Source organism: Somniosus microcephalus, chromosome 4 (genome assembly GCF_052327205.1).
Source record: "Somniosus microcephalus isolate GS21.2 chromosome 4, FLI_Smic_1.0, whole genome shotgun sequence".
NCBI lineage: Eukaryota > Metazoa > Chordata > Chondrichthyes > Squaliformes > Somniosidae > Somniosus > Somniosus microcephalus.
Window position 1 is genome coordinate 66,751,561 of NC_140990.1, and position 144,179 is coordinate 66,895,739.

Consider the following 144,179-nt stretch of genomic DNA (forward strand, 5'->3'; position numbering starts at 1 on the left):
GAGGTGGATTCTGGGGGAGATTAGATTGCTAAGCAGACACTGTCCGCATAATGTAAAAGAGTATTGTTTTAGGAGCAAGTATTTCTGTTAAGGCTTTTAATCCGTTTTACATACAGATTTTTAAAATTAAGTCTTGGGATATGGGCATCGCTAGCAAGGCCAGCATATGTTGCCAATCCCCAGTGTCCTGTTGAGAAGGTGGTGGTGGGCCTTCTTCTTGAACCAGTGCAGTCCGTGTGGTGAAGGTACTCCCACAATGCCAGGTGTTACCAGATTTTAACTCAGCAATGAACGGTGATATTTGTCCAAGTCAGGATGGTGAGTGACTTGGAGGGGAACTTGGTGGTGATTGTGTTCCCATGTACCTGCTTCCCTTGTCCTTCTACGAGCTGGAGGTCGCAGGTTTGGGAGCTTTTGTCAAAGTTGTTGTCGAGCTGCAGATGTATAAAGTCTCTCTCCTTCGACCCCTCGCCATCCCACATCTCTCTCTCTCTCTCTCCTCCCATGGCGGCCAGAGTCTTGTGTCGGCCCAGACCAGGTGGCAGGTTCCCTTCCCTGAAGGACATTAGTGAATCAGTCGGGTTTTTCCGACAATCCGGCAGCTTTCATGGTCACTTTTTTCTGGTGCCAACCCCACAATTGACCAGATTCATTGAGCTCAATTTCACAACTTGCCTTTGTGTTTTTGTGTGTTCTCTCTCACGCTCCCTTTTTCCTGTTTTAAATTCATTTTACAGGGTATTAGAAGGGGAGGATTTGAAGACGGGAAACTCAAACAAAACATCACATCAAGATCTGACAGAGTCACTTGATTAATCGGGACCTGAATATCATCAGCCTTTGAACATGGAAGCAAAAAGCACCATTCACAGCGGGGAGAAACCGTATACGTGTTCTCAATGTGGACGAGGATTCAGTCGATCATCTGGCCTGTCGAGACACAAGCGCAGTCACACTGGGGAGAAACCATGTAAATGTGGAGACTGTGGGAAGGGATTCATTTACCCGTTTGAGCTGGAAATTCATTGACGCAGTCACACCAGGGAGACACTGTTCACCTGCCCCGAGTGTGGGAAGGGATGCACTCATTCCTCTGCCCTGCTGAAACACCGGCGAGTTCACACTGACAAGAGACCTTTTAAATGCCCGGACTGCGGGAAGTGCTATAAAAGTTCCGGGGAACTGACATGCCATCAACGTGTTCACACTGACGAGAGACCGTTCAGGTGCTCTCACTGTGGGACTGGGTTCAGGCGATCATCTCACCTCACTTTACACCAGTGCACCCACACTGGGGAGAGGCCGTTCACCTGCTCCTTGTGTGGGAAGGGATTCACTCAGTCATCCCAGCTCACTAAACACCAGCTTGTTCACACTGATGAGAGACCTTTTAAATGTTCTGACTGCGAGAAGTGCTTTAAAAGCAAAAAGGATCTGCTGACACACCAGCGAGTTCACACTGGGGAGAGGCCATTCACCTGCTCCATGTGTGGGAAGGGATTCGCCCATTCATCCCAGCTACTGAAACACCAGCATGTTCACACTGGGGAGAGGCCGTTCACTTGCTCTGTGTGTGGGAAGAGATTCACTGATTCATCCAACCTGCTGAGACACCAGCGAGTTCACAAGTGCCTGCAGAGGTCGGATTCTGCTGTTATTGTTGCTGTTAATCACATCCAGGACTGAACCATGATCATTCTGACAGTTGGGTTTGTTTCTGCTGATGTTAATAACCCCTATAACTGGGCTGGAATTTAATATTCTGGATAATATTCTGGAGACGTTAAACCGAGGCCCCGTCTGCTCTCTCAGGTGGACATAAAATATCCCATGGCACTATTTTGAAGTAGAGCAGGGGAGTTATCCCCGGTGTCCTGGCCAATATTTATCCTTCAATCAACATAACAAAAAAAACAAGATTACCTGGTCATTGCCACGTTGATTTTTGTAGGAGCTTGTTGTATACAAATTGGCTGCCACATTTCCTACATTAAAACAGTGACTACAATTGAAAAGTACTTCATTGCCTGTAAAGCACTTTGGGATGTCCTGAGGTCGTGAAAGGCACGATAGAAATACAAGTCTTTCTTTTATAGATGGCAGGTAAATCAGCTTTGTTTTAAACACATTGTAGATTTTTGTCTTTCTAACCTGTGTGTTTAGCATCACCTGGCTGGAGCTCAGAAAGGACAATCTGGGGGAGGATCGTACGGTGGGAACAGAACTTCAGCCTGGACACAGTCCTTCAGGGCCACACTGAGAGGGGCAAACGGCACTTTGGTCTTTCTTGTCTCTCTGCACTGACAGCAAAGCCGCCGTGAGGGTTAATCTTGAAGCCTGTTAGAAATGTGTCCCAGCCGCTCTCTTCCAGTGGATGTGGTGTATTTGGACTTTCAAAAGGCTTTCGATAAGGTCCCGCATAAGAGATTAGTGTGTAAAGTTAAAGCACATGGGATTGGGGGCAAGGTACTGACTTGGATAGAAAACTGGTTGGCAGACAGGAAGCAAAGAGTTGGAATAAACGGGTCTTTTTCCGAGTGGCAGGCAGTGACTAGTGGGGTACCGCAGGGATCGTTCCTAGGACCCCAGCTATTCACAATATATATAAATGATCTAGACGAGGGAACTAGATGTAATATCTCCAAGTTTGCAGACGACACAAAGCTGGGTGGGCGTGTGTGCTGTGAGGAGGATGTCGAGAAACTCCAGTATGATTTGGACAGGTTGGGTGATTGGGCAGAAGCATGGCAGATTCAATATAATGTGGATAAATGCGAGATTATCCACTTTGGTGGCAAAAACAGGAAGGCAGATTATTAACTGAATGGCAGTAGATTGTGAGAAGGGGAAGTGCAATGAGACCTGGGTGTCCTTGTGCACCAGTCGCTGAAGGTAAGCATGCAGGTGCAGCAGGCGGTTAAGAAGGCAAATGGTATGTTGGCCTTCATAGCGAGAGGGTTCGAATACAAGAACAAGGATGTCTTGCTGCAGTCGTACAAGGCCTTGGTGAGACCACACCTTGAGTATTGTGTGCAGTTTTGGTCGCCTTATCTGAGGAAGGGTGTTCTTGCCATGGAGGGAGTGCAGCGAAGATTCACCAGACTGATACCTGGGATGGCAGGAATGACGTGTGAGGAGAGATTGGGTCGACTGGGCTTATATTCACTGGAGTTTAGAGGAATGAGAGGGGATCTCATTGAAACTTATAAAATTCTAACAGGACTGGACAGACTGGATGCAGGAAGGATGTTCCCGATGGTCGGGGAGTCCAGAACCAGGGGTCACAGTCTAAGGATAAGGGGTAAGCCATTTAGGACAGAGATGAGGAGGAATTTCTTCACCCAGAGAGTGGTGAACCTGTGGAATTCTCTACCACAGAAGGCAGTGAAGGCCAATTCATTAAATATATTCAAGAAGGAGTTGGATATATTTCTTAAGGCTAAAGGGATCAAGGGATATGGGGAGAAGGCAGGTACAGGGTACTGAATTTGGATGATCAGCCATGATCTCATTGAATGGCGGAGCAGGCTCAAGGGGCCGAATGGCCTACTCCTGCTCCTATCTTCTATGTTTCTATGTTAATAACCCCTATAACTGGAGATTAATATTCTGTCTAATATGTAATAAATCATCTTTGTTTCAAACACAGTGTTTTGAATATTTGATTTCTCCATGATAAGAGAAGACTCATTGATGTTCTTTTACCGACTGTTCCATTTTTGGGCGTTTTCTTACTCTAGATTATTTCAAATCCCACCACGGCAGCTGGGGAATTTAAATTCAGGTAATTCAATAAAATGTGGAATAAAAAGCTAGTATCAGTAATGGTAACCATGAAACTATCGGATTGTCGTAAATCTGATTCACTAATGTCCTTTAGGGCAGAAAATCTGCCGTCCTTACCCGGTTTGGCCTATATGTGACTCCAGACCCACAGCAATGTGGTTGACTCTTAACTGCCCCCTAAAATTGCCCAGTGAGTCACTCAGTTGTAACTAACCGCTACGAAACATAATAAGAATGAAACCGGACGGACCACCCGGCATCGACCTCGGCACCACAGCGGCTGGACCTGGCGGAGAGCAGCAGCGAGGCCCGACCACAGCGGCTGGACCTGGGGGAGAGCAGCAGCGAGGCGACTGTTTAAAAACCGGCGGCAGCAGCGAGGCCCGACCACAGCGGCTGGACCTGGGGGAGAGCAGCAGCAAGGCAGCAGTTTAAAAACCGGCGGCAGCAGCGAGGCCCGACCACAGCGGCTGGACCTGGGGGAGAGCAGCAGCGAGGCGGCAGTTTAAAAACCGGCGGCAGCAGCGAGGCCCGACCACAGCGGCTGGACCTGGGGGTGAGCAGCAGCGAGGCGACTGTTTAAAAACCGGCGGCAGCAGCGAGGCCCGACCACAGCGGCTGGACCTGGGGGAGAGCAGCAGCGAGGTGGCAGTTTAAAAACCGGCGGCAGCAGCGAGGCCCGACCACTGCGGCTGGACTTGGGGGAGAGCAGCAGCGAGGCGGCAGTTTAAAAATCGGCGGCAGCAGCGAGGCCCGACCACAGCGGCTGGACCTGGGGGAGAGCAGCAGCGAGGCGGCAGTTTAAAAACCGGCGGCAGCAGCGAGGCCCGACCACAGCGGCTGGACCTGGGGGAGAGCAGCAGCGAGGCGGCTGTTTAAAAACCGGCGGCAGCAGCGAGGCCCGACCACTGCGGCTGGACTTGGGGGAGAGCAGCAGCGAGGCGGCTGTTTAAAAACCGGCGGCAGCAGCGAGGCCCAACCACTGCGGCTGGACCTGGGGGAGAGCAGCAGCGAGGCGGCAGTTTAAAAACCGGCGGCAGCAGCGAGGACCAACCACAGCGGCTGGACCTGGGGGAGAGCAGCAGCAAGGCAGCAGTTTAAAAACCGGCGGCAGCAGCGAGGCTTACCAACTCAGCAGCGGGGAGAGAGGTAAAACGTAATCAGAGTGTGACGTCACCAGGGAGCAGGTAAGTGATTGGTTGGTGAGTATTTCTGTATTTTTTTTAAAACTTTAACTCTGTGGTTTATAGTTGCTAAGGTCTTTCTGGTGTAGCGGGGACTGTTGATAAACCATACAAGCGCCCAATGTATATCTTTAATTGGTGGTATTGAATTAATTTAAATTAATTAAAGGGTAAGTCATGTCAGGACAGCCCAGCCCCGTGTTATGCTCCTCTTGCTCTATGTGGGAATTCAGGGATGCTGCCTGTGTCCCTGACGACCATGTGTGCCAGAAATGTATCCAGCTGCAGCTACTAGTAGACCGCATTGCGGCGCTGGAGCTGCGGATGGATGAGTTTTGGAGCATTCACGATGCTGAGAGGGTCATGCATAGCACATATAGTGAGTTGGTCACACCGCAGGTAAGGGCTGCACAGGCAGAAGGGAAATGGGTGACCATCAGGCAGAGCAGTAGAGGCAGGCAGGTAGTGCAGGGGACCCCTGTGGCCATCCCCCTCTCAAACAGGTATACCGATTTGGATACTGTTGAGGGGGATGACTTACCAGAGGAAGGCAGCAGCAGCCAACTTCCTGGCACCAGGGGTGCTTCTGCTGCTCAGGAAGGGAGGAAAAAGAGTGGGAGAGCAATAGTGGTAGGGGATTCTATCATAAGGGGAACAGATAGGTGTTTCTGTGGCCGTAGATGTGACTCCAGGATGGTTTGTTGCCTCCCTGGTGCCAGGGTCAAGGATGTCACTGAACGGCTGCAGGGCATTCTGAAGGGGGAGGGTGAACAGTCAGAGGTCGTGGTTCACATTGGGACCAACGACATGGGTAGGAAGAGGGATGAGGTCCTGCAGCAAGAATTTAGGCAGCTAGGTTGCAGATTAAAGAGCAGGACCTCAAAAGTTGTAATCTCTGGATTACTCCCAGTGCCACGTGCTAGTGAGTATAGGAATAGGAGGATAGAGCAGATGAATGCGTGGCTAAAGAGTTGGTGCAGGAGGGAGGGCTTTAGTTTCCTGGATCACTGGGCCTGCTTCTGGGGAAGGTGGGACTTGTACAAGTCGGACGGGTTGCACCTGAACCAGAACGGGACAAATATCCTTGCGGGGAGGTTTGCTAGCACTGTTCGGGGGGGTTTAAACTAACTTGGCAGGGGGATGGGATACAGAGTGGAGCTATAATAGGGGGTGATGTACAGCCAAATATAGAGGAAAAAACAAGTCAGACTGGAAGGCAGAGCAAATATGTAATGGCACAAGGGAGTAGGGCAAGGCTGAATGGCATTTATTTTAATGCAAGGAGTCTTACGAATAAGGCGGATGAACTGAAGTTGTTGATGAACACATGGGAGTACGATATTGTTGCTATCACGGAGACATGGCTGAGGGAGGGGCAAGACTGGCAGCTCAATATTCCGGGGTATAGAATCTTCAGGCGAGGCAGAGGGGGATGTAAAAGAGGAGGGGATGTCGCAATATTAATTAAGGAGTCAATTACTGCTGTGAGGAGGGATGATATATTAACAGGTTCCTCCAGTGAGGCCATATGGGTTGAACTTAAAAACAAAAAGGGGGCTAGCACTTTGCTAGGAGTGTACTATAGGCCCCACAAACAGCCAGGGGGAGGAACAGATGTGTAGGTAAATCTCAGAGAAGTGTGCAAATAATAGGGTAATAATAGTGGGGGATTTCAACTTCCCCAATATTAATTGGGATAGTCAGAGTGTGAAAGGCTTAGAGGGTGCAGAATTCTTAAAGTGCATCTAGGAGAGCTTTTTGAGCCAGCATGTAGAAAGTCCTACAAGAGAGGGGGCGGTACTGGACCTAATTCTAGGGAATGTGGCCGGGCAAGTGGCAGAAGTGTTAGTAGGTGAGCACTTTGGTGACAGTGACCATAATTCGGTGAGATTTAAGGTAGTTATGGAAAAGGACAAGGATGGACCGGAAATAAAGGTTCTAAATTGGGGGAAGGCCGATTTTAATATGATAAGGCAGGATCTGGCCAATGTGGACTGGGATTAGCTACTTGAAGGAAAATCCACATCGGAGCAACGGGAGTCTTTCAGAAAGGAAATTGAGAGAGCACAATGGCAACATGTTCCCGTAAAGGTCAAGGGTGGGACCAACAAGCCCAGGGCACCTTGGATGTCAAGGGATATACGAGAATGGATTAGGAAAAAAAGGGGGGTTTTGGCAGATACAAAGGACTAAAGACAGAGGAAGCCCTAGTGGAGTATAAAAAGTGCAGGGGGATACTTAAAAAAGATTAGGAGAGCGAGGAGGGGCCATGAAATAACACTGGCGAGCAAAATAAAGGAAAATCCTAAGGTGTTTTATATAAGTATATTAAGGGCAAGAGCATAACTAGGGAAAGAGTAGGGCCCATTAGGGACCAAAGTGGCAAGCTGTATGTAGAGCCAGAAGATGTAGGTGGGGTTTTTAATGATTTTTTTGCATCAGTGTTCACTAAGGAGAAGGACGATGTAGACATAGAAATCGGGCAGGGGGACTGTGATATACTTGAACATATTAGCATCGAGAGGGAGGAGGTACTAGCGGTTTTAGCAGGCTCAAAAGTGGATAAATCCCCAGGCCCGGACAAGATGTATCCCAGGCTACTGTGTGAGGCAAAGGAGGAGATTGCAGGGGCTCTGACACAAATTTTCAGAACCTCTCTGGCCACAGGGGATGTGCCAGAGGACTGGAGCACATTATTCAAGAAGGGTAGTAGGGATAAACCAGGGAATTACAGGCCAGTGAGCCTAACATCAGTGGTAGGGAAATTATTGGAAAAAATTCTGAGGGACAGAATTAGCCTCCACTTGGAGAGGCAAGGATTAATTAGGGATAGCCAGCATGGCTTTGTCAAGGGAAGATCATGTCTGACCAATTTGATTTAATTTTTCAAGGGGGTGACTAGGTGTGTGGATGAGGGTAGTGCAGTGGATGTGGTTTACATGGATTTCAGTAAGGCTTTTGATAAAGTCCCGCATAGGAGACTGGTCAGGAAGGTAAGAGCCCATGGGATCCCAGGTGCCTTGGCACATTGGATCCAAAACTGGCTTAGTGGCAGGAGGCAGAGGGTGATGGTGGAAGGTTGTTTTTGTGACTGGAAGCCTGTGTCCAGTGGGGTACCACAGGGATCGGTGCTGGGTCCCTTGCTGTTTGTGGTCTACATTAATGATTTGGATGTGAATGTAAAGGGTATGATCAATAAGTTCGCAGATGACACGAAAATTGGTGGGGTGGTAAATAGCGAGGAGGGAAGCCTCAGGCTACAGGATGATATAGATGGGTTGGTCAGATGGGCGGAACAGTGGCAAATGGAATTTAACCCTGAAAAGTGTGAGGGGATGCATTTTGGACGGACTAACAAGGCGAGGGAATACACAATGAATGGTAAGACCCTAGGAAAGACAGAGGATCAGAGGGACCTTGGTGTGCATGTACATAGATCCCTGAAGGCAGCAGAACAGGTGGATAAGGTGGTTAAAAAGGCATATGGGATACTTGCCTTCATTAGCCGAGGCATAGAATATAAGAGCAGGGAGGTTATGATGGAGCTGTACAAAACGCTGGTAAGGCCACAGCTGGAGTATTGTGTGCAGTTCTGGTTGCCACACTATAGGAAGGATGTGATTGCTTTGGAGAGGGTGCAGAGGAGATTCACCAGGATGTTACCTGGGCTGGAGCGCTTCAGCTGTGAAGAAAGACTGGACAGGCTGGGGTTGTTTTCCTTGGAGCAGAGAAGACTGAGGGGGGACCTGATTGAGGTGTACAAAATTATGAGGGGCATAGATAGGGTAGATAGTAAGGAACTTTTCCCCTTAGTAGGGGGGTCAATAACAAGGGGGCATAGATTCAAGGTAAGGGGCAGAAGGTTTAGAGAGGATTTGAGGAAAAACTTTTTCACCCAGAGGGTGGTTGGAATCTGGAACTCACTGCCTGAAAGGGTGGTAGAGGCAGGAACCCTCACAACATTCAAGAAGCATTTGGATGAGCACTTGAAATGCCATAGCATACAAGGCTACGGACCAAATGCTGGAAAATGGGATTAGATTAGACAGGGCTTGATGGCCGGCGCGGACGCGATGGACCGAAGGGCCTCTTTCTGTGCTGTATAACTCTATGACTCTATGACCGGCTACGGACACGGTAACGGCACACCCAGCCCAGTCAACCATGCAACGTCCTCCTCACCAACATCTGGGGACTTGTGCCAAAATTGGGAGAGCTGTCCCGCAGGCTAGTCAAGCAACAACCTGACATATTCATACTCATAGAATTATACCTTTCAGCCAATGTCCTGAACTCCTCCATCACCATCCCTGGGTATGTCCTGTCCCACCGACAGGACAGATCCACCAGGGGTGGCGGCACAGTGGTATACAGTCGTGGAGGTGTGGCCCTGGGAGTCCTCAACATTGACTCCAGACCTCATGAAGTCTCACGGCTTCAGGTCAAGCATGGGCAAGGAAACCTCCTGCTGATTACCACCTACCGCCCTCCCTCAGCTGATGAATCAGTACTCCTCCATGTTGAACACCACTTGGAAGAAGTACTGAGAGTAGCAAGGGCACAAAATGCACTCTGGGTGGGGGACTTCAATGTCCATCACCAAGAGTGGCTCGGTAGCACCACTACTGACCGAGCTGGCCGAGTCCTGAAGGACATAACTGCCAGATTGGGCCTGCGACAGGTGGTGAGAGAACCAACACGAGGGAAAACCCTACTTGACCTCGTCCTCACCAATCTACCTGTCGCAGATGCATCTGTCCATGATAGCATTGGTAGCAGTGACCACCGCACAGTCATTGTGGAGATGAAGTCCCATCTTCACACTGAGGACACCCTCCATCGTGTTGTGTGGCACTACCACCATGCTAAATGGGATAGATTCAGAACAGATCTAGCAGCTCAAAAGTGGGCACCCAAAGGCGCTGTGGGCCATCAGCAGAAGCAGAATTGTATTCCACCACAATCTGTAACCTCATGGCCCTGCATATCCCTCACTCTACCATTACCATCAAGCCAGGGGACCAACCCTGGTTAAATAAGGAGTGCAGAAGAGCATGTCAGGAGCAGCACCAGGCGTACCTACAAATGAGGTGCCAACCTGGGGAAGCTGCAACACAGGACTACATGCATGCTAAAAAGCAGAAGCAGCATGCTATAGACAGGGCTAAACGTTCCCACAATCAACGGATCAGATCAAAGCTCTGCAGTCCTGCCACATCCAGTCATGAATGGTGGTGGACCATTAAACAACTAATGGGAGGAGGAGGCTCCATGAATATCCCCATCCTCAATGATGGTGGAGCCCAGCACGTGAGTGCAAAAGACAAGGCTGAAGCATTTGCAACCATCTTCAGTCAGAAGTGCCAAGTGGATGATCCATATCGGCCTACTCCTGAGGTCCCCCCCATCACAGGAGCCAGTCTTCAGCCAATTCGATTCACTCCACATGATATCAAGAAATGGCTGAGCGCACTGGATACAGCAAAGGCAATGGGTCCCGACAACATCCCGGCTATCGTGCTAAAAACTTGTGCTGCAGAGTTAGCCGCGCCTCTAGCCAAGCTGTTCCAGTACAGCTACAACACTGGCATCGATCCGACAATGTGAAAAACTGCCCAGGTCTGTCCTGTCCATAAAAAGCAGGACAAATCAAATCCGGCCAATTACCACCCCATCAGTCTACACTCAATCATCAGCAAAGTGATGGAAGGTGTCATCGACAGTGCTATCAAGCGGCACTTACTCACCAATAGCCTGCTCACTGATGCCCAGTTTAGGTTCCACCAAGACCACTCAGCTCATTACTGCCTTGGTCCAAACATGGGCAAAGGAGCTGAATTCCAGCAGTGAGGTGAGAGTGACTGCCCTTGACATCAAGGCAGCATTTGACCGAGTGTGGCATCAAGGAGCCCGAGTAAAACTGAAGCCAATGGGTATACTCCACTGGCTGAAACACTCCTGCAGCAGTTTGTTACAACTGAGTGACTTGCTAGGCCATTTCAGAGCAGTCCAACACATTGCTGTGGGTCTGGAGTCACATATAGGCCAGACCAGGTAAGGACAGCAGATTTCCTGCCCTAAAGGACATCAGCAAATCAGGTGGCTTTTTATGACAATCCAATAGTTTCATGGTTTCCATTGTTGATACTTTTTTTTTAATTTCAGATTTATTTAAATAACTGAATTTTAAATTCCCCAGCTGCTGTGGTGGGAGTTTGAATTCATGGGCCAGAAATTCATGACCAAATGCGTGAGTACGGTCTGGGTACTCACGCATCTGGCCGTTGGAAATGCCGGCGTTCAGCATGCACAGCGCATGCGGGGAACGCCGGCATTTCCAGACCTCGGAACGAAGGGGTTCAGAGGCACAGCGCGTGCGACTGCACAGGCAGCGCTTGCGCAGTGAACTTCGTCGATTTCATTCATGGATTCAGTGAGGGTAAGTCCTTACAAGTTACACTTGAAAAAAGCTTGTGTAAAGTTGTTCCAAGGCTGCGGAGGAAGATATATTTTATCGTGGAGCTTCTGAAAGGCAATATTTTTGTTTGGGAAAGGGAGGGAAGTTATTTTAAGAAATTTTAAGTAAGTTTTAAAGTTTAAATTTTTTTTTTAAACGGGTTTTCAGAATGGTAGGTAGAAGGAGCAATTGTGGCTGTGTGAATTGAATGTGAAAATGAGTGTTCTAAAATGAGTAATGTAACATTTCCAGCACTTTTAAGAAAGAAACTTTTCATCAGTAATAAGTAATTATGTATGTATGTCCGCATATATTCCTTTACGTATATGTATGTATGTTTTATATTCCTTTACTTATGTGTATGAATGTATGTTTTTAATTATGATTTTCCAATAAGTTACTTTCTCTGAAAGTCATAATTAAATAATACATTCATACACATAAGTAAAGGAATATCTACATAACACGCAAAGGAATATATACAGACATACATACTTTCAGAAGCTCCACGATAAGAAATATCTTCCTCCGCAGCCTCTGGAGCAACTGTACCCATGCTTTTTTCATGTGTAAGTTGTAATGACTTGACCTCACTGAAAGCATTAATGAAAGCGGTGAATTTTACTGCGCACGCGCTGCCTGTGCAGTTGCACGCGTTCTGCCTCTGAACCCCTTCGTTCAGAGGACAGGAAATGCCGGTTTTCCCCACATGCACTGTGCATGCTGAAAACCGGCATTTCCTCCGGCCAGACGCGTAAGTACCCCGACCGTACTCGCGCATTTGGAAGGGAATTACTGGGCCAACATTTTACATGTCAATAAAATGAAAAATTTAACAATTGCACGATTTGCCCCCTCGCATCTGCGACTGAGGGTCCAAGGAGGTGCATTGCGCAAGAGGTCATCATTGTACGTATCCTCACACTGTTCCCTTTCGGGAACTGTATGAAGTGGTGGAAGGATTTATGGCCGTGATTAACGCTCATTCCGTGACCGTAACCATCTTTGAACAAGCCATTAGGGTGGTTAGTCCTATGGCGTGAGGGTTTTACGGGCTCCCACAACCCATCTGAGGGGGGGGGGCCACCCACACCCACGGATGCAAGTATCCCGCTGGATGTCCACCCAGAATTTATAGTTGGAGCTCCGACTCCACTTGCCGGGACAGTCTGGAGTGGGGTTCGAAACCCTACTCCTTCTGGCCCAGCGGCGGGGATGCTTACTGCTACGCAAAAGGCCCACTCCGCACAAAAGGTGACACCCATACGTTTCCTGTGCCTTTTCCCTCCCCGTGACTGGAGCCCTATGCTGCCACTTGAAAGACCAAGCTATCATCTGCCCTTTTTGCGGCGCCTTTGACTTCTCATTACCAAAAATGAGCAGGCGCTGCGCCTCCACCTCCTTGAGGAGATTGCTGAGGTCATCATCAATTCAATTGTGAGTTCTTTTAATGCTGTGAATTGTGCTCATTCCAGCCATTTTACGTTGCTAATCGGATTGGGCCTTTGGCATAGCGGTAGGATCCCCGCCGCTGGGCCAGATCAGGGTAGGGTTTCGAACCCCGCTCCAGACAGTCCCGGCAAGTGGAGTCGGAGCTCCGGCTCTAAATTCTGCGTTGACATCCAGTGGGATATTTGCGTCCGTGGGTGTGGGTGGCCCCCCCTCCTTGTATAGCTTGTGGGAGCCCGTAAAACCCTCCCGCCATCGGACTAACCGCCCTAATGGCTGGTTCAAAGATGGTTACGGTCACGGAATGAGCGTTAATCATGGCCATAAATCTTTCCACCACTTCATACAGTTCCCCAAAGGGAACAGTGTGAAGACACGTATGACGACAACATTGCTAAATAAATAAATGGAATTAAAAAAAATCTTTTAGGGCTTTTAAAAGTCTTTAAATTGCTTTAATTCTGTTTAAAACTACTTCAGATTCTTCAAAATAATGTAAACGTTTTTAAAAGTTTATAAAAGTTACCAAAAGCTTCAAAAAACTTCCCAAAACCTATTTAAACTGCTGCTTTGCATGTAAAAATGCTTAGCAGCTTGGCAGAAACATTGGGGGCGTGTCCTGTTAAACTGAGACCTCAAGGGACGTGTCTCAGTTGCACAGTGCGCTCCAGGCTTCGCGCTGGCTGCACTCCTGGGCGGCGTGACGTCAAACGCTGCCCGGGATTCTTCAGATTCAAAATGGAATTCCAGGCGTCCCTGGAGGTGATCGGCAGGCGCGTCGGGTAAGTGCAAATCGGGACCTTGCACGCGCGGCAAGCCCCGTTCACGAATTTCTGGCCCCATATCTCTGGATTATTAGTCCACGCCTTTGGATTACCAGCCCAGTGACATTACCACTACACTACCGTTCCCTACAAGATGCAGTGCAGCAACTCGCCAAGGCTTCTTCAGCAGCACCTCTCAAACACGCGACCTCTTCCACCTAGAAGTACAAGGGCAGCAGGCGCATGGGAACAACACCACCTCCAAGTTCCCCTCCAAGTTCCCCTCCAAATCACACACCATCCTGAATTAGAAGTATATCGCCGATCCTTCATCATCGCTGGGTCAAAATCCTGGAACTCCCTACCTAACAACATTGTGGGAGTATCTTCACCACACGGACTGCAGCAGTTCAAGAAGGCGGCTCACCACCACCTTCTCAAGGGCAATTAGGGATGGGCAATAAATGCTGGCCTTGCCAACAATGCCCACATCCCATAAATGAATTTAAAAAAGGAGGGCCAATTTCAATGGGTTAAGAACGGACCTGGCCTGGGTAAATTGGAATCAAAGATTGGCAGGCAAAACTGTCATTGAACAATGGGCTGCCTTTGAAGAGGAGGTGGTTTGAGTACAGTAGAGGTACATTCCCACGAGGGGGAAAGGTAGGGCAACCAAAGCCAGAGCTCCCTGGATGACAAAAGAGATAGAGATTAAGATAATGCAGAAAAAAGGGGCATATGACAGATGTCAGGTTGAGAATACAAGTGAGAACCAGGCTGAATACAGAAAGTTCAGAGGGGAAGTGAAAAAGGAAATAAGAGGGGAAAAGAGGGAGAATGAGAATAGATTGGCAGCTAACATAAAAAGGAATCCAAAAGTCTTCAATAGGCATATAAATAGTAAATGGGTAGTAAGGGTGGGGCTGATTCAGAACCAAAAATTAGACTAAATGCATGGAGACAGAGGGCATGGCTGAGGTACTAAATGAGTACTTTGCATCTGTCTTTACCAAGGAAGAAGATGCCGCTAGTGAGTATAGGAACAGGAGGATAGAGCAGATGAATGCATGGCTAAAGTGTTGGTGCAGGAGGGAGGGCTTTAGTTTCCTGGATCACTGGGTCTGCTTCTGGGGAAGGTGGGACCTGCACAAGTCGGACGGGTTGCAACTAAAACGGAACGGGACCAACATCCTTGTGGGGAGGTTTGCAAGTACTGTTGCGGGGCGGGGGGTGGTTAAACTAACTTGGCAGGGGGATGGGATACGGAGTGGAGCTATAGTAGGGGGTGATGCAAAGCCAAATATAGAGGATAAAGCATGTCAGCCTGGAAGGCAGAGCAAATATGTAACGGCACAAGGCAGTATGGCGAGGCTGGATGGCATTTTTTTAATGCAAGGAGTCTTGCGAGTAAGGCAGATGAATTGAAGGTGTTGATGAACACATGGGTGTATGTTATTGTTGCTATCACAGAGACATGGTTGAGGGAGGGGCAAGACTGGCAGCTCAATATTCCGGGGTATAGAATCTTCAGGCGAGACAGAGGGCAGGGTGGGTAAAAGAGGAGGGGGTGTCGCAATATTAATCAAGGAGTCAATTACTGCTGTAAGGAGGGATGATATCTTAGCAGGTTCCTCTAATGAGGCCATATGGGTAGAACTTAAAAACGAAAAGGGGGCAAACACTTTGCTGGGAGTGTACTATAGGCCCCCAAACATTCAGGGGGAGATAGAGGAACAGATATGTAGGCAAATCTCAGAGCAGTGTAGAAATAATAGGGTAATAATAATAGGGGATTTCAACTTCCACAGTATTAACTGGGATAGTCAGAGTGTGAATGGCTTAGAGGGTGCGGAATTCTTAAAGTGCATCCAGGAGAGCTTTTTGAGCCAGCATGTAGAAAGTCCTACAAGAGAGGGGGCGGTACTGGACCTAATTCTAGGGAATGTAGCTGGGCAAGTGGTAGAAGTGTCCGTAGGAGAGCATTTTGGTGACAGTGACCATAATTCGGTGAGATTAAAGGTAGTCATGGAAAAGGACAAAGATGGACCGGAAATAAAGGTTCTAATTTGGGGGAAGGCCGATTTTAATATGATAAGGCAGGATCTGGCCAAAATGGATTCGGATCAGCTACTTGTAGGAAAATCCACATCAGAGCAATGGGAGTCTTTCAGAAAGGAAATAGAGAGAGTACAACACCAACATGTTCCTGTAAAGGTCAAGGGTGGGACCAACAAGCCCAGGGAACCCTGGATGTCAAGGTATATACAAGAAGGGATTTGGAAAAAAAGGGAGGCTTTTGGCAGATACAATGGACTAAAACCAGTGGAAGCCCTAGAGGAGTATAGAAAGTGCAGGGGGTTACTTAAAAAAGAAATTAGGAGAGCGAAGAGGGGGCATGAAAAAACACTGGCGGGCAAAATAAAGGAAAATCCCAAGGTGTTTTATAAGTATATTAAGGGCAAGAGGATAACCAGGGAAAGAGTAGGGCCCATTCGGGACCAAAGTGGCAATCTGTGTGTAGAGCCGGAAGATGTAGGTGAGGTTTTAAATGAATATTTTGCATCTGTGTTCACTGTGGAGAAGGACAATGTAGGCATAGGAGTTTGCACATTCTCCCCGTGTTTGCGTGGGTTTTCTCCGGGTGCTCCGGTTTCCTCCCACAGTCCAAAGATGTGCGGGTTAGGTTGATTGGCTATGATAAATTGACCCTTAGTGTTAGGGGGATTAAATATGTGAGGTTACGGGGATAGGGTGGGATATGTGTTGGTGTAGGGGTTACGGGGATTGGGTGGGATATGTGTCGGTGCAGGCTCGATGGGCCGAAATGGCCTCTATCTGCACTGTGGGGTTTCTGTGATTCTGTGATTCTGTGAAATCAGGCAGGGGGATTGTGATATACTTGAACAAATTAATATTGAGAGGGAGGAGTTACTAGTGGTTTTAGCGGGCTTAAAAGTAGATAAATCCCCAGGCCCTGACGGGATGTATCCCAGGCTGCTGTGTGAGGCAAGGGAGGAGATTGCAGGGGCTCTGACAGAAATTTTCAGAACCTCTCTGGCCACAGGGGAGGTGCCAGAGGACTGGAGGACAGCTAACGTAGTACCATTATTCAAGAAGGGTAGTAGGGATAAACCAGGGAATTACAGGCCAGTGTGCCTAACAACAGTGGTAGGGAAATTATTGGAAAAAATTCTGAGGAACAGAATTAGTCTGCACATGGAGAGGCAAGGATTAATCAAGGATAGTCAGCATGGCTTTGTCAGGGGGAGATCATGTCTAACCAATTTGATTGAATTTTTCATGGGGGTGACTAGGTGTGTGGCTGAGGGTAGTGTAGTTGATGTAGTCTACATGGACTTCAGTAAGGCTTTTAACAAAATCCCACATGGGAGACTGGTCAAGAAGGTAAGAGCCCATGGGATCCAGGGTAATTTGGCACATTGGATCCAAAATTGGCTTTGTGGCAGGAGGCAGAAGGTAATGGTCGAAGGTTGTTTTTGTGACTGGAAGCCTGTATCCAGTGGTGTACCGCAGGGATCGGTGCTGGGACCTTTGCTGTTTGTAGTGTACATTAATGATTTAGATATGAATGTAGGAGGTATGATCAGTAAGTTTGCAGATGAAATGGAAATTGGTGGAATGGTAAATAGCGAGGAGGGAAGCCTCAGGCTACAGGATGATATAGACAGGATGGTTAGATGGGCAGAACAGTGGCAAATGGAATTTAACCCTGAAAAGTGTGAGTTGATGCATTTTGGGAGGACTAACAAGGCAAGGGAATACACAATGAATGGTAGGATCCTCGGAAGGACAGAGGATCAGAGGGACCTTGGTGTGCATGTACATAGGTCCCTGAAGGCAGCAGGACAGGTAGATAAGGTGGTTAAAAAGGCATATGGGATACTTGCCTTCATTAGCTGAGGCATAGAATATAAGAGCAGGAAGGTTATGATGGAGCTGTACTAAACGCTAGTTAGGCCACAGCTGGAATATTGTGTGCAGTTCTGGTCGCCACACTATAGGAGAGATGTGGTTGCATTGGAGAGGGTGCAGAGGAGATTCACCAGGATGTTACCTGGGCTGGAGCACTTCAGCTATGAAGAGAGACTGGACAGGCTGGGGTTGTTTTCCTTAGAGCAGAGAAGGCTGAGGGGGGACCTGATTGAGGTGTACAAAATTATGAGGGGCATAGATAGGGTAGATATAAATGAACTTTGCCCCTTAGTAGAGGGGTCAATAACCAGGGGGCATAGTTTCAAGGTAAGGGGCAGGAGGTTTAGAGGGGATTTGAAGAAAAACTTTTTCACCCAGATGGTGGTTGGAATCTGGAACTCACTGCCTGAAAGGGTGGTAGAGGCAGGAACCCTCACAACATTCAAGAAGCATTTAGATGAGCACTTGAAACGCCATAGCATACAAGGCTATGGACCAAGTGCTGGATAATGGGATTAGAATAGACAGGGCTTGATGTCTGGTGCGGACACGATGGGCCGAAGGGCCTCTTTCTGTGCTGTATAACTCTATGACTCTATGCGTCTTCTCTTATCATAGAGAAATTAAATATTTGACACACTGTGTTTGAAACAAAGCTGATTTATTAAATATTTATTCAAAATATTAATCTCCAGTTATAGGGGTTATTAACATCAGCAGCAACAAACCCCAACTGTCAGAGTGAACATGGTTCAGTCCTGGATGTGTTTAACAGCAGCAATAACAGCAGAATCCAACCTCTGCAGTCGATCGTAAACTTGCTGGTATCTCAGCAGGTTGTATGACTGAGTGAATCCCTTCCCACAAATGGAGCAGGTGAAGGGCCTCTCCCAAGTGTGAACTCGCTGGTGATTAAACAGCTTGGATGACAAAGTGAATCCCTTCCCACACTAAGAGCAGGTGAATGGCCTCTCCCCAGTGTGAACTTGCTGGTGTCTCAGCAGGGTGGATGACTGAGTGAATCTCTTTCCACACACGTAGCAGATGAACGGTCTCTCCCCAGTGTGAGTGCGTTGGTGGTTCTGAAGTTCATTTTTGCTTTTATACTTCATATCACAGTCAGAACATTTAAAAGTCCTTTCCTCTGTGTGAATACAATGGTGCCTCAGAAGGTGGGATGACTGATTGAATCCCTTCCCACACTCGGAGCAGGTGAACGGTCTCTCCCCAGTGTGAACTCACTGGTGTGTCCGCAGGTAGGATGACTGAGTGAATCCCTTCCCACACACGGAGCAGGTGAATGGCCTCTCCCCAGTGTGAGTGCGATGATGCATTTCCAGCTCAGATGGGTAATTGAATCGCTTCCCACAATCCCCACATTTCCACGGTTTCTCCATGGTGTGGGTGTCCTTGTGTCTCTCCAGGTTGGAAGATCAGTTGAAGCCTCATCCACACATTGAACACGTGTACGGTTTCTCCCCGCTGTGAATGGTGCGAAGTTTTTCAGGTTGTGTAAAGATTGAGACAAACATTTCTCTTTCCACATTCAAAGGCCAATTATATTTAGGTCCTGATGCATTGAGTGAGTCTGTCAGATCTTGACGTGATGTTTGGTTTAAGTTTCCTGCCTGCAAATCCTCCCCTTCTAATATCCTGTAAAGGGAAGTTACAAAAGTCATCACCGTAAGTACAGGATCGAAATTCAGGACAGGCAATTCTAGTTACTGTGGAACATGCTTTCCTCTCTTCTTCCCCAAAGCTGTAAATTCCCATCCCACAGACTCTCCTTCCTTCCTGTGCCGTCTCCAACATTTTTCCTGTCAGTCAAATTTTCTCCCTGCGCTGAAGGTACTGACACTGGCTGGGTTCAGTTCTACACTCACTGGTTCCCCTCCCACTCCTCCTCTGAAGGTGCTGACTCTGGCTGGGTTCAGTTCTACACTCACTGGTTCCCCTCCCACTCCTCCTCTGAAGGTGCTGACTCTGGCTGGGTTCAGTTCTACACTCACTGGTTCCCCTCCCTCTCCTCCCCTGAAGGTGCTGACTCTGGCTGGGTTCAGTTCTACACTCACTGGTTCCCCTCCCTCTCCTCCCCTGAAGGTGCTGACTCTGGCTGGGTTCAGTTCTATACTCACTGGTTCCCCTCCCTCTCCTCCCCTGAAGGTGCTGACTCTGGCTGGGTTCAGTTCTATACTCACTGGTTCCCCTCCCTCTCCTCCCCTGAAGGTGCTGACTCTGGCTGGGTTCAGTTCTACACTCACTGGTTCCCCTCCCTCTCCTCCCCTGAAGGTGCTGACTCTGGCTGGGTTCAGTTGTACAATCACTGGTTCCCCTCCCTCTTCTCCCCTGAAGGTGCTGACTCTGGCTGGGTTCAGTTCCACATTCACTGGTTCGCCTCCCTCTCCTCCCCTGAAGGTGCTGACTCTGGCTGGGTTCAGTTCTATACTCACTGGTTCCCTGCACTCTCCTCACCTGAAGGTGCTGACTCTGGCTGGGTTCAGTTCTACACTCACTGGTTCCCCTCCCTCTCCGCCCCTGAATGTGCTGACTCTGGTTGGGTTCAGTTCTGCACTCACTGGTTCCCCTCTCTCTCCTCCCCTGAAGGTGCTGACTCTGGCTGGGTTCAGTTCCACATTCACTGGTTCGCCTCCCTCTCCTCCCCTGAAGGTGCTGACTCTGGCTGGGTTCAGTTCTACACTCACTGGTTCCCCTCCCTCTCCTCCCCTGAAGGTGCTGACTCTGGCTGGGTTCAGTTCCACACTCACTGGTTCCCCTCCCTCTCCTCCCCTGAAGGTGCTGACTCTGGCTGGGTTCAGTTCTACACTCATTGGTTCCCCTCCCTCTCCTCCCCTGAAGGTGTTGACTCTGGCTGGGTTCAGTTCTACACTCACTGGTTCCACTCCCTCTCCTCCCCTGAAGGTGTTGACTCTGGCTGGGTTCAGTTCTACACTCACTGGTTCCACTCCCTCTCCTCCCCTGAAGGTGTTGACTCTGGCTGGGTTCAGTTCTACACTGACTGGTTCCCCTCCCTCTCCTCCCCTGAAGGTGCTGACTCTGGCTGGGTTCAGTTCTATACTCACTGGTTCCCTGCACTCTCCTCACCTGAAGGTGCTGACTCTGGCTGGATTCAGTTCAACACTCACTGGTTCCCCACCCTCTCCTCCCCTGAAGGTGTTGACTCTGGCTGGGTTCAGTTCTACACTGACTGGTTCCCCTCCCTCTCCTCACCTGAAGGTGCTGACTCTGGCTGGATTCAGTTCAACACTCACTGGTTCCACTCCCTCTCCTCCCCTGAAGGTGTTGACTCTGGCTGGGTTCAGTTCTACACTGACTGGTTCCCCTCCCTCTCCTCCCCTGAAGGTGCTGACTCTGGCTGGGTTCAGTTCTATACTCACTGGTTCCCTGCACTCTCCTCACCTGAAGGTGCTGACTCTGGCTGGGTTCTGTTCTACACTCACTTGTGCCCCTCCCTCTCATGGTCATTGATATACCTATCAATTCAGTCCATGAAAAGCGACGCGTTAAGGTAGTAACTATAGGTTTTTATTGGCTAAATAACAGAGCCCACCCTCGTGGGCGATCGGTTCCAACAAGGAAGAATACTAGCCAAGCGGTCACCTTTATACCAGGGCAAGCAGGCGGAGCCATGGGCGGAGTCAGCTGAGGTATGCCTAGGTATAACAGCGTGCGTGGCAAGAGGTAACCTTGTGTAGTGATAACAACAGTGTAAACAGTGATAACAACAGTGTAACAATAGTGAACGGTTGTGAACGGTAACAGTGGTTTACCACATTCACCCCTTGTTTAAAATTGAGTCCGGCGGGGTGAAGTGTACTACCAGTTTGTGTATGTCAGTCTCTCAGGAGGCCTCGTAAGCCTTTCTGATCGGCGCAGCAGCGGCGGCGGTGGTGCAGTATCCGATGTTAATGCTGGTGTCTGCGTGGTCGACGAAGGCTCCTGGGGTTCCGGCATGCCGTCAACAGGAGCTGGATTTGGGGGAGTGGTGGGGGGTAATGGTGGTATCTCAGGGGTGCCTGAGGGTGCGAGGTCTCGCAAGGAGACAGTGTCCTCCCGCCCGTCTGGGTATGCCACATAGGCGTACTGCGGGTTGGCGTGCAGGAGGTCCACCCTCTTGACCAGGGGGTCCATTTTATGGGTCCTCACCTGCTTCCGCAGCAGGACGGGCCCCGGAGAAGTCAGCCATGTTGGTAGCAAGGTTCCCGTAGTCGACTTCCTGGGGAAAACAAACATTCGTTCATGGGGGGTGGCGTTAATGGCAGTGCAAAGCAGTGACCGGATGGAGTGGAGCGCTGCCGGGAGGACTTCCTGCCAGTGAGAGGTTGGGAGGCCCTTAGACTTTAGGGCTAAGAGGACGGCCTTCCAAACTGTCACGGTTTCTCTTTCCACCTGGCCGTTCCCCTGGGGGTTGTAGCTGGTGGTCCTGCTCGCAGCAATACCTCTCGCGAGCAGGAACTGGCGAAGTTCCTCGCTCATGAAGGATGCGCCCCGGTCGCTATGTATATAGTTCGGGAACCCGAACAAGGCGAAGAGGTCGTTCAGGCATTTGATGACCGTGGTACTGGTCATGTCTGGGCAGGGGATGGCAAAGGGGAAATGAGAGTACTCGTCAATAATGTTGAGGAAGTACACATTACGGTCAGAGGACGGGAGGGGCCCCTTAAGATCGATGCTCAAGCGCTCGAAGGGGCGGGTGGCCTTGATCAGGCTTGCTCTGTCCGGCCTATAGAAATGCGGTTTGCATTCGGCACAGGTTTGGCAGTTCCTGGTCATGGTCCTGACCTCCTCGATGGAGTAGGGCAGGTTGCGGGCCTTAATGAAGTGGTAAAGTCTGGTGACCCCGGGGTGGCAGAGGTCGTTGTGGAGGGTCCGCAGTCTATCAACTTGCGCGTTGGCGCATGTACTTCGTGATAGAGCATCTGGGGGGTCGTTGAGTTTACCAGGCCGGTACAAGATATCGTAATCGTAGGTGGAGAGCTCAATTCTCCACCTCAAGATCTTGTCGTTCTTGATTTTGCCCTTCAGCTTGTTATTAAACATAAAAGCAACCGAACGCTGGTCGGTGAGGAGGGTAAATCGTTTGCCTGCCAGGTAATGCCTCCAGCGCCGTACCGCCTCCACAATCGCCTGGGCCTCCTTCTCGACAGAAGAGTGTCGGATCTCAGGGCCCTGGAGGGTCCTTGAGAAGAAGGCCACAGGTCTCCCCGCCTGGTTAAGGGTTGCAGCTTGGGCAAAGTCGGATGCATCGCTTTCCACTTGGAAAGGGATGGACTCATCCACTGCGTGCATTGTGGCCTTCGCAATGTCTCCTTTTATGAGGGAGAAGGCTGCACCTGCTTCTACTGTCAGGGGGAAGGAGGTGGACTTCATGAGGGGTCTGGCTTTGTCCGCATAATTGGGCACCCATTGGGCATAGTAAGCGAAGAGCCCCAGGGTTCTCTTCAGCGCCTTTGGACAGTGGGGGAGGGGAAGCTCCATGAGGGGGCGCATTCTTTCGGGGTCGGGGCCGATGACTCCATTCTCTACTACGCAGCCGAGGATGGCAAGGCGCGAGGTGTTAAACACACATTTCTCCTTATTGTAAGTGAGGTTCAGCTGTTGGGCTGTACGGAGGAATTTCTCCAGATTAACATCATGGTCCTGCTGGCCGTGGCCGCAGATGGTGACGTTATCTAGATAAGGGAACGTGGCCTGCAGCGCGTACTGGTCGACCATCCGGTCCATCTCCCTTTGGAAGACCGAAACCCCGTTGGTGACGCTGAAGGGAACCCTAAGGAAGTGGTAGAGGCGGCCATTCGCCTCGAAGGTGGTATACTGGCGGTCCTCAGGGCAGATAGGGAGTTGGTGATAGGCCAACTTGAGGTCGATGGTGGAGAATACCCGGTACTGTGCAATCTGGTTGACCATATCAGATATGCGGGGAAGGGGGTATGCGTCCAGCTGGGTGTACCGGTTTATGGTTTGGCTGTAGTCGATGACCAGGCGGTGTTTATCGCCGGTCTTAACGACTACGACCTGGGCACGCCAGGGGCTGGTGCTCCCCTCGATGATGCCCTCCTTCAGGAGTCGCTGCACCTCAGAGCTAATAAAAGCTCTGTCCCCGGCGCTGTACCGCCTGCTCTTGGTAGCGACGGGTTTACAGTCACGGGTGAGGTTAGCGAACAAGGAGGGGGGCGGGACTTTGAGGGTGGAGAGGTCGCAGGTGGTACGCGGCGGGCGGTTTAAATTTTGCTGGTTGCAGACTGTGAGTGGGGGGAGGGGTCCACCGTAAGCCAAAATGACACTTTGAAGGTGGCATTGGAAATCCAGCCCTAGTAGGACGGCAGCGCAGAGCTGGGGCAGGACGAGAAGTTTAAAGTTTTTATATTCCGTGCCCCTAACCGACAGGGTCACCACACAGTAGCCGCTGATGTCTGTTGAATGGGACTTCGCCGCTATCGAGATCCGATGGCGCGTTGGCCGGACAGTGAGGGAGTAGCAGCTCACCGTGTCTGGGTGAATAAAACTCTCTGTGCTTCCGCTGTCGAACAGGCAGGTCGTGCCGTGGCCGTTTACTTCGATGTCCATCATGGACTTGGACAGATGATGCGGGAGAGCTTGGTCAAGCGTGACGGAGGCCAGTGTATGGCTGAGTGAGCTGCTGTAGTCTGCAGGTGAGGCGGTGGTCGGGTCTGGAGACAAAACGGCGGCCGAGTGCGGCGAACAAAAAGGCGGCGCCCATGACGCGGATCCCCACGAAGTTAGACAAAATGGCGGAGAAGATGGCCGCCCCCACAACTCACAGAACACATGAGGCACTGCTGGCGTCTGTGGCCTTGATCAAAGATGGCCACCCCCACAACTCACATGTGGCCTTGATCAAAGATGGCTGCCCCCACAACTCACATGAGGCACTGCTGGCGTCTGTGGCTTTCCCCCTGCAGGCGTTTACGAAGTGGCCTTTCTTTTTGCAGCCGGAGCAGGTCACGTTCCTTGCAGGGCAGCGCGCCCTTTGATGTCTCGCCTGGCCACTGAAGAAGCAGCTGGCGGCCCGATCGCGGAGGTCCGCTGCCGCAACAGGTCCCGGGGGTGGCGGTCCTGATCGATTCCGGGACACCAACGCCATAGTAGGTCCCAGGGGCGGCGGTGCGAGGGGTATTGCGGCCGGAGTCGGGCCCGAGTCCCAGGGTCGCGCAGCACTGTACCTGGAGTACGCCTCGAGGTCCCGATGGGCCACTTCCAGGGAGCGAGCGAGGGCTGCAGCTGTTTTCAAGTCGAGGTCCTTTGATTCGAGCAGTCTTTGCCGTGAGTAGTCGGACCGAAGGCCTTTCACGAAGGCATCGCGGATATTTCCTTCAGTATGTTCTGCAGCCGTTACAGCTTTAAAGTCACAGTCCCTGCCGAGTGTTTGTAGCGCCCGTAAAAATTCATCTACAGACTCTCCTGGCTGTTGCGAGCGGGATCTTAGAAGATGTCTGGCATACATTGAATTTACTGGGCTCCGGTACTGCTCTTTTAGCAGGTTGAGGGCGTCCTCGTATGTAGCAAGGTCCCGGATGAGTGCAAATACTTTAGGGCTCACCTGGGCGGTCAGAACTCTTATTTTGGATTTTGGAGGCACGCCGGAGGCTCCCAGGTAGGATTCGAAACAGCTCAGCCAGTGTTCGAAGTCGAGGGCTGAATTCGCTGCCTGTGGGTTTAGATCCAGATACGGCGGTCGGAGGGCTCGCAGCCAGGTCGGCTGCTGGGGCTGTTGTAGCTGGCCGTTTGGCTGGGGCTGTTGTAGCTGACCGTTTGGCTGGTCGTTTGGCTGCTCCGGTCCATACATTTCAAAACTTAGCCAATAAAATTGATATACCTATCAATTCAGTCCATGAAAAGCGACGAGTTAAGGTAGTAACTATAGGTTTTTATTGGCTAAATAACAGAGCCCACCCTCGTGGGTGATCGGTTCCAACAAGGAAGAATACTAGCCAAGCGGTCACCTTTATACCTGGGCAAGCAGGCGGAGCCATGGGCGGAGTCAGCTGAGGTATGCCTAGGTATAACAGCGTGCGTGGCAAGAGGTAACCTTATGTAGTGATAACAACAGTGTAAACAGTGATAACAACAGTGTAACAATAGTGAACGGTTGTGAACGGTAACAGTGGTTTACCACAGTCATAAAGTCATAGATTTATACAGCACAGAAAGAGGCCCTTTGGCCCATCATGTGCGCACCGGCCATCAAGCCCTATGCTTCTTGAATGTTGTGAGGGTTCCTGCCTCTACCAGCCTTTCAGGCAGTGAGTTCCAGATTCCAACCACCCTCTGGGTGAAAAAGTTTTTCCCTAAATCCCCTCTAAACCTCCTGCCCCTTATCTTGAAACTATGCCCCCTGGTTATTGACCCCTCTACTAAGGGGAAAAGTTCCTTTCTATCTACCCTATCTATGCCCCATATAATTTTGTACACCTCAATCAGGTCCCCCCTCAGCCTTCTCTGCTCTAAGGAAAACAACCCCAGCCTGTCCAGTCTCTCTTCATAGCTGAAGTGCTTCAGCCCAGGTAGCATCCTGGTGAATCTCCTCTGCACCCTCTCCAATGCAATCACATCCTTCAAAATGCTGTTTCTGGTGGGTTCAGTTCTACACTCAATTCAATTCAATTCAATTCAAATCGCTTTATTGGCATGATGACAAGGTACATCTTATGTTGCCAAAGCATCGAAAAACATTCATGGTTGAACACAAAAAATACAGATCTATCCCTACAGTGTATAAAACAGATATATCCCTGAGTGTATAAATATACATTCATATAATTTGTATATACTCTTTTCTTATATTTAGTGGTTGCCCCTCTGTTTATGGCAAGCTGTAACATAGTGTGCCGCTAAGGTTACACAATTTCTCTCTTCCCCAAGTAGGTATGGGAGTTTTTGGTCGTCATTCAAATTTCTGAATTCCGGGCATATTTTTGTGAATTTTGGGTAGAAATTCTCCCTTATGCCCTGATATTTTCTACAAGCTGTGAGGAAGTGCATCTCTGTCTCCACCACTCCCTGACTGCAGTGAGAGCATATCCTGTCCTCTCTTGGTAGCCGGGTCTGCCTGTGTCTACCTTTTTCGATCGCCAGGCTATGTTCACTAAGTCTGTACATTGTCAAAGTTTTTCTCAGTTTGCTATCCTTTACCATGGTCAGGTAATCAACCATGTTGTATTGTCTGTTTAGGGCCAAGTAGCAATTGAGTTTGTTTTGGGTTTTTGTTGTTTCTGCCCAATATAACAGATATTTTTCCTTTTGCTTAGTGACGATTGTGTTGGGTCGAATTCTTTGTGTTACGCTGTCACTGTCCTGGGGCTGGTTATTGTTAGTAGTGTTAGTAGTTACTTCACTGAGTCCCAGGACTAGTTGACTGAGGGTATTCTTCTTTATGGTCCACTCTTGGCATTTCAGGGCTTCGTAATGATAGCAGTGAGGGTTGCTCATTTTTAGGTGTTTCCAAAATTTGGTGGCTCTTTTTTGCATAGTGATTATTCATGGATATTGGCCTAGTTCTGCCCTGCATGCATTGTTTACGGTTTGCCTTTGAGTACGGAGGATACTTTTACAGAATTCTGCATGTAGGATCTCAATTGGGTGTTTGTCCCATTTTGCAAATTCTTGTTGTGTTTGCAGTCCCCACACCTCACTGCCATAGAGCGCAATTGGTTCAATTACTGATTTAAAAATTTTCAGCCAACTGCTAATTGGGATTTCTATTTCGATTGATTTTTTAATGGCATAGAAAGCCCTTCTTGCTTTCTCTTTCAGTTCATTCACAGCCTGATGAAAATTTCCCATAGAACTGATTTTTAAGCCCAAGTATGTGTAGTTAGTGGTTTGTTCAATTTTGGTTGTTCCTAGTGTGAAATTTATTTTGGGTCCCTGATGTCTGGATCTTTGCTGGAACACAAGGACTTTGGTTTTTTGGGGATTTATTGTCAGGGCCCAGGTCTGGCAGAACGACTCCAGCAGATCCAGGTTCTGCTGTAGACCCTCCTTAGTTGGTGACAGCAGAACCAGGTCATCTGCATAGAGGAGGAATTTAACCTTGGATTCATATAGGGTGAGGCCGGGTGCTGTAGATTGTTCAAGTAGTTTTGCCAATTCATTTATGTAAATATTAAAGAGTGTCGGTGAGATGGGCGGGCCCTGCGTCACCCCCCGCCCCTGTGGGAAGTATTTTGTTTGTTTGTCTCCAATTTTAACTGCACATTTGTTGTTTGTATACATTGATTTAATTACATCATATGTTTTTCCCCCTACCCCGCTTTCGATAAGTTTCAGGAATAGACCACCGTGCCAGATGGAATCGAAAGCCTTCTGGAAATCTATAAAGCATGCGTAGATTTTGCTTTTGTTTTGATGAACATGTTTGTCAATTAGGGTCTGTAGGGTGAAGATATGATCTGATGTTCTATAGTTTGGTAGGAGTCCAATTTGGCTTTTACTCAAGACATTGTGCTCCTCAAGGAAGTTTATAAGTCTTTTGTTTATGATACTACAGAATACCTTCCCCAGGTTACTGTTTACACAGATGCCTCAATAGTTATTTGGGTCGACTTTGTCCCCACTTTTGTATATGGGCATTATGAGTCCTTTGTTCCAGATATCAGGGAAGTAACCGACACTCAGAACCAAGTTGAAGAGTTTTAGGATAGCCAGTTTCATTTTATCGTCTGTGTGTTTAATCATCTCGCTTAGTCTGCCGTCTGCACTGCAAGCTTTTCCAGGTTGCAGGTCCTTGAGTTTTTCAAATAGTTCTTTTCTGTTATTATGGAGTCTAGCGGGATTTGGTTATCTTTTCTGGCCATTTCGAGCTTTTCCAGTTTTTTGCATATTTGGTGTTGCTCTGGCCTTAGTGTGTTTTTCTGGTATAATTTTTCAAAGTGGTTTTCCCATGTGTCTCCATTTTGAATGGCCAATTCGTCATGTTGTTTTTTGTGTAATGTATTCCAGTTGTCCCAGAAACAATTGGAATCAATAGATTCCTCAATGGAGCTGAGTGTATTCTTAATATACTGCTCTTTTTTGGTTCTGAGTGTGTTTCTGTATTGTGTTAGTGTCTGACAATAAGTAAGGCGTAATTCCTCGTTTTCTGGCTGTCTGTGTTTTTGGTTTGATATTTTTCTAAGTTTTTTCCTCATGTTATGGCAATCTGGGTCAAACCATTTTTCATAGTTTTTTGTTTTGGGTTTGTTCTTGCGAGCTTTCAAGTTTGACCTTGTTGCCAAATTATCAAAAATATTATTTAGATTATTCACTGCCCGGTTTACGCCTTCTTTATTGTGAGTGTATATGTTATCCAGAAAGGTGTCCAAGAGAGCTTGAGTTGATTGATTGCTAATTGCTTTCTGGTATTTTTCCGTGCTGTTTCTGGCCCATCTGTACAATTTTTTGGTGTTGTACAGCTTACTGGGTTGTGTTTCTGTGTTGGTTGTTTCTGTCTTTTTAAGATTATTAGTAATTTGACTGTGGTCTGACAGTGTTGTTTGTGGCTTGACTGTGAATGCTCTGAAAGAGGATGGGTCCAGATTCATAATCATACAGTCTACAGTGCTACAGCCAAGAGGTGAGCAATAGGTCGATCTTCCTAGGAGGTCTCCCATGAACCTACCATTGACAATGTACAGACCCAGGCTTCGACAGAGCTGCAGGAGCTGTTTTCCATTAGTATTTGTCTGTTTGTCGCCATTATGCCTGTATGGATGGGAAGGGATATCGAAGTGGTTATTCCCAAATATCTAATTGTTTCCCTGATTATTGGTGAAGTCTGGTTCTTCGCCAGTTCTTGAATTGAGGTCACCACAGATCAACATGTTCCCCTGGGCCTGGAATTGGGTAATCTCCCTCTCAATGTTGGAGAAGGTGTCCTCTTTAAAGTACGGGGATTCCATTGGGGGGATATAGAGTGCGCAAATGAAAACATCTTGAATGTTAGAGATAATCCCCCTCTCAATTTTGAGCCACATGTGGTTTTCGCCCTTTTTTATAAATTTGATGCAATTCTTAAGCTCTGTTTTAAACCAAATCAGTATGTCTCCAGAGTCTCTGCCTTGGGTTACTCCTGGCAATTTATTGGAGGGGACCACCAGCTCTGTGTACCCTTGGGGACGGCCAGTGTGTTCTTCTCCTCTATACCAAGTTTCCTGTAAAATGATAATATCCAGATCTTTAATTTCATCTATGAACTCCGGGGTCCTACTCTTCACGTTGAGCACCGAAGAGCGTAGACCTTGGATATTCCAGGTCGAAATATATAAGGATTTCATGTTAAGTTTGATCTTTTACTATGATAGGTTAAAGGAATGATATGTGTTTGTCGTGTCTAAATGGGGGGAAAAAAGATCATCTCAATTGTCTATAAATGCTAATACTATTTGGTTACAACTCTTTCTAGTAATTAGTCCTTAAATTTTTTTTTTTTCATTTTCTGATCCATAAGGCAGAAGTAGATGCTGCTGCACGTCTGCCTAGTGTCTCTTAATGGATTGTCTCTGCCTGAGGTATTGCGTACGCCCTGTGCATCTCTCCCTCTGTCTGGCTGGGGGCAGTCCTTTTCCCCTGTAGGACAGGAGTGGTGCAGGTCAGATATTGTTGTTGTGCGTGGGGATCCTCTCTGGTCCCGGTTGGTGTGGTGGTGGTCTCTGTAGTAGTCCTGGTATGTACCCCGCTGATCTCTGGTGGTCGGGGGGGGGTCCTCTTGAAGTCTGGGTATGGACCCGGTTAAAAGCGACGTCCGTCAGGGCTTTAGCAAAGATCGATATTCGTTTCCTGTGGATATGGACGCAGTCGTGAAGACATTCCACATCGAGGGTGGGGTGTTGGGCCAGGTGCACATTGTGTTTTAATTCACAGTCTCTTGCTATGCTGGCATTTATCTCACGAATTGTTTTGTTGTTAAAGTCTGTTCTCGGCAATATTGTGGAAACAGTGATTCTAGTGTTTGGGAATGTATTGCTTGCCTTCTCAATCACTGCTCTGAGCGATGTTGCTACCCCTTTCTGCTGGGTCTTTAGGTCATTTGTGCCAGTGTGTATTATTATGTGTTGGGGGGAGCCTAATCGGGTTTTGGTCAGCCATTCCAGGGCTCTGTCTGTTGTTGGGCACCGGATCTTTTTTTACTATATGTCTAGGGAAGAGCTTTTTCTCCCATAGAAATTTCCCATTTGAGTCTATGAGTATTACGATGTCAGCCTTGTTGGTGTTTACTGTCTGGTGGCTTTTGCCTGGACTCATAGGGTGTGTATTGGACTGGGGTGGTCGTGTCTGGTGTGTGCGCTCCTCTTGTGAGCGCCTCGCTTGTGGTTCCACAGTGGTGGGGGAAGACTGAGCTTCAGTATGCTGGTCGGTCTGTGTGGCACCCCTTGTATTGTGTGTCTGCTGCTGTTGTTCAGTGTGGGAGTGCAGCTGTTCAGTCAGGCTCTGTATTGTCTTATCTCTAGCCTCTGGCTGCTGGGCTAGTGGTGCTATCTCTCCCCTATGGCTCTCTTTGTTTTTCTGCAGCTCTTTCACCTGATTCCCAAGTAGATTCAGCTCTCTCCTTTATTTCTCCCTCTCTTGCTTTTGTTCATGTTTCAGTTTAAGGACCTCCTCTCTAAGTTTAACCAGCTCTGTCTCCAACTGGTTAACTTTATCCTTTAGTTGTATCTGGCTGTGTGATCCCGGGGTATGTGTCTGGTCGGCGCTGGAGGGCTCACTCACTTCCTGGCTAGGCTGCTCTTCTCTTGGTGAGCTGGAAGTGGTAGGGGGAGTATGTGTGGCTTCCTCCCTGGTAATTATGCTGGGGTTGGTCAGCTGTACCATGTGGCTGTGGGGCCCTGGGGTGAGTGTCTGGTTAGAACTGTGTGGCTCATTCACCTCCTGACCAGGCTGATTTACTCCTGGTGAGTTGTCAATGGTGGGGGGAGTGTGAGTCGCTTTTCCCCTGTTAGCCACTCTGGGGCTGTTCCTTCCCCTCTCAGTTATTTCTTCCAGTGTCTTGAAGGCCGTTTCAAAGTCGTCGAGGTTGCCTTGCACCAATATTGTTCCGTTATCGTACATGTTGACAGTCGTGGTTGCACTGTCCGGGTCCCCTGGTTTCTTAATTTTCAGTTTGGACCCATTAGCGGTTCTTTCCTGCTTAACCCTGGTATAGTGTGATTTTATTGCTGCGATCCAAGCCGCTGACTGTACCGGTCAGCAAACAGAGTTTCTGGTTTTTCTCTCAGCTGCTGATGCTTGAGCGATTTTTTAGCATTTTTTTTGGTGTTGGGGGGAATCTGGAAGAGGTTGCTCTCAGTGTGCCTCGGGAGCTGCTGTGGCTCCTCCGATTCGCTCATTTTTAGTAGTGTTGAGGTAGAAATTATTGTTGACCTTAGAATATGCTTTTCTGGGGCCTCGGGTTTGGTGTTTCCCTCTCCCGGCTCGCGACCTTTCCCAGTCCCCGGACTCGCTCGCTCTCCAGGCCCTCCCCAGGCCCCATACTCACTGTCCTGGCCTGCGTCTGGGTTTTGCCGTTTCCCGGTGTCTCCCGGCTGCTCCCCTCCCCCTCAGAGGTCTCTGAGCCTCTGTCTTGGCCCGGCTCCTCGGGCCTTTCCCTGGCTTCAGGCTCCCTACCCAGGACCCGTACTCACTGTCTGCGTCTGGGAGCCGCTGCCTCGCGGTGCCTTCGGGCTGCTCCCCTCTCCCTCAGAGGTCTCCAGGCCTATGTCTCGGCCCGGCTCCTCTGGCCTTTCCCTGGTTTACGGTCCTGTGTTCCGGCCGCCGCTGAGGAGTCGCGCTCCGACCTCCGTTCTGGCCCCGTGCGGCCGCTGTTGAGGAGTCGTGCTCCGGTTGTTGCTTTGGCCCCGTGCGGCCTCTGTTGAGGAGTCGCGCTCCGGTTGTTGTTTTGGCCCCGTGCGGCCGCTGTTCAGACCTCGCGCTCCGGTTGTTGCTTTGGCCCCGTGCGGCCGCTGTTGAGGAGTCTCGCTCCGGTTGTTGCTTTGGCCCTGTGCGGCTGCTGTTGAGGAGTCGCGCTCCGGTTGTTGCTTTGGCCCCGTGCGGCCGCTGTTCAGATCTCGCTCTCCGGCCTCCGTTCTGGCCCCGTGCGGCCTCCATTCGGATTCTTCCCTGGTCTGTATATTCCTCTCCTTCTTCTGTCTTTTTGCTTTGGCTTTTCTTTCTGTTTTCTACTTTCCTCTGGTTTTTTTTTTTTCGGGTCCTGTCTTTGGCGCTCTTTTTTTTTTGCAGGCTTTTTCTTCTTTTCTTTCTGTGCTTCAACTAAGTTAAACTAACCTTAAACTTAAACTAGATTAAACTAAACTAAACTGAACTAACTTAGCTAGAATTTATACCTCTTAAAACTTGAAATATAACTTTTTTTTTCCCCCTTTAAACACTAAAAAACATTAAAACTCAGCAGCTCATCTTTCGTGCGACCTCCCTCCCTGCAGCTCCCCCTGGTTCCCCTCTCTCTTGTAGGGGGTTTCTCTTGCTCGTTCTGGTCTCCTACCAGGCTTCGTGCAATAATTACCCTTGAGTGGTTCGACCCACTCTCCCCTACGGTTCTAGACCTTGGACTTAGGTGCAGGGAACTGTAGTGCAGAGAAAAACTCAATAGACCAGGTTGAATAGCACGAAATGGAGGCTTTTATTATTGAACAGTTTGCAGCATTATAAATACATGCCATAAGCACAAATCAGAGCGACTACAAGCATGCACATATCTATAAACTTGACTCCATGGAAATGGGAAACACACGGCACATCGAAAAAGGGGAAACACATTACGATTATCCCTTACCCTCTCCCTCCCCTAGACCTAAACTAAGTTTCGACTTGAGGAACTCGGGATCATGCTCACCACTTTCAGATTCGCAAAAGAGGGGGTTCGCAGCCTTTTTGGCACAGCTTTCCGTCGTCACGTGGATTTGGAAACTTCTGGCGCAGCTTGTTTTTCTCTCTCTCTCAGGTGATGAGGCAGTGGACACAGCCTCGATGAGCGCTCGTCATGGCTGAATTCGTTAAAGTTGTTGAAGAGCTGGATGCATGGGAGACTCTGCCACAGATGTGATGCTGAATAACTGGATGCACATGGGAGAGTTCGTTTATTTCTCTTTCCCGCCTGGCTTAGGCTTTTCCAGAGGCTGTCTTCTCCTTCGGCCTGGGTCGTCGATGATCTCCCGACAAAAGTACCCGGGCCACCCTCCTTCGTCTTCCCGTCGTGGTTGAGCCTTGCCTGGCCGAGCTGGCTTCCCAGCCAAAAGTCTTCTCGTCGTCACCGAAGTTACGCATTGTACCGAAGAAGTGAATCGTCCTACGAATGAATCGTAGCCGTCGAGGTGAAGCGCCTTAAGAAATTGCCATCAAAATCCCACTCATGGACTTTTTCAATTCATAGTTATACCCTTTTGGGACAGTCTTATCTCCCGCCAGATCATAGTCCAGTCTTTGTAATATTTTTGGTGGGCAGAAATCTCTGCAGGGGCGCTTTGTCTTGTAACGGGAGCCGGTGATAGCTTAACTGCCTTCCTGGCCGATAATGTCTTTTACTTTGTCACCGTAACTCGGTTCGCATATTGATCGGTCTGGAGATTTCCCTTGATGGCTGTTAAACGGTTTTTCCTTTGTACATTAAATGGGTTTAAGTGTTCATTCATTGTCCGCCCATATCTTGATGGGCCCCATCCTGTTGCCTGAAACTGTCTTGTACTTAGAATCCAATTGAATATGTATGCCCATTTCCCTGAGTTTCGGTTTCCCGATACTGGCTTTCACGGGTTTACTGTTCTCAATCCACAAGCCTGTCTGGCTTGCAGTAACAGAAATCAAATGGTCCAAGAAACTGATCACGAGGTCCGGCGGCCATTTTGTATGCCCTTTTATCAAAGGTTTTATCTGTACAAGCTTCTTTTGGTCAATAAAGCTGTATTATTAATCCTGTTATCTTGTGTGATTATTTAATGAAAATTTTCGAATCTTACACTCTCCTCCCCTGAAGGTGCTGACTCTTGCTGGGTTCAGTTCTACACTCACTGGTTCCCCTCTCTCTCCTCCCCTGAAGGTGCTGACTCTGGCTGGGTTCTGTTCTACACTCCCTGGTTCCCCTCCCTCTCATAGTCATAAAGTCATAGATTTATACAGCACAGAAAGAGGCCCTTCGGCCCATCATGTGCGCACCGGCCATCAAGCCCTATGCATCTTGAATGTTGTGAGGGTTCCTGCCTCTACCAGCCTTTCAGGCAGTGAGTTCCAGATTCCAACCACCCTCTGGGTGAAAAAGTTTTTCCCTAAATCCCCTCTAAACCTCCTGCCCCTTATCTTGAAACTATGCCCCCTGGTTATTGACCCCTCTACTAAGGGGAAAAGTTCCTCTTTATCTACCCTATCTATGCCCCATATAATTTTGTACACCTCAATCAGGTCCCCCCTCAGCCTTCTCTGCTCTAAGGAAAACAACCCCAGCCTGTCCAGTCTCTCTTCATAGCTGAAGTGCTTCAGCCCAGGTAACATCCTGGTGAATCTCCTCTGCACCCTCTCCAATGCAATCACATCCTTCAAAATGCTGTTTCTGGTGGGTTCAGTTCTACACTCACTGGTTCCCCTCCCTCTCCTCCCCTGAAGGTGCTGACTCTGGCTGGGTTCAGTTCTACACTCACTGGTTCCCCTCCCTCTCCTCCCCTGAAGGTGCTGACTCTGGCGGGGTTCAGTTCTGCACTCATCAGTTGCTGTCCAATGTGTGACCTGTGTGCCCCATCTATGTATCAATCTCTGGGAATTAGACCGAATGTGCAGTCCCTCTCGGGACCGGACCCCCGGCCCGAATCAAAGGATTCAGAGGAGGAGAGATTGATAAATCTATTTGAAAGAAGGTGTGGTGGTGAAATGTTGGGCGGATGCTCAGCATCTCACACATTGTGTAAGATTAACATTCCACGTGTCTGAACCTTTCATTCCGTCCCTGATTTGGGAATCTCTTGAGCTGGCACTTCTTGTCCCATTATACGGAGTTGGTGCAACAGGAGAGCCAGGGATCAGGGGGATATTGGACAGGAAGCACACAGCACGGACATTACACTGCAGGTGGGATATGTGAGAGTGTTACAGTGAGGGCTTCGGGCACTTTATTAAACACACCCACAGCAGAATCACATTAATCTGATGGGGGATCACTGACACACGAGCAGCCAGCGGTGTGGAGCCTCCCGAGAGTCCGGTCCCTTTCCAGCCAGTATTTACAGGAGCTGGGACACAGAAAGAGTCTCATTAAAATCACTGATATATTTATTCACACAAACCAACTCCCAAAAATACTGTGTCATTTTGCCTTCATTTACAGACTCTCCCTGACCAGTCACCATTTCTCCTCCATTTACAGACGCTCCCTGACCAGGCACCATTTCTTCTCAATTTACAGACGCTCCCTGACCAGTCACCATTTCTTCTCCATTTACAGACGCTCCCTGACCAGTCACCATTTCTTCTCCATTTACAGATGCTCCCTGACCAGTCTCCATTTCTCCTCCATTTACAGACGCTCCCTGACCAGTCACCATTGCTCCTCCATTTACAGACGCTCCCTGACTTCCTGTCTGTCCCGGAGTTTGCCGCGGGGCACCTTTGCTGAGCGAATCGGGAGAAACCGGGAAGCGGCGGGCGGATATTGTTGAGTGTTTTTATAATGGGGCCTGGGGCCGCACTCGGGGTGTGAGCAGCCCGTGTCCCCCCGGGGTTCATGAACCCGCTCCCTGAACTCTCTCGATAGCAAAATACTGCAGATGCTGGAAATCTGAATTAACAACAGAAAATGCTGGAAAAGCTCAACAGGCCAGGCAACATCCGTGGAGAGAAATTAGAGTCGACGTTTTGGGTCGAAACCCTTTTTCAAAACTGGAAAGGAAATGAAATAGATCGAAGGCAGGGCTGGGAGAGAACAAAAGAAGTAAAAGAGACATTAAGAGGTATTCAAAACCAGACGAGATGGTGATAGGCCAGTGGAGACAAAAGACGGCTCAGATTAGGTGTGAAATGTTCTGGCAGGATGAGAGACAGCTGCCATGTGGGAGAGAGAAAAAAAAAAGGAAAGGGGGGGGGAAGGGAAGACCCAAATCCCATAACCTCAGCCCTATTACATTTTTACTTATATATTTTTTTTCCACCCCTTTGTTTTGGGTCCTCCAGCCCCGCTCCCCTCTTCCTATTGGTCCGGAGCTCCCATCAGTCACCCAGGCAGTGTGAGCTGAGCATGCGCAGACCTTGGCAGCAGCCGCTGACACATCAGGTGAGAGAGCTCAGGGAGCGGGTTAATGAACCCCGGGGGAACACGGGCTGCTCACACCCCAAGTGCGGCCCCAGGCCCCATTGTTAAAACACTCAACATTATCCGCTTCACAAACACCCGGGGTGGGCTTCAGGCCCCGAACAAGAGCCTCCGGGCCGGGCGTTTGCCCCGAGCGGGGCGGCAGCTGCGGGGCTTTCTCCCGGTGACAGGCCCGGGGTAACGGCCGCCATCTTGAGAGGTTCAAGGTGCAGCAGGGCGCATGCGCGGCCCCCTTGGCCAGGCACCAGGAGGAGAGAATCTTGTCAATTTCTATCCTGGACTCACAGTGATGGCTTTTGTAAACTCCTTTTACAGGCTGTGAGAAGGGCAGCATTTACACACCGCAAGCTCAAACCAAACATCACATCAAGATCTGACAGAGTCACTCCATTCATCAGGACCTGAATATCATCGGCCTTTGAATGTGGAAGGAGAAATGTTTGTCTCTTCTGTCTGTGGGAAAATATTTCAAACATCAGTGTGACTGGAAAAGCAGTGAGACACACACACCCGAGTGAGAGTGTTCCAGTGCACTGACTGTGGAAAGAGCTTTAACCAGTTACACAGCCTGAAAAACTTTGCACCATTCACAGCGGGGAGAAACCGTACGCGTGTTCTGTGTGTGGATGAGGCTTCAACTGATCGTCCAACCCGGAGAGACTCAAGGACACCCGCACCACGGAGAAACCGTGGAAATGTGGGGACTGTGGGAAGGGACTCAATTACCCGTCTAAACTGAAAACTCATCGAAGCAGTCACACCGGGGAGAGGCCGTTCACCTGCTCCGTGTGTGGGAAGGGATTCACTCTGTCGTCCAGCCTCCATTTACACCAATGAGTTCACACTGACGAGAGACCTTTTAAATGCTCCAAATGACAGTGGGAAATGCTTCAAAATCTCTGCCGAATTTATTAAACATCAGCTTGTTCACACTGATGAGAGACCGTTTAGTTGCACTCACTGCGAGAAGAGCTTGAGGCAGTCATCTCACCTCATTCAGCACCAGCGAGTTCACACTGGGGAGAGGCCGTTTACCTGTTCTGTATGTGGGAAGGGATTCACTCAGTCATCCAATCTTAGAATGCACCAACGGGTTCACACTGGGGAGAGGACATTCACCCGCTCCGTGTGTGGAAAGGGATTTACGCAGTCATCCAATCTCCAGACACACCAACGGGTTCACATTGGGGAGAGGCCATTCACCTGCTCCGTGTGTGGGAAGGGATTCACTAAATCATCCCAGCTGCTGACACACCAGCGAGTTCACCTTGATAGAGCTTTTAAATGTGCTGACTGTGAGAAGAGCTTTAAAAGCGCAAAGGATCTACTGACACACCAACGGGTTCACACTGGGGAGAGGCCATTCACCTGCTCCGTGTGTGGGAAGGGATTCACTCAGTCATCCAACCTGTGGACACACCAGCGAGTTCACACTAGGGAGAATCTGTTCACCTGCTCCATGTGTGGGAAGGGATTCACTCGATCATCTTACCTGGTGAGACACCAGCAAGTTCATAAGTGACTGCAGGGGTAGGATTCTGCTGTTAATCACATCCTTTGTTTGTTTCTACCAATGTTATTAACCACTATAACTGGGCTGGAGTTTAAGTTTCTGGATATATGTCAACGAAAGCACTTTTGGTGTAAACACACTGGCCTAGAAATTCATTGTAGCCACTTTTGGGGCGGTAAAGTCAGGCGGCCGCTAAAGTTTGCGCCCGGCGCAAGATCGAGGCCACTTCTCCGATATTCATTAGCTTCGCCCTAAGAGTTTGCTCGAGCGCTAAAACTGGCGCTGCACGCCTCTCTTTAGGTGCTAAGCCGGAGGTGCTGAGCGAGAGCGCCGAGGCCGGGCGCAGCGCAGGTGCGGCCATCTCGTGATTGACAGCAGACACCCTGGCGCCGGCCAGCTCTTAAGGGGGAAGGGTCGACTTGGTCTGCTGCCATGCCCTGGATAGTGGAGCCCTCCAGCTAGGCCTGAACACTGCTGCTGGACCCAAATAGCGCCTGAAGCCATGCAGAAGGCCGGTGAACGAGCGCAGCGCTTCTCAGAGCTTGATCTGAGTGTGCTGGTTGGTGCTGTGGAGAAGAGGCGCCATATTTTGTACCCGGACAATGGCAGGAAGGCGCCGGTCCGCGTCTACCGGAGAGCCTGGAGGCATGTCGCCAGCAAGGTGTCAGCCAACAGCGAGGTCCCCAGGACCGGTGTCCAATGCCACAAAAAGTTAAATGACCTCACTCGGATTGTCAGGGTGAGTACCCTTTCCAGTGTCCTCCTCATCCTTGCATGTGCACCTCACATTATGGGCAAAGGGACCTGAAAGCCCTAATGGCCAGCCCTCATCCAGCAGCTATGGGACAGGCATGAACATCAATTGCACATTCTGCACTTAACACACTGGCCAAGCTATTCCACCATGGGAGGCAGTGCACACAAGATCAGGGCGACACACTGGCCAGGCTATTCCACCATGGGAGGCAGTGCACACAAGATCAGGGCTACACACTGTACTTAGAGGCCGTCCTTTCTCTTGCAGGCCAAGCTGGCGAATAATCGCAAGAGCCAGACTGCGACCGGGGGAGGCCAACCCCAGATCCAGCCGCTCACCGAGCTGCAACATCGCGTGGAGCGCACCATGGGTGGCCGGGTGATTGGCCCCGTTGCATGTGGAGATGCCGACCCTGTTCTGGGCACCAATGGTAAGGACATCACCTTTTGGACCTCTCTCGTCCCACTTGCGCATCAGATCTACATCCTTTGCCACTGTCCGACCAATGCGCTGAATGCCACCACTCATGCATCCCTCGCTGACGCCCTCTCCTCACTCTAAAGCTACTCTTGTGCCTTCCTGCTTTCAGATGGTGAGGAGGAGGTCCCTGAACTTGCCAGTGACAGCCCCTCAGAAGAGGAGGAGGAGGAGGAGCAAGAGGAAGGCGGCCCATCAGGGGAACCCTCAGCCACGGCAACCCATGCGAATGTAGGGGACACGTCTTCCCTGGAGGGGAGCGTGGCGGAAGTGTCGGAGGGGAGGGGAGCTCATGGGGCCTGCGGCCTGCAGAAACGCGGGAGGGGGGTGGAAGCTCAGCGGCCTTCTCCCCAGAGGGGGGAAGGGTCGGAGGGGAGTCCAATTGCTGGGCCCAGCGGTGTCCAGCATCACAGGAAGGGTCGGCCAGCTCGGCGGCCTTCTCCCCAGAGGGAGAGTCCGGCCTCCAGTCCGGAGATGGTCTTCGCCGAGGAGATGGAACGCCTCAAGGACTTGTCCGCGGACTCGGAGCGCCGGCACACGGAGCTCATGGGGGTAGTGGCACGGTTGCCTGAGGCCATCGAGTCCCTCTCTCGGAGTGTGACCAACGTCAGGGCCTCACAGGCCATCAGTTTGGCGGAATTCGGGGCAGAGCAGGCAGCGAGTCGGGCGGCATTCGGGGCAGATCAGGCAGCGAGTCGGGCGGCATTCGGGGCAGCTCAGGCAGCGAGTGGGCAGCTGATCAGTGGTGCCGTGCAGTCACTGGGTGCTCTGATGAGGTCACTGAACAGGTCAATACGGGCACTCACTGCTGCCACACTCGCTGTGTCAGCCAGGCATCGCCAGGGCACCCGGCGCGCTGCAGCAGCACAGCGGTCTGTCCCTCGGCAGATTGGTGCGCATGCTGCAGTGCTGGCCCAGGCGAGTGCCAGTGTCTCAGGCGACCAGCGAGCACCTGCCACCCGTCAACTTGCCCCCATTCCTCCAGCCGCCACTGCCACTCCCCCAGTGGAGCTGCCAGGAGCTGCTGCAGTGACTGATGCTGGCCAGCCACAGCTGCAGCATTCAACAGCTGCCCGCTCGACGGCCAGACCTCGACTAGGCCGACCCCCAAGGGCATCTGCCGTCACGACATGTGCCCCTCTAGAGCCTGCCCCCAGCCTTGCAGCAGCCAATGGCCTTACTTTGAGGAGGAGCAGCAGGGCGGGCAGGGGCCACACAAAGATGGCCAAGGCATCGCCCTAGCGGGCCAAAAAGTCAAATGTGTGGCCAGTTGTGTTTGTTTTTTGAGGCCGAGAATTGGATGTTTGTTTTTTGAGGCCGAGAATTGGATGTTTGTTTTTTGAAGGCCGAGAATTGGATGTTTGTTTTTTGAAGGCCGAGGATGTGATGTTTGTTTTTTACGAAGGCCGAGGATGATGGCCATTTTAGTTGCACTGTTTTGTTAATCCTCTCCAGGTTGTGGGAGCGAGTAATGTGTTTGAGTGTTTTTTGGGGGTTTCGTCTGTTTTTGGTTTTCATGTGGGAAGGGCCCTGAGTTTGTACAATAAAGCATTTTATTTATTAACATTGTCCATGTTTGATCTTTGAAGTGTTTGTTGCCTTAACCGGCTGAGGGCTTGCGGAGCGGCTGCAATCATGTTCTTTCATTGGCACAAGCCATTCCCTGACAGGGGGCCTAGAAGTGACGTTCAATAAGCCGCCGACGGGCGGCCCTTGGACCTTGTGCGTCCCTCCTGGGCTGGTACTCCTCATCCTCCTCCTCCTCATGCTCCTCCTGCTCCTCCTCCTGAGGTGGTGGTCCAACGTGAGGTGGCAGTGCCTGAGTCCTGCGGATAGCCAGGTTGTGCAGCATGCAGCAAACGACGACGAATTGGGAGACTCGCTCCTGCGAATACTGGAGGGCTCCCCCGGAGCGATCGAGACAGCGGAACCGTTGCTTGAGGACGCCGATTGTTTGTTCTATGATGTTCCTAGTCGCTTGATGGCTCTCATTGTATGCCTCTTCAGCAGGGGTCGTGGGCGCGCGGAGCGGGGTCATGAGCCAGGTACACAAAGGATAGCCTTTGTCCCCGATAAGCCATCCTCTTGGGTGAGGCTGTGCCTGGAACATGTCAGCCACAGTTGTCTGTCGCAGGATAAAGGCATCGTGGCTGCTGCCTGGAAAGCGGGCATTGACAACTAGGATGCGCTGCCTGTGGTCACACACCAGCTGTACATTGAGGGAATGGTAGCCCTTCCAGTTGCGGTAATCCTCGGCATGCTCCAGAGGTGCCCACAAAGCCACATGCGTGCAGTCAATGGCGCCCTGCACCATGGGGATGCCCGCTATTCTTGCAAATCCCACTGCACACTGCTGCTGCTTGTCCAGGGTCATGGGGAAGGAGATGAATTGATGTCTCCTTCTGAAAAGGGCTTCAGTCACCTGGCGGATGCAGCAATGCACGGCGAACTGGGAGATGTTAGCGATGTCCCCAGCAGCGGATTGGAAGGAGCCGGTGGCATAGAAGTTGAGAGCCACCGTCACCTTCACTGCCACCGACAGAGACGTCCTGCGCATCAGCTGTGGCTGCAGATCTCTGTGAAGCAGCTGGCAGATGTCTGCAACCACCTCCCTTCTGAATCGCAGCCTCCTAACACACATCGCGGCAGACATGGTCAGATAGGAGGACTGCTGGCGGTATACCCTGGGTGGGTAAGGCCTCAGTTGGCGATGCCTGTTGCCCCCTCTGCGTCTAGCCAGGGCTGCCACTCTCTCACGGCGTCTGTAAGCCCTTCTGGCATAATGCTGAAAGTCAGCGTTGGCACCCAATGCAGCCCCCATTATATGCTGGCAAACACTGAGCTCTCAATGAAGGCAAAGATAATTGCTAAGCTCTGGCCTGAGCCAAAAATACCTGTCCTAGTGTTGGTCCAAACCAGTAAGCTCTCCTCCTTGGTCTCTCTCCAAAAAACCGTTGCACCAGAGTGAATGCTGCAAAATGGCTGGCCTTTATAGTGCAGGGTAAGTGCCCTTTAATTAGCGCTCCCCGCGGCCCGCCTCGGCTGTGTACCATTCCACTTCACAGTCGTTAGGGCCGCCCGGCGCACAATGGGCCGGCGCGAGTGAAGTTCCGGTTCGGGGCGCACAAAGGGCGTTGCACGACGAAATGACGTCATCATCTGCGCGCGCAGCAGGGCGCGCGCTAAGACTTTGCGCCGGCGCTAAATGTGTACTGAAGTTGGGGCGAGGCGCAGATCGCGCTGCGCCCGGGCGCTAAGCGCCTAGCGCTCGAGATTTACTCCTCCTAAGGCGCTAACGGCTGGTGCGCCCAACTGAATTTCTAGGCCACTGTGTTGTGTTCGTTATTTCTCCAAGATCAGAGACTAATTGATGTCCTGTTACCGACTGTTCCATTTGGGACCTTTTCTCCTTTTGAACTCTAGATTAATTCAGTTCTCAGGCCTCCGGTTACTCTCATGGACAAGTCCCAGCTCCCCATACATTCCAGAGTGCCTCTCTCAGCCTTGGTATCCAGGGAATGTATCGGTAACATGCCCGGGATCACTAAACACAAAACCCAGTCTGTTAATCACTTTCAGCTACTGGGCGTGTGACCCACAGCATCTCTCTCACCTTCGATGTGTGAATAGAGCATCACGCCTGCAAACCTGGTCTTAAATTTATTCAGCAAATCTATTGAACAGAAGCTTGCAGGGTGATGAGGCAGTGTTGAGGTGCTGCTGTACCAGCCTTGGCTCAGTGGGCAGCACTCTCGCCTCTGAGTCAGAAGGTTGTGGGTTCAAGTCCCAGCCCAGAGACTTGAGCACAAGAATCTCGGCTGAGACTCCTGTGCAGTACTGAGGGAGTGCTGCACTGTCGGAAGTGCCGTCTTTTGGATGAGACATTAAACCGAGGCCCCGTCTGCTCTCTCAGGTGGAAAAGATCCCATGGCACTATTGAGAAGAAGAGCAGGGGAGTGATCTCTGGTGTCCTGGCCAATATTTATCACTAAAATAAAACAGATGATCTGGTCATTATCACGTTGCTGTTTGTGGGAGCTTGCTGTGCGCAAATTGGCTGCTGTGTTTTCTACATTACAACAGTGACTACGATTCAAAAGTACTTCATTGGCTGTGAAGTGTTTTGGGACGTCCTGAGGTCATGAAAGAGGCTGTATAAATGCAAGTCTCATCTTTACTCTGCATTGTGCCTGTAATGGAAATAACTGAAGATTAGTCCCAGTGTAACCTTTGCTGTCATGAAATGAGTGTGTCTTTTAATGAGCCTCATGTCCTTGCTCATGTCGGCTGCAATTGTGTAGAAAGGGGATGTGTAAAGAGATGGTCTGTGTATGGAGATGTGAAAGAAGGAAACGGTGTGTGTGTGTGATAGTGACACAGCCTTGTGGTCACAGTCAGAACAGTGCACAGATATCCTTGTGGTAATGGTTTGGGCAGGGCCAGATCAATAATGCAGTAAACAAGTTAAATATAAATATCGCCAGTGTAGTCACAGCTTACTAGAACAGACCTGGGGGGAAGAGAGCTCTGAATCCACTGTATTATCTCTGTTCTCCGAATCAGGTAACTATACTCTGTCTGTATCTTTGCAGTGCTGTTAATAGTCAGTGAAAGACAATCTGTTGCTGTGAGCTTGATTATCTGGTGTCTGAAACCACAAGACTCAAATTTTAGAGTCAACAAGATGAACACCAAACACATCATGGCCCGATACTCCAGCTCTATATTCACAGGAGAAAGTCTGTTATCACACTCATCGAGTAGACAGAATAAAGATCCCAACTCAAAGAGCCTCTAAAATCATTTGTAAACACCTTTTCAAATCCTGACTGATACCAATTGTCAGTGTATGCTCCAGTGAAGTCAATGGCTGATGAGAGAGGGGCTGGAGAGCAGGGGTTGGAGAGTTGGGGTGAGGGGGTTGGAGAGTAGGGGTGAAAGAGGAGTTGGGGTGAGGGGGGTTGGAGAGTAGGGGTGAAAGAGGGGTTGGGTTGAGGGGGTTGGAGAGTAGGGGTGAAAGAGGAGTTGGGGTGAGGGGTGTTGGAGAGTAGGGGTGAAAGAGGAGTTGGGGTGAGCGGGTTGGAGAGTAGGGGTGAAAGAGGAGTTGGGGTGAGGGGGGTTGGAGAGTAGGGGTGAAAGAGGAGTTGGGGTGAGGGGGGTTGGAGAGTAGGTGTGAAAGAGGAGTTGGGGTGAGGGGTTGGAGAGTAGGGGTGAAAGAGGAGTTGGGGTGAGGGGGGTTGGAGAGTAGGGGTGAAAGAGGAGTTGGGGTGAGGGGTAGGTAGGTTTTAAGGAATGTCTTAAAGGAGGAACGAGAGGCGGAGAGTTGGAGAGGTTTAGGGAGGGAATTCCAGAGCTTGGGGCCTCGACAGCTGAAGGCACGGTCATCAATGGTGGAACGATTAAAATCAGGGATGCACAAGAGGCCAGAATTGGAGGAGGGCAGAGATCTCAGAGGTTGTAGGGCTGGAGGAGTTTACAGAGATAAGGAGAGGGGAGGCCATGGAGGATTCCTTTGGTGCTGGAATCAAGAACAAGAGGCCAGAATCTTAAAATTAGAGCTCGGCCATCCAGGGGTGAAATCAGGCAGCACTTTTTCACACACAGGGTAGTAGAAATGTGGAACTCTCTCCCCCAAAAGGCTGTGGATGCTGGGGGTTGATTGGAGCTTTCAAGACTGAGATGATTGATTTTTGTGAGGTAATTTTTCCAAGGGATGTGGAATAAAGGCGGGTAAATGGAGTTAAGATACGGATCAGCCCTGATCTAATTGAATGGTGGAGCAGGCTCGAGGGGCTGAATGGCCTCCTCCTGTTCCTAATGTTCCTGTGACACCCTCAGAAATGCCCCGGAACAGTGAAATCCCACTGGGCCCCAGGACATGCTCAATGGAAAGCCCAGGTCAAGGGCAAACCCAGCGTGCCCACTCTGAACCCAGTTTACTGCTCCCTCTGTGCCCAGCACTGCCTGCACCCCCGGCGCACGGCAGTGGAATTTCAGCCTCAGTGTTACAAGTTTCAAGACCTGAGCGGCGGAGCGGACCTGGGTGTGGAGCGAGCAACGAGGCGAGGCAGCACATAAAAGCGGCGGCGAGGTGAGGCTTACCAATTCAGCAGCAGGAGAGAGAGGTAAAAAGTAATCAAAGTGTCCCGTCACCAGAAAGCAGGTAAGTGATTGGTTGGTGAGTATTTCTCTCTTTTTAAACTTAAACTCTGTGGCTTATAGTTACTAAGGTCTCCCTGGTGTAGCGGGGGCTGTTGGTAAAGCATTTAACTGTAGTGTAATTAGTGGGAGTGATTGATTTAATTTAAATTCAATTAATTAAAGGGTAAGTCATGGCAGGACAGCCCGGCCACGTGGTATGCTCCTCCTGCGATATGTGGGAACTCAGGGGCACTTCCTGTGTCCCTGACAACTATGTCTGCAGGAAGTGCATCCAGCTGTAGCTACTGACAGACCGCATTGCAGCACTGGAGCTGCCATTGGATGCAGACTGGAGCGTTCGCGATGCTCGGGACGTCGTGAATAGCACGTTTTTGGAGTTGGACACACCGCAGGTAGAGTTTGGACAGGCAGAAAGGGAATGGGTGACCAACAGGCAGAGTACTAGGTGCAGGTAGGTAGTGCAGGGGTCCCCTGTGGACATCCCCCTCTCAAACAGATACACCACTTTGAGTGCTGTTGGGGATGGCTTATCAGAGGAAAGCAGCAGCAGCCAACTTCCTGGCACCAGGGGTGGCTCTGCTGCACAGGATGGGAGGAAAAAGAGGGGTAGAGCTATACTAATAGGGGAATAGATAGGCGTTTCTGCGTCTGCAAACGAGACTCCAGGATGGTGTGTTGCCTCCCTGGTGCAAGGGTCAAGGATGTCTCAGAGCGGCTGCAGAACATCTTGGAAGGGGAGGGTGAACAGCCAGTTGTCGTGGTGCATATAGGCACCAACGATATAGGTAAAAAGTGGGATGAGATCCTAAAAGCAGAATATAGGGAGTTAGGAGGTAGTGTAATTAAAAAGTAGGACCTCAAAGGTAGTAATCTCAGGATTGCTACCAGTGCCACATGCTAGTCAGAGTAGAAATAGAAGGATATTACAGATGAATACGTGGCTAGAGGAATGGTGCAACGGGGTGGGGTTCAAGTTCCTGGGACATTGGAACCAGTTCTGGGGGAGGTGGGACCAGTTCAAACCGGACGGTTTGCACCTGGGCAGGGCTGGAACTGATGTCCTAGGGGGAGTGTTTGCTAGTGGAAATGTGGGGACTGTGGGAAGGGATTCAATTACCCGTCCCAGCTGGAAACTTATCGACGCAGTCACACTGGGGAGAGGCCGTTCACCTGCTCCGTATGTGAGAAGGGCTTCACTAATTCATCTCACCTGCTGAGACACCAGCGAGTTCACACTGACGAGAGACTTTTTAGCTGCTCCCACTGTGCAAACTGTTTTAAAAGCTCTGAGGAACTGATTCAACACCAGCGAGTTCACACTGACGATAAACCATTCAGTTGCTCTCACTGTGGGAAGAGATTCAAGCTGTCATCCAATTTCATTGTACACCAACGCACTCACACTGGGGAGAGGCCATTCACTTGCTCTATGTGTGGGAAGCGATCCACTAAATCATACAACCTGCTGACACACCAGAGAGTTCACACGGGGGAGAGGCCATTCACTTGCTGTATGTGTGGGAAGAGATTCACTAAATCATACAACCTGCTGACACACCAGCGAGTTCACACTGGGGAGAGGGCATTCACTTGCTGTATGTGTGGGAAGAGATTCACTAAATCATACAACCTGCTGACACACCAGCGAGTTCACACTGGGGAGAGGGCATTCACTTGCTGTATGTGTGGGAAGAGATTCACTAAATCATACAACCTGCTGACACACCAGCGAGTTCACACTGGGGAGAGGCCATTCACCTGCTGTTTGTGTGGGAAGGGATTCACTCAGTCATCCCACTTGCTGACACACCAGCGAGTTCACATGTGACTGCAGGGGTTGGATTCTGCTGTTCTTGCTGCTGTTAATCACATCCAGGACTGAACCATATTTATTCTGACAGTTGGGGTTTGTTTCTGCTGATGTTAATAACCCTATAACTGGGCTGGAGTTTAATATTCTGGATATATAACTGATTGTGTTCTCCGGGCTGCAGTGTCCCTTTAAGAACCGCTGTCTGTGATCTTTCCCCTTAATTCAGGGACTCTCATCAGAAATTTGTTTACAATAAAATTAGACATTTTACTTCAACCCTTTAATAATCTTTGGTACAATTCAGTGTTTGAAAAGTTCTGCTGATTAACATCTCCAATTAGAAAGTGCTGATTAATCCTTGCTGACAATTCTTACTGACTTGCACATTACACACAGTGGCACCTCCATTATCCACCAGAAAGAAGGGGAATGGGAATTGGTGGAGAATCGAGAGTCCCCAAATGTTGCCCCTCCTGTCTGGTACAGCAATCCCCTCGGCACGGGAATGGAGACAAGTCCAATCCAAGTGACAGGCTGAGTATCATCAGCCCTCTGAATGTGGAAGGAGGAATGTTTGTCTGTTCTGTCTGTGGGAAAAGATTTCAAACATCAGTGTGACTGGAAAAGCACCGAGACACACACACCCGAGTGAGAGTGTTCCAGTGCACTGACTGTGGAAAGAGCTTTAACCAGTTACACAGCCTGAAAAAACATCGCACCATTCACAGCGGGGAGAAACCGTACACGTGTTGTGTGTGTGGACGAGGCTTCAACTGATCATCCAACCTGGAGAGACACAAGGACACCCGCACCATAGAGAAACCGTGTATATGTTGGGTCTGCGGGAAGGGATTCAATTACCCGTATGAGCTGGAAATTCATCGATGCACTCACACCGGGGAGATCCCGTTTACCTGCTTTGTGTGTGGGAAGGGGTTCAATGGTTCACCCACCTGCTGACACACCAGCGAGTTCACAAGTGACTGCAGGATTTGGATTCTGCTGTTATTGCTGCTGTTAATCACATCCAGGACTGAACCTTGTTCATTCTGACAGTTGGGGTTTGTTTCAGCTGATGTTAGTAACCCATATAACTGGGCTGGAGTTTAATCTGTATCATCATGTCAAATAAATGAGCTTTGTTTCCCACACACGCAGTGTGTCGAGTCCTTGATATCTCGACAATACGACGAGCTGATTGAGGACTTGTTACAAACTGAGTGGAATCCATCTGAGAACTGAGATCCCACAACTTGTTAAAAGATGGGTCTACAAGATGTCCAAGTCTGACAGGACAGAAAATTCTATTATATCACAGGGTCCACTTCAACCCTCCAGATTTTAACCTATGGGAAATATTCTGATAATCTGTTATTGTCACGGGGCAAAGCAGCCTTGTTACTTTAACATCAATTTAATCAAACTCAATGGACAATCCGATCTCCAAAGGGACACGTCTCCTTAAAGCTGACGGTGTCGGCAGTTCTGCAGCTCATTTCTCAGTGCGAGCGTGTCAGAATGAAAAGCTTTAACAACAGCCAATGTTTCACAAAGGGAGACCTCACCAGACCAAAGGCCATTGGTGGAGTTTAATGGGCTGTTTGTGTCACTGGGCTACAGGAGAACATTTTTAGCAGAAGGAAAACTGGTCACAGCAAACAGAGAGTTTAACAGACTGTCCCTGGTCCACTTGAACCCCACCTTCTCTCTCTCTCACTATTTATGGGCACTGCTGCAGTAATTGCTCCTCTGACCTTTCCTCTCTTGTCCCTCCTACACCCCTAATACACGGCCCGACACAATCTCCCTCCCCCGACATCCTCACTGTGCTGGAATCCACACCAGTCTCCCCATCTGCTCCTTGTTCTCTCCCTGGATCCTAAAACTACTGAACTCACTCTTCCCCTCCTGAAGTCTACAGGCTCTAAAACTGAAGCTTGGTGTCCCTCAGTCCCGACTCCTTGATTTACCTCCCCTTCTCTCCTCCTCTTTCCCCCTTGGTTGTGTTCCACACTCTGGGCCTTGGGCCTTCCCCGGGGATTCTCAGTATGAACAGGTGGGATGTGTTTGGAGACAGGGTGTCCCGGCTCTCCACCTTTAAAGGGACAAGGAGACGACCAGCTGGGCTGAATGGCCCTGCTTTATGACATCACTGCAGCGCCTAGCAACCAGCCTCCCTGGGCCCTGCTCATTATGGGCTGGGTTTAGCTCAGTGCTGTTACAGGAAGGGAAACAGAAGCAGGATTCGCCCCGTGTGGAGCCCAGGATTAATGGGGAGAGGCACAGGATCAATTTATACCTTATTGAGTGAGAAATGTCATTGTCCCGGACACTCCCTGTCCCTTGGTGTCTGTGTCGGGGAGCGGCTGATGGGTTTACTCTGTATCTAATCCGTGCTGTACCCGACTGGAGAGTGTTTGATGCTGACACTAGGGGCTCAGCTCCACGAGCACAACATTGAACCCAAAGATGATCTGATAAACCCATCAGCTTCTCCCCTGGACACAGGTCCTGAAGGATAGGGAGTGTCTCTGATATTTTGGTCGGTGTCGTTGATCAATTTTAAACACCTCGCTCACATCTCCTCTCACCCTGCTTTGTTCTAATGAGAAGTGCCCCAGTTTCTCTCGTCTCTCCTCCTGGGAAAGAGAAGTTCGCCTCAGTTAGAAACTCAAACAGGCGCTTCACTGCAGACAGGTCATCATGAGGAAACATTTCTTTACCCAGCGAGTTATTATGATCTGAAATGCACTGCCTGAAAGGGTGGAGGAAGCAGATTGAAGAGTAACTTTCAAAATGGAATTGGATAAATATTTGAAGGGAAAACATTTACCGGGATATGGGGAAAGAGCAAGGGAGTGGGATTAATTGGATAGCTCTCCCAAAGAGCTGGCACAAGTATGATGGGCCGAATGGCCGCCTTTTGTGCTGTATCATTCTATGATTCTCTGATAACTAAAGCCTCTCATCCGTGGTATAACCTCAGTGAATTTATTCTGCAGCCTCTCTGTGGCCCCGACATCCTTCCCAGTGTAAGATGCCCAAAACTTATTCTAACTGCAGCCGAACCGATGGTTTTGTTTTCTACGCCCCATTTATAAAAAACCTCGGGTAACATTTTTAAACCACTTTATAAACTTATCCTCCAACTTTTAAAGATTTGTGTATCTGATCTCTCTGTAGATTTTGCGCCTGCACTCACTCGGAGGTCGAACTCCAAACATTCGTTAACACCTTCACCGAAGCATACGAGAGCATGGGCCTTACACTAAACATCCGTAAGACAAAAGTCCTTGACCAATCTGCCCCCGCCACACAGTACTGCCCCCCGCTTATCAAAATCCATGACAAGGCCTTGGACAACGTGGACCACTTTCCATACCTCAGGAGCCTACTGTCAACAAGGGCAGACATAGAAACATAGAAACATAGAAGATAGGAGCAGGAGTAGGCCATTCGGCCCTTCGAACCTGCTCCGCCATTCAATGAGATCATGGCTGATCATTCAAATTCAGTACCCTGTCCCTGCCTTCTCCCCATATCCCTTGATCCCTTTAGCCTCAAGAAATATATCCAACTCGATGACGAAGTCCAACACTGCCTTCAGTGTGCCAGTGCAGCCTTTGGTCGCCTGAGGAAGAGAGTGTTTGAAGACCAGGACATCAAACCCGGCACCAAGCTCATGGTCTACAGAGCAGTAGTAATACCCGCCCTGCTGTATGCCTCAGCGACATGGACCATGTACAACCGGCACCTCAAAGCACTGGAGAGGTACCACCAACGCTGCCTCCGCAAGATCCTGCCAATCCATTGGCAGGATAGGCGCACCAACGTCAGTGTTCTCGCTCAGGCCAACATCCCTAGCATATATCCTCTGGTTCTTGACCGTTCCGCCAATGGGAACTGTTTCTCACTATCTACTCTGTCTGGACCCCTCATGATTTTGAACACCTCTATCAGATCTCCTCCCAACCTTCTCTGCTCAAAGGAGAACAACCCCAGCTTCTCCAGTCTATCCACGTAACTGAAGTCCCTCATCCCTGGAACCATTCTTGTAAATCTTTTCTGCACCCTCTCTGAGGCTTTCACATCCTTCCTAAAGTGCGGGGCCCAGAATTGGACACAATACTCCAGCTGAGGACGAACCAGTGTTTTATGAAGGTTCATCATAATTTCTCTGCTTTTGGACTCTGTGCCTTCCTTGCTTTTGTTGCCTCTTGTTGCTGGCTCCAGGCACCGGAACGGTTCCTGTGTGTTCAGCTCTCAGCTGCAGTCAGTACCTGGGCCGGGCTCAGCACTTTACCCAGCACATCTCTGTCCACGTTGTCATACTTGACACGAAGGGGCTGCGTAGGCTTCTTGTCCACCTCGGTCAGGGCGAGAGGTCCCGACCACTCGTGAGCTACAAGGTAGAAAGTTGAGATATCAGAAATAGTGGGGAACCAAGGGGCTAATGAGAGTGAGAAACTTAAAGTAATTAATATCAGTCACGAAAAAGTACTTGAGAAAGTAATGGGACTAAAAGCCGACAAATCCCCGGACCTGATGACCTACATCCGAGGGTTCTAAAAGAGGTGGCTGCAGAGATAGTGGATGCATTGGTCGTGATCTTCCAAAATTCACTAGATTCTGGAAAGGTCCTCGTGGAATGGAAGGTAGAGTGGATACAGAGAGAATGTTTCCACTTGTGGGGAACAGCATAACTCGAGGCCATCAATATAAGATAGACACCAAGAAATCCAACAGGGAATTCAGAAGAAACTTCTTTACCCAGAGAGTGGTGAGAATGTGGAACTCGCTACCACAGGGAGTGGTTGAAGCGAACAGTATCGATGCATTTAAGGGGAGGCTGGACAAGCAGATGAGGGAGAAGGGAATAGAGGGTTATGCTGATAGATTTAGATGAGGAAAGACGGTACGAGGCTCGTATGGAGCATAAAAGCCGGCATAGACTGGTTGGGCCGAATGGCCTGTTTCTGTGCCGTATATCCTGTGTAATCCTGTGTAATTCTAACAATCTCAGCTTTGCAATTTTCAATTCACTATTCCCTGTAAACCGATTGTTAAAATCTGAGCCAGTGTGTTGTGAGACAAAGAGCCTTGTGTCCAATAAAGGGAATAAAGGCCACTGACCAGTCACCATTTCTCCTCCATTTACAGACACTCACTGACCAGTCACCATTTCTCCTCCATTTACAGACGCTCCCTGACCAGTCACCATTTCTCCCCCATTTACAGACGCTCCCTGACCAGTCTCCATTTCTCCTCCATTTACAGATGCTCCCTGACCTGTCACCATTTCTCCTCCATTTACAGACGCTCCCTGACCAGTCTCCATTTCTCCTCCATTTACAGATGCTCCCTGACCAGTCACCATTTTTCCTTCATTTACAGACGCTCCCTGACCAGTCACCATTTCTCCTCCATTTACAGACGCTCCCTGACCAGTCACCATTTTTCCTTCATTTACAGATGCTCCCTGACCAGTCACCATTTTTCCTTCATTTACAGACGCTCCCTGACCAGTCTCCATTTCTCCTCCATTTACAGACGCTCCCTGACTTCCTGTCTGTCCCGGAGTTTGGCGCGGGGCCCCTTTGCTGAGGGAACAGGCGGGTGGATAATGTTCACTGTTTCTATAATCGGGCCTGGGGTCGCACTCGGTGCAGTGAGGAAGGAAATGCAGTGGGTGTTGTGGAGATGGATTGTCAAAAGGTGTTTGATAAGGTGCCGGACAGGAGGCTTGTTGATCAAATTAAGGCTCACGGTATTAAAGGGAGTGAGGCAGCGTGGATAGGAAGTTGGGTAAAGGGCAGAAAACAGAGCGTAGTGGTTAATGGATGTATTTCAGACTGGAGATGTGTGAGGTAATAGATTTAGGAGGAAGAAAAACATAGGAAATGTACATGAAATGGTAAAACTTTGAAAGGAGTGGAGGAGCAGAGAGACTTAGGGTGCAAGATTCTAGCTAATGCCTCATCTTATTAACTTGCAGGTTCAAACACTCCCAGGGCAGGTACAGCACGGGTTAGATACAGAGTAAAGCTCCCTCTTCACTGTCCCATCAAACACCCCCAGAGCAGGTACACCGGTTAGATCCAGAGTAAAGCTCCCTCTACACTGTCCCATCAAACACTCCCAGGACAGGTACAGCACGGGTTAGGTACAGAGTAAAGCTCCCTCTACACTGTCCCATCAAACACTCCCAGGGCAGGTACAGCACGGGTTAGATACAGAGTAAAGCTCCCTCTACACTGTCCCATCAAACACTCCCAGGGCAGGTGCAGTACGGGTTAGATACAGAGTAAAGCTCCCTCTACACAGTCCCATCAAACACTCCCAGGGCAGGTACAACACGGATTAGATCCAGAGTAAATCTCCCTCTACACTGTCCCATCAAACACTCCCAGGGCAGGTATAGCACGGGTTAGATACAGAGTAAAGCTCCTTCTACACTGTCCCATCAAACACTCCCAGGGCAGGTACAGCATGGGTTAGATACAGAGTAAAGCTCCCTCTACACTGTCCCATCAAACACTCCCAGGGCAGGTACAGCATGGGTTAGATACAGAGTAAAGCTCCCTGTACACTGCCCCATCAATCACTCCCAGGGCAGGTACAACACGGGTTAGATACAGAGTAAATCTCCCTCTACAGTGTCCCATCAAACACTCCCAGGGCAGGTACAGCACGGGTTATAGTCCGAGTAAAGATCCCTCTGTGATTCTGCAATTATTTACACAGGAGATCCCCAGTACCCACATTCCTGATTATCCAGCAGAATTTTCACAGGGATAAACCCTGCAAGAGACTTCACTGCATTGACACTAATCTCCTGTGTGATATACTCGCTGGAGTTTAGAAGAATGAGAGGTGATCTCATTGAAACATACAAGATTCTGATGGGGATTGACAGGGTAGATGGTGAGAGGTTGTTTCCACTGGCTGGCCTGTCTAGAACTAGGAGTCATAGTTTCAGTATAAGGGGTCAGCCATTTAAGACTGAGATGTGAAGGAATTTCTTCACTCAGAGGGTTGTGAATCTTTGGAATTCTCTGCCCCAGAGGGCTGTGAATGCTGAGTCTTTGAGTATATTCAAGGCTGAGATCGATAGATTTTTGGACTCCAGGGGAATCAAGGGATATGGAGATTGGGCGGGAAAGTGGAGTTAGAAACATAGAAACATAGAAGATAGGAGCAGGAGTAGGCTATTCGGCTCCTCGAGCCTGCTCCACCATTCAATGAGATCATGGCTGATCATCCAAACTCAGTACCCTGTCCCTGCCTTCTCCCCATATCCCTTGATCCCTTTCGCCTTAAGCAATATATCAAACTCCTTCTTGAATATATTTAATGAATTGGCTTCTGTGGCAGAGAATTCCACAGGTTCACCACTCTCTGGGTGAAGAAATTCCTCCTCATCTCTGTCCTAAATGGCTTACCCCTGATCTTTAGACTGTGACCCCTGGTTCTGGACTCCCCCGCCATCGGGAACATCCTTCCTGCATCTGGTCTGTCCAGGCCTGTTAGAATGTTATAAGTTTCAATGAGATCCCCTCTCATTCTTCTAAACTCCAGCGAGTATAAGCCCAATCGACCCAATCTCTCCTCATACTTCATTCCTGCCATCCCAGGTATCAGTCTGGTGAATCTTCGCTGCACTCCCTCCATGGCAAGAACATCCTTCCTCAGATAAGGCGACCAAAACTGCACGCAATACTCAAGGTGTGGTCTCACCAAGGCCCTGTACAACTGCAGCAAGACATCCTTGTTCCTGTACTCAAACCCTCTCGCTACGAAGGCCAACATACCATTTGCCTTCTTAACCGACTGCTGCACCTGCATGTTTACCTTCAGCGACTGGTGCACAACGACACCCAGGTCTCATTGCACTTTCCCTTCTCCCAATCTATTGCAGTTCAGATAATAATCTGCCTTGCTGTTTTTGCCACCAAAGTGGATAACCTCGCATTCATCCACATTATACTGCATCTGCCATGCATCTGCCCAATCACCCAACCTGTCCAAATCATACTGGAGTTTCTCGGCATCCTCCTCACAGCACACACGCCCACCCAGCATTGTGTCATCTGCAAACTTGGAGATATTACATCTAGTTCCCTCGTCTAGATCATTAATATATATTGTGACTAGCTGGGGTCCTAGGACCAATCCCTTTGGTACCCCACTAGTCACTGCCTGCCACTTGGAAAAAGACCCGTTTATTCCAACTCTTTGCTTCCTGTCTGCTAAGCAGTTCTCTATCCAAGTCAGTACCTTGCCCCCAATCCCATGTGCCTTAACTTTACACACTAATCTCTTATGTGGGACCTTATCGAAAGCTTTCTGAAAGTCCAAATACACCACATCCACTGGTTCTCCCTTATCTATTTTACCAGTTACATCCTCAAAAAATTCCAGATTAGTCAAGCACGAGTTGAGGTCGATGATCAGCCATGATCTTATTGAAGGCTTGAGGGGCCCAATGGCCCACACCTGCTCCTATTTCTTATGTTCTTAACCCCACAGTCACTGACACCAATCTCCTCCTGTCTGATATAAACCAACCCCACAGTCACTGACACCAATCTCCTCCTGTCTGATATAAACCAGCCCCACAGTCACTGACACCAATCTCCTCCTGTCTGATATAAACCAGCCCCAGTTACTGACACCAATCTCCTCCTGTCTGATATAAACCAACCCCACAGTCACTGACACCAATCTCCTCCTGTCTGATATAAACCAGCCCGTCACTGACACCAATCTCCTCCTGTCTGATATAAACCAGCCCCACAGTCACTGACACCAATCTCCAGTGTATGTCAGACTGAAGTTGTTTACAATCCTCATGAGCTTTTACGCTATTCCTAGTTGAGTTCGAGATCTCCAATGAAACACTCCACACACCTTAATCCCCTGAGCACAGGCTTTATTTTTAATATGTAGATTCTACAGTAACACAACTCCTATACTAAATGAGTGCAAAATATTTACATGGGAGATTCTACAAAGGAATATTTATTGTAATATTTACAATATTATAGTTATATAGTAAGACTCATAATCTAACAAGCTGTATCCATGAACTCAGACTTTGATAATTGCCAAGCCTGAGAGGCACGAAAGAATGTTCGACTCTTTTAAAAGGCCAATTAGAATAACATTGTCTTCAATCGATGTCACATTACCGAGAGAGCCCCCTTTTTAAAGGGACACAAACAATCAACTCCAAATTATAATTAAATCAGATCCGAATACTGTTGCTGATGTTGACAATTGACTCCAGTCCCTCCGGTGCCCACCAGTCACGGAAGGCCTCCAGCGTCCCGGCGGACACCGCGTGCTCCCTCTCCAGGGACAGCCCGAAGGATGTTCCACCTTGGCTGTAGCCGTCAGCTTTCTTCTTCCCGGGGTGCTCTCTGACCTGAGCTGCAAACTGTTCCTGTATTTAAAGCCCAATCCGGTACAGCCCATGTGACCCTGGTTACCTCGGCCAATCAAACCATTGAGCTGAAAGACATTTATCAAACAAAGCATTCCATTGGATGGCTGTTTAGGGTTCATCGAGTAACCGCTTCCTGTTAATTGGAGCTACGAGGAATCTGCGAGTCAGAACAATGTCAGAGTTTGCTTTTACTGGGGCATTTCAAGAAACAAATGATCTTCACGGTTCAGCTCAGTCCACACAGGCAGAGTTCTCAGCTCTGCTGGTTCTGTTCACACGAGGTCTGTTTCAGCTTAAAAGGGATAATTAGAGCCTGTTCTGTCTGAGGTGATTACAAGTTAATAGTTCACTAGACACGGGTATTTAATACAAAGTTTACTCATATTAAACATACATGTACATAAAACTAGGAAGACTTTACTTTTATGACTCTATTTCATGTTAAATCTGATCTTCTAATAAAACCCAGCTTTCTTACTGTCCACTCCTGGAGGCCCCACTCCCTCAGCCTACAATCTTCAGCAGGGTCAGTGGTGGAGTTCCACAGCGGCAGTGATCCCAGAGTAACTGTCGGGATCGCATCCCCGTGGATGTTCCGGTCATGTATTTTTAGTTATCCTGGTGTCTAACACACACACATCAATAAAACAGGGAATTCCTGGAAACACGCTGCAGGTCCTTCTTTATCTGGAGATCAAATGTCTGTTGTATAATTGTACCAGCAGTTAACAGGCTCCTGTGAACTCCTCCCTCTGCTATTTTAATGTAGGCTTTAATCAATTTATTTTAAATGGGTTTATATTAAATGGGTTAATGCCTGCCTTAAAATGGTAGACTCAGGACTGTCACACAATCATGTTAAATCTTCGTGGAATAAATTACCTGTGATTTTTAGACTAGAAACTTAAACCTGCCGTGTCACTTTCAGTCAGGAACAGATCGCAGTTTTACACCAATCTCTGATTTGACAGCACGTTTCCAGCGTTCACCATTGTTCTTCCTGACTCTTGTAAAGGGGCCTTCTGTTCTGTGCCTAGGAGCTCTGAACCATGGAAGGGAGCGGCTGGGACACATTTCTTACAGGCCTCAAGATTAACTCACACGGGGACGTTGCTGTCAGTGAAGAGAGACGAGAAAGACCAAAGTGCCGTTTGCCCCTCTCAGTGTGGCCCTGAAGGACTGTGTCCAGGCTGAAGTTCTGTTCCCGCTGTACGATCTTCCCCCCAGATTGTCCTTTCTGAGCTCCAGCCAGGTGATGCTAAACACACAGGTGGGAAAGAAGAAAATCTACAACAATGTGTTTAAAACAAAGCTGATTATTTGACATTTATAAAAGAAAGACTTGCATTTCTATAGCGCCTTTCACAACCTCAGGACATCCCAAAGCACTTACAGGCAATGAAGTACTTTTGAAGTGGAGTCACTGTGTAATGTGGCAGCCAATTTGCATACAACAAGCTCCCACAAACAGCAACATGATAATGACCAGGTAAATTTATTTTTTTTGTTATGTTGATTGAAGGATAAATATTGACCAGGACACCGGGGATAACTCCCCTGCTCTTCTTCGAAATAGTGCCATGGGATATTATACATCCACCTGAATATTAAATTCCAGCCCAGTTATAGGGGTTATTAACATCAGCAGAAACAAACCCCAACTGTCAGAATGAACACGGTTCAGTCCTGGATGTGATTAACAGCAGCAATAACAGCAGAATCCAACCTCTGCAGTCACATGTGAACTCGCTGGTGTCTCAGCAGGTTGGATGAATCAGTGAATCTCTTCCCACACACAGAGCAAGTGAACGGCCTCTCCCCAGTGTGAACATGCTGGTGTTTCAGTAGTTGGGATGAATGGGCGAATCCTTTCCCACACATGGAGCAGGTGAACGGCCTCTCCCCAGTGTGAACTCGCTGGTGTGTCAGCAGATCCTTTTTGCTTTTAAAGCACTTCTCGCAGTCAGAACATTTAAAAGGTCTCTCATCAGTATGAACAAGCTGGTGTTTAGTAAGCTGGGATGACTGAGTGAATCCCTTCCCACACACGGAGCAGGTGAACGGCCTCTCCCCAGTGTGGGTGCGCTGGTGTACAGTGAGGTCAGATAATCGCCTGAACCCAGTCCCACAGTGAGAGCACCTGAACGGTCTCTCGTCAGTGTGAACACGTTGATGACAGGTCAGTTCCCCAGAACTTTTGTAGCACTTCCCGCAGTCCGGGCATTTAAAAGGTCTCTTGTCAGTGTGAACTCGCCGGTGTTTCAGCAGGGCAGAGGAATGAGTGCATCCCTTCCCACACTCGGGGCAGGTGAACAGTGTCTCCCCGGTGTGACTGCGTCGATGAATTTCCAGCTCAAACGGGTAACTGAATCCTTTCCCACAGTCTCCACATTTACACGGTTTCTCCCCAGTGTGACTGCGCTTGTGTCTCGACAGGCCAGATGATCGACTGAAGCCTCGTCCACATTGAGAACACGTGTACGGTTTCTCCCCGCTGTGAACGGTGCTTTTTGCTTCCATGCTCAAATCTGATGATATTCAGGTCCCAATGAATCAAGTGACTCCGTCACATCGTGACGTGATGTTTTGTTTGAGTTTCCCGTCTTCAAATCCTCCCCTTCTAATACCCTGTAAAATGAATTTAAAACAGGAAAAAGGGAGCGTGAGAGAGAACACACAAAAACACAAAGGCAGGTTGTGAAATTGAGCTCACTGAATCTGGTCATTATTAGGGTCGGCACCAGAAAAAAGTGACCATGAAAGCTGCTGGATTGTCATAAAATGCAAACTGGTTCACTGATATCCTTCAGGGAAGGGAACTTGCCACCTGGTCTGGGCCTACACACGACTCTGGCCTCTATGGGAGGAGAGAGAGAGAGAGAGGTGGGAGTGGGAGGGGTCAAAGGAGAGAGACTTTATACATCTGCAGCTCGACAACAACTTTGACAAAAGCTCCCAAACCCGCAACCTCCAGCTCGTAGAAGGACAAGTGAAGCAGTTACATGGGAACACAATCACCACCAAGTTCCCCTCCAAGTCACTCACCATCCTGACTTGGACAAATATCACCGTTCATTGCTGAGTCAAAATCTGGTAACACCTGGCATTGTGGGAGTATCTTCGCCACATGAACTGCAGCGGTTCAAGAAGGCGGCCCACCATCACCTTCTCAACGGGACACTGGGGATTGGCAATATATGCTGGCCTTGCTAGCGATGCCCATATCCCAAGAATTAATTTTTAAAATCTGTATGTAAAATGGATTAAAAGCCTTTACAGAAATAATTGTTCCTAAAACAATATTCTTTTACACTGTGCGAACAGTGTCTGCTTAGCAACCTAATCTCCCCCAGAATCCACCTCCCTTGACAGTCTCACATTGGAAATTGTTGGGTCCTCCTGGGCTCAGAAGTACTGGGTGTTAAACCCAGCAGCTTCTCCTCCATCTCCACTCCAGCTCAAACTGAAGCAACAAAAAGACCTACACAGGCGGCCAGGGACCGACTTCCGTCAGCCTGCAATAAAACTCTTCCCGACAGCCTCTGACTAATGGCGGCCGCAGCACCCACAATTCCCCGCACCCCAGAAACCGCTCTGATTCTGATTGAGTTTTTTGATGAGGTAACAGAGAGGGTTGATGAGGGCAATGCGGTTAACGTGGTGTACATGGATTTCCAAAAGGCGTTTGACAAAGTGCCACATAATAGGCTTGCCAGCAAAGTTGAAGCCCATGGAATAAAAGGGACAGTGGCAGCATGGATATGAAATTGGCTAAGTGACAGAAAACAGAGAATAGTGGTGAACGGTTGTTTTTCAGACTGGAGGAAGGTACACAGTGGTGTTCCCCAGGTGTCGGTACTAGGACCACTGCTTTACTTGATATATATTAATGACTTAGACTTGGGTGTACAGGACACAATTTCAAAATTTGCAGATGACACAAAACTTGGAAGTATAGTGAACAGTGAGGAGGATAGTGATAGACTTCAAGAAGACATAGACAGGCTGGTGGAATGGGCGGACACGTGGCAGATGAAATTTAAAGCAGAAAAATGTGGTGATACATTTTGGTAGGAAGAACGAGGAGAGGTAATATAAACTAAAGGGTACAATCCTAAAGTGGGTGCATGAACAGAGACACCTGGGGGTATGTGTGCACAAATCGTTGAAGGTAGCAGGGCAGGTTGAGAAAGCGGTTAAAAAAGCATATGGGATCCTGGGCTTTTTAAATAGAGGCATAGAGTCAAAAAGCAAGGAAGTTATGATGAACCTTTATAAAACACTGGTTCTGCCTCAACTGGAGTATTGTGTCCAATTATTGGCACCGCACTTTATGAAGGATGTGAAGGCCTCAGAGATGGTGCAGAAAAGATTGACAAGAATGGTTCCAAGGATAAGGGATGAGGGACTTCAGTTATGTGGATAGACTGGAGAAGCTGGGGTTGTTCTCCTTAGAGCAGAGAAGGTTGGGAGGAGATTTGATGGAGGTGTTCAAAATCATGAGGGGTCTAGACAGAGTAGATAGAGAGAAACTGTTCCCATTGGCGGAAGGGTCGAGAACCAGAGGACACAGATTTAAGGGGATTGGCAGAAGAACCAAAGGCGACATGAGGAAAAACTTTTTTATGCAGCGAGTGGTTAGGATCTGGAATGCACTGCCTGAAAGGGTGGTGGAGGCAGATTCAATCACAGCTTTCAAAAGGGAATTGGATAAGTAAGTAAAGAAATTTGCAGGGTTACAGGGAAAGGGCGGGGAGTGGGACTAGCTGAAGTGGTCTCGCAGAGAGCCGGCATGGGCTCGACGGGCCGAATGGCCTCCTTCTGTGCTGTAACCATTCTATGATTCTATAAAATATTAGAAAGTTTGTTCCACAGAAGCACAGGCTTTATCTGCTTTTATTGATGAATTTAAAAAGTCTCTGTTAAAACCTGAGCCAGTGTGTTGTGAGACAAAGAGCCTTGTGTCCAATAAGGGGAATAAAGGCCCACAGTCTCCCCTGACCCCGGGCCCTGAACAAGGGACTGGAGAAACTCGCTGCCCTGCGGATCAGACAATCAGCCGGCGCTAGTCCCGCCCCTCGCGCTCCCCGATTGGTTGGAGGACCCGCCGCCGGCTCGTTCCTCCAGCCTCGCCCGCTCGCTCCCTATTGGTCGGAAGCTCCCGTCAATCAGGCCGTGGGCCTGGGTCACGTGTCCCCGAGGAGATCACGTCACTCGTCCAACTGACGCCGGTCGGTCCGGAGCCTCGCGGATTCTCAGGTTTTCCTATTTCTCATTATTCTCTCCCGATCCACCCCTCCCCCCGCACCCCGCGCGATTCTCCACCCAATCGGAGCGGAGAAAACTCACCTTGCGTCACCGATCGCGACTCTAACCGGCACCAAGGCCTTTCCCGGAATGCCCCGCGCCGAATCTGTCCGACAGGAACCGTGTGCGCAGGCGCAGCTCCGAGTGGGGGAGGGGGGTTGGTGTCCTTTGGGCATGCGCGGATATTACCCTTGGTGACCGGCAGGGGTCGCTGTACCGTACTCGGCCCAAACCGCCGTCCCGCGTACGCATGCGCGGACTCTCGGCTGTCAATCAACCAACAGCCAGAAGAGGTCGCTGGTGAGGCCAGTGGAGAAAGAAAGATTTGCATTTATATAGCGCCTTTCACCACCAGCGGACGTCCCAAAGCGCTTTACAGTCAATGATGTACTTTTGAAATGTAGTCACTGTTGTAATGTAGGAAACGCGGAAGTCAATAATCGCACAGCAAGCTCCCACAAACAGCAATGTGATAATGACCAGATAATCTATCTTTTTATTATGTTAGTTGAGGGATACACATTGGCTAGGACACTGGGGATAACTCCCCTGCATGCGCGGCTCCTCGGCTGTCAATCAACCAACCGCCAGAAGAGGTCGCTGGTGAGACCAGTGAAGAAAGAAAGACTTGCATTTCTATAGCGCCTTTCACCACCACCGGACGTCCCAAAGCGCTTTACAGCCAATGAAGTACTTTTGAAGTGTAGTCACTGTTGGAATGTAGGAAACGCGGAAGTCAATAAGCGCACAGCAAGCTCCCACAAACAGCAATGTGATAATGACCAGATAATCTATCTTTTTGTTATGTTAATTGAGGGATACACATTGGCTAGGACACCGGGGATAACTCCCCTGCTCTTTCCCACATTATAACAGTGACTACACTCCAAAAGTACCTCGTTGATTGTAAAACACTTCAAGATGTCTGCTGGTCATGAAAGCACTGTATAAATGCAAGCCTATCTTTCTCGAAATAGTGTCATGGGATCTATTTACATCCGCCTGAGAGAGCAGACAGGGCCTCAGTTTAATGTCTCATCCGAAAGACGGCACCTCCGACAATGCAGCACTCCCTCAGCACTGCAGTGTCAGCCTAGATTTCTATGTTCAAGTTTCTGGAGTGGAACTTGAACCCACAACTTTCTAACTCAGAGGCGAGAGTGCTACCCACTGAGCCACTGGCTGACACTAAAGAACACACAGTCCTGATGAAAGGTCATCGACCTGAAACGTTAACTCTGTTTCTGTCTCCACAGATGCTGCCTGACCTGCTGAGTATTTCCAGCATTTTCTGTTTTTATTAAAGAAACGAGGGAGTGATTGCTGACAGGAAGAATGTTGGGTCGTCCTGTGCATGCGCACCTCCCTGGCGGCTGAGGCAAAGGTCCCGGCAGACTGGAAAACTGCTAATGTAACACCCTTATTTAAAAAGGGCAGTAGACAGAAGGCTGGAAACTATAGACCGGTTAGCCTAACATCTGTGGTAGGTAAAATTTTGGAGTCCATTATTAAGGAGACAGTAACAGGACATTTGGATAATCATAATTTAATAGGACAAAGTCAGCATGGTTTTATGAAGGGGAAGTCATGTTTGACAAATTTGCTGGAGTTCTTTGAGGAAGTAACATAGAGGGTGGATAAAGGGGAACCAGTGGATGTAGTGTATTTAGACTTCCAAAAGGCATTTGACAAGGTGCCACACAAAAGATTATTGCTTAAGATAAAAAATCACGGGATTGGGGGTAATATTCTGGCATGGATAGAGGATTGGCTATCTAACAGAAGGCAGAGAGTTGGGATAAATGGTTCATTCTCAGACTGGCAATCAGTAACTAGTGGTGTTCCGCAGGGGTCAGTGCTGGGTCCCCAACTCTTTACAATCTATATTAACGATTTGGAGGAGGGGACCGAGTGTAACATATCAAAGTTTGCAGATGATACTAAGATGGGAGGGAAAGTAGTGAGTGAGGAGGACATAAAAAACCTGCAAGGGGACATAGACAGGCTAAGTAAGTGGGCAGAGATTTGGCAGATGGAATACAATACTGGAAAGTGTGAGGTTATGCACTTTGGCAGGAAAAATCAAAGAGCAAGTTATTATCTTAATGGCAAGAAACTGGAAAGTACGGAAGTACAAAGGGATCTGGGGGTCCTGGTGCACGAAACTCAAAAGGTTAATATGCAGGTGCAGCAAGTGATTAGGAAGGCCAATGGAATGTTGGCTTTCATTGCGAGGGGGATAGAATATAAAAATAGGGAGGTATTGCTTCAGTTGTACAAGGTATTGGTGAGACCGCACCTGGAATACTGCGTACAGTTTTGGTGCCCATACTTAAGAAAGGACATACTTGCTCTCGAGTCAGTACAAAGAAGGTTCACTCGGTTAATCCTGGGGATGAGGGGATGGACATATGAGGAGAGGTTGAGTAGATTGGGACTCTACTCATTGGAGTTCAGAAGAATGAGAGGCGATCTTATTGAAACATAAGATTGTGAAGGGGTTGGATCGGGTGGATGCGGGGAGGATGTTCCCGATGATGGGTGAAACTAGAACTAGGGGGCATAGTCTTAGAATAAGGGGCTGCTCTTTCAAAACTGAGATGAGGAGGAACTACTTCACTCAGAGGGTGGTAGGTCCATGGAATATGCTGCCCCAAAAAGCTGTAGAAGCTACATCATTACATAAATTTAAAAAAGAAATAGACAGTTTCCTAGAAGTAAAGGGAATTAAGGGTTACGGGGAGCGGGCAGGAATTTGGACGTGAGTCTAGGTTCGGATCGGTCATGGCCCTGTGGGTAGCGGAGCGGGCCCAGGGGCCGTGTAGCCTGATCCTGCTCCTATTTCGTGTGTCTAATTCTGTTAGATTGAGGAGATGGTTCTGTGATAGTGGATTGGCGGTTAGGATCAGATCAGCCATGATCTTATTGAATGGCGGAGCAGGCTCGAGGGGCCGATTGGCCTACTCCTGCTCCTATTTCTTATGTTCTTATGTAAACACCGACTTGCCCCCACCTGAGCCGTGCACACGTACCAGATGTTGCGGCTCTGCACGCGTGCCCGGTGTTCCAATCGCGGGGTTTTGTGCGCTGAGCAGGCACGTTGTGGACCGATCGGGACGGGCGATTGTGGAGCAGGAGGGAGAGCGCGGGGGCCAAGAGCACATGCGCGGGACTCAGATTCAACAGAGCACTTTCTGCAGCGCCGGGGCTTGTGGGTATTACAGCCGCCATTACTATTGATCCTTTCAACCAACCTGTGCAGCAGCTGGAGCCTGAAAATCAGCTTCACTGCCCCTGGGTTCAGAAAGGGGAAAATTACACAACAGTTTGCCTCTGATCCTTTTCTGATCTCAATTTACAGGGTTATAGAAGTGGAGCAGTTACAGGCGGGAAGCTCAGACCAAACATCACGTCAAGATCTGACAGTCGCTCGATTCATCCGGACCTGAATATCATCGGTTTTTGCATATGGAAGGAGAAAGCAGCGATCGCAGCGATGACAAACTGCACACGTGTTCGGTGTGTGGATGCGGATTCAGCCGATCGCCTGACCTGGTGAGACACGTGCACCGTCACACCGGGGAGAAACCGGGTAAAGGTGGGGATGGCGGGAAGGGATTCAGTTCCCCGTCTGCAATAGAAGTTCAACGACGCAGTCACACCAGGGACAGTCCGTTCACCTGCTCCGTGTGTGGAAAAGGATTTGTTCGTTCATCCCACCTGCAAACACACCAACTTGTTCACACTGACGAGAGACCATTTCAGTGTTCTGACTGTGGGAAGAGCTTTAAAAGCCCCCAGTATCTGAAGCAACACCAGCGAGCTCTCACTGATGAGAGGCCGTTTAACTGTTCTGACTGTGGGAAGAGCTTTAAAAGCCCCGGGGATCTGAAGGGACACCAGCGAGTTCACACTGATGAGAGACCATTCCAATGTTCTGAGTGTGGGAAGAGCTTTAAAAGCCCCGGGGATCTGAAGGGACACCAGCTTCTTCACACTGATGAGAGACCATTTCAGTGTTCTGACTGTGGGAAGAGCTTTAAAAGCTCCAGGGATCTGAAGCAACACCAGCGAGCTCACACTGATGAGAGGCTGTTTAACTGTTCTGACTGTGGGACGAGCTTTAAAAGCCTCGGGCATCTGAAGCGACACCAGCTTGTTCACACTGATGAGAGACCATTTCAGTGTCCTAACTGTGGGAAGAGCTTTAAAAGCTCCGGAGAACTGAAGGGACACCAGCTTGTTCACACTGATGAGAGACCATTTCAGTGTCCTAACTGTGGGAAGAGCTTTAAAAGCCCCCGGGATCTGAAGGAACACCAGCGAGCTCACACTGATGAGAGACCGTTCAACTGTCCTGACTGTGGGAAGAGCTTTAAAAGCCTCGGGCAGCTGAAGGAACACCAGCTTGTTCACACTGATGAGAGACCATTTCAGTGTCCTAACTGTGGGAAGAGCTTTAAAAGCCCCCAGGATCTGAAGCGACACCAGCTTGTTCACACTGATGAGAGACCATTTCAGTGTTCTGACTGTGGGAAGAGCTTTAAAAGCCCCAGGAAACTGAAGCAGCACCAGCGAGCTCACACCGATGAGAGGCTGTTTAACTGTTCTGACTGTGGGACGAGCTTTAAAAGCTCCGGGGATCTAAAGCAACACCAGCTTGTTCACACTGGGGAGAGACCATTTCAGTGTCCTAACTGTGGGAAGAGCTTTAAAAGCCCCCAGGATCTGAAGCGACACCAGCTTGTTCACACTGATGAGAGACCATTTCAGTGTTCTGACTGTGGTAGGAGCTTTAAAAGCGCCCAGTATCTGAAGGGACACCAGCTTGTTCACACTGATCATCGAATCTAACAGCACAGAAGGAGGTGATTCGGCCCATCGTGTCTGTGCCGGCTCTTTGAAAGAGCTGTCCAATTTAGTCCAAAACCCCAGCTTTATTCCCAGAACTCTGCAAACTAGTCCTCTTCAAGGACATGACCAATTACTATTTGAAAGTTCCTGTGGAACCTGATTCCAGCATCCTTTCTGATGGTGCGTTCCAGATCTTAACAACCCTCTGTGTGAAAACAATTCTCCTCATTCCCCTCTAGTTCTTTTAGCAACTATTTTAAATCTGTGACCTTTGGTTACCGACCCACTTGCCAGAGTGAACAGTTTCTCCCTACTTGCTCGTTCAAAACCCCCTCAACATTTTGACCACCTCTATTAGGTCACCTCTTAACCTTCTCTGCTCTAAGGGGAACAATCCCAGCTTCTCCAATCTCGCCATATAACTGAAGTCCCTCATCCCTGGTACCATCCTGGTCAACCTCCTCTGCACCCTCTCCAAGGCCTTGACATCCTTCCTAAAGTGTGGTGCCCAGAACTGTACACAAGACTCCAGCTGAGGCCAAAACCCTGCAGCTGTACAAAACCCTGGTTAGACCACACCTGGAGTACTGTGAGCAGTTCTGGGCACCACACCTTAGGAAGGATATATTGGCCTTGGAGGGAGTGCAGCGTAGGTTTACCAGAATGATACCCGGACTCCAAGGGTTAAGTTACGGGGAGAGATTACACAAATTAGGGTTGTATTCCCTGGAATTTAGAAGGTTAAAGTGTGATCTGATCGAAGTTTTCAGGATATTAAGGGGAACAGATAGGGTAGATAGAGAGAAACAATTTCTGCTGGTTGGGGATTCTAGGACTGGGGACATAGTCTAAAAATTAGAGCCAGACCTTTCAGGAGTGAAATTAGGAAACACTTCTACACACAAAGGGTGGTAGAAGTTTGGAACTCTCTTCCGCAAACGGCAATTGATGCGAGATCAATTGTTAATTTTAAATCTGAGATTGATAGGCTTTTGTTACCCAAAGGTATTAAGGGATATGGGCCAAAGGCGGGTGTATGGAGTTAGGTCACAGATCAGCCATGATCTCATTGAATGGCGGAACAGGCTCGAGGGGCTGAATGGCCTCCTCCTGTCCTATGTTCCTAACTAGTGATTTGTAAAGGTTTAGTGTAACTTCCTTGTTTTTGTATTCAATGGCCCTATTTACAAAGCCAAGTATTCCATACGCTTTCTGAACCGCCTCACCAACTTGCCGCGGCACTTTCAAAGATTTGTGAATATGGACCCCCAGGTCCCTCTGCTCTTGCACCCCCTCAAAATAGTCCCATTTAGATTATACGGCCTCTCCCTGTTGTTTCTCCCAAAGTGCATCACTTCACACTTATCCTCATTTAATTTCATCTGCCTTGTGTCTGCTCATTTCACAGTCTGTCTCTGTCCTCCTGAAGTCTGCTACGACTGTGCTCACTATTTACTACGTTGCCAAGTTTTGTATCATCTGTAAACATCAAACTTGTACACCTATACCCAAGTCCAGGTCAGTTATATATAACAAGAAAAGCAATGGTCCTAATCCCGACCCCTGGGGGAACCCACTGCATACTTCCCTCCAGTCAGAAAAACATCCCTCAGCACTGCTCACTGCCTCCTCTCCCTTAGCCAATTATATACCCAAATTACCATCAGCCCTTTAATTCCCTGTGCTTCTATTTTCCGAGTAAGTCTCTTATGTGGTACTTTATCAAATGCCTTTAGAAAGTCCATATATATAACATCTACTGCACTACCTTCATCAACCCTCTGTTACTTCATCAAAGAACTCAATCAGGTTAGTCAGACACGATTTACCTTTAACAAATCCATACTGGCTGCCCCTTATTAACCCATGCTTCTCCAAGTGAGAATTAATTTTGTCCTTGACAATGGTCTCTAGTCATTCACCCGCCACTGACATTAGATTGATTGGCCTGTAGTTACCAGGTTTATCCCTCTCCCCTTTTTTAAACAGGGGTGTAACATTTGCAATCCTCCAGTCTTCTGGCACCACTCCCATATATCTGAGGGAGATTGAAAGATTGTGGTCCGAGCTTCTGCTATCTCCACCCTAGCTTCCCTCAGCAATCTAGGATGCATCACATCTGGACTGGGTAACTTGTTAACTTCTTTTGTGGAAACAGATGCTAAGTATTCATTCAGTACCTCAGCCACGCCCTCTGCCTCCGTATGATGAGCTCCTATTTGGTCCCTAATTGGCCCCACCATTCCTTTAACTATCCTTTTACTTTTCATATATTTATAGAAGATTTTTGGGTTCTCTTTTATGTTACCCGCTAATCTTTTCTCATATTGTCTCTTTGCCCTTCTTATATCCTGTTTCATTTTCCCCCGCACTTTCTGTATTCTGCCTGGTTTTTGACTGTATTCTGTATCTGACATTTGTCGTAAACCTCCTTTCTCTGTTTTATTCTAACCTCTATATCCTTTCTCATCGGGAGTTCTAGCTTTGGACGCCCCATCTTTCGTCCTTATGGGAAAATGTTTGGTTTGTACCCGAACTATCTCAGCCTTGAAGGCCTGCTATTGGTCATTCACTGTTTTCCTGGACAATCTTTGTTTCCAGTCCACCTGTGCTCGATCCCTTCTCAAATATCTGAAATTGGCTCTCTTCCAGCTGGGTATTTTCACCGTTGATTTTTCTTTGTCCCTTTCTATAACTACTTTAAACCTAATGATATTGTGATCACTGTTAACCAGGTCCCTCCTGCCCCAGAACCGATGAGAGACCCTTTAAATGTTCTGACTGTGCAAAGAGGTTTCAGAGGTCATCCAACCTGCTGAGTCACCAGCGAGTTCACACAGATCTTCAAAGAAACGAAGATGTTTTAGAAAGACTGGTGACACTAAAAGTTCGCAGCCATCTCAGAGTAGTGTCCCTTTAATTACAATCTCGCGGAACAAGAATCACTGTCCCTTTAACTACCACAAATCCCTGTGTGGAGGAGAGGGAGAGATACAGTCTGTCCCAGTAACTGTCGCAGAACAGAATTGTTTTCAAATCCCTCCGTGGCCTCGCCCCTCCCTATCTCTGTAATCTCTTCCAGCCTGTACAACCCCCCGAGATATCTGCGCTTCTCTAATTCCGGCCTCTTGAGCATCCCCTGATTTTAATCACTCTACCATTGGTGGCCGTGCCTTCAGTTGCCTGGGCCCTAAGCTCTGGAATTCCTTCCCTAAACTTCTCCATCTCTCTGCCTCTCTCTCCTTCTTTAAGATGCTCCTTAAAACCGACCTCTTTGACCAAGCTTTTGGTCATCTGCCCGAATATCTCCTTATGTGGCTCGGTGTCAATTTTTGTTTTATAACGCTCCTGTGAAGAGCCTTGGGACGTTTTACTACATTAAAGGCGCTTTATAAATACAAGTGGTTGTTGTTTCCTGAAACTAATAATAAATTCCCCAGCGGGAAAGAAACTTGTACTTTTACTCCCAAATATTAAAAAGTTTGTTCCACAGAAGCACGGGGTTTATCTGCTTTTATTCATGAATTTAAAAAGTCTCTATTAACACCTGAGCCAGTGTGTTGTGGGACAAAGAGCCTTGTGTCCAATAAGGGGAATAAAGGCCCACAGCCTCCCCTGGCCCCGGGCCCTGAACAAGGGACTGGAGAAACTCGCTGCCCTGCGGATCAGACAATCAGCCGGCGCTAGTCCCGCCCCTCGGGCTCCCCGATTGGTTGGAGGACCCGCCGCCGGCTCGCTCCTCCAGCCCCGCCCCGTTCGCTCCCTATTGGTGGGAAGCTACCGTCAATCAGGGTGCTGCGGCCGCCATTAGTCAGAGGCTGTCGGGAAGAGTTTTATTGCAGGCTGACGGAAGTCGGTTCCTGGCCGCCTGTGTAGGTCTTTTTGTTGCTTCAGTTTGAGCTGGAGTGGAGATGGAGGAGAAGCTGCTGGGTTTAACCCCCAGTACTTCTGAGCCCAGGAGGACCCAACAATTTCCAGTGTGGGACTGTCAAGGGGAGGTGGATTCTGGGGTAGATTAGGTTGTTAAACAGACACTGTCCCTACAATGTAAAAGAGTATTGTTTTAAGAACAAGTATTTCTGTAAAGGCTTTTAATCTATTTTACATATGCAGATTTTTTTATTCATTCTAGAGATGTGGGTGTCGCTGGATGGCCCAGCATTTATTACCCATCCCTAGTTGCCCTTGAGAAGGTGGTGGTGGGCCGCCTTCTTTAAACACTGCAGTCCGTGTGGTGAAGGTGCTCCCACAGTGCTGTTAGGGACGGAGTTCCAGGATTTTGACCCAGTGACAATGAAGGAATGACAATATATGTATATTTCTAAGTCAGGATGGTGTGTGACTTGCAGATGATGTTGTTCCCATGGAACTGCTACTCTTTTCCTTCTAGGCGGTAGAAGTCGTGGGACGGGTCGGGTGGCAGGTTCCCTTCCATAAGAACACAAGAATTAGGAGCAGGAGTAGGCCATACGGCCCCTCGAGCCTGCTCCGCCATTCAATAAAGTCATGGCTGATCTTCGACCTCAGCTTGAATTTCCCGCCCGATCCCCATATCCCTGAGGGACATTCAAATCAAATCAAATCAACTTTATTGTCATTGTTAGTGCACAAGTGCAGTACAAAGAAATGTAGGCTTGCGGCTCCCGAGAGTGTACATTTGGATTAAGACATTTAAACATTCAACATACATTTGGCTTGTAGTATATTAACATAAACATAACCGTAATAAAGTGCATTGGCAGATGTGCAGGCTTTAGAGTTTATTTGTGGAGTTCAGTAGGATGACAGCCCTGGGAAAGAAGCTGTTCCTAAATCTGGTCGTACGGGTGCGAATGCATCTGTAGCGTCTCCCAGATGGCAGGAGGGCGAACAAACTGTGGCTGGGGTGGGTAGGGTCTTTGATGATGGACCGTGACCTCCGTAGACAGCGTTTCTGGTATATGTGCTCTATGGTCGGTAGCCGGGTGCCGGTAATGCGTTGGGCAGTTTTGACTACCCGCTGCAGGGCTTTCCGGTCATAGTAGCTACAGCTGCCATACCATACTGTGATACAGTTTGTCAGGATGCTCTCTATAGTGCAGCGGTAAAAGTTAGAGAGGATCAGGGGTGACAGATTACATCCCTTCAGCCTCCTTAGGAAATATAGGCGCTGCTGGGCCTTCTTCACCAGAGAGGAGGTATTGAGGGACCAGGAGAGGTCTTCCGTGATGTGGACTCCGAGGAACTTAAAGCTGTCCACCCTTTCCACCACAGCCCCATTGATGTGGATGGGGGTATGACTTCCGCCTTTCGACTTCCTGAAGTCCACAATGATTTCTTTGGTTTTCTTGATGTTAAGGGCCAGGTTGTTATCGGCGCACCACTTCACGAGATTCTGGACCTCCTCCCTGTAGGCTGACTCATCGTTGTTGGTGATCTGGCCTACTACTGTGGTGTCATCCGCAAACTTGATGATGGTGTTGGAACCATTAACAGCCACACAGTCGTGGGTGAAGAGGGAGTAGAGGAGGGGGCTCAGCACACATCCTTGTGGGGCCCCCTTGTTCAGGGTCGGGGGGGGAGGTGTGGTTACCTAATTTGACAGACTGGGGTCTGTTTGTTACGAAGTCCAGGGTCCAGTTGCAGAGGGAAGTGTTCAGGCCAAGAGTTTGGAGTTTGGTGGCCAGCTTGTTGGGGACGATAGTGTTGAATGCTGAGCTGTAGTCTATGAACAGCATTCTGATGTAGGTCTCCTTCCCATCTAGGTGATTCAGTGCCGAGTGTAGAGCAGTTGTGATTGCATCCTCCGTTGATCTGTTTGCACGATAGGCAAACTGGTGTTGGTCAAGAGAGGCAGGAACACTGGCTTTGATGTGGGCTAAGACCAGTCTCTCGAAACACTTCATTATGATGGGTGTGAGTGCGACAGTTCGATAGTCGTTTAAGCACGTCACAGCCGTTTGCTTTGGCACAGGAATAATGGTAGCGGTCTTGAAGTTTGTAGGGACTACTGCCTGGGCCAATGACAGATTGAAGATGGCGGTGAAGACATCAGCCAGCTGATCGGCACATTCCTTGAGTACCCGTCCCGGGATGCTATCCGGTCCAGCAGCCTTTCATGTGTTCACTCCGCGTAGAACACCTCTTACGTCGGAGGTCAACAGAGTGAGCACCTGATCTTCCGGGGGTGGCAAGGCTTTGGTAGCCGGCTCCCTGTCGAAGCGAGCGTAGAAGTTGTTAAGCTCCTCCGGGAGGGAGGCATCGCTAACCGGGGGGCTGGTGTTTTTGCCCTTGTAGTCAGTGATGGACTGGATGCCTTGCCACATGCGCCGGGGGTCCGAGTTGTTGCGGAAGTGACCCTCTATCCGCAGTGTCTGTTTCCTTTTGGCAGTCCTGATACCCTTTTTTAGGTTGGTCCTAGCTGCACTGTAAGCCGCCGCATCACCAGTTGGGATTTTACGACAATCCAGCAGCTTTCATCGTTACTTTTTTCTAGTAACGGCCACACAAATTCCCAGATTCATTGAGCTCAGTTTCACAACCTGTCTTTGTGTTTTTGTGGGTTCTCTCTCATACTCCCTTTTTCTTGTTTTATATTCATTTTACAGGGTATTCGAAGGGCAGGATTTGTAGACAGGATATTTAACTCAAACATCACATCAAGATCTGACAGAGTCACTCAATTAATCAGGATCTGAATATCATCAAACATAACATGGAAGCAAAAAGCACCGTTCACAGCAGGGAGAAACCGTACACGTGTTCTGTGCGTGGACGAGGATTCAGTCGATCCTCTGGCCTGGCGAAACACAAGCGCAGTCACACCGGGGAGAAACCATGGAAATGGGGGGACTGTGGGAAAGGATTCAGTTACCCATCTGAGCTGGAAATTCATCGGCGCAGTCACACTGGTGAGAGGCCGTTCACCTGCTCTGTGTGTGGGAAGGGATTCACTCAGTCATCTGACCTGCTGACACACCAGCGAATTCACACTGGGGAGAGGCCGTTCACCTGCTCCGTGTGTGGGAAGGGACTCACTCAGTCATCCCAGCTACTGAGACACCAACTTGTTCACACAAACATGAGACCTTTTAAATGTTCTGACTGTGAAAAAAGCTTTAAAAGCAAAAGGGATCTGCTGACACACCAGCGAATTCATTCTGGGGAGAGGCCGTTCACCTGCTCCGTGTATGGGAAGGGATTCACAAATTCATCCCACCTACTGACACACCAGCAAGTTCACACCGGGGAGAGGCCATTCAACTGCAGGGATTCACTCAGAACTCCAGCCTGCTGACACACCAGCGAGTTCACACCAGGGAGAGGCTGTTCACCTGCTCAGTGTGTGGTAAGGGATTCACTCAGAACTGCAGTCTGCTGGCACACCAGCGAGTTCACTCTAGGGAGAAGTCGTTCACCTGCTCAGTGTGTGGGAAGGGATTCACTCAGAGCTCCAACCTGCTGAGTCACCAGCGCACTCACACTGGGGAGAGGCCGTTCACCTGTTCCGAGTGTGGGAAGGGATTCACTCAGAGCTCCAACCTGCTGAGACACCAGCGCACTCACACTGGGGAGAGGCCATTCACCTGTTCCGAGTGTGGGAAGGGATTCACTCGGTCATACAACCTGCTGACACACCAGCGAGTTCACACCGGGGAGAGGCTGTTCACCTGCTCAGTGTGTGATAAGGGATTCACTCAGAGCTCCATCCTGCTGCGACACCAGTGCACTCACACTGGGGAGAGGCCGTTCACCTGTTCCGAGTGTGGGAAGGGATTCACTCAGAGCTCCAACCTGCTGAGACACCAGTGCACTCACACTGGGGAGAGGCCAGTCACCTGCTCTGAGTGTGGGAAGGGATTCACTCGGTCATACAACCTGCTGAGACACCAGCAAGTTCACAAGTGACTGCAGGGGTTGGATTCTGCTGTTATTGCTGCTGTTAATCACATCCAGGACTGAACCCTGTTCATTCTAACAGTTAGGTTCACTCCTGCTGTTGAACTCCACCACTGACCCTGCTGAAGGTTGTAGGCTCAGGGAGTGGGGCCTCCAGGAGTGGACTGTAAGAAAGCTGGGTTTCAGTATCCTGACAAATATATGGCGACGAACAAGAGGAATCCTTACTAAGGAAATGACTGGGGTTTCACCGGCCAGCGTAGGTCTAGGGGTGAATGATGCCTGACTCCCTGAACTGCCTTACATTGAACCCAGTTGAGATCAAGATGAATTCAGTTTACAGGAGAATAGAGAGAAATATCACCCACAGTTGAGGGAGACAAAAGCAGCCATTAGAGAAGCTCAGAGATCTTTGGAAAAGAAGATGGTGCTCAATTGTGGTAATAATGGCAAAATCTTTCCCAGCTCTGTCAGGAGGCAGAATCCCATTAAAGATTGTTTCGGGCAGGGGTGGGCAATGATTTGGGTTGGAGGGCCACTTAACAAGTTGTGGTGAGCTGTTGAGGGCCACACACCAATGTTGCCCCTAAGGTGCGCGGCTGCACGGTGGCGCAGCAATGGCGAGGCCCCACGCAGGCCGCTCACCAGCTCCTGCCGCGGGGAGAGAAACCGCGCAGCACATTTAAAGGGACCGCGCACGTTGGTGAGAGCAAAGTGTTCAATTGGTGAATCGGAAACAGTCCGACTCTTAGTGTTGAGCATCGCACCACTTCCACCCTCCCAATAATTTATCAACATAAATTCAGATAGTCCTCAGATACTATCTTAAATACACAGAATGTGGTGTACGATAGTAAAATCTGCCATTACTAAATGAATGAAATGAGTGATCGACCGATCGATGGATTATATGTTGGACTGAAAGTCCACGTGGCTGGTTGGCTGAGCGGCTCGAGTCTTTTGAAGCACAAGTAGCTCTTTGTGGACACTGTTTCTGCTTCAAAAAACTGAAGAACATCAGAAGTCATTAACGGAGACGGGCACAGCATGCCAGCTCAACAAATGGCACCAAAGAATGGTGGGATGTGGGTTTATGCCCATTCTCCCTCACACTGCAAATCCTTAATCTCCACTGGACTGTCGGGAAGAAAGAGGGGGGTCAACAGAAAGTGAGCGTGTCCCCACAAGGAAGTCCATTTGGAGGGTGAGACCCCACGGGTCACAGTAGAACGGCAGGGTCAGAGCAAGCTGCCCACCTGTTCCCTCAGCTGAGAATGCTTTGGTTGTGTGCAGGGACCTAAAGAGAAAAAAACACACAACAAAAAGTAAAAGGCAAAAGAAAACTTCAAAGGATTTGCTTAAAGTAAGAAAGTACTATATTTGTAAAATAACTGCAGGTAGTTCTTTAGCTAAACTCTTACTTAGTCAAACAATCATATTCCAATAAGTGATATTGCAGCTTGCTGTTGATGATAATTAGAGATGTACTTTGTAGATAAATAGTGTACGAGGTTAAAAAGCAGAAAGCTTCCTACTTGGGGATTCGTGTTGCTGCGGAACTGCTCAGGCTGTTTCCATAGTTATTTTATTGTCCTTTTGGCCATTTTTAGTAGTTGTCCTTCTAGTTCAGATATGCTGGGGGTAATTTGAACCTCCCCCACCTGACGGGATTGAATTTCCTGCCCGTTTTACACCTTCCCCGATTTTGCCCTCCAATGATTTCAGTCGAAAGTGAAATCGGGCGGGGTGTAAAACAAGCGGCCGATCTGATCGCATTAGTTTCCCGCCGGGTGCGTGAGGTTAAAATCACCCCCTGCTGTTTCCAAGCACAACCCAAGCAAATTTCTCCTGACAATAGTTTGGTTCTGATCCTTAATAATGTTCCAGCTACTCTTATCACCACAATTGCTTTAATTCTAACATTTGGCCTGTGATCTGACAGCAAAGCAGTGATCTCTTCACATGCAGTGAGCCAATGGGAACAAACTGGAGGTCCATTGTGCAGGAAGAAACCCAGACACGCGACGACCTTTTCTCTCATTTGAAGATGTGCATTGCTGAAGAGGATAAGACAGCTTGTAATGTGGAGGACAATCTAGTGTCAGGCAGTGTGCTTGGAGCTGTCCAAATATTTATCATCATCCAGTCTGGTCCTCCGCATTGAAAACTCTTGGAACATCTCGGATTTGTGAAACATTGAGGTTGATTTTATTGGAAATATCAAATTCAGTTCTGATTTGCAAACCTTTATTATCGCAATGCTCTTGCCATTGAGATGCATCAGTCAGCTGAATAAGGTAGATTTGATATTTTCAGTAAATACAGGGTTCAGTTTCATATTTCCAAATATGATTGGCTTCCCAAGTCCATTAAACACCACAGATCAGATCATTCAGTCAGGCTCATTGTCAAAGAAAGGCTCAATTGCAACTGGCACATGGGCAAGAATGGAATGTCGATCCTTCTCTTGCAGCTGATCGGGGATCTTGGATGTGTTTGACGTTGCTGAGGTTGCTGAGCTTAGACTTCTTGGGGCTGATTTTCATTCTGGGTGGACATCGGGCGAGCGGTGCGATGGTGCTGCCTGTCCAATGTCCTCGGCGAGAGGACCCAGCCATTTTAATGGCCGGGCCTCATCTGTGCAATATCCAGCTCCAACCGCTAAACCAGGGCTGACAGGGAGCTTGCAGATCGGAGGGCGGGGGGTGGGTGAAACTGGAAATCTGTGGCTCCTCCATGGAACAGAGCCAGAAACATTGATGCAGAAAACGGCAGATTCCATTTCCCGCCTCTGTTTGTGGTTGTGACTCCCCTGCTGCCTCGGACACAATGACCCGCCCCCTGACGTTACGTGGGCTGGGTCGCGTCCTGCAAACCTGCTTGAGTTTTTTGAAGAAATTTAACCCCTTTAGCACCGATATCATTCCGGTGAATCTGCGCCGCGACCCCTCTCCAAGGCCAATATATCTTTCCTGAGGTGCGGTGCCCAGATCTGAACGCAATACTCCAGATGGGTTCCAACCAGGTCTCTGTACATCTCCCACCTGCTGAGATACCAGCGAGTTCACACTGGGGAGAGGCCGTTCATCTGCTCCGTGTGTGGGAAGAGATTCACTCAGTAATCCACCCTGCCGAGACACCAGCGAGTTCACAAGTGACTGCAGGGGTTCGATTCTGCTGTTGATCACATCCAGGACTGAGCCATGTTCATTCTGACAGTTGGGGTTTGTTCTGCTGATGTTAGTAACCCCTCTAATTGGGCTGGAGTTTAATATTGTGGAAATAAGTCAAATAAATCTGCTTTGTTTCAAACACACTTTGTATCGAGTCCTTGGCGTCTCTAAGATAAGAGGAGGCTAATTGATGGTCCGTTACTGACTGTTCCATTTTGGGGCCTTTTCTCCTTTGTTAAAGAAGGACTTGTATTCATACAGCACCTTTCACAACTTCAGGACATCCCAAAGCGCTTTACAGCCAATGAAGTACTTTTGAAAAGCAGTCACTGTTGTAACATAGGAAATGCAGCAGCCAATTTGCGCACAGCAAGGTCCCACAAACAGCAATGTGATAATGACCAGATGATCTGTTTTAGTGATGTTGGTTCAGGGAGAAACGTTGGCCAGGACTCCAGGGAGAACTCCTGCTCTTCGAAATAACATCATGGGATCTTTTATGTCCACTTGAGAGGGCAGATGGGGCCTCGCTTGAACATCTCGTCCGAAGACGGCACCTCTGTCAGTGCCGCACTCCCTCAGTACTGCATTGGAGTGTCAGCCTAGATTGTGATCTCAAGTCTCTGGAGGTGGACTTGATCCCACAACCTCCTGACTCAGAGACGAGAGAGAGAGAGAGAGTGCTCCCACTGAGCCACAACTAACACCCGATCATGACTCTAGATTATTTCAGTTCTCAAATGGTCAGTTACTCTCATGGACAAGTCCCAGCTCCCCATATCATCCAGGGTGCCTCCCCTAGCCTTGGTATCCAGGGGAGGTATCGGTAACACGCCCCTGCAGCTGTCCTGGGAGGGTTTGCTGGGACAGTGTAGAGGGAGCTTTACTCTGTATCTAATGCGTGCTGTACCTGCCCTGGGAGTGTTTGATGGGGCAGTGTAGAGGGAGATTTACTCTGTATCTAACCCGTGCTGTACCTGCCCTGGCAGTGTTTGATGGGACAGTTTTGAGGGAGCTTTACTCTGTATCTAACCCGTGCTGTACCTGCCCTGGGAGTGTTTGATGGGACAGTGTAGAGGGAGCTTTACTCTCTATCTAACCTGTGCTGTACATGCCCTGGCAGTGTTTGATGGGACTGTGCAGAGAGAGCTTTACTCTGTATCTAACCCGTGCTGTACCTGCCCTGGGAGTGTTTGATGGGACAGTGTAGGGGGAGCTTTACTCTGTATCTAACCCGTGCTGTACCTGTCCTGGGAGTGTTTGATAGGTCAGTGTAGAGGGAGATTTATTCTGTATCTAACCTGTGCTGTACCTGCCCTGGGAGTGTTTGATTGGGACAGTGTAGATCAGGGGTTCTCTGAGGCCCCTCCTGTGTTATAAAAATTCCCCGGACCCCCTGTAACACAAGTATTCATTGTCTGTAAAGCACTTTGGTACATCCTGCGATCACAGAAGTCTCTCTATAAATGCAAGTCTTTCCGTTTCAAATCACTGTACTTTATTTTTTTAAATAAATAGTTATTTGACGATTAAGTGCGGTAATAGTATGTTTTAAACTCCCTGCACCTTGATTCTCCAATACAAGAGGCCCAGTGACCTCACAAGCTGCCTTGTGGCCGCCTTCCTTCCAGCCCACGTGATCTGCTCACCTGAGCAAAGCCCAGCTCCCAGGCGGAGGCGGGGAGTGCACTGATTGGCCCTTTGTCGCCCCGCCCACCCCAGCACCCACCAATCGGAGAGTGAGCAGGGTGCAGTGGGCGGGACTGGCCTTTGATTGACAGTTTGAGCTCCCGCTCGCTGCGCTTTGAATTTCGCCCCAACAATGGACGGCGGTTGGAGGCGGGACTTGGGCCAAGCGGATTGGCTGCTGGCCTTTGATTGACGGTTGACGGGACCAATCCCCAGGGCCGCGGGCTGTCCTGCTCAGTGGCGCCGCCTGGTGTGAGGGCGAGCGGCGGCTGGAGCTGCGGGTCCCGCAAACTGCGCCTGCGCACTGCTCCTGTTCCAGTGGGAGAAGGTGTTCAACGGGCTGGGCTCCTGGGATTGGGAGTGGCCCCACCCTCCAATAAACCCCAGCCTGGATTTGTAGGGGGCAAGGGGGGAGATGGGGTCAACAGGCTGGATGGAGATGATGGGAATCTGGATCAACCCAATGGGCAGCGAGCGAGGGGCGGCTTCCACAGCCTTGGCCCCATCGCGCCCCACATCGCTTCCCCCGCGGCTGCTCAATGGGAACTGAGCCGGCGCCCGGTGTGAGGGCTGCTTGTGGGAGAAAGAATGAAAGAGGGAGAGAGTCATAACGGCACAGAAGGAGGCCATTTGGCCCATCGAGTCCGTGCCGGCTCTCTGTAGAGCAATCCAGTCAGTCCCATTCCCCGTTCTATCCCTGTAGCCCTGCAAGTTTATTTCCCTCAAGTGCCTATCCAGTCTCCCCTTGAAAACATTGAGTGTCTCCGCTTCCACCACTTCCGTCGGCAGCGAGTTCCAGGTCCTCACCACTCGCTGCGTAAAAAAGTTTTTCCTCACGTCCCCCCTGTATCTCTTGCCCAAACCTTAATTCTGTGTTCCCTGGTCCTTGTACCATCAACTAGTGAGAACAGCCTTTCCCCGTCTAGCTTATCCAAACCCGTCATAATCTTGTACACCTCCATCAAATCACCCCTCAACCTCCTTTGCTCTAATGAAAACAAATCGAGCTTCTCCAACCTGTCCTTGTAGCTAAGATCCCCCATCCCCGGAACCATTCTGGTAAATCTCCTCTGCACCCTCTCAAGGGCCTTCACATTCTTCCTAAAGTGTGGTGACCAGAACTGGATGCAAAACTCCAGTTGTGGCCTAACCAGCACTTTATAAAGGTTTAGCATAACTTCATAACTTCTCTACTTTTGTACTCAATACCTCTATTTATGAAGCCCAAGATACCATATGCTTAATTAACCACTCTCTCAATATGTCCTGCCACCTTCAGGGACCTATGCACATTAACTCCCAGGTCCCTCTGTCCCTGCACACTCTTTAAAACAGTGCCATTAAGTGTATATTGCCTCTCCCTGTTCCTTCTGCTAAAATGCATCACCTCACACTTCTCTGTATTAAATTCCATCTGCCACTTGTCTGCGCATTCTACTAGCCTTTCTATGTCCCGTTGCAGTCGATTGGTATCATCATCACTGTTTGCCATATACCCAACTTTGGTGTTATCAGCAAATTTAGAAATTCTACGCTGTATTCCAATATCCAGGTCATTTATATATATCAAAAAAAGCAGTGGCCCCAGCACTGACCCTTGGGGAACACCACTGTCTACCATCCTCCAGTCTGAATAACAGCCATTTACCACAACTCACTGTTTTCTGTCCTTAAGCCAATTCCTTACACAAGCTGTCACTGACCCACCTATTCCATGAGCCTCGATTTTGTTAACCAGCCTTTTATGTGGTACTTTGTCAAACGCCTTCCAAAAATCCGTGTAGACAACATCCATTGCATTCCCTTCATCAATCCTGTCTGTTAGTTCATCAAAAAATGTAATTCGATTAGTCAAACACGATCTTCCTTTTACAAATCCGTGTTGGCTCTCCTTAATTAACTTAAACCTCTCCAAGTGCCCGTTAATTTTTTTCTTGGTTATTGTTTCTAAAAATTTACCCACCACTGATGTTAAACTGACCGGCCTGTAGTTACTAGGATTGTCCTTACACCCTTTCTTGAACAATGGTGTCACATTTGCCACTTTCCAATCCTCAGACACCTCCCCTGCATCTAGGGAAGATTGGAAAATTATGGCAAGCACTTCCGCTATCTCCTCCCCCAATTCCCTTAGCAACCTGGGATGCAAGCCATCTGGACCAGGTGACTTGTCCACTCTAAGCATACCCAGCCTTTCTAGTACATCCTGTCTACTAATTTTCACCCCTTCCATTCCTTCTACCTTTTCCACTTCTACCGATATTTTGTCAGCATCCACCTCCTTAGTAAACACCAATACAAAGTACTCATTGTGTATTCTAGCCTTGCCCTGCGCCTCTAAGCATATATCACCTTCTTTGTCTCTAATAGGCCCCATCCCGCCTCTTACTACCCGCTTACTGTTTACATGCCAGTAGAAGATTTTTGGGTTCCCTTTTATGTTAACTGCCATTCTACTCTAATATTCTCTCTTTGCCAATCTTATTTTCATCTTCACATCCCCTCTCAACTTATTGTATTTGGTCTGGTTCTCCCTTGAAGAATTCACCTGACATTCATCATACACCTTTTTTTGTTTCATCATCATCTCTATCTCCCTCATCATCCAAGGAGCCCTTGCTTTGGTTCCCTTACCCTTCCCTCTTGTTGGAATGTACCTAGCCTGTACTTGGAACATCTCCTCCTTAAAGATCACCCATTGTTCCGTTACAATTTTCCTGTCAGTCTTTGGTTCCATTTTACCTTGGCTAGATCCTTTCGCATCCCATTGAAGTTAGCCCTATTCCAGTTTAGAAGTTCCACTGTAGATTTTTCCTTGCTCCTCTCCATTGCTAATCTAAATCTTATGATACAATAGTCACTCGTACCCAAGTGTTCTCCCACAGACACTTGGTCGACCTGGCCCACCTCATTCCCCAGCACCAGATCCAGCAATGCCTCCTTCCTAGTTGAACCAAGAACATGTTTGTCAAGGAAATTCTCCTGAACACATTTCAGACATTCCACCCCCTCCTTTCCCTTTACCCTAGCATTATCCCAATCGATATTTGGGGAATTAAAGTCCCCCAATATCACCACTGTATAGCTCTTGCATATCTCTGCAATTTCCCTGCAGATTTGCTCCTCTACCTCCCTCTCACTATTTGGAGACCTATAGAATACCCCAATAGCGTGATCATACCCCTTTTTGCTCCTCAACTCTAACCAAATGGATTCTGTCCTTGTTCCCTCAAGAACAATATATTTAAGAGGGAATTAGATATATTTCTACGGGCAAAAGGGGTTAAGGGTTACGGAGAGAAGGCGGGGACGGGATACTGAATTAAAGGATCAGCCATGATCTCATCGAATGGCGGAGCAGGCACGAAGGGCCGAATGGCCTACTCCTGCTCCTATCTTCTATGTATCTATGTATCTAACATCCTCCCTTTCCAACACTACAATGTCTTCCTTAATCAACATTGCCACCACACCTCCCTTTTTTCCTTCCCTATCTTTTCTGAACACCTTGTACCCTTGAATATTAAGCGCCCAGTCCTCACCGTTTTTAAGCCACGTTTCTGTTATTGCTACAGCATCATATTGCCACATGGCTAATTGTGCTTGTTGCTCACCAACCTTATTCACCACACTTTGTGCATTCAGGTACATGCATTTAAACCCATTATTAAATTTTTCGTAGTCTCTTAGTCTGCTCCTATCTAATATGGCACTAGTACCGCCTCTAGCACTATCTTCTCTAGTACTATCTAACACAATCACTCTTTTATGCACCTTATTCCTCTTTTCTACTCTTAAATGCTGGTGCCCATCCCCCTGCCAAGCTAGTTTAAACCCTTCCCAACAGCACTAACAAACCTCCCCTCGAGAATATTGGTCCTGGCTCTGTTGAGGTGTAACCCATCTGGCTTGTACAGGTCCCACCTTCCCCAGAAACGGTCCCAATGCCTCAGGAATCTAAAGCCCTCCCTCCTGCACCATCTCTCCAGCCACACATTCATCTGTTCTATCCTCCTGTTCCTAAACTCACTAGCACATGGCTCCAGGAGTAATCCAGAGATTACTACCGTTGAGGTCCTGCTTTTTAACCTCTCTCCTAGCTCCCTAAACTCTGCCTGCAGGACCTCATCCCTCTTTCTGCCTATGTCGTTGGTACCGATATGGACAACAACTTCTGGCTGTTCACCCTCCCCCCTCAGAGTGTCCTGCAGCTGCTCAGTGACATCCTTCACCCCGGCACCAGAGAGGTAACATACCATCCTGGAGTCACGTCTACGGCCGCAGACACACTGGTCTGCTCCCCTAACTATTGAATCCCCTACCACTATTACTCTTCCACTCTTTTTCCTCCCCCCCCCCCTGTGCAGCTGAGCTACCCGTGGTGCCGTGGACTTGACTCTGGCTGCACTCCCCAGAGGAACCATCACCCTCACCAGTACTCAGAACAAAATGCTGGTTGGAGAGCGAGATGCATTCCAGGGACTCCTGCATTACCTGCCTGGTCCTCCTCTTCTGTCTGGCGGTCACCCATTCCCTCTCTGCCTCCTTACTCTTAAGCTGTGGGATGACCACCTCTTGAAATGTGCTATCCACGTAACTCTCAGCCTCGCAGGCGAGAATTTCAGGGCAGACCTCTTGAAACCTTCTCAAGGACTCCCGGTTGCAACCCTCTGATCGACGAGATGCGCTGCAGCAACTCGCCAAGGCTTCTTCGGCAGCACCTCCCAAACCTGCCACCTAGAAGGACAAGGGCAGCAGGCGCATGGGAACGTCATCACCTCCAAGTCACACACCATCCGGACATGGAAATTATCACTGTCCCTTCATCGTCGCTGGGTCAAAATCCTGGAATTCCATCCCTAACAGCACATTTGTAGCTCTCGGCTTCATTCTCCTGATTTCTGCTATTCTCCCTATTTCGTTCTACACTGGAGTTAAAGGATGTTCTTTGCAGGCAATTCAAGGTCTTAACAAGGTCTCCCTCCCTAACCTTCACCACACGGACTGCAGCGGTTCAAGGTGGTGGCTCACCACCCCCTCTCAAGGGCAACTAGGGATCGGCAATAAACGCTGGGCCATCCAGCGACATCGACATCCCATGAATGAATATATAAGTCTTTCCAAACACAGTCATTAACTATAGGAATAACATATCTTCTCCAACTTTCACTAGTTTATCCCGTCTGATATAAACCAACCTCACAGTCACTGGCAGCAATCTCCTCCTGTCTGGGATAAACCAACCCCACAGTCACTGACACCAACCTCCTCCTGTCTGATATAAACCAACCCCAGTCACTGACACCAATCTCCTCCTGTCTGATATAAACAAGCCCCACAGTCACTGACACCAATCTCCTCCTGTCTGATATAAACCAACCCCACAGTCACTGACACCAATTTCCTCCTGCCTGATATAAACCAACCCCACAGTCACTGACACCAATCTCCTCCTGTCTGATATAAACCAACCCCACAGTCACTGACACCAATCTCCTCCTGTCTGATTTAAACCAACCCCAGTCACTGACACCAATCTCCTCCTGTCTGACATAAACCAAACCCACAGTCACTGACACCAATCTCCTCCTGTCTGATATAAACCAACCAAACAGTCACTGACACCAATCTCCTCCTGTCTGATATAAACCAACCCCACAGTCACTGACACCAATTTCCTCCTGTCTGACATAAACCAACCCCACAGTCACTGACACCATTCTTCTCCTGTCTGATATAAACCAACCCCACAGTCACTGACAACAATCTCCTCCTGTCTGATTTAAACCAACCCCAGTCACTGACACCAATCTCCTCCTGTCTGACATAAACCAAACCCACAGTCACTGACACCAATCTCCTCCTGTCTGATATAAACCAACCAAACAGTCACTGACACCAATCTCCTCCTGTCTGATATAAACCAACCCCACAGTCACTGACACCAATTTCCTCCTGCCTGATATAAACCAACCCCACAGTCACTGACACCAATCTCCTCCTGTCTGATATAAACCAACCCCACAGTCACTGACACCATTCTTCTCCTGTCTGATATAAACCAACCCCACAGTCACTGACAACAATCTCCCCCTGTCTGATTTAAACCAACCCCAGTCACTGACACCAATCTCCTCCTGTCTGACATAAACCAAACCCACAGTCACTGACACCAATCTCCTCCTGTCTGATATAAACCAACCCCACAGTCACTAACACCAATCTCCTCCTGTCTGATATAAACCAACCCCACTGACACCAATCTCCTCCTGTCTGATACAAACCAACCCCACAGTCACTGACACCAATCTACGCCCGGCTGATATAAACCAGCCCCACACTCACTGACACCAATCTCCTCCTGTCTGATATAAACCAAACCCACAGTCACTGACAGCAATCTCCTCCAGTCTGATATAAACCAGCCCCAGTCACTGACACCAATCTCCTCCTGTCTGATGTCAACAAACCCCAGTCACTGAGAGCAATCTCCTCCTGTCTGATATAAACCAACCCCACAGACACCGACACCAATCTCGTCCTGTCAGATATAAACCAGCCCCACAGTCACTGACACCAATCTGCTCCTGTCTGATATAAACCAACCCCACAGTCACTGACACCAATTTCCTCCTGTCTGACATAAACCAACCCCACAGTCACTGACACCATTCTTCTCCTGTCTGATATAAACCAACCCCACAGTCACTGACAACAATCTCCTCCTGTCTGATTTAAACCAACCCCAGTCACTGACACCAATCTCCTCCTGTCTGACATAAACCAAACCCACAGTCACTGACACCAATCTCCTCCTGTCTGATATAAACCAACCAAACAGTCACTGACACCAATCTCCTCCTGTCTGATATAAACCAACCCCACAGTCACAGACACAAATTTCCTCCTGCCTGATATAAACCAACCCCACAGTCACTGACACCAATCTCCTCCTGTCTGATATAAACCAACCCCACAGTCACTGACACCATTCTTCTCCTGTCTGATATAAACCAACCCCACAGTCACTGACAACAATCTCCCCCTGTCTGATTTAAACCAACCCCAGTCACTGACACCAATCTCCTCCTGTCTGACATAAACCAAACCCACAGTCACTGACACCAATCTCCTCCTGTCTGATATAAACCAACCCCACAGTCACTAACACCAAACTCCTCCTGTCTGATATAAACCAACCCCACTGACACCAATCTCCTCCTGTCTGATATAAACCAACCCCACAGTCACTGACACCAATCTACGCCCGGCTGATATAAACCAGCCCCACACTCACTGACACCAATCTCCTCCTGTCTGATATAAACCAAACCCACAGTCACTGACAGCAATCTCCACCAGTCTGATATAAACCAGCCCCAGTCACTGACACCAATCTCCTCCTGTCTGATGTCAACAAACCCCAGTCACTGAGAGCAATCTCCTCCTGTCTGATATAAACCAACCCCACAGACACCGACACCAATCTCGTCCTGTCAGATATAAACCAGCCCCACAGTCACTGACACCAATCTGCTCCTGTCTGATATAAACCAACCCCACAGTCACTGACACCAATCTCCTCCTGTCTGATATACACCAACCCCACAGTCACTGACACCAATCTCCTCTTGTCTGATATAAACCAACCCCACAGTCACTGACACCAATCTCCTCCTGCCTGATATAAACCAACCCCAAAATCACAGACACCAATCTCCTCCTGTCTGATATAAAACAACTCCACAGTCACTGACACCAATCTCCTCCTGTCTGATATAAAGAAAACCCAGTCACCAACACCAATCTCCTCCTGTCTGATATAAGCCAACCCCGGTCACTGACACCAATCTTCTCCCATTTGATAAAAACCAGCCCCAGTCACAGACACCAATCTCCTCCTGTCTGATATAAACCAACCCCAGTCACTGACACCAATCTTCTCCTGTCTGATATAAACCAACCCCACAGTCACTGACACAAATCTCCTCCTGTCTGATGTAAACCAAACCCACAGTCACTGACACCAATCTTCCCCTGTCTGATAGAAACCAACCCCACAGTCACTGACACCAATCTCCTCCTGTCTGATATAAACCAGCCCCAAAGTCACAGACACCAATCTCCTCCTGTCTGACATAAACCAAATCCACAGTCACTGACACCAATCTCCTCCTGTCTGATATAAACCAACCCCACAGTCACTAACACCAATCTCCTTCTGTCTGATATAAACCAGCCCCACATTCATTGACACCAATCTCCTCCTGTAGGAGATAAACCAGCCCCACAGTCACTGACACCAATCTCCTCCTGTCTGATATAAACCAACCCCACTGACACCAATCTCCTCCTGTCTGATATAAACCAACCCCACAGTCACTGACACCAATCTACGCCCGGCTGATATAAACCAGCCCCACACTCACTGACACCAATCTCCTCCTGTCTGATATAAACCAAACCCACAGTCACTGACAGCAATCTCCTCCTGTCTGATATAAACCAGCCCCAGTCACTGACACCAATCTCCTCCTGTCTGATGTCAACAAACCCCAGTCACTGACACCAATCTCCTCCTGCCTGATATAAACCAACCCCAAAATCACAGACATCAATCTCCTCCTGTCTGATATAAAACAACCCCACAGTCACTGACACCAATCTCCTCCTGTCTGATATAAAGAAACCCCAGTCACCAACACCAATCTCCTCCTGTCTGATATAAACCAACCCCGGTCACTGACACCAATCTTCTCCCATTTGATAAAAACCAGCCCCAGTCACAGACACCAATCTCCTCCTGTCTGATATAAAACAACCCCACAGTCACTGACACAAATCTCCTCCTGTCTGATGTAAAGCAAACCCACATTCACTGACACCAATCTTCCCCTGTCTGATAGAAACCAACCACACAGTCACTGACACCAATCTCCACCTGTCTGATATAAACCAGCCCCAAAGTCACAGACACCAATCTCCTCCTGTCTAATAGAAACCAACCCCACAGTCACTGAAACCAATCTCCTCCTGTCTGACATAAACCAGCCCGACAGTCACTGACACAATCTACTCCTGTCTGATATAAACCAGCCCCACAGTCACAGACACCAATCTCCTCCTGTCTGATAGAAACCAACTCCACAGTCACTGACACCAATCTCCTCCTGTCTGATATAAACCAATCCCAGTCACAGACACCAATCTCCCCCTGTCTGATATAAACCAATGCCACAGTCAATGACACCAATCTCCTCCTGTCTGATATAAACCAGCCCCATAGTCACTGACACCAAACTCCTCCTGTCTGACATAAACCAGCCCCACAGTCACTCACACCAATCTCCTCCTGTCTGATATAAACCAGCCCCTGTCACTGACAGCAATCTCCTCCTGTCTGATATAAACCAACCCCACAGTCACTGACACCAATCTCCTCCTGACTGATATAAATCAGTCCCACAGTCGCTGACACCAATCTCCTGTCTGATATAAACCAACCCCACAGTCACTGACACCAATCTTCTCCTGTCTGATATAAACCAACCCCAAAGTCACTGACACCAATCTCCTCATGTCTGATATAAACCAACTCCACAATCACGGACACCAATCTCCTCCTGTCTGATATAAAACAACCCCACAGTCACTGACACCAATCTCCTCCTGTCTGATATAAACCAACCCCAGTCACTGACACCAATCTTCTCCTGTCTGATATAAACCAGCCCCACAGTCACTAATACCAAACTCCTTCTGTCTGATAAAAACCAACCCACAATCACTGACACCAATCTCCTCCTGACTGATATAAACCAACCCCAGTCACTGACACCAATCTCCTCCTGTCTGATATAAACCAACCCCACAGTCACTGACACCAATCTCCTCCTGTCTGATATAATCCAACCCCACAGTCACTAACACCGATCTCCTCCTGTCTGATATAAACCAGCCCCACAGTCACTGACACCAATCTCCTCTTGTCTGATATAAACCAACCCCACAGTCACTGACACCAATCTCCTCCTTTCTGATATAAACCAACCCCACAGTCACTGACACCAATCAACTCCTGGCTGATATAAACCAGTCCCACACTCACTGATACCAATCTCCTCCTGTCTGATATAAACCAAAGCCACAGTCACTGACAGCAATCTCGTCCTGTCTGATATAAACCAATCACAGAGTCACTGACACCAATCTCCTCCTGTCTGATATAAACCAACCCCACAGTCACTGACAGCAATCTCCTCCTGTCTGATATAAACCAACCCCACAGTCACTGACACCAATCTCCTCCTGTCTGATATAAACCAACCCCACAGTCATTGACACCATTCTTCTCCTGTCTGATATAAACCAACCCCACAGTCACTGACAACAATCTCCCCCTGTCTGATTTAAACCAACCCCAGTCACTGACACCAATCTCCTCCTGTCTGACATAAACTAAACCCACAGTCACTGACACCAATCTCCTCCTGTCTGATATAAACCAACCCCACAGTCACTAACACCAATCTCCTCCTGTCTGATATAAACCAGCCCCACATTCACTGACACCAATCTCCTCCTGTAGGAGATAAACCAGCCCCACAGTCACTGACACCAATCTCCTCCTGTCTGATATAAACCAACCCCACTGACACCAATCTCCTCCTGTCTGATATAAACCAACCCCACAGTCACTGACACCAATCTACGCCCGGCTGATATAAACCAGCCCCACACTCACTGACACCAATCTCCTCCTGTCTGATATAAACCAAACCCACAGTCACTGACAGCAATCTCCTCCTGTCTGATATAAACCAGCCCCAGTCACTGACACCAATCTCCTCCTGTCTGATGTCAACAAACCCCAGTCACTGAGAGCAATCTCCTCCTGTCTGATATAAACCAACCCAACAGACACCGACACCAATCTCGTCCTGTCAGATATAAACCAGCCCCACAGTCACTGACACCAATCTGCTCCTGTCTGATATAAACCAACCCCACAGTCACTGACACCAATCTCCTCCTGTCTGATATACACCAACCCCACAGTCACTGACACCAATCTCCTCTTGTCTGATATAAACCAACCCCACAGTCACTGACACCAATCTCCTCCTGCCTGATATAAACCAACCCCAAAATCACAGACACCAATCTCCTCCTGTCTGATATAAAACAACCCCACAGTCACTGACACCAATCTCCTCCTGTCTGATATAAAGAAACCCCAGTCACCAACACCAATCTCCTCCTGTCTGATATAAACCAACCCCGGTCACTGACACCAATCTTCTCCCATTTGATAAAAACCAGCCCCAGTCACAGGCACCAATCTCCTCCTGCCTGATATAAACCAACCCCAGTCACTGACACCAATCTTCTCCTGTCTGATATAAACCAACCCCACAGTCACTGACACAAATCTCCTCCTGTCTGATGTAAACCAAACCCACAGTCACTGACACCAATCTTCCCCTGTCTGATAGAAACCAACCCCACAGTCACTGACACCAATCTCCTCCTGTCTGATATAAACGGCCCCAAAGTAAAAGACACCAATCTCCTCCTGTCTGACATAAACCAAACCCACAGTCACTGACACCAATCTCCTCCTGTCTGATATAAACCAACCCCACAGTCACGAACACCAATCTCCTCCTGTCTGATATAAACCAGCCCCACATTCACTGACACCAATCTCCTCCTGTAGGAGATAAACCAGCCCCACAGTCCCTGACACCAATCTCCTCCTGTCTGATATAAACCAACCCCACTGACACCAATCTACGCCCGGCTGATATAAACCAGCCCCACACTCACTGACACCAATCTCCTCCTGTCTGATATAAACCAAACCCACAGTCACTGACAGCAATCTCCTCCTGTCTGATATAAACCAGCCCCAGTCACTGACACCAATCTCCTCCTGTCTGATAGAAACCAACCCCACAGTCACTGACACCAATCTCCTCCTGTCTGATATAAACCAGCCCCAAAGTCACAGACACCAATCTCCTCCTGTCTAATAGAAACCAACCCCACAGTCACTGAAACCAATCTCCTCCTGTCTGACATAAACCAGCCCGAAAGTCACTGACACCAATCTCCTCCTGTCTGATATAAACCAGCCCCACAGTCACAGACACCAATCTCCTCCTGTCTGATAGAAACCAACCCCACAGTCACTGACACCAATCTCCTCCTGTCTGATATAAACCAGCCCCACAGTCACTGACACCAATCTCCTCCTGTCTGACATAAACCAAACCCACAGTCACTGACACCAATCTCCTCCTGTCTGATATAAACCAACCCCACAGTCACTAACACCAATCTCCTCCTGTCTGATATAAACCAGCCCCACATTCACTGACACCAATCTCCTCCTGTAGGAGATAAACCAGCCCCACAGTCACTGACACCAATCTCCTCCTGTCTGATATAAACCAACCCCACTGACACCAATCTCCTCCTGTCTGATATAAACCAACCCCACAGTCACTGACACCAATCTACGCCCGGCTGATATAAACCAGCCCCACACTCACTGACACCAATCTCCTCCTGTCTGATATGAACCAAACCCACAGTCACTGACAGCAATCTCCTCCTGTCTGATATAAACCAGCCCCAGTCACTGACACCAATCTCCTCCTGTCTGATGTCAACAAACCCCAGTCACTGAGAGCAATCTCCTCCTGTCTGATATAAACCAACCCCACAGACACCGACACCAATCTCGTCCTGTCAGATATAAACCAGCCCCACAGTCACTGACACAAATCTCCTCCTGTCTGATGTAAACCAAACCCACACTCACTGACACCAATCTTCCCCTGTCTGATAGAAACCAACCCCACAGTCACTGACACCAATCTCCTCCTGTCTGATATAAACCAGCCCCAAAGTCACAGACACCAATCTCCTCCTGTCTGACATAAACCAAACCCACAGTCACTGACACCAATCTCCTCCTGTCTGATATAAACCAACCCCAAAGTCACGAACACCAATCTCCTCCTGTCTGATATAAACCAGCCCCACATTCACTGACACCAATCTCCTCCTGTAGGAGATAAACCAGCCCCACAGTCACTGACACCAATCTCCTCCTGTCTGATATAAACCAACCCCACTGACACCAATCTCCTCCTGTCTGATATAAACCAACCCCACAGTCACTGACACCAATCTACGCCCGGCTGATATAAACCAGCCCCACACTCACTGACACCAATCTCCTCCTGTCTGATATAAACCAAACCCACAGTCACTGACAGCAATCTCCTCCTGTCTGATATAAACCAGCCCCAGTCACTGACACCAATCTCCTCCTGTCTGATGTCAACCAACCCCAGTCACTGACACCAATCTTCTCCCATTTGATAAAAACCAGCCCCAGTCACAGACACCAATCTCCTCCTGTCTGATATAAACCAACCCCACAGTCACTGACACAAATCTCCTCCTGTCTGATGTAAAGCAAACCCACAGTCACTGACACCAATCTTCACCTGTCTGATAGAAACCAACCCCACAGTCACAGACACCAATCTCCTCCTGTCTAATAGAAACCAACCCCACAGTCACTGAAACCAATCTCCTCCTGTCTGACATAAACCAGCCCGACAGTCACTGACACCAATCTCCTCCTGTCTGATATAAACCAGCCCCACAGTCACAGACACCAATCTCCTCCTGTCTGATAGAAACCAACCCCACAGTCACTGACACCAATCTCCTCCTGTCTGATATAAACCCACCCCACAGTCACTGACACCAGTCTCCTCCTGTCTGATATAAACGAACCCCAGTCACAGACACCAATCTCCCCCTGTCTGATATAAACCAATGCCACAGTCAATGACACCAATCTCCTCCTGTCTGATATAAACCAGCCCCATAGTCACTGACACCAAACTCCTCCTGTCTGACATAAACCAGCCCCACAGTCACTGACACCAATCTCCTCCTGTCTGATATAAACCAACCTCACAGTCACTGACACCAATCTCCTCCTGTCTGATATAAACCAGCCCCTGTCACTGACAGCAATCTCCTCCTGTCTGAGAAAAACCAACCCTACAGTCACTGACACCAATCTCCTCCTGTCTGATATAAACCAGCCCCTGTCACTGACACCAATCTCCTCCTGTCTGATATAAACCAACCCCACAGTCACTGACACCAATCTCCTCCTGTCTAATATAAACCAGTCCCACAGTCGCTGACACCAATCTCCTGTCTGATATAAACCAACCTCACAGTCACTGACATCAATCTTCTCCTGTCTGATATAAACCAACCCCAAAGTCACTGACACCAATCTCCTCATGTCTGATATAAACCAACTCCACAATCACGGACACCAATCTCCTCCTGTCTGATATAAAACAACCCCACAGTCACTGACACCAATCTCCTCCTGTCTGATATAAACCAACCCCAGTCACTGACACCAATCTTCTCCTGTCTGATATAAACCAGCCCCACAGTCACTAATACCAAACTCCTTCTGTCTGATAAAAACCAACCCACAGCCACTGACACCAATCTCCTCCTGACTGATATAAACCAACCCCAGTCACTGACACCAATCTCCTCCTGTCTGATATAAACCAACCCCACAGTCACTGACACCAATCTCCTCCTGTCTGATATAATCCAACCCCACAGTCACTGACACCAATCTCCTCCTGTCTGATATAATCCAATCCCACAGTCACTAACACCGATCTCCTCCTGTCTGATATAAACCAGCCCCACAGTCACTGACACCAATCTCCTCTTGTCTGATATAAACCAACCCCACAGTCACTGACACCAATCTACGCCCGGCTGATATAAACCAGCCCCACACTCACTGACACCAATCTCCTCCTGTCTGATATAAACCAAACCCACAGTCACTGAGAGCAATCTCCTCCTGTCTGATATAAACCAACCCCACAGACACCGACACCAATCTCGTCCTGTCAGATATAAACCAGCCCCACAGTCGCTGACACCAATCTGCTCCTGTCTGATAAAAACCAATCCCCCAGTCACTGACACCAATCTCCTCCTGTCTGACATATACCAATCCCACAGTCACTGACACCAATCTCCTCTTGTCTGATATAAACCAACCCCACAGTCACTGACACCAATCTCCTCCTGCCTGATATAAACCAACCCCAAAATCACAGACACCAATCTCCTCCTGTCTGATATAAAACAACCCCACAGTCACTGACACCAATCTCCTCCTGTCTGATATAAAGAAACCCCAGTCACCAACACCAACCTCCTCCTGTCTGATATAAACCAACCCCGGTCACTGACAGCAATCTTCTCCCATTTGATAAAAACCAGCCCCAGTCACTGACACCAATCTTCTCCTGTCTGATATAAACCAACCCCACAGTCACTGACACAAATCTCCTCCTGTCTGATGTAAACCAAACCCACAGTCACTGACACCAATCTTCCCCTGTCTGATAGAAACCAACCCTACAGTCACTGACACCAATCTCCTCCTGTCTGATATAAACCAGCCCCACAGGCACAGACACCAATCTCCTCCTGTCTGATAGAAACCAGCCCCACAGTCACTGACACCAATCTCCTCCTGTCTGATATAAACCAATCCCAGTCACAGACACCAATCTCCCACTGTCTGATATAAACCAATGCCACAGTCAATGACACCAATCTCCTCCTGTCTGATATAAACCAGCCCCATAGTGACTGACACCAAACTCCTCCTGTCTGACATAAACCAGCCCCACAGTCACTGACACCAATCTCCTCCTGTCTGATATAAACCAACCCCACAGTCACTGACACCAATCTCCTCCGGTCTGATATAAAGTAACCCCAGTCACTGACACCAATCTCCTGTCCGATATAAACCAACCTCACAGTCACTGACACCAATCTCCTCCTGTCTGATATAAACCAACCCCACAGTCACTGACACCAATCTCCTCCTGTCTGATATAAACCAGCCCCTGTCACTGACAGCAATCTCCACCTGTCTGATATAAACCAACCCCACAGTCACTGACAGCAATCTCCACCTGTCTGATATAAACCATTCCCACAGTCGCTGACACCAATCTCCTGTCCGATATAAACCAACCTCACAGTCACTGACACCAATCTCCTCCTGTCTGATATAAAACAACCCCACAGTCACTGACACCAATCTCCTCCTGACTGATATAAACCAACCCCAGTCACTGACACCAATCTCCTCCTGTCTGATATAAACGAACCCCACAGTCACTGACACCAATCTCCTCCTGTCTGATATAAACTGACACCACAGTCACTGACACCAATCTCCTCCTGTCTGATATAATCCAACCCCACAGTCACTGACACCAATCTCCTCCTGTCTGATATAAACCAACCCCAGTCACTGACACCAATCTCCTCCTGTCTGATATAAACGAACCCCACAGTCACTGACACCAATCTCCTCCTGTCTGATATAAACTGACACCACAGTCACTGACACCAATCTCCTCCTGTCTGATATAAACCAACCACACAGTCACTGACACCAATCTCCTCCTGTCTGATATAAACGAACCCCACAGTCACTGACACCAATCTCCTCCTGTCTGATATAATCCAACCCCACAGTCACTAACACCGATCTCCTCCTGTCTGATATAAACCAGCCCCACAGTCACTGACACCAATCTCCTCTTGTCTGATATACACCAACCCCACAGTCACTGACACCAATCTCCTCCTTTCTGATATAAAACAACCCCACAGTCACTGACACCAATCAACTCCTGGCTGATATAAACCAGTCCCACACTCACTGATACCAATCTCCTCCTGTCTGATAAAAACCAAAGCAACAGTCACTGACAGCAATCTCGTCCTGTCTGATATAAACCAATCACAGAGTCACTGACACCAATCTCCTCCTGTCTGATATAAACCAACCCCACAGTCACTGACAGCAATCTCCTCCTGTCTGATATAAACCAACCCCACAGTCACTGACACCATCTCCTCCTGTCTGATATAAACCAACCCCACAATCACGGACACCAATCTCCTCCTGTCTGATATAAAACAACCCCACAGTCACTGACACCAATCTCCTCCTGTCTGATATAAACCAACCCCAGTCACTGACACCAGTCTTCTCCTGTCTGATATAAACCAGCCCCACAGTCACTGACAACAATCTCCTCCTGTCTGATATTAACCAGCCCCAGTCACTGACACCAATCTCCTCCAGGCTGATATAAACCAGCCCCAGTCACAGTCACCAATCCCCTCCTGTCTGATATTAATCAACCCCAGTCACTGACACCAATCTTCTCCTGTCTGATATAAACCAACCCCACAGTCACTGACACCAATCTCCTCCTGTCTGATATAATCCAACCCCACAGTCACTGACACCAATCTCCTCCTGTCTGATAGAAACCAAACCAACAGTCACTGACACCAATCTCCTCCTGTCTGATATAAACCAGCCCCACAGTCACAGACAGCAATCTCCTCCTGTCTGATAGAAACCAACCCCACAGTCACTGACACCAATCTCCCCCTGTCTGATATAAACCAATCCCAGTAACTGACACCAATCTCCTCCTGTCTGATATAAACCAATGCCACAGTCACTGACACCAATCTCCTCCTGTCTGATAGAAACCAAACCCACAGTCACTGACACCAATCTCCTCCTGTCTGATATAAACCAACCCCACAGTCACTGACACCAATCTCCCCCTGTCTGACATAAACCAATCCCAGTAACTGACACCAATCTCCTCCCGTCTGATATGAACCAATGCCACAGTCAATGACACCAATCTCATCCTGTCTGATATAAACCAGCCCCCAGTCACTGACACCAATCTCCTCCTGTCTGAGATAAACCTGCCCCACAGTCACTGACACCAATCTCCTCCTGTCTGATATAAACCAGCCCCACAGTCACTGACACCAATCTCCTCCTGTCTGCTATAAACCAGCCCCAGATTCACTGACACCAATCTCCTCCTGTCTGATACAAACCAACCCCACAGTCACTGACACCAATCTCCTCCTGTCTGATATAAACCAACCCCACAGTCACTGAAACCAATCTCCTCATGTCTGATATAAACCAATCCCACAGTCACTGACACCAATCTCCTCCTGTCTGATATAAACTAGCCCCACAGTCACTAATACCAATCTCCTCCTGTCTGATAAAAACCAACCCACAGTCACTGACATCAATCTCCTCCTGCCTGATACCAACCAACCCCAGTCACTGACACCAATCTCCTCCTGTCTGATATAAACCAGCCCCACAGTCACTGACACCAATCTCCTCCTGTCTGATACAAACCAACCCCACAGTCACTGACACCAATCTCCTCCTGTCTGATATAAACCAACCCCACAGTCACTGACTCCAATCTCCTCCTGTCTGATATAAACCAACCCCACAGTCACTGACACCAATCTCCTCCTGACTGATATAACCCAGCCCCCAGTCACTGACACCAATCTCCTCCTGTCTGAGATAAACCTGACCCACAGTCACTGACACCAATCTCCTCCTGTCTGATATAAACCAGACCCACAGTCACTGACACCAATCTCCTCCAGTCTGATATAAACCAGCCCCAGAGTCACTGACACCAATCTCCTCCTGTCTGATATAAACCAACTCCACAGTCACTGACACCAATCTCCTCCTGTCTGATATAAACCAACCCCACAGTCACTGACACCAATCTCCTCCGGTCTGAGATAAACCAACTCCACAGTCACTGACACCAATCTCCTCCTGTCTGATATAAACCAACTCCACAGTCACTGACACCAATCTCCTCCTGTCTGATATAAACCAACCCCACAGTCACAGACACCAATCTCCTCCTGTCTGATATACACCAACCCCACAGTCACTGACACCAATCTCCTCCTGTCTGATATAAACCAACCCCACAGTCACTGACACCAATCTCCTCCTGTCTGAAATAAAACAAACCCCAAAATCATGGACACCATTCTCCTCCTATCTGATATAAACCAGCCACAGTCACTGACACCAATCTCCTCCTGTCTGATATAAACAAACCCCAGTCACCAACACCAATCTCCTCCTGTCTGATATAAACCAACCCGGGTCACTGACACCAATCTTCCCCTGTCTGATATAAATCAACACCACAGTCACTGACAACAATCTCCTCCCATCTGATATAAACCAGCCCCAGTCACAGACACCAATCTCCTCCTGTCTGATATAAACCAACCCCAGTCACTGACACCAATCTTCTCCTGCCTGATGTAAACCGACCACACAGTCACTGACACCAATCTCCTCCTGTCTGATATAAACCAAACCCACAGTCACTGACACCAATCTCCTCCTGTCTGACATTAACCAACCCCACAGTCACTGACACCAATCTCCTCCTGTCTGATATACACCAACCCCACAGTCACTGACACCAATCTCTTCCTGTCTGATATAAACCAACCCCACAGTCACTGACACCAATCTCTTCCTGTCTGATATAAACCAACCCCGCAGTCACTGACACCAATCTCCTCCTGTCTGATATACACCAACCCCACAGTCACTGACACCAATCTCCTCCTGTCTGACATAAACCAGCCCCACAGTCACAGGCACCAATCTCCTCCTGTCTGATATAAAGCAATCCCTGTCACAGACACCAATCTCCTCTTGTCTGATATAAACCAATGCCACAGTCAATGACACCAATCTCCTCCTGTCTGATATAAACCAGCCCCACAGTCACTGACACCAATCTCCTCCTGTCTGATATAATCCAGCCCCACTGTCACTGACACCAATCTCCTCCTGTCTGATATAAACCAACCCCACAGTCACTGACACCGATCTGCTCCTGTCTGATATAAACCAACCCCACATTCACTGACACCAATCTCCTCCTGTCTGAAAAAACCAACCCACAGTCACTGACATCAATCTCCTCCTGTCTGATATAAACCAACCCCAGTCACTGACACCAATCTCCTCCTGTCTGATATAAACCAGCCCCATTCACTGACACCGATCTCCTCCTGTCTGATATAAACCAACCCCACATGGTGGCATAGTGGTTAGCACTGTTGCCTCACAGCGCCAGGGACCCGGGTTCGAATCCGATCTCGGGTAACTGTCTGTGTGGAGTTTGCACATTCTCCCCGTGTTTGCGTGGGTTTCCTCTGGGTGCTCCGGTTTCCTCCGACAGTGCAAAGATGTGTGGGTTAGGATGATTGGCTATGATAAATTGATCCTTAGTGTCAGAGGGATTAAATACATGGGGTTATGGGGATAGGGTGGGATATGTGTTGGTGTAGGGGTTACGGGGATCGGGTGGGATATGTGTCGGTGCAGGCTCGATGGGCCGAAATGGCCTCTATCTGCACTGTGGGGTTTAAAAAAAAAGAGCCCCACAGTCACTGACACCAATCTGCTCCTGTCTGATATAAAACAACCCCAGTCACTGACACCAATCTCCTCCTGTCTGATATAAACCAACCCCACAGTCACTGACACCAATCTGCTCCTGTCTGATATAAACCAACCCCACAGTCACTGACACCAATCTCCTCCTGTCTGATATAAACCAACTCCACAGTCACTGACACCAATCTCCTCCTGTCTGATATAAACCAGACCCAGTCACTGACACCAATCTCCTTCTGTCTGATATCAACAAACCCCAGTCACTGAGAGCAATCTCCTCCTGTCTGATATAAACCAACCCCACAGTCACTGACACCAATCTCCTCCTGTCTGATATAAACCAACCCCACAGTCACTGACACCAATCTCCTCCTGTCTGAAATAAAACAAACCCCAAAATCACGGACACCAATCTCCTCCTGTCTGATATAAACCAACCCCGGTCACTGAGACCAATCTTCTCCTGTCTGATATAAACCAACCCCACAGTCACTGACACCAATCTCCTCCCATCTGATATAAACCAGTGCCAGTCACAGACACCAATCTCCTCCTGTCTGATATAAACCAACCCCAGTCACTGACACCAATCTTCTCCTGTCTGACATAAACCAACCCCACAGTCACTGACACCAATCTCCTCCTGTCTGATAAAAACCAACCCACAGTCACTGACACCAATCTCCTCCTGTCTGATATAAACCAACCCCAGTCACTGACACCAATCTCCTCCTGTCTGATATAATCCAACCCCACTGTCACTGACACCGATCTCCTCCTGTCTGATATAAACCAACCCCACAGTCGCTGACACCAATTTCCTCCTGTCTGATATAAACCAACCCCAGTCACTGACACCAATCTCCTCCTGTCTGATATAAACCAACCCCACAATCACGGGCACCAATCTCCTCCTGTCTGACATAAAACAACCCCACACGGTGGCATAGTGGTTAGCACTGTTGCCTCACAGCGCCAGGGACCCGGGTTTGAATCCGGTCTCGGGTAACTGTCTGTGTGGAGTTTGCACATTCTCCCCGTGTTTGCGTGGCTTTCCTCCGGGTGCTCCGGTTTCCTCCGACAGTCCAAAGATGTGTGGGTTAGGATGATTGGCTATGATAAATTGACCCTTCCTGTTAGAGGGATTAAATACATGGGGTTACGGGGATCGGGTGGGATATGTGTCGGTGCAGGCTCGATGGGCTGAAATGGGCTCTATCTGCACTGTGGGGTTTAAAAAAAAAGAACCCCACAGTCACTGACACCAATCTGCTCCCGTCTGATATAAAACAACCCCAGTCACTGACACCAATCTCCTCCTGTCTGATATAAACCAACCCCACAGTCACTGACACCAATCTGCTCCTGTCTGATATAAAACAACCCCAGTCACTGACACCAATCTCCTCCTGTCTGATATAAACCAACCCCACAGTCACTGACTCCAATCTCCTCCTGTCTGATATAAACCAACCCCACAGTCACTGACACCAATCTCCTCCTGACTGATATAACCCAGCCCCCAGTCACTGACACCAATCTCCTCCTGTCTGAGATAAACCTGACCCACAGTCACTGACACCAATCTCCTCCTGTCTGATATAAACCAGACCCACAGTCACTGACACCAATCTCCTCCAGTCTGATATAAACCAGCCCCAGAGTCACTGACACCAATCTCCTCCTGTCTGATATAAACCAACTCCACAGTCACTGACACCAATCTCCTCCTGTCTGATATAAACCAACCCCACAGTCACTGACACCAATCTCTTCCTGTCTGATATAAACCAACCCCGCAGTCACTGACACCAATCTCCTCCTGTCTGATATAAACCAACCCCGCAGTCACTGACACCAATCTCGTCCGGTCAGATATAAACCAGCCCCACAGTCACTGACACCAATCTCCTCCTGTCTGATATAAACCAACTCCACAGTCACTGACACCAATCTCCTCCTGTCTGATATAAACCAACCCCACAGTCACTGACACCAATCTCCTCCGGTCTGAGATAAACCAACTCCACAGTCACTGACACCAATCTCCTCCTGTCTGATATAAACCAGCCCCAATCACTGACACCAATCTCCTCCTGTCTGATATCAACAAACCCCAGTCACTGAGAGCTATCTCCTCCTCTCTGATATAAACCAACCCCACAGTCACCGACACCAATCTCGTCCTGTGAGATACAAACCAGCCCCACAGTCACTGACACCAATCTCCTCCTGTCTGATATAAACCAACCCCACAGTCACAGACACCAATCTCCTCCTGTCTGATATACACCAACCCCACAGTCACTGACACCAATCTCCTCCTGTCTGATATAAACAAACCCCAGTCACCAACACCAATCTCCTCCTGTCTGATATAAACCAACCCGGGTCACTGATACCAATCTTCCCCTGTCTGATATAAATCAACACCACAGTCACTGACAACAATCTCCTCCCATCTGATATAAACCAGCCCCAGTCACAGACACCAATCTCCTCCTGTCTGATATAAACCAACCCCACTCACTGACACCAATCTTCTCCTGTCTGATGTAAACCGACCCCACAGTCACTGACACCAATCTCCTCCTGTCTGATATAAACCAAACCCACAGTCACTGACACCAATCTCCTCCTGTCTGACATAAACCAACCCCACAGTCACTGACACCAATCTCCTCCTGTCTGATATAAACCAACCCCACAGTCACTGACACCAATCTCTTCCTGTCTGATATAAACCAACCCCACAGTCACTGACACCAATCTCCTCCTGTCTGATATACACCAACCCCACAGTCACTGACACCAATCTCCTCCTGTCTGATATAAACCAACCCCACAGTCACTGACACCAATCTCCTCCTGTCTGATATAACCAACCGCACAGTCACTGACACCAATCTCCTCCTGTCTGATATACACTAACCCCACACTCACTGACACCAATCTCCTCCTGTCTGATATAAACCAACCCCCCAGTCACTGACAACAAACTCCTCCTGTCTGATATATACCAACCCCAAAATCACGGACACCAATCTCCTCCTGTCTGATGTAATACAACCCCACAGTCACTGACACCAATCTCCTCCTGTCTGATATAAACAAACCCCAGTCAGCAACACCAGCCTCCTCCTGTCTGATATAAATCATCCCCGGTCACTGAGACCAATCTTCTCCTGTCTGATATAAACCAACACCACAGTCACTGACACCAATCTCCGCCCATCTGATATAAACCAGTGCCAGTCACAGACACCAATCTCCTCCTGTCTGATATAAACCAACCCCAGTCACTGACACCAATCTTCTCCTGTCTGATAGAAACCAACCCCACAGTTACTGACACCAATCTCCTCCTGTCTGACATAAACCAGCCCCACAGTCACTGACACCAATCTCCTCCTGTCTGACATAAACCAGCCCCACAGTCACAGACACCAATCTCCTCCTGTCTGATAGAAACCAACCCCACAGTCACAGACACCAATCTCCTCCTGTCTGATATAAAGCAATCCCTGTCACAGACAACAATCTCCTCCTGTCTGATATAAACCAATGCCACAGTCAATGACACCAATCTCCTCCTGTCTGATATAAACCAGCCCCACAGTCACTGACACCAATCTCCTCCTGTCTGATATACACCAACCCCACAGTCACTGACACCAATCTCCTCCTGTCTGATATAAACCAACCCCACAGTCACTGACACCAATCTCCTCCTGTCTGATATAACCAACCGCACAGTCACTGACACCAATCTCCTCCTGTCTGATAGACACTAACCCCACACTCACTGACACCAATCTCCTCCTGTCTGATATAAACCAACCCCCCAGTCACTGACAACAAACTCCTCCTGTCTGATATATACCAACCCCAAAATCACGGACACCAATCTCCTCCTGTCTGATGTAATACAACCCCACAGTCACTGACACCAATCTCCTCCTGTCTGATATAAACAAACCCCAGTCAGCAACACCAGTCTCCTCCTGTCTGATATAAACCATCCCCGGTCACTGAGACCAATCTTCTCCTGTCTGATATATACCAACACCACTGTCACTGACACCAATCTCCGCCCATCTGATATAAACCAGTGCCAGTCACAGACACCAATCTCCTCCTGTCTGATATAAACCAACCCCAGTCACTGATACCAATCTTCTCCTGTCTGATAGAAACCAACCCCACAGTTACTGACACCAATCTCCTCCTGTCTGACATAAACCAGCCCCACAGTCACAGACACCAATCTCCTCCTGTCTGATAGAAACCAACCCCACAGTCACAGACACCAATCTCCTCCTGTCTGATATAAAGCAATCCCTGTCACAGACAACAATCTCCTCCTGTCTGATATAAACCAATGCCACAGTCAATGACACCAATCTCCTCCTGTCTGATATAAACCAGCCCCACAGTCACTGACACCAATCTCCTCCTGTCTGATATAATCCAGCCCCACTGTCACTGACACCAATCTCCTCCTGTCTGATATAAACCAACCCCACAGTCACTGACACCGATCTGCTCCTGTCTGATATAAACCAACCCCACAGTCACTGACACCAATCTCCTCCTGTCTGATAAAAACCAACCCACAGTCACTGACACCAATCTCCTCCTGTCTGATATAAACAAACCCCAGTCACTGACACCAATCTCCTCCTGTCTGATATAAACCAGCCCCATTCACTGACACCGATCTCCTCCTGTCTGATATAAACCAACCCCACTGTCACTGACACCGATCTCCTCCTGTCTGATATAAACCAACCCCACACGGTGGCATAGTGGTTAGCACTGTTGCCTCACAGCGCCAGGGACCCAGGTTCGAATCCGGTCTCGGGTAACTGTCTGTGTGGAGTTTGCACATTCTCCCCGTGTTTGCGTGCGTTTCCTCTGGGTGCTCCGGTTTCCTCTGACAGTCCAAAGATGTGTGGGTTAGGATGATTGGCTATGATAAATTGACCCTTAGTGTTAGAGGGATTAAATACATGGGGTTACGGGGATAGGGTGGGATATGTGTTGGTGTCGGGGTTACGGGGATCGGGTGGGATATGTGTCGGTGCAGGCTCGATGGGCCGAAATGGCCTCTATCTGCACTGTGGGGTTTAAAATAAAAGAACCCCACAGTCACTGACACCAATCTGCTCCCGTCTGATATAAAACAACCCCAGTCACTGACACCAATCTCCTCCTGTCTGATATAAACCAACCCCACAGTCACTGACACCAATCTCCTCCTGTCTGATATAAACCAACTCCACAGTCACTGACACCAATCTCCTCCTGTCTGATATAAACCAACTCCACAGTCACTGACACCAATCTCCTCCTGTCTGATATAAATCAACCCCACAGTCACTGACACCAATCTCCTCCTGTCTGATATAAACCAACTCCACAGTCACTGACTCCAATCTCGTCCTGTCAGATATAAACCAGCCCCACAGTCACTGACACCAATCTCCTCCTGTCTGATATAAACCAACCCCACAGTCACAGACACCAATCTCCTCCTGTTTGATATACACCAACCCACAGTCACTGACACCAATCTCCTCCTGTCTGATATAAACCAACCCCACAGTCACTGACACCAATTTCCTCCTGTCTGATATAAAACAAACCCCAAAATCACTGACACCAATCTCCTCCTGTCTGTAATAAAACAAACCCCAAAATCACTGACACCAATCTCCTCCTGTCTGATATAAACCAGCCACAGTCACTGACACCAATCTCCTCCTCTCTGATATAAACAAACCCCAGTCAGCAACACCATTCTCCTCCTGTCTGATATAAACCAACCCCGTTCACTGAGACCAATCTTCTCCTGTCTGATATAAACCAACCCCACAGTCACTGACACCAATCTCCTCCCATCTGATATAAACCAGTGCCAGTCACAGACACCAATCTCCTCCTGTCTGATATAAACCAACCCCAGTCACTGACACCAATCTTCTCCTGTCTGATAGAATCCAACCCCACAGTCACTGACACCAATCTCCTCCTGTCTGACAAAAACCAACCCCACAGTCACTGACACCAATCTCCCCCTGTCTGACATAAACCAGCCCACAGTCACAGACACCAATCTCCTCCTGTCTGATAGAAACCAACCCCACAGTCACAGACACCAATCTCCTCCTGTCTGATATAAACCAATCCCTGTCACAGACACCAATCGCCTCCTGTCTGATATAAACCAATGCCACAGTCAATGACAACAATCTCCTCCTGTCTGATATAAACCAGCCCCACAGTCACTGACACCAATCTTCTCCTGTCTTATATAATCCAGCCCCACTGTCACTGACACCAATCTCCTCCTGTCTGACATAAACCAACCCCACAGTCACTGACACCGATCTGCTCCTGTCTGATATAAACCAGCCCCACAGTCACTGACACCAATCTCCTCCTGTCTGATATAAACCAACCCCACAGTCACTGACACCAATCTCCTCCTGTCTGAAATAAAACAAACCCCAAAATCACGGACACCAATCTCCTCCTGTCTGATATAAACCAACCCCGGTCACTGAGACCAATCTTCTCCTGTCTGATATAAACCAACCCCACAGTCACTGACACCAATCTCCTCCCATCTGATATAAACCAGTGCCAGTCACAGACACCAATCTCCTCCTGTCTGATATAAACCAACCCCAGTCACTGACACCAATCTTCTCCTGTCTGATAGAAACCAACCCCACAGTCACTGACACCAATCTCCTCCTGTCTGACATAAACCAACCCCACAGTCACTGACACCAATCTCCTCCTGTCTGATAAAAACCAACCCACAGTCACTGACACCAATCTCCTCCTGTCTGATATAAACCAACCCCAGTCACTGACACCAATCTCCTCCTGTCTGATATAATCCAACCCCACTGTCACTGACACCGATCTCCTCCTGTCTGATATAAACCAACCCCACAGTCGCTGACACCAATTTCCTCCTGTCTGATATAAACCAACCCCACAATCACGGGCACCAATCTCCTCCTGTCTGATATAAAACAACCCCACACGGTGGCATAGTGGTTAGCACTGTTGCCTCACAGCGCCAGGGACCCGGGTTCGAATCCGGTCTCGGGTAACTGTCTGTGTGGAGTTTGCACATTCTCCCCGTGTTTGCGTGGCTTTCCTCCGGGTGCTCCGGTTTCCTCCGACAGTCCAAAGATGTGTGGGTTAGGATGATTGGCTATGATAAATTGACCCTTCCTGTTAGAGGGATTAAATACATGGGGTTACGGGGATAGGGTGGGATATGTGTTGGTGTAGGGGTTACGGGGATCGGGTGGGATATGTGTCGGTGCAGGCTCGATGGGCCGAAATGGGCTCTATCTGCACTGTGGGGTTTAAAAAAAAGAACCCCACAGTCACTGACACCAATCTGCTCCCGTCTGATATAAAACAACCACAGTCACTGACACCAATCTCCTCCGGTCTGAGATAAACCAACTCCACAGTCACTAACACCAATCTCCTCCTGTCTGATATAAACCAACTCCACAGTCACTAACACCAATCTCCTCCTGTCTGATATAAACCAGCCCCAATCACTGACACCAATCTCCTCCTGTCTGATATCAACAAACCCCAGTCACTGAGAGCTATCTCCTCCTCTCTGATATAAACCAACCCCACAGTCACCGACACCAATCTCGTCCTGTGAGATACAAACCAGCCCCACAGTCACTGACACCAATCTCCTCCTGTCTGATATAATCCAACCCCACAGTCACTGACACCAATCTCCTCCTGTCTGATAGAAACCAAACCAACAGTCACTGACACCAATCTCCTCCTGTCTGATATAAGCCAGCCCCACAGTCACAGACAGCAATCTCCTCCTGTCTGATAGAAACCAACCCCACAGTCACTGACACCAATCTCCCCCTGTCTGATATAAACCAATCCCAGTAACTGACACCAATCTCCTCCTGTCTGATATAAACCAATGCCACAGTCACTGACACCAATCTCCTCCTGTCTGATAGAAACCAAACCCACAGTCACTGACACCAATCTCCTCCTGTCTGATATAAACCAACCCCACAGTCACTGACACCAATCTCCCCCTGTCTGACATAAACCAATCCCAGTAACTGACACCAATCTCCTCCCGTCTGATATGAACCAATGCCACAGTCAATGACACCAATCTCATCCTGTCTGATATAAACCAGCCCCCAGTCACTGACACCAATCTCCTCCTGTCTGAGATAAACCTGCCCCACAGTCACTGACACCAATCTCCTCCTGTCTGATATAAACCAGCCCCACAGTCACTGACACCAATCTCCTCCTGTCTGCTATAAACCAGCCCCAGATTCACTGACACCAATCTCCTCCTGTCTGATACAAACCAACCCCACAGTCACTGACACCAATCTCCTCCTGTCTGATATAAACCAACCGCACAGTCACTGAAACCAATCTCCTCATGTCTGATATAAACCAATCCCACAGTCACTGACACCAATCTCCTCCTGTCTGATATAAACTAGCCCCACAGTCACTAATACCAATCTCCTCCTGTCTGATAAAAACCAACCCACAGTCACTGACATCAATCTCCTCCTGCCTGATACCAACCAACCCCAGTCACTGACACCAATCTCCTCCTGTCTGATATAAACCAGCCCCACAGTCACTGACACCAATCTCCTCCTGTCTGATACAAACCAACCCCACAGTCACTGACACCAATCTCCTCCTGTCTGATATAAACCAACCCCACAGTCACTGACTCCAATCTCCTCCTGTCTGATATAAACCAACCCCACAGTCACTGACACCAATCTCCTCCTGACTGATATAACCCAGCCCCCAGTCACTGACACCAATCTCCTCCTGTCTGAGATAAACCTGACCCACAGTCACTGACGCCAATCTCCTCCTGTCTGATATAAACCAGACCCACAGTCACTGACACCAATCTCCTCCAGTCTGATATAAACCAGCCCCAGAGTCACTGACACCAATCTCCTCCTGTCTGATATAAACCAACTCCACAGTCACTGACACCAATCTCCTCCTGTCCGATATAAACCAACCCCACAGTCACTGACACCAATCTCCTCCGGTCTGAGATAAACCAACTTCACAGTCAATGACACCAATCTCCTCCTGTCTGATATAAACCAGCCCCACAGTCACTGACACCAATCTCCTCTTGTCTGATATAATCCAGCCCCACTGTCACTGACACCAATCTCCTCCTGTCTGATATAAACCAACCCCACAGTCACTGACACCGATCTGCTCCTGTCTGATATAAACCAACCCCACAGTCACTGACACCAATCTCCTCCTGTCTGAAAAAACCAACCCACAGTCACTGACATCAATCTCCACCTGTCTGATATAAACCAACCCCAGTCACTGACACCAATCTCCTCCTGTCTGATATAAACCAGCCCCATTCACTGACACCGATCTCCTCCTGTCTGATATAAACCAACCCCACATGGTGGCATAGTGGTTAGCACTGTTGCCTCACAGCGCCAGGGACCCGGGTTCGAATCCGATCTCGGGTAACTGTCTGTGTGGAGTTTGCACATTCTCCCCGTGTTTGCGTGGGTTTCCTCTGGGTGCTCCGGTTTCCTCCGACAGTGCAAAGATGTGTGGGTTAGGATGATTGGCTATGATAAATTGATCCTTAGTGTCAGAGGGATTAAATACATGGGGTTACGGGGATAGGGTGGGATATGTGTTGGTGTAGGGGTTACGGGGATCGGGTGGATGGGATATGTGTCGGTGCAGGCTCGATGGGCCGAAATGGCCTCTATCTGCACTGTGGGGTTTAAAAAAAAAGAGCCCCACAGTCACTGACACCAATCTGCTCCTGTCTGATATAAAACAACCCCAGTCACTGACACCAATCTCCTCCTGTCTGATATAAACCAACTCCACAGTCACTGACACCAATCTCCTTCTGTCTGATATCAACAAACCCCAGTCACTGAGAGCAATCTCTCCTGTCTGATATAAACCATCCCACTGTCACCGACACCAATCTCGTCCGGTCAGATATAAACCAGCCCCACAGTCACTGACACCAATCTCCTCTGTCTGATATAAACCAACCCCACAGTCACTGACACCAATCTCCTCCTGTCTGAAATAAAACAAACCCCAAAATCACGGACACCAATCTCCTCCTGTCTGATATAAACAACCCCGGTCACTGAGACCAATCTTCTCCTGTCTGATATAAAGCAACCCACAGTCACTGACACCAATCTCCTCCCATCTGATATAAACAGTGCCAGTCACAGACACCAATCTCCTCCTGTCTGATATAAACCAACCCCAGTCACTGACACCAATCTTCTCCTGTCTGATAGAAACCAACCCCACAGTCACTGACACCAATCTCCTCCTGTCTGACATAAACCAACCCCACAGTCACTGACACCAATCTCCTCCTGTCTGATAAAAACCAACCCACAGTCACTGACACCAATCTCCTCCTGTCTGATATAAACCAACCCCAGTCACTGACACCAATCTCCTCCTGTCTGATATAATCCAACCCCACTGTCACTGACACCGATCTCCTCCTGTCTGATATAAACCAACCCCACAGTCGCTGACACCAATTTCCTCCTGTCTGATATAAACCAACCCCACAATCACGGGCACCAATCTCCTCCTGTCTGATATAAAACAACCCCACACGGTTGCATAGTGGTTAGCACTGTTGCCTCACAGCGCCAGGGACCCGGGTTCGAATCCGGTCTCGGGTAACTGTCTGTGTGGAGTTTGCACATTCTCCCCGTGTTTGCGTGGCTTTCCTCCGGGTGCTCCGGTTTCCTCCGACAGTCCAAAGATGTGTGGGTTAGGATGATTGGCTATGATAAATTGACCCTTCCTGTTAGAGGGATTAAATACATGGGGTTACGGGGATAGGGTTGGATATGTGTTGGTGTAGGGGTTACGGGGATCGGGTGGGATATGTGTCGGTGCAGGCTCGATGGGCCGAAATGGGCTCTATCTGCACTGTGGGGTTTAAAAGAAAAGAACCCCACAGTCACTGACACCAATCTGCTCCTGTCTGATATAAAACAACCCCAGTCACTGACACCAATCTCCTCCTGTCTGATATAAACCAACCCCACAGTCACTGACACCAATCTCCTCCTGTCTGATATAAACCAACTCCACAGTCACTGACACCAATCTCCTCCTGTCTGATATAAACCAACCCCACAGTCACTGACACCAATCTCCTCCGGTCTGAGATAAACCAACTCCACAGTCACTGACACCAATCTCCTCCTGTCTGATATAAACCAGCCCCAATCACTGACACCAATCTCCTCCTGTCTGATATCAACAAACCCCAGTCACTGAGAGCTATCTCCTCCTCTCTGATATAAACCAACCCCACAGTCACCGACACCAATCTCGTCCTGTGAGATACAAACCAGCCCCACAGTCACTGACACCAATCTCCTCCTGTCTGATATAAACCAACCCCACAGTCACAGACACCAATCTCCTCCTGTCTGATATACACCAACCCCACAGTCACTGACACCAATCTCCTCCTGTCTGATATAAACAAACCCCAGTCACCAACACCAATCTCCTCCTGTCTGATATAAACCAACCCGGGTCACTGACACCAATCTTCCCCTGTCTGATATAAATCAACACCACAGTCACTGACAACAATCTCCTCCCATCTGATATAAACCAGCCCCAGTCACAGACACCAATCTCTTCCTGTCTGATATAAACCAACCCCACTCACTGACACCAATCTTCTCCTGTCTGATATAAACCGACCCCACAGTCACTGACACCAATCTCCTCCTGTCTGATATAAACCAAACCCACAGTCACTGACACCAATCTCCTCCTGTCTGACATAAACCAACCCCACAGTCACTGACACCAATCTCCTCCTGTCTGATATAAACCAACCCCACAGTCACTGACACCAATCTCTTCCTGTCTGATATAAACCAACCCCACAGTCACTGACACCAATCTCCTCCTGTCTGATATACACCAACCCCACAGTCACTGACACCAATCTCCTCCTGTCTGATATAAACCAACCCCACAGTCACTGACACCAATCTCCTCCTGTCTGATATAACCAACCGCACAGTCACTGACACCAATCTCCTCCTGTCTGATATACACTAACCCCACACTCACTGACACCAATCTCCTCCTGTCTGATATAAACCAACCCCCCAGTCACTGACAACAAACTCCTCCTGTCTGATATATACCAACCCCAAAATCACGGACACCAATCTCCTCCTGTCTGATGTAATACAACCCCACAGTCACTGACACCAATCTCCTCCTGTCTGATATAAACAAACCCCAGTCAGCAACACCAGCCTCCTCCTGTCTGATATAAATCATCCCCGGTCACTGAGACCAATCTTCTCCTGTCTGATATAAACCAACACCACAGTCACTGACACCAATCTCCGCCCATCTGATATAAACCAGTCCCAGTCACAGACACCAATCTCCTCCTGTCTGATATAAACCAACCCCACAGTTACTGACACCAATCTCCTCCTGTCTGACATAAACCAGCCCCACAGTCACTGACACCAATCTCCTCCTGTCTGACATAAACCAGCCCCACAGTCACAGACACCAATCTCCTCCTGTCTGATAGAAACCAACCCCACAGTCACAGACACCAATCTCCTCCTGTCTGATATAAAGCAATCCCTGTCACAGACAACAATCTCCTCCTGTCTGATATAAACCAATGCCACAGTCAATGACACCAATCTCCTCCTGTCTGATATAAACCAGCCCCACAGTCACTGACACCAATCTCCTCCTGTCTGATATACACCAACCCCACAGTCACTGACACCAATCTGCTCCTGTCTGATATAAACCAACCCCACTGTCACTGACACCAATCTCCTCCTGTCTGATATAACCAACCGCACAGTCACTGACACCAATCTCCTCCTGTCTGATAGACACTAACCCCACACTCACTGACACCAATCTCCTCCTGTCTGATATAAACCAACCCCCCAGTCACTGACAACAAACTCCTCCTGTCTGATATATACCAACCCCAAAATCACGGACACCAATCTCCTCCTGTCTGATGTAATACAACCCCACAGTCACTGACACCAATCTCCTCCTGTCTGATATAAACAAACCCCAGTCAGCAACACCAGTCTCCTCCTGTCTGATATAAACCATCCCCGGTCACTGAGACCAATCTTCTCCTGTCTGATATATACCAACACCACTGTCACTGACACCAATCTCCGCCCATCTGATATAAACCAGTGCCAGTCACAGACACCAATCTCCTCCTGTCTGATATAAACCAACCCCAGTCACTGATACCAATCTTCTCCTGTCTGATAGAAACCAACCCCACAGTTACTGACACCAATCTCCTCCTGTCTGACATAAACCAGCCCCACAGTCACTGACACCAATCTCCTCCTGTCTGACATAAACCAGCCCCACAGTCACAGACACCAATCTCCTCCTGTCTGATAGAAACCAACCCCACAGTCACAGACACCAATCTCCTCCTGTCTGATATAAAGCAATCCCTGTCACAGACAACAATCTCCTCCTGTCTGATATAAACCAATGCCACAGTCAATGACACCAATCTCCTCCTGTCTGATATAAACCAGCCCCACAGTCACTGACACCAATCTCCTCCTGTCTGATATAATCCAGCCCCACTGTCACTGACACCAATCTCCTCCTGTCTGATATAAACCAACCCCACAGTCACTGACACCGATCTGCTCCTGTCTGATATAAACCAACCCCACAGTCACTGACACCAATCTCCTCCTGTCTGATAAAAACCAACCCACAGTCACTGACACCAATCTCCTCCTGTCTGGTATAAACAAACCCCAGTCACTGACACCAATCTCCTCCTGTCTGATATAAACCAGCCCCATTCACTGACACCGATCTCCTCCTGTCTGATATAAACCAACCCCACTGTCACTGACACCGATCTCCTCCTGTCTGATATAAACCAACCCCACACGGTGGCATAGTGGTTAGCACTGTTGCCTCACAGCGCCAGGGACCCAGGTTCGAATCCGGTCTCGGGTAACTGTCTGTGAGGAGTTTGCACATTCTCCCCGGGTTTGCGTGCGTTTCCTCTGGGTACTCCGGTTTCCTCCGACAGTCCAAATATGTGTGGGTTAGGATGATTGGCTATGATAAATTGACCCTTAGTGTTAGAGGGATTAAATACATGGGGTTACGGGGATAGGGTGGGATATGTGTTGGTGTCGGGGTTACGGGGATCGGGTGGGATATGTGTCGGTGCAGGCTCGATGGGCCGAAATGGCCTCTATCTGCACTGTGGGGTTTAAAAAAAAAGAACCCCACAGTCACTGACCCCAATCTGCTCCTGTCTGATATAAAACAACCCCAGTCACTGACACCAATCTCCTCCTGTCTGATATAAACCAACCCCACAGTCACTGACACCAATCTCCTCCTGTCTGATATAAACCAACTCCACAGTCACTGACACCAATCTCCTCCTGTCTGATATAAATCAACCCCACAGTCACTGACACCAATCTCCTCCTGTCTGATATAAACCAACTCCACAGTCACTGACTCCAATCTCGTCCTGTCAGATATAAACCAGCCCCACAGTCACTGACACCAATCTCCTCCTGTCTGATATAAACCAACCCCACAGTCACAGACACCAATCTCCTCCTGTTTGATATACACCAACCCACAGTCACTGACACCAATCTCCTCCTGTCTGATATAAACCAACCCCACAGTCACTGACACCAATTTCCTCCTGTCTGTAATAAAACAAACCCCAAAATCACTGACACCAATCTCCTCCTGTCTGATATAAACCAGCCACAGTCACTGACACCAATCTCCTCCTCTCTGATATAAACAAACCCCAGTCAGCAACACCATTCTCCTCCTGTCTGATATAAACCAACCCCGTTCACTGACACCAATCTCCTCCCATCTGATATAAACCAGTGCCAGTCACAGACACCAATCTCCTCCTGTCTGATATAAACCAACCCCAGTCACTGACACCAATCTTCTCCTGTCTGATAGAAACCAACCCCACAGTCACTGACACCAATCTCCTCCTGTCTGACAAAAACCAACCCCACAGTCACTGACACCAATCTCCCCCTGTCTGACATAAACCAGCCCACAGTCACAGACACCAATCTCCTCCTGTCTGATAGAAACCAACCCCACAGTCACAGACACCAATCTCCTCCTGTCTGATATAAACCAATCCCTGTCACAGACACCAATCGCCTCCTGTCTGATATAAACCAATGCCACAGTCAATGACAACAATCTCCTCCTGTCTGATATAAACCAGCCCCACAGTCACTGACACCAATCTCCTCCTGTCTTATATAATCCAGCCCCACTGTCACTGACACCAATCTCCTCCTGTCTGACATAAACCAACCCCACAGTCACTGACACCGATCTGCTCCTGTCTGATATAAACCAGCCCCACAGTCACTGACACCAATCTCCTCCTGTCTGATATAAACCAACCCCACAGTCACTGACACCAATCTCCTCCTGTCTGAAATAAAACAAACCCCAAAATCACGGACACCAATCTCCTCCTGTCTGATATAAACCAACCCCGGTCACTGAGACCAATCTTCTCCTGTCTGATATAAACCAACCCCACAGTCACTGACACCAATCTCCTCCCATCTGATATAAACCAGTGCCAGTCACAGACACCAATCTCCTCCTGTCTGATATAAACCAACCCCAGTCACTGACACCAATCTTCTCCTGTCTGATAGAAACCAACCCCACAGTCACTGACACCAATCTCCTCCTGTCTGACATAAACCAACCCCACAGTCACTGACACCAATCTCCTCCTGTCTGATAAAAAGCAACCCACAGTCACTGACACCAATCTCCTCCTGTCTGATATAAACCAACCCCAGTCACTGACACCAATCTCCTCCTGTCTGATATAATCCAACCCCATTGTCACTGACACCGATCTCCTCCTGTCTGATATAAACCAACCCCACAGTCGCTGACACCAATTTCCTCCTGTCTGATATAAACCAACCCCACAATCACGGGCACCAATCTCCTCCTGTCTGATATAAAACAACCCCACACGGTGGCATAGTGGTTAGCACTGTTGCCTCACAGCGCCAGGGACCCGGGTTCGAATCCGGTCTCGGGTAACTGTCTGTGTGGAGTTTGCACATTCTCCCCGTGTTTGCGTGGCTTTCCTCCGGGTGCTCCGGTTTCCTCCGACAGTCCAAAGATGTGTGGGTTAGGATGATTGGCTATGATAAATTGACCCTTCCTGTTAGAGGGATTAAATACATGGGGTTACGGGGATAGGGTGGGATATGTGTTGGTGTAGGGGTTACGGGGATCGGGTGGGATATGTGTCGGTGCAGGCTCGATGGGCCGAAATGGGCTCTATCTGCACTGTGGGGTTTAAAAAAAAAGAACCCCACAGTCACTGACACCAATCTGCTCCCGTCTGATATAAAACAACCCCAGTCACTGACACCAATCTCCTCCTGTCTGATATAAACCAACCCCACAGTCACTGACACCAATCTCCTCCAGTCTGATATAAACCAACTCCACAGTCACTGACACCAATCTCCTCCAGTCAGGTATAAACCAGCCCCACAGTCACTGACACCAATCTCCTCCTGTCTGATATAAACCAACTCCACAGTCACTGACACCAATCTCCTCCTGTCTGATATAAACCAACCCCCCAATCACTGACACCAATCTCCTCCTGTCTGATATCAACAAACCCCAGTCACTGAGAGCTATCTCCTCCTCTCTGATATAAACCAACCCCACAGTCACCGACACCAATCTCGTCCTGTGAGATACAAACCAGCCCCACAGTCACTGACACCAATCTCCTCCTGTCTGATATAAACCAACCCCACAGTCACAGACACCAATCTCCTCCTGTCTGATATACACCAACCCCACAGTCACTGACACCAATCTCCTCCTGTCTGATATAAACAAACCCCAGTCACCAACACCAATCTCCTCCTGTCTGATATAAACCAACCCGGGTCACTGACACCAATCTTCCCCTGTCTGATATAAATCAACACCACAGTCACTGACAACAATCTCCTCCCATCTGATATAAACCAGCCCCAGTCACAGACACCAATCTCCTCCTGTCTGATATAAACCAACCCCACTCACTGACACCAATCTTCTCCTGTCTGATGTAAACCGACCCCACAGTCACTGACACCAATCTCCTCCTGTCTGATATAAACCAAACCCACAGTCACTGACACCAATCTCCTCCTGTCTGACATAAACCAACCCCACAGTCACTGACACCAATCTCCTCCTGTCTGATATAAACCAACCCCACAGTCACTGACACCAATCTCTTCCTGTCTGCTATAAACCAACCCCACAGTCACTGACACCAATCTCCTCCTGTCTGATATACACCAACCCCACAGTCACTGACACCAATCTCCTCCTGTCTGATATAAACCAACCCCACAGTCACTGACACCAATCTCCTCCTGTCTGATATAACCAACCGCACAGTCACTGACACCAATCTCCTCCTGTCTGATATACACTAACCCCACACTCACTGACACCAATCTCCTCCTGTCTGATATAAACCAACCCCCCAGTCACTGACAACAAACTCCTCCTGTCTGATATATACCAACCCCAAAATCACGGACACCAATCTCCTCCTGTCTGATGTAATACAACCCCACAGTCACTGACACCAATCTCCTCCTGTCTGATATAAACAAACCCCCCAGTCACTGACAACAAACTCCTCCTGTCTGATATATACCAACCCCAAAATCACGGACACCAATCTCCTCCTGTCTGATGTAAACAAACCCCAGTCAGCAACACCAGTCTCCTCCTGTCTGATATAAACCATCCCCGGTCACTGAGACCAATCTTCTCCTGTCTGATATATACCAACACCACTGTCACTGACACCAATCTCCGCCCATCTGATATAAACCAGTGCCAGTCACAGACACCAATCTCCTCCTGTCTGATATAAACCAACCCCAGTCACTGATACCAATCTTCTCCTGTCTGATAGAAACCAACACCACAGTTACTGACACCAATCTCCTCCTGTCTGACATAAACCAGCCCCACAGTCACTGACACCAATCTCGTCCTGTCTGACATAAACCAGCCCCACAGTCACAGACACCAATCTCCTCCTGTCTGATAGAAACCAACCCCACAGTCACAGACACCAATCACCTCCTGTCTGATATAAAGCAATCCCTGTCACAGACAACAATCTCCTCCTGTCTGATATAAACCAATGCCACAGTCAATGACACCAATCTCCTCCTGTCTGATATAAACCAGCCCCACAGTCACTGACACCAATCTCCTCCTGTCTGATATAATCCAGCCCCACTGTCACTGACACCAATCTCCTCCTGTCTGATATAAACCAACCCCACAGTCACTGACACCGATCTGCTCCTGTCTGATATAAACCAACCCCACAGTCACTGACACCAATCTCCTCCTGTCTGATAAAAACCAACCCACAGTCACTGACACCAATCTCCTCCTGTCTGATATAAACAAACCCCAGTCACTGACACCAATCTCCTCCTGTCTGATATAAACCAGCCCCATTCACTGACACCGATCTCCTCCTGTCTGATATAAACCAACCCCACTGTCACTGACACCGATCTCCTCCTGTCTGATATAAACCAACCCCACTGTCACTGACACCAATCTCCCCCTGTCTGACATAAACCAGCCCACAGTCACAGACACCAATCTCCTCCTGTCTGATAGAAACCAACCCCACAGTCACAGACACCAATCTCCTCCTGTCTGATATAAACCAATCCCTGTCACAGACACCAATCGCCTCCTGTCTGATATAAACCAATGCCACAGTCAATGACAACAATCTCCTCCTGTCTGATATAAACCAGCCCCACAGTCACTGACACCAATCTCCTCCTGTCTTATATAATCCAGCCCCACTGTCACTGACACCAATCTCCTCCTGTCTGACATAAACCAGCCCCACAGTCACTGACACCAATCTCCTCCGGTCTGATATAAACCAACTCAACAGTCACTGACACCAATCTCCTCCTGTCTGATATAAACCAGCCCCAATCACTGACACCAATCTCCTCCTGTCTGATATCAACAAACCCCAGTCACTGAGAGCAATCTCCTCCTGTCTGATATAAACCAACCCCACAGTCACCGACACCAATCTCGTCCTGTCAGATATAAACCAGCCCCACAGTCACTGACACCAATCTCCTCCTGTCTGATATAAACCAACCCCACAGTCACAGACACCAATCTCCTCCTGTCTGATATACACCAACCCCACAGTCACTGACACCAATCTCCTCCTGTCTGATATAAACCAACCCCACAGTCACTGAGACCAATCTCCTCCTATCTGAAATAAAACAAACCCAAAAATCACTGACACCAATCTCCTCCTGTCTGATATACACCAACCCCACAGTCACTGACACCAATCTCCTCCTGTCTGATTTTAACCAGCCACAGTCACTGACACCAATCTCCTCCTGTCTGATATAAACAAACCCCAGTCACCAACACCAATCTCCTCCTGTCTGATATGAACCAACCCGGGTCACTGACACCAATCTTCAACTGTCTGATATAAATCAACTCCACAGTCACTGACAACAATCTCCTCCCATCTGATATAAACCAGCCCCAGTCACAGACACCAATCTCCTCCTGTCTGATATATACCAACCCCAGTCACTGACACCAATCTTCTCCTGTCTGATGTAAACCGACCCCACTGTCACTGACACCAATCTCCTCCTGTCTGATATAAACCAAACCCACAGTCACTGACACTAATCTTCTCCTGTCTGATAGAAACCATCCCCACAGTTACTGACACCAATCTCCTCCTGTCTGATATAAACCAGCCCCAAATTCACAGACACCAATCTCTTCCTGTCTAATAGAAACCAACCCCACAGTCACTGACACGAATCTCCTCCTGTCTGACATAAACCAGCCCCACAGTCACTGACACCAATCTCCTGCTCTCTGATATAAATCAGCCCCACAGTCACAGACACCAATCTCCTCCTGTCTGATAGAAACCAACCCACAGTCACTGACACCAATCTCCTCCTGTCTGATAGAAACCAATCCCAGTCACTGACACCAATCTCCCCCTGTCTGATATAAAGTAATACCACAGTTAATGACACCAATCTCCTCCTGTCTGATATAAAGCAGCCCCACACTCACTGATACCAATCTCCTCCTGTCTGACATAAACCAAACCCACAGTCACTGACAGCTATCTCGTCCTGTCTGATATAAACCAGCCCCAGTCACTGACACCAATCTCCTCCTGTCTGATATCAACAAACCCCAGTCACTGAGAGCAATCTCCCCCTGTCTGATATAAACCACCCCCACAGTCACCAACACCAATCTCGTCCTGTCAGATATAAACCAGCCCCACAGTCACTGACACCAATCTCCTCCTGTCTGATATAAACCAACCCCACAATCACAGACACCAATCTCCTCCTGTCTGATATACACCAACCCCACAGTCACTGACACCAATCTCCTCCTGTCTGATATAAACCAACCCCACAGTCACTGACACCAATCTCCTCCTGTCTGAAATAAAACAAATCCCAAAATCGCGGACACCAACTCCTCCTGTCTGATATACACCAGCCCCAATCACCAACACCAATCTCCTCCTGTCTGATATAAACCAACCCCGGTCACTGACACCAATCTTCCCCTGTCTGATATAAATCAACCCCACAGTCACTGACAACAATCTCCTCCCATCTGATATAAACCAGCCCCAGTCACAGACACCAAACTCCTCCTGTCTGATATAAACCAACCCCAGTCACTGACACCAATCTTCTCCTGTCTGATATAAACCAACCCCACAGTCACTGACACCAATCTCCTCCTGTCTGATATAAACCAAACCCACAGTCACTGACACCAATCTTCTCCTGTCTGATAGAATCCAACCCCACAGTCACTGACACCAATCTCCTCCTGTCTGATAAAAACCATCCCCAAAGTCACAGACACCAATCTCCTCCTGTCTAATAGAAACCAACCCCACAGTCACTGACACGAATCTCCTCCTGTCTGATATAAACCAGCCCCATAGTCACTGACACCAATCTCCTCCCAGCTGATATAAAACAGACCCACACTCACTGACACCAATCTCATCCTGTCTGATATAAACCAACCCCACAGACACAGACAGCAATCTCCTCCTGTCTGATATAAACCAACCCCACAGTCACTGACAGCAATCTCCTCCTGTCTGATATAAACCAGCCCCAGTCACTGACACCAAGCTCCTCCTGTCTGATATAAACCAACACCTGTCACTGACAGCAATCTCCTCCTGTCTGATATAAACCAACCCCACAGTCACTGACACCAGTCGTCTCCTGTCTGATATAAACCAACCCCAAAGTCACTGACACCAATCTCCTCATGTCTGATATAAACCATCCCCACAATCATGGACACCAATCTCCTCCTGTCTGATATGAAACAACCCCACAGTCACTGACACCAATCTCCTCCTGTCTGATATAAAACAACTCCAGTCACTGACACCAATCTTCTCCTGTCTGATATAAACCAGCCCCACAGTCACTGACACCAATCTCCTCCAGTCTGATATAAAGCAGCCCAGTCACTGACACCAATCTCCTCCAGGCTGATACAAAACAGCCCCAGTCACAGTCACCAATCTCCTCCTGTCTGATATAAACCAACCCCAGTCACTGACACCAATCTTCTGCTGTCTGATATAAACCAACCCCACAGTCACTGACACCAATCTCCTCCTGTCTGATATAAACCAACCCCACCGTCACTGACACCAATCTCCTCCTGTCTGATATAAACCAACGCCAAAGTCACTGATACGAATCTCCTCCGGTTTGATATAAACCAACCCCACAGTAACTGACACCAATCTCATCCTGTCTGATATAAGCAAACCCCAGTCACTGACACCAATCTTCTCCTGTCTGATATAAACCAACCCCATAGTCACTGACACCAGTCTCCTCCTGTCCGATATAAACCAATGCCACAGTCATTGACACCAATCTCGTCCTGTCTGATAGAAACCAAACTCACAGTCACTGACACCAATGTCCTCCTGTCTGATATAAACCAACCCCACAGTCACTGATACCAATCTCCTCCTGTCTGATATAAACCAGTCCTACAGTCCCTGACACCAATCTCCCCCGTCTGACATAAACCAAACCCACAGTCACTGACACCAATCTCCTCCTGTCTGATAAAAACCAACCCCACAGTCACTGACACCAATCTCCTCCTGTCTGATTTAAACCAACCCCACAGTCACTGACACAAATCTTCTCCTGTCTGATATAAACCAATCCCACAGTCACTGACACCAATCTCCTCCTGTCTAATATAAGCCAACCCCACAGTCACTGACACTAATCTCCTCCCGTCTGATATAAACAAATCCCACAGTCTCTGACACCAATCTCCCCCGTCTGACAGAAACCAACCCCACAGTCACTGACAGCAATCACCTCCTGTCTGATATAAACCAACGCCACAGTCACTGATACGAATCTCCTCCGGTTTGATATAAACCAACCCCACAGTAACTGACACCAATCTCCTCCTGTGTGATATAAACAAACCCCAGTCACTGACAACAATCTTCTCCTGTCTGATATAAACCAACCCCATAGTCACTGACACCAGTCTCCTCCTGTCTGATATAAACCAACCCCACAGTCATTGACACCAATCTCGTCCTGTCTGATAGAAACCAAACTCACAGTCACTGACACCAATCTCCTCCTGTCTGATATAAACCAACCCCACAGTCACTGACACCAATCTCCTCCTGTCTGATATAAACCAACCCCATAGTCACTGACACCAATCTTCTCCTGTCTGATGTAAACCAACCCCACAGTCACTGACACGGATCTCGTCCTGTCTGATATAAACCAACTGCACAGTCAGTGACACCAATCTCCTCCTGTCTGATATAAACCAACAACCCAGTCACTGACACCAATCTCCTCCTGCCTGATATCAACCAACCCCAGTCACTGACACCAATCACCTCCTGTCTGATATAAACCAGCCCCCGTCACTGACACCAATCTCCTCCTGTCTGATTTCAACCAATCCCAGTCACTGACACCAATCTCCTCCTGTCTGATATAAGACCAGCCGCACAGTCACTGACACCAATCTCCTCCTGTCCGATATAAAACAGCACCAGTCCCTGACACCAGTCTCCACCGTCTGACAGAAACCAACCACACAGTCACTGACACCAATCTCCTCCTGTCTGATATAAAACAACCCCAGTCACTGACACCAATCTCCTCCTGTCTGATATAAACCAACGCCACAGTCACTGACACCAATATCCTCCTGTCTGATATAACCAACCCCACAGTCACTGACACCAATCTCCACCTGTCTGATATAAACCAACCCACAGTCACAGACACCAATCTCCTCCTGTCTGATATAAACCAACCCCACAGTCACTGACACCAATCTCCTTCTGTCTGATAGAAACCAACCCCAGTCACTGACACCAATCTCCTGTCTGATGTAAACCAACCCCACAGTCACTGACACCAATCTCCTCCTGTCTGATATAAATCAAACCCACAGTCACTGACACCAATCTCCTGCTGTCTGATATAAACCAACCCCACAGTCACTGACACCAATCTCCTTCTGTCTGATATAAACCAACCCCACAGTCACTGACACCAATCTCCTCCTGTCTGATATAAACCAACCCCACAGTCACTGACACCAATCTCCTCCTGTCTGATATAAACCAACCCCCCAGTCACTGACACCAATCTCCTCCTGTCTGATATAAACCAATTCCAGTCACTGACACCAATCTCCTCCTGTCTGATTTAAAGCAGCCCCACAGTCACTGACACCAATCTCCTCCTTTCTGATATAAACAACCCCACAGTCACTGACACCAATCTCCTCCTGTCTGATATAAACCAGCCGCACAGTCACTCACACCAATCTCCTCCTGTCTGATATAAACCAGCCCCAGTCACTGACACCAATCTCCTCCTGCCTGATATAAACCAAACCCACAGTCACTGACACCAATCTCCTCATGTCTGATAAATCCCAGCCACACAGTCACTGACACCAATCTCCTCCTGTCTGATATAAACCAACCTCACAGTCACTGACACCAATCTCCTCCTGTCTGATACAAACCAACCCCCCAGTCACTGACACCAATCTCCTACTGTCTAATATAAACCAGCCCCACAGTCACTGACACTAATCTCCTCCTGTCTGATATAAACCATCCCCACAGTCACTGACACGAATCTCCTCCTGTCTGATATAAACCAATCCCACAGTCGCTGACACCAATCTCCCCCATCTGACAGAAACCAACCCCACAGTCACTGACACCAATCTCCTCCTGTTTGATATATATGAACCCCACAGTAACCAACACCAATCTCCTCCTGTCTGATATAAACCAACCCCACAGTCACTGACACTAATCTCCGCCTGTCTGATATAAACCAACCCCACAGTCACTGACACCAATCTCCTCCTGTCTGATATAAACCAACCCCACAGTCACTGAAACCAATCTCCTCCTGTCTGATGTAAACCAGCCCCAGTCACTGACACCAATCTCCTCCTGTCTGATTTCAACTAATCCCAGTCACTGACACCAATCTCCTCCTGTCTGATATAAACCAGCTGCACAGTCACTGACACCAGTCTCCTCCTGTCTGATATAAAGCAGCCCCAGTCACTGACACCAATCTCCTCCTGTCTGATATAAACCAACCCCCCAGTCACTGACACCAATCTCCTCCTGTCTGATATAAACCAACCCCACAGTCACTGACACCAATCTCCTCCTGTCTGATGTAAACCAGCCCCAGTCACTGACACCAATCTCCTCCTGTCTGATTTCAACCAATCCCTGTCACTGACACCAATCTCCTCCTGTCTGATATAAACCAACCCCACAGTCACTGACACCAATCTCCTCCTGTCTGATATAAACCAACCCCACAGTCACTGACACCAATCTCCTCCTGTCTGATATAAACCAACCCCACAGTCACTGACACCAATCTCCTCCTGTCTGATATAAACCAACCCCCCAGTCACTGACACCAATCTCCTCCTGTCTGATATAAACCAGCCCCACAGTCACTGACACCAATCTCCTCCTATCTGATATAAGCCAGCCGCACAGTCACTGACACCAATCTCCTCCTGTCTGATATAAACCAACCCCACAGTCACTGACACCAATCTCGTCATGTCTGATAAATACCAGGCACACAGTCACTGACACCAATCTCCTCCTGCCTGATATAAACCAACCCCACAGTCACTGACACCAATCTCCTCCTGTCTGATATAAACCAAACCCCCAGTCACTGACACCAATCTCCTCCTGCCTGATATAAACCAACCCCACAGTCACTGAAACCAATCTCCTCCTGTCTGATGTAAACCAGCCCCAGTCACTGACACCAATCTCCTCCTGTCTGATTTCAACTAATCCCAGTCACTGACACCAATCTCCTCCTGTCTGATATAAACCAGCTGCACAGTCACTGACACCAGTCTCCTCCTGTCTGATATAAAGCAGCCCCAGTCACTGACACCAATCTCCTCCTGTCTGATATAAACCAACACCACAGTCACTGACACCAATCTCCTCCTGTCTGATATAAACCAGCCCCACAGTCACTGACACCAATCTCCTCCTGTCTGATATAAACCAACCCCGCAGTCACTGACACCAATCTCCTCCTGTCTGATATAAACCAACCCCGCAGTCACTGACACTAATCTCCTCCTGTCTGATATAAACCAACCCCACAGTCACTGACACCAATCTCCTTCTGTCTGATAGAAACCAACCCCACAGTCACTAACACCAATCTCCTGTCTGATGTAAACCAACCCCACAGTCACTGACACCAATCTCCTCCTGTCTGATATAAATCAACCCCAGTCACAGACACCAATCTCCTCCTGTCTGATTTCAACCAATCCCTGTCACTGACACCAATCTCCTTTTGTCTGATATAAACCAACCCCACAGTCACTGACACCAATCTCCTCCTGTCTGATATAAACCAACCCCACAGTCACTGACACCAATCTCCTCCTGTCTGATATAAACCAACCCCCCAGTCACTGACACCAATCTCCTCCTGTCTGATATAAACCAGCCCCACAGTCACTGACACCAATCTCCTCCTATCTGATATAAGCCAGCCGCACAGTCACTGACACCAATCTCCTCCTGTCTGATATAAACCAACCCCACAGTCACTGACACCAATCTCCTCATGTCTGATAAATACCAGGCACACAGTCACTGACACCAATCTCCTCCTGCCTGATATAAACCAACCCCACAGTCACTGACACCAATCTCCTCCTGTCTGATATAAACCAAACCCCCAGTCACTGACACCAATCTCCTACTGTCTAATATAAACCAACCCCACAGTCGCTGACACGAATCTCCTCCTGTCTGATATAAACCATCCCCACAGTCCCTGACACCAATCTCCCCCGTCTGACAGAAACCAACCCCACAGTCACTGACACCAAATTCCTCCTGTCTGATATAAACCAACCACACAGTCACTGACACCAATCTCCTCCTGTCTGATATAAACCAACCCCACAGTAACCGACACCAATCTCCTCCTGTCTGATATAAACAAACCCCAGTCACTGACACCAATCTTCTTCTGTCTGATATAAACCAACCCCATAGTCATTGACACCAATCTCCTCCTGTCTGATATAAACCAACCCCATAGTCACTGACACCAATCTCCTCCTGTCTGATATAAACCAATCCCAGTCACTGACACCAATCTCCTCCTGTCTGATATAAACCAGCCCCACAGTGACTGACGCCAATCTCCTCCTGTCTGATATAAACCAGCCCCACAGTCACAGACACCAATCTCCTCCTGTCTGAAAAAACTAGCCCCAGTCACTGACACCATCTCCTCCTGTCTGATATAAACCAGCCCCTGTCACTGACACCAATCTCCTCCTGTCTGATATAAACCAGCTGCACAGTCACTGACACCAGTCTCCTCCTGTCTGATATAAACCAGCCCCAGTCACTGACACCAATCTCCTCCTGTCTGATATAAACCAGCCCCACAGTCACTGACACCAATCTCCTCCTGTCTGATATAAACCAGCCCCAGTCACTGACACCAATCTCCTCCTGTCTGATTTCAACCAATCCCTGTCACTGACACCAATCTCCTCCTGTCTGATATAAACCAGCTGCACAGTCACTGACACCAGTCTCCTCCTGTCTGATATAAACCAGCCCCAGTCACTGACACCAATCTCCTCCTTTCTGATATAAACCAAACCCACAGTCACTGACACCAATCTCCTCCTGTCTGATATAAACCAGCCCCACAGTCACTGACACCAATCTCCTCCTGTCTGATATAAACCAACCCCGCAGTCACTGACACCAATCTCCTCCTGTCTGATATAATCCAACCCCCCAGTCAATGAAACTAATCTCCTCCTGTCTAATATAAACCAGCCCCACAGTTGCTGACTCTAATCTCCTCCTGTCTGATATAATCCAACCCCACAGTCACTGACACCAATCTCCTCCTGTCTGATATAAATCAACCCCACAGTCCCTGACACCAATCTCCCCCGTCTGACAGAAATCAACCCCACAGTCACTGACACCAATCTCCTCCTGTCTGATATAAACCAACCACACAGTCACTGACACCAATCTCCTCCTGTCTGATATAAACCAAACCCACAGTCACTGATACGAATCTCCTCCGGTTTGATATAAAGCAACCCCACAGTAACTGACACCAATCTCCTCCTGTCTGATATAAACAAACCCCAGTCACTGACACCAATATCCTGCCTGATGAAAACCAAGCCCACAGTGACTGACACCAATCTCCTCCTGTCTGATATAAACCAACCCCACAGTCACTGACACCATTCCCCTCCTGTCTGATATAAACCAATCCCCCAGTCACTGACACCAATCGCCTCCTCTCTGATATCAACCAATCCCAGTCACTGACACCAATCTCCTCCTGTCTGATTTCAACCAGCCCCACAGTGACTGACACCAATCTCCTCCTGTCTGATATAAACCAACCCCACAGTCACTGACACCAATCTCCTCCTGTCTGATTTCAAACTATCCCAGTCACTGACACCAATCTCCTCCTTTCTGATATAAGATCAGCCGTACAGTCACTGACACCAATCTCCTCCTTTCTGATATAAACCAGCCCCAGTCACTGAAACCAATCTCCTCCTGTCTGAGATAAACTAACCCCAAAGTCACTGACACCAATCTCCTCCTGTCTGATATAAACCAACCCCAGTCCCTGACACTAATCTCCTCCTGTCTGATATAAACCAACCACCGTCACTGACACGAATCTCCTCCTGTCTGATATAAACCAACCCCAAAGTCACTGACACCAATCTCCTCCTGTCTGATACAAACCAACCCGAAACTCACTGACACGAATCTCCTCCTGTCTGATATAAACCAACCCCAGTCATTGACACCAATCTCCTCCTGTCTGATATAAACCCTCCCCACAGTCACTGACACCAATCCCCTCCTGTCTGATATAAATCAACCCCGCAGTCACTGACACCAATCTCCTCCTGTCTGATATAAACCAGCCCCAGTCACTGACACCAATCTCCTCCTGTCTGATATAAACCAACCTCACAGTCACTGAAACCAATCTCCTCTTGTCTGATATAAAACAACCACACAGTCACTGACACCAATCTCCTCCTGTCTGATATAAACGAACCCCACAGTCACTGACACCAATCTCCTCCTGTCTGATATAAACCAACCCCACAGTCACTGACACCAATCTCCTCCTGTCTGATACAAACCAACCCCACAGTCACTGACACCAATCTTCTCCTGTCTGATATAAACCAATCCCACAGTCATTGACACCAATCTTCTCCTGTCTGATATAAACCAATCCCACAGTCACTGACACCAATCTCCTCTTGTCTGATATAAACCAACCCCACAGTAACTGACACTAATCTCCTCCTGTCTGATATAAACCAACCACACAGTCACTGACACTAATCACCTCCTGTCTGATATTACCCAGCCCCACAGTCACTGACACTAATCTCCTCCCGTCTGATATAAATCAATCCCACAGTCCCTGACACCAATCTCCCCCGTCTGACAGAAACCAACCCCACAGTCACTGACACCATTCACCTCCTGTCTGATATAAACCAACCCCACAGTCACTGACACCAATCTCCTCCTGTCTGATATAAACCAACCCCACAGTCACTGATACGAATCTCCTCCGGTTTGATATAAACCAACCCCACAGTAACTGAAACCAATCTGCTCCTGTCTGATATAAACAAACCCCAGTCACTGACACCAATCTTCTCCTGTCTGATATAAACCAACCCCATAGTCACTGACACCAGTCTCCTCCTGTCTGATTTAAATCAACCCCACAGTCACTGACACCAATCTCCTCCTGGCTGATATAAACCAACCCCACAGTCACTGACACCAATCTCCCCCGTCTGACAGAAACCAACCCCACAGTCACTGACACCAATCTCCTCCGGTTTGATAAAACCAACCCCACAGTAACTGACACCAATCTCCTCCTGTCTGATCTAAACAAACCCCAGTCACTGACACCAATCATGTCCTGTCTGATATAAACCGACCCCATAGTCACTGACACCAATCTCCTCCTGTCTGATATAAACCAACCCCACAGTCACTGACACCAATCTCGTCCTGTCTGATAGAAACCTAACCCACAGTCACTGACACCAATCTCCTGTCTGATGTAAACCAACCCCACAGTCACTGACACCAATCACCTCCTGTCTGATATAAACCTACCCCAAAGCCACTGACACCAATCTCCTCCTGTCTGATATAAACCAACCCCAGTCACTGACACTAATCTCCTACTGTCTGATATAAACCAACCGCAGTCACTGACACCAATCTCCTCCTGCCTGATATAAACCAACCACAAAGTCACTGACACCAGTCTCCTCCTGTCTGATATAAAGCAACCCGACAGTCACTGAAACCAATCTCCTCCTGTCTGATATAAACCAACCCCACAGTCACTGACACCAATCACCTCCTGTCTGATATAAACCAACCCCACAGTCACTGACACCAATCTCCTCCTGTCTGATATAAACCAACCCCACAGTCACTGACACCAATCTCCTCCTGTCTGATATAAACCAATCCCAGTCACTGACACCAATCTCCTCCTGTCTGATATAAACCAGCCCCACAGTGACTGACACCAATCTCCTCCTGTCTGATATAAACCAATCCCAGTCACTGACACCAATCTCCTCCTGTCTGATATAAACCAATCCCAGTCACTGACACCAATCTCCTCCTGTCTGATATAAACCAGCCCCACAGTCACTGACACCAATCTCCTCCTGTCTGATGTAAACCAGCCCCAGTCACTGACACCAATCTCCTCCTGTCTGATTTCAAACAATCCCAGTCACTGACACCAATCTCCTCCTGTCTGATATAAACCAGCTGCACAGTCACTGACACCAGTCTCCCACTGTCTGATATAAACCAGCCCCAGTCACTGACACTAATCTCCTCCTGTCTGATATAAAGCAATCCCACAGTCCCTGACACCAATCTCCTCCTGTCTGATATAAACCAGCACCACAGTCACTGACACCAATCTCCTCCTGTCTGATATAAACCAGCCCCACAGTCACTGACAGCAATCTCCTCCTGTCTGATATAAACCAACCCCGCAGTCACTGACACCAATCTCCTCCTGTCTGATATAAACCAGCCCCAGTCACTGACACCAATCTCCCCCGTCTGACAGAAACCAACCCCACAGTCACTGACACCAATCTCCTCCTGTCTAATATAAACCAGCCCCACAGTTGCTGACACTAATCTCCTCCTGTCTGATATAATCCAACCCCACAGTCACTGACACCAATCTCCTCCTGTCTGATATAAACCAATCCCACAGTCCCTGACACCAATCTCCCCCGTCTGACAGAAACCAACCCCACAGTCACTGACACCAATCTCCTCCTGTCTGATATAAACCAACCACACAGTCACTGACACCAATCTCCTCCTGTCTGATATAAACCAAACCCACAGTCACTGATACGAATCTCCTCCGGTTTGATATAAACCAGCCCCACAGTAACTGACACCAATCTCCTCCTGTCTGATATAAACCAACCCCACAGTCACTGACTCCCAATCTCGTCCTGTCTGATAGAAACCAAATGCACAGTCACTGACACCAATCTCCTCCTGTCTGATCTAAATCGGCACCACAGTCACAGACACCAATCTCCTACTGTCTGATAGAAACCAACCCCACAGTCACTGACACCAATCTCCTCCTGTCTGATATAAAACAATCTCAGCCACTGACACCAATCTCCTCCTGTCTGATATAAACCAAGCCCAAAGTCACTGACACCAATCTCCTTCTGTCTGATATAAACCAAGCCCAAAGTCACTGACACCAATCTCCTTCTGTCTGATAGAAACCAACGCCACAGTCACTGACACCAATCTCCTCCTGTCTGATATAAACCAAGCCCAAAGTCACTGACACCAATCTCCTTCTGTCTGATAGAAACCAACCCCAGTCACTGACACCAATCTCCTGCCTGATGTAAACCAACCCCACAGTCACTGACACCAATCTCCTCCTGTCTGATATAAACCAACCCCACAGTCACTGACACCAATCTCCGCCTGTCTGATATAAACCAACCCCACAGTCACTGACACCAATATCCTTCTGTCTGATATAAACCAACCCCAAAGTCACTGAAACCAATCTCCTCCTGTCTGATATAAACCAACCCCACAGTCACTGACACCATTCCCCTCCTGTCTGATATAAACCAACCCCCCAGTCACTGACACCAATCTGCTCCTCTCTGATATCAACCAATCCCAGTCACTGACACCAATCTCCTCCTGTCTGATATAAACCAGCCCGACAGTGAATGACACCAATCTCCTTCTGTCTGATATAAACAAACCCCACAGTCACTGACACCAATCTCCTCCTTTCTGATTTCAAACAATCCCAGTCACTGACACCAATCTCCTCCTGTCTGATATAAGACCAGCCGCACAGTCACTGACACCAATCTCCTCCTTTCTGATATAAACCAGCCCCAGTCACTGACACCAATCTCCTCCTGTCTGAGATAAACTAACCCCAAAGTCACTGACATCAATCTCCTCCTGTCTGATATAAACCAACCCCAGTCACTGACACTAATCTCCTCCTGTCTGATATAAACCAACCACAGTCACTGACACGAATCTCCTCCTGCCTGATATAAACCAACCCCACAGTAACTGACACCAATCTCCTCCTGTCTGATATAAACAAACCCCAGTCACTGACAACAATCTTCTCCTGTCTGATATAAACCAACCCCACAGTCACTGACACCAATCTCCTCCTGTCTGATAGAAACCAAACTCACAGTCACTGACACCAATCTCCTCCGGTCTGATATAAACCAGCCCCACAGTCATTGACACCAATCTCGTCCTGTCTGATAGAAACCAAACTCACAGTCACTGACACCAATCTCCTCCTGTCTGATATAAACCAACCCCACAGTCACTGACAGCAATCTCCTCCTGTCTGATATAAACCAACCCCACAGTCACTGACACCAATCTCCTCCTGTCTGATATAAACCAACCCCACAGTCACTGACACCAATCTCCTGCTTCTGATATAAACCAACCCCACAGTCACTGACACCAATCTCCTTCTGTCTGATATAAACCAACCCCACAGTCATTGCCACGAATCTCCGCCTGTCTGATATAAACCAACCCCACAGTCACTGACACCAATCTCCTCGTGTCTGATATAAACCAACCCCCCAGTCACTGACACCAATCTCCTCCTGTCTGATATAAACCAGCCCCACAGTGACTGACACCAATCTCCTCCTGTCTGATATAAACCAACCCCACAGTCACTGACACCAATCTCCTCCTGTCTGATATAAACTAGCCCCAGTCACTGATACCAATCTCCTCCTGTCTGATTTCAACCAATCCCAGTCACTGACACCAATCTCCTCCTGTCTGATATAAACCAGCCGCACAGTCACTGACACCAATCTCCTCCTGTCTGATATAAACCAGCCCCAGTCACTGACACCAATCTCCTCCTGTTTGATATAAACCAACACCACAGTCACTGACACCAATCTCCTCCTGTCTGATATAAACCAGCTGCACAGTCACTGACACCAGTCTCCTCCTGTCTGATATAAACCAGCCCCAGTCACTGACACCAATCTCCTCCTGTCTGATATAAACCAGCCCCACAGTCACTGACACCAATCTCCTCCTGTCTGATATAAACCAGCCCCAGTCACTGACACCAATCTCCTCCTGTCTGATTTCAACCAATCCCTGTCACTGACACCAATCTCCTCCTGTCTGATATAAACCAGCTGCACAGTCACTGACACCAGTCTCCTCCTGTCTGATATAAACCAGCCCCAGTCACTGACACCAATCTCCTCCTGTCTGATATAAACCAAACCCACAGTCACTGACACCAACCTCCTCCTGTCTGATATAAACCAGCCCCACAGTCACTGACACCAATCTCCTCCTGTCTGATATAAACCAACCCCGCAGTCACTGACACCAATCTCCTCCTGTCTGATATAATCCAACCCCCCAGTCACTGAAACTAATCTCCTCCTGTCTAATATAAACCAGCCCCACAGTTGCTGTCACTAATCTCCTCCTGTCTGATATAATCCAACCCCACAGTCACTGACACCAATCTCCTCCTGTCTGATATAAACCAATCCCACAGTCCCTGACACCAATCTCCCCCGTCTGGCAGAAATCAACCCCACAGTCACTGACACCAATCTCCTCCTGTCTGATATAAACCAACCACACAGTCACTGACACCAATCTCCTCCTGTCTGATATAAACCAAACCCACAGTCACTGATACGAATCTCCTCCGGTTTGATATAAACCAACCCCACAGTAACTGACACCAATCTCCTCCTGTCTGATATAAACAAACCCCAGTCACTGACACCAATATCCTGCCTGATGAAAACCAACCCCACAGTCACTGACACAAATCTCCTCCTGTCTGATATAAACCAACCCCACAGTCACTGACACCAATCTCCTCCTGTCTGATATAAACCAACCCCACAGTCACTGACACCAATCTCCTTCTGTCTGATATAAACCAACACCAAAGTCACTGAAACCAATCTCCTCCTGTCTGATATAAACCAACCCCACAGTCACTGACACCATTCCCCTCCTGTCTGATATAAACCAATCCCCCAGTCACTGACACCAATCTCCTCCTCTCTGATATCAACCAATCCCAGTCACTGACACCAATCTCCTCCTGTCTGATATAAACCAGCCCCACAGTGACTGACACCAATCTCCTCCTGTCTGATATAAACCAACCCCACAGTCACTGACACCAATCTCCTCCTGTCTGATTTCAAACAATCCCAGTCACTGATACCAATCTCCTCCTGTCTGATATAAGACCAGACGTACAGTCACTGACACCAATCTCCTCCTTTCTGATATAAACCAGCCCCAGTCACTGAAACCAATCTCCTCCTGTCTGAGATAAACTAACCCCAAAGTCACTGACACCAATCTCCTCCTGTCTGATACAAACCAACCCCAGTCACTGACACTAATCTCCTCCTGTCTGATATAAACCAACCACAGTCACTGACACGAATCTCCTCCTGTCTGATATAAGCCAACCCCAAAGTCACTGACACCAATCTCCTCCTGTCTGATATAAACCAACCCCACAGTCACTGACACCAATCTCCTCCTGTCTGATATAAACCAGCCCCAGTCACTGATACCAATCTCCTCCTGTCTGATTTCAATCAATCCCAGTCACTGACACCAATCTCCTCCTGTCTGATATAAACCAGCCGCACAGTCACTGACACCAATCTCCTCCTGTCTGATATAAACCAGCCCCAGTCACTGACACCAATCTCCTCCTGTTTGATACAAACCAACCCCACAGTCACTGACACCAATCTCCTCCTGTCTGATATAAACCAGCTGCACAGTCACTGACACCAGTCTCCTCCTGTCTGATATAAACCAGCCCCAGTCACTGACACCAATCTCCTCCTGTCTGATATAAACCAGCCCCACAGTCACTGACACCAATCTCCTCCTGTCTGATATAAACCAGCCCCAGTCACTGACACCAATCTCCTCCTGTCTGATTTCAACCAATCCCTGTCACTGACACCAATCTCCTCCTGTCTGATATAAACCAGCTGCACAGTCACTGAAACCAGTCTCCTCCTGTCTGATATAAACCAGCCCCAGTCACTGACACCAATCTCCTCCTGTCTGATATAAACCAAACCCACAGTCACTGACACCAATCTCCTCCTGTCTGATATAAACCAGCCCCACAGTCACTGACACCAATCTCCTCCTGTCTGATATAAACCAACCCCGCAGTCACTGACACCAATCTCCTCCTGTCTGATATAAACCAGCCCCACAGTCACTGACACCAATCTCCTCCTGTCTGATATAATCCAACCCCCCAGTCACTGAAACTAATCTCCTCCTGTCAAATATAAACCAGCCCCACAGTTGCTGTCACTAATCTCCTCCTGTCTGATATAATGCAACCCCACAGTCACTGACACCAATCTCCTCCTGTCTGATATAAACCAATCCCACAGTCCCTGACAATAATCTCCCCCGTCTGACAGAAATCAACCCCACAGTCACTGACACCAATCTCCTCCTGTCTGATATAAACCAACCACACAGTCACTGACACCAATCTCCTCCTGTCTGATATAAACCAAACCCACAGTCACTGATACGAATCTACTCCGGTTTGATATAAACCAACCCCACAGTAACTGACACCAATCTCCTCCTGTCTGATATAAACAAACCCCAGTCATTGACACCAATATCCTGCCTGATGAAAACCAACCCCACAGTCACTGACACCAATCTCCACCTGTCTGATATAAACCAACCCCACAGTCACTGACACCAATCTCCTCCTGTCTGATATAAACCAACCCCACAGTCACTGACACCAATCTCCTTCTGTCTGATATAAACCAACACCAAAGTCACTGGAACCAATCTCCTCCTGTCTGATATAAACCAACCCCACAGTCACTGACACCATTCCCCTCCTGTCTGATATAAACCAATCCCCCAGTCACTGACACCTTTCTCCTCCTCTCTGATATCAACCAATCCCAGTCACTGACACCAATCTCCTCCCGTCTGATATAAACCAGCCCCACAGTGACTGACACCAATCTCCTCCTGTCTGATATAAACCAACCCCACAGTCACTGACACCAATCTCCTCCTGTCTGATTTCAAACAATCCCAGTCACTGACACCAATCTCCTCCTGTCTGATATAAGACCAGCCGTACAGTCACTGACACCAATCTCCTCCTTTCTGATATAAACCAGCCCCAGTCACTGACACTAATCTCCTCCTGTCTGATATAAACCAACCACAGTCACTGACACGAATCTCCTCCTGTCTGATATAAGCCAACCCCAAAGTCACTGACACCAATCTCCTCCTGTCTGATATAAACCAACCGAAACTCACTGACACCAATCTCCTCCTGTCTGATATAAACCAACCCCAGTCATTGACACCATTCTCCTCCTGTCTGATATAAACCCACCCCACAGTCACTGACACCAATCTCCTGCTGTCTGATATAAACCTACCCCACAGTCACTGACACCAATCTCCTCCGGTCTGATATAAACCAACCCCACAGTCACTGACACCAAACCCCTCCTGTCTGATATAAACCAACCCAACAGTCACTGACACCAATCTCCTCCTGTCTGATATAAACCAGCCCCAGTCACTGACACCAATCTCCTCCTGACTGATATAAACCTATCCCAGTCACGGAAACCAATCTCCTCTTGTCTGATATAAAACAACCACACAGTCACTGACACCAATCTCCTCCTGTCTGATATAAACGAATCCCACAGTCACTGACACCAATCTCCTCCTGTCTGATATAAACCAACCCCACAGTCACTGACACCAATCTCCTCCTGTCTGATACAAACCAACCCCACAGTCACTGACACCAATCTTCTCCTGTCTGATATAAAACAATCCCACAGTCACTGACACCAATCTCCTCTTTTCTGATATAAAGCAACTCCACAGTCACTGACACTAATCTCCTCCTGTCTGATATAAACCAGCCCCACAGTCACTGACACTAATCTCCTCCCGTCTGATATAAATCAATCCCACAGTCCCTGACACCAATCTCCCCCGTCTGACAGAAACCAACCCCACAGTCACTGACACCATTCACCTCCTGTCTGATATAAACCAGCCCCACAGTCACTGACACTAATCTCCTCCTGTCTGATATAAACCAACCCCACAGTCACTGACACCAATCTCCTCCTGTCTGATATAAACCAACCCCACAGTCACTGATACGAATCTCCTCCGGTTTGATATCAACCAACCCCACAGTAACTGACACCAATCTCCTCCTGTCTGATATAAACAAACCCCAGTCACTGACACCAATCTTCTCCTGTCTGATATAAACCAACACCATAGTCACTGACACCAGTCTCCTCCTGTCTGATATAAATCAACCCCACAGTCATTGACACCAATCTCGTCCTGTCTGACAGAAACCAAGCTCACAGTCACTGACACCAATCTCCTCCTGGCTGATATAAACCAACCCCACAGTCACTGACACCAATCTCCTCCTGTCTGATATAAACCAATCCCACAGTCCCTGACACCAATCTCCCCCGTCTGACAGAAACCAACCCCAGTCACTGACACCAATCATGTCCTGTCTGATATAAACCAACCCCACAGTCACTGACACCAATCTCCTCCTGTCTGATATAAACAAACCCCAGTCATTGACACCAATCTCGTCCTGTCTGACAGAAACCAAGCTCACAGTCACTGACACCAATCTCCTCCTGGCTGATATAAACCAACCCCACAGTCACTGACACCAATCTCCTCCTGTCTGATATAAACCAATCCCACAGTCCCTGACACCAATCTCCCCCGTCTGACAGAAACCAACCCCAGTCACTGACACCAATCATGTCCTGTCTGATATAAACCAACCCCACAGTCACTGACACCAATCTCCTCCTGTCTGATATAAACAAACCCCAGTCACTGACACCAATCATGTCCTGTCTGATATAAACCGACCCCATAGTCACTGACACCAATCTCCTCCTGTCTGATATAAACCAACCCCACAGTCACTGACACCAATCTCGTCCTGTCTGATAGAAACCTAACCCACAGTCACTGACACCAATCTCCTGTCTGATGTAAACCAACCCCACAGTCACTGACACCAATCTCCTCCTGTCTGATATAAACCAAGCACAAAGTCACTGACACCAATCTCCTCCTGTCTGATATAAAGCAACCCGACAGTCATTGACACCAATCTCCTCCTGTCTGATATAAACCTACCCCACAGTCACTGACACCAATCTCCTCCTGTCTGATATAAACCAACCCCACAGTCACTGATACCAATCTCCTCCTGTCTGATATAAACCAATCCCAGTCACTGACTCCAATCTCCTCCTGTCTGATATAAACCAGCCCCACAGTGACTGACACCAATCTCCTCCTGTCTGATATAAACCAGCCCCACAGTCACTGACACCAATCTCCTCCTGTCTGATTTCAACCATTCCCAGTCACTGACACCAACCTCCTCCTGTCTGATATAAACCAGCTGCACAGTCACTAACACCAATCTCCCCCGTCTGACAGAAACCAACCCCACAGTCACTGACACCAATCTCCTCCTGTCTGATATAAACCAGCCCCAGTCACTGACACTAATCTCATCCTGTCTGATATAAAGCAATCCCACAGTCACTGACACCAATTTCCTCCTGTCTGATATAATCCAGCCCCACAGTCACTGACACCAATCTCCTCCTGTCTGATATGAACCAGCCCCACAGTCACTGACACCAATCTCCTCCTGTCTGATATAATCCAACCCCCCAGTCACTGACACCAATCTCCTCCTGTCTGATATAAACCAGCCCCACAGTTGCTGACACTAATCTCCTCCTGTCTGATATAATCCAACCCCACAGTCACTGACACCAATCTCCTCCTGTCTGATATAAACCAATCCCACAGTCCCTGACACCAATCTCTCCCGTCTGACAGAAACCAACCCCACAGTCACTGACACCAATCTCCTCCTGTCTGATATAAACCAACCACACAGTCACTGACACCAATCTCCTCCTGTCTGATATAAACAAACCCCAGTCACTGACACCAATCTTCTCCTGTCTGATATAAACCAACCCCACAGTCACTGACTCCCAATCTCGACCTGTCTGATAGAAACCAAATGCACAGTCACTGACACCAATCTCCTCCTGTCTGATCTAAATCGGCACCACAGTCACAGACACCAATCTCCTACTGTCTGATAGAAACCAACCCCACAGTCACTGACACCAATCTCCTCCTGTCTGATATAAAACAATCTCAGCCACTGACACCAATCTCCTCCTGTCTGATATAAACCAACCCCAAAGTCACTGACACCAATCTCCTCCTGTCTGATATAAACCAACCCCAAAGTCACTGACACCAATCTCCACCTGTCTGATATAAACCAACCACACAGTAACAGACACCAATCTCCTCCTGTCTGATATAAACCAAGCCCACAGTCACTGACACCAATCTCCTTCTGTCTGATAGAAACCAACCCCAGTCACTGACACCAATCTCCACCTGTCTGATATAAACCAACCACACAGTAACAGACACCAATCTCCTCCTGTCTGATATAAACCAACCCCAAAGTCACTGACACCAATCTCCACCTGTCTGATATAAACCAACCACACAGTAACAGACACCAATCTCCTCCTGTCTGATATAAACCAAGCCCACAGTCACTGACACCAATCTCCTCCTGTCTGATATAAACCAACCCCACAGTCACTGACACCAATCTCCTCCTGTCTGATATAAACCAACCCCACAGTCACTGACACCAATATCCTTCTGTCTGATATAAACCAACCCCAAAGTCACTGAAACCAATCTCCTCCTGTCTGATATAAACCAACCCCACAGTCACTGACACCATTCCCCTCCTGTCTGATATAAACCAACCCCCCAGTCACTGACACCAATCTGCTCCTCTCTGATATCAACCAATCCCAGTCACTGACACCAATCTCCTCCTGTCTGATATAAACCAGCCCCACAGTGACTGACACCAATCTCCTCCTGTCTGATATAAACCAACCCCACAGTCACTGACACCAATCTCCTCCTTTCTGATTTCAAACAATCCCAGTCACTGACACCAATCTCCTCCTGTCTGATATAAGACCAGCCGCACAGTCACTGACACCAATCTCCTCCTTTCTGATATAAACCAGCCCCAGTCACTGACACCAATCTCCTCCTGTCTGAGATAAACTAACCCCAAAGTCACTGACACCAATCTCCTCCTGTCTGATATAAACCAACCCCAGTCACTGACACTAATCTCCTCCTGTCTGATATAAACCAACCACAGTCACTGACACGAATCTCCTCCTGCCTGATATAAACCAACCCCACAGTCACTGACACCAATCTCCTCCTGTCTGATATAAACCAACGCCACAGTCACTGATACGAATCTCCTCCGGTTTGATATAAACCAACCCCACAGTAACTGACACCAATCTCCTCCTGTCTGATATAAACAAACCCCAGTCACTGACACCAATCATGTCCTGTCTGATATAAACCGACCCCATAGTCACTGACACCAATCTCCTCCTGTCTGATATAAACAAACCCCAGTCACTGACACCAATCTCGTCCTGTCTGATAGAAACCTAACCCACAGTCACTGACACCAATCTCCTGTCTGATGTAAACCAACCCCACAGTCACTGACACCAATCACCTCCTGTCTGATATAAACCTACCACAAAGCCACTGACACCATTCTCCTCCTGTCTGATATAAACCAACCCCTGTCACTGACACTAATCTCCAACTCTCTGATATAAACCAACCGCAGTCACTGACACCAATCTCCTCCTGTCTGATATAAACCAACCACAAGGTCACTGACACCAGTCTCCTCCTGCCTGATATAAAGCAACCCGACAGTCACTGACACCAATCTCCTCCTGTCTGATATAAACCAACCACAGTCATTGACACCAATCTCCTCCTGTCTGATATAAACCCACCCCACAGTCACTGACACCAATCTCCTCCTGTCTGATATAAACCAACCCCACAGTCACTGACACCAATCTCCTCCTGTCTGATATAAACCAATCCCAGTCACTGACACCAATCTCCTCCTGTCTGATATAAACCAGCCCCACAGTGACTGACACCAATCTCCTCCTGTCTGATATAAACCAGCCCCACAGTCACTGACACCAATCTCCTCCTGTCTGATGTAAACCAGCCCCAGTCACTGACACCAATCTCCTCCTGTCTGATTTCAACCAATCCCAGTCACTGACACCAATCTCCTCCTGTCTGATATAAACCAGCTGCACAGTCACGAACACCAGTCTCCTCCTGTCTGATATAAACCAGCCCCTGTCACTGACACTAATCTCCTCCTGTCTGATATAAAGCAATCCCACAGTCCCTGACACCAATCTCCTCCTGTCTGATATAAACCAGCCGCACAATCAATGACACCAATCTCCTCCTGTCTGATATAAACCAGCCCCACAGTCACTGACACCATTCTCCTCCTGTCTGATATAAACCAACCCCGCAGTCACTGACACCAATCTCCTCCTGTCTGATATAATCCAACCCCCCAGTCACTGACACCAATCTCCCCCGTCTGACAGAAACCAACCCCATAGTCACTGACTCCAATCTCCTCCTGTCTAATATAAACCAGCCCCACAGTCACTGACACCAATCTCCTGTCTGATATAATCCAACCCCACAGTCACTGACACCAATCTCCTCCTGTCTGATATAAACCAATCACACAGTCCCTGACACCAATCTCCCCCGTCTGACAGAAACCAACCCCACAGTCACTGACACCAATCTCCTCCTGTCTGATATAAACCAACCACACAGTCACTGACACCAATCTCCTCCTGTCTGATATAAACCAAACCCACAGTCACTGATACGAATCTCCTCCGGTTTGATATAAACCAACCCCACAGTAACTGACACCAATCTCCTCCTGTCTGATATAAACAAACACCAGTCACTGACACCAATCTTCTCCTGTCTGATATAAACCAACCCCACAGTCACTGACTCCCAATCTCGTCCTGTCTGATAGAAACCAAATGCACAGTCACTGACACCAATCTCCTCCTGTCTGATCTAAATCGGCACCACAGTCACAGACACCAATCTCCTACTGTCTGATAGAAACCAACCCCACAGTCACTGACACCAATCTCCTCCTGTCTGATATAAAACAATCTCAGCCACTGACACCAATCTCCTCCTGTCTGATATAAACCAACGCCACAGTCACTGACACCAATCTCCTCCTGTCTGATATAAACCAACCCCACAGTCACTGACACCAATCTCCACCTGTCTGATATAAACCAAACACACAGTAACAGACACCAATCTCCTCCTGTCTGATATAAATCAAGCCCACAGTCACTGACACCAATCTCCTTCTGTCTGATAGAAACCAACCCCAGTCACTGACACGAATCTCCTGCCTGATGTAAACCAACCCCACAGTCACTGACACCAATCTCCTCCTGTCTGATATAAACCAACCCCACAGTCACTGACACCAATCTCCTCCTGTCTGATATAAACCAACCCCACAGTCACTGACAGCAATATCCTTCTGTCTGATATAAACCAACCCCAAAGTCACTGAAACCAATCTCCTCCTGTCCGATATAAACCAACCCCACAGTCACTGACACCATTCCCCTCCTGTCTGATATAAACCAACCCCCCAGTCACTGACACCAATCTGCTCCTCTCTGATATCAACCAATCCCAGTCACTGACACCAATCTCCTCCTGTCTGATATAAACCAGCCCCACAGTGACTGACACCAATCTCCTCCTGTCTGATATAAACCAACCCCACAGTCACTGACACCAATCTCCTCCTTTCTGATTTCAAACAATCCCAGTCACTGACACCAATCTCCTCCTGTCTGATATAAGACCAGCCGCACAGTCACTGACACCAATCTCCTCCTTTCTGATATAAACCAGCCCCAGTCACTGACACCAATCTCCTCCTGTCTGAGATAAACTAACCCCAAAGTCACTGACACCAATCTCCTCCTGTCTGATATAAACCAACCCCAGTCATTGACACTAATCTCCTCCTGTCTGATATAAACCAACCACAGTCACTGACACGAATCTCCTCCTGCCTGA

The 144,179-nt window shown here is 48.6% G+C and overlaps 1 protein-coding gene and 1 pseudogene across 1 annotated transcript; one reads left to right on the forward strand and one right to left on the reverse strand.

Annotated features, from left to right (window-relative positions):
* Positions 1–18,256: 18,256 nt before the first annotated feature.
* Positions 18,257–59,667, reverse strand: LOC147119111 (uncharacterized; annotated as a pseudogene).
* A 5,293-nt stretch (positions 59,668–64,960) lies between these two features.
* On the forward strand, positions 64,961–78,394 carry LOC147119112 (uncharacterized). The gene is made up of 2 exons (XM_085984858.1): positions 64,961–67,153; positions 74,633–78,394. The coding sequence occupies exons 1-2, from the start codon at positions 65,819–65,821 to the stop codon at positions 75,089–75,091; spliced, it is 1,794 nt and encodes a 597-aa protein (XP_085840984.1). The 5' UTR covers positions 64,961–65,818; the 3' UTR covers positions 75,092–78,394.
* The last annotated feature ends 65,785 nt before the right edge of the window (positions 78,395–144,179 follow it).

What these genes read in the sequence shown, in the direction of transcription:
- LOC147119112 (XM_085984858.1), top strand. Translation starts at nt 65,819, where the DNA reads ATGGAAGGAGAAAGCAGCGATCGCAGCGATGACAAACTGCACACGTGT. An exon ending in GTGGTAGGAGCTTTAAAAGC is followed by an intron (nt 67,154 to 74,632) that starts GCCCAGTATCTG and finishes GGATTCACTCAG; the next exon opens with AGCTCCAACCTGCTGAGTCA.